The following is a 102,443-nucleotide window of genomic DNA, read 5'->3' as shown; positions in this document are numbered from 1 at the left end:
TTAGTGTTTCGTCGTCATCGTGCTCGCACTGATTGACGGTGTCCAACGAACGGTGCAGTGACACACTTTTGATGGGTTCGCTGGTCGAAATTTGGCGATTGTCGTTACGATAAAAAACCAAACAATCAAAAAAAAACCGCCAAATATTTATGTACCGAATTCGGCACTATTTTGTTTTTTAGAAGTACTCGTACATATGGAAATGCAACAAAGCTTAAATTCTAATTGATTGGCCGGATGGACAACGGATTTTTGACATTAAAATGCTTTTCAATGCATGAATACTTTACACGAATGGTAAAATAAAGTTAAATTAATTAAATTATATATTGTAAATATATGTATGATTGGTTATGCTGAGTGAGTCAAGCCTCTGTGTGTGCTTCTTTCTTTTAATATTCTTATAATTTCTACTTTTCTTCCAATTTTTATTGTAATACTGCGTCGTTAAAGTTTCTAATTATGTAACGTTATAACCGCGCTCACTTTTACTGCTCTATTGTGTATCATAAGCTTTGTCGTCAACTCTTGTCTCAGAACTGATTATGGGAGCATATCTGCCAGTCATAGAAATTTAATTAAAACTCATAGACATATACTGCAAATATTAAAGATAACTAGGTTCGCGGAGTCCAATAGGAAAAGTTAAGTCAACATTTTTATTAAAAAGCATTAAAGTAAGAGAAAACGTTAATTACGGCTGAACAGAATGATACTAATTATAGTAAATCCCTTTACAGGTGTAAAAGTGTCTAAAAAATTTTTTGATCGTAGTGATCTGATATCGGAGTTGCTGACAAATTAGTATCTTCTTTGGTGGCAAAATACGTTTGCAAAATTTCAGGTCGATATCTCAAAAGTGATAGACTAGTTCTCGTAAAAACGCAGACAGACGGAGAGATCATTTACATACTAAACATATATACTTCATTGGGTCGTTTCATTATTGGTGTTACAAACTTGGTGAACATAAAATACATTTTCTTAAATTGTTTGGAATAGTTTTTATTTAGTGCCCTATCGAAGATAGGAGATCGAAAACAGCATTTTCGGCAGATTTTACTGTTTTACTATCAAAAGGGTAAAAATGCTGTTCAAGCAAGGCGAAAATTATGCGAATTATGATCTTGTTGATCTCATACAAGTTTGATAAATCGCCAAAAGCTTTAGTAGCATGAATGAAATGTTCTAGAACACACATCATATTCTCCAGACTTGGACTTGGACCTTAGGACTATTACTTGTTTCAGTTTCTGTAAAATTTTTGGAATGGGAGAACCTTCAACTCAACCTTCACTTCAAAACCCACTTAGACCAGTTTTTTGCTTGCAAGCCTCAAAAATTGTATGAGTGGAATCAATATCTTGTCCTCAGAATGTGTGAAAAGGCTTACGGTGATTACACTAACCTACGAGTGGTACAAAGCCTTCAAAGACCATCCAGATATCGTTAAAGACATATCTAGTTCTGGATGACCTTCGATCTCTGCAACTGATGAAAATATTAAAAAGGTAAAAGATATGATGCTTGCAAATCGTCAGGCAAGCGTTAGAGAGATGGCAAGAGAGCTCGACATCTCTCGCGAGTCTGTTCGAATGATTTTGGTTGATATTTTGGGTATATTTTTACTCGACTCGTACCGATAAAGCTGATTTTTTTTCTAAAAGGGTACGATTGTGTCCGAATTTAAAGCCAAAAACGCAATAAATACCATCGATCACCACTGTATTCACCAGATTCGGCTCCATGTGATTTTTTCGTGTACCCCAAACTGAAATTACCATTCCGTGGAACCCGTCGTTTCAGTCGAAGAGATAAAACAGAATTCTATGAAGGAGCTGAACTGAATGCCATCCTAAAAAGTGCTTAAGAAAAGTGTTTCGAGGACTAGAAAAATCGTTGGCATAAGTGTATTACATCTGGTGGGGAATACTGTGAAGGCGACAACATAAATATTGTTGAATAATTAAATATTTTGCGTTTTATTTACATTTAGTCACAATTGACTGCCAAATATTTGTTACAAAACAATCTAAATACATTTCATTTTATTAAATTACATTCCAAAAGTTTATTTAGAAAATCTCCTTACATACTTTCAGATAAATAAATAATAAAGCATGGAATGTGCGATGAGCGGTATTCGAGAAATTAATGTAAGTTTGAAAAATTGTATTCTATTATATGTATTTCCGAATTTATCCAAAAGTAAACCATAAAATATGCAACAATCGTTGCTATTAGTTTATTTTCTCTCTATTTCCTACCGTATTTTCGTAGCAATCAAACAATTTTGTATCCACAACTCTTCGCAAATGTCGTATATATATATATATTTGCATAATTTTTCTGGAAAATTTATTTACATACATATGTATATACATATTATCGACAAATACTTCTACTATCTTCCTGCAGTTTTTCTGAAGCTACACTTCTTCCATAAATGTCCACAGTTTAGCTCTCCAAACGCACATCCACTATATTGCACATTAATGTGTCATAAAGATTCCAATAAATTTGAAAACGAACTACTTCTATCGCTCAGCTTTTGCTGTTCGTATGTATAGTAGAGTAATTGAAAATGAAACTCGTTACTTTTTACTTTATTCACTTACATTTCTCTGCGATGCTATCATGCAAATTCACAATAAACCCGTAACCTATTTTTAAGCTTAGTTCCCCTAGCGAACTTCGAAGTCATTCAACCAGCTCCAACATTGTCTTTGCATGCCCAAAGAGCAGACGCATTGAACCGGAAGCGGCGGTCGTCCGACGGCTAATATTTCAAGCGTAAAATTAACCAACTAGCCCAGCAATGTGCACACACACCACAAATCAAATTCGGTTATATACATATGTGTATGTGTATGTGTATAGAAGTAAAGTACTACTTCAAAGTGCTTCCTAATAGTTGACAGTTTTAATAAATTTCTATGTCATAAATAAATGTATATACATATGTATGTGATTGAGCATTCATTTTTGGTGCGACAATTTATTTTAACCAGCTATTAAGTACCGTTTTGTTTTGTTTCCTGTAAGAACATTATATTTATTGCTTATTATTACTGTAATTGATTTTTGTATTTAATTACATTAAATTAATGGAAAATTAGTTAGGCAATTTAATTTGCATTTTTCGCACTTTTCATTCAAAATATAGTCTGTATTTATTTAATTAAATTTAATAACTGCAAAATTATTACCTGGAATGTGTTGGAATATATTAATATCAACACCACATCCTTCGTGATGAAACTATAAATCTTTAATAAAAACCTAATGCCTATAAAAACCTGATTAATTAAACCCAAATACAAGTTTTAAGAAAATGGGAATATTATTATTCAACTTTTAGATATAAAGTTTTAGATAGAGAGTGAAAAGTTTCTGTTCTTGCTGGTTTTAAATTGAACCGCTAACGCCCATCGGAACTCACTATAGTGGCATTTTGGTTTTCTGAGAGTACACTACTACAAGAAATAGTAAGACTTTGCTCATAATTTGAACATTCCTAATTTATTCTTCAAGATCTATGTCGTCCCCCCTCAAAAAATCCCCCTTGGCCACAGGCCACAATCCTCTTTTGCCAACGTTTTTTCGAAACCTCGAAACAGTTGTTAAAGTCAATTTCCGGAATAGTCTTCAAAGCGCGTAGTGATTCACGTTTATTCACGTCTTCAATTGCTCAAAACGGTTACCTCGGAGTGGTCGGCTGAGTGAATATGGTAGTTAAGGCACGATATTGGTTGAAAATTCGACGAAAAACTCACCAAAAATCAATGCAGTATGCGACGGTGTATTATAATGATGCAAAAATCAAGCGTTGTCGAGCCATAATTCCGGCATTTTTTACGAAAATCTTCACACAAACGACCCATAATACTCAAATAGTATTCCTTGTTAATAGTTTGGTCAGTCGGATGGAATTCGGAGTGCGCCACACCTCAATAATCGAACAAAACTGTGAACATAACTTTGATTTTTGACCTGTTTTGCCACGATATTCGGTCGATTGATCGTCTGTTTCCGAGTTGTAAGCACAGCTCCAAGTCTTATCGCCAGTAATATAATGTTCCATGACATTCTGGTAGTCGGAAAGTATTGTTTCACAGATGCTAACGCGACGCTGTTTTTCGAAAGAATTTAGTGATTTTAGAACCATTAATGCTTTCCCTTTTCTTAGGTCTAAATGATTTTTCAAAATGGTTTTCACTGATCCTTCCTATATTCCAACGATGCCAATAAGATCTCTGACTGTTAATCGTCGATTCTCAATTTTAAAATAAAGGAATTGGTTCTATCATCAGTTGATGTTGATGGCCGTTCTGGATGTGCTTGGTTATCAACGCGTTCTCGATCCTGTTGGAATAATTTGTACCAAGCAAAAACACTTGCTCGCGAAAAACAATTATTACCGAAGGCCGCCAGAAATTTTATTCCGCGTACATAATTTAAAGGAACTTCTTTGTTGAATAATTTCACTCATAGTAAAATTCACCGAATGTACTTTATGTACTTCAGAAAGACAAGACCATATCTACTGAACACTCATGATTATTTTGATGTGACATTTGGCAAAGATTTCACTTACAGTCATAACAACCTAAAAAAAAATTCGACGAATGGCTATTTGCGCCAAATTTACATTTAAAAGTCTTACTATTTTTCGCCCACTGTCGTATTTTTTCATATACAATTACACTGGTAAACAAAAATCCACTTGTTTTCTGTGACATGAACAGAACAAAATGTTTATTATGTAACTGTAACTGCCACAAATGCAGAAAATAGCTACAGATTTCTTCTATTACCCATAATTTTTTTTTGCTAGGAGGGTTTTTGTTAAAAAAAAAACAGCGGTAGATATATTATTTTTATATTATTTTATTAACATAACATAACATGTTACTGTCGATGTTTTTCGGCGATATTTTGTTTTTCGAGTATCCATTAAACTTGCACTTCACTAGTCAAGGTACCGTGTCTCCATAGCAGAAATGTCTTGTCTCTAGTGTTCCCCATGTTCGTCACTAACGGCCCCTAAATTTTCGGGGAAAAATCCAGATGAGAGTCCAGAAAGTGAATTTTAAGAGACATGTTGCAACCCGTATTTTATAGGCAGTAAGTAGATCTTTGTTATTGTCAGCATTCACATTTCCAAGAAAATTTTTAACAACGCTTTTAAAGGCACTCCGGGCTCGTATTTCAGTTTCATTGAGTATTTCATCAAATTTCATTAGTTCATTTGCGGATCCACAAATATGCCCTTCTTACTTTTTGCTTCACTGACTCTTGGAAATTATTGTTTCAGATACAAGAACCCTCTTCCATTAACATTTTCGGTGTTCCAGAACTTTTTTTTGTACTTTAATCACTCTTTAGATTTGTCGTGGACTTGTGTACTATATTAACAAGACCCAAAAAATTCAAATCTTTCTGCCGATTAGATTGCTTGTTCTGACAGTCCTCCATACCTTCAATATACGCAGTATCCATTCTTCGTAGATTGTATCTAAAAAAAAAAGTTCTCTTGAAGATTAAAAAAATTACGGTGTTTTAAAAATATATTAATTTTATACAAAATTTCGGATTTGAAAAAGAAACTGGTAGCTCATTGTATAATATTTTTTGTTATTATATCATAACTTACAATCCTTTAAGGTTTTTAAAATCCATAAATAAATATCTAACTTTTATAGACACAAAAAATATTTTCTTTCGCCGCAAAACTCGTTTCACTTTCTCAACGCTTATCTAAAATTTATTACTTAAATACATACATACATACCGAAGCTTCGCCCAGACGTCGCTAGCTGAAGGTGTCAACTGAGGTGTCCACGGTGATGTCTCCACTTTCCGGTGTTGCGTGCGTTGTTGGAAAATACCGTAAATCGTCGATTGAATGTGCAGGGTGCGACCACCGAATGACCCGGCCAGCATAGTTGACCTTGTGCAACAATCGGCAAATAACTGTAAAGTCTGGTTTACCACACCGTTGTCGCGCCAACAACACGACATACGAAACACCTTCGTTGCAATAAAACGTATCTACATTGAAACACAAATTCACACAATTTGTTTATGCAGCAACAACAACAACAAACTATCCAATCCGCAATCAGTAGAAGCAGCAATAAAATCTGCGTTTGTGGCTGGTCACCAGAAATGGACAAATGTCCCATGTCCTCGCATGCAGCTGCAAGTGCTGTCCGCAAACAGTTAGCTACTATTGTTGTTGCTGTTATCGCTTATTGGCACTTTAGTGATGCTTTTCCAGCTCATTGTCATTTGTTTGCCATGACGCCATGTCACCACCGAAGTACAACGCACAACTTAGCTACCATCGGTTGGTAAGGTTGTTCAGTATACATTCTGTGTAATAAGTATTCGAATTAGGTATATATTAGGCTGTCAAATATCTCCCTTCCGCTTTTTTGCTCTTTATTCAATGTTTTATAAAAAGTGTTACAGTGATCGGATTTAGTTCAAATATGCGCCGTTTCTTTCGATAATCTGTTCCATCTAGATGGAAACTTCATAATACTTCCCTCTTAGAAGCCTCCGCCTTATTTGCGAAGAACTCGGACAGCCACTTTTCAGAAGCCTCTTTTGAGTTCAACTTTACACCAACAAGGGCATTCGCCATGGACAAGAACAGGTGGTAATCACTTGGCGCTATGTCCGGGCTATATGGTGGATGCGATAAAACCTCCCATCCGTGCTCCCGTAGCTTCTGACCAGTCATCAATGAAGCGTGTGGTCTGGCATTGTCCTGGTGGAACACTACACCCTTCCTGTTGGCCAACTCTGTACGCTTCTGGTCGATCGCCTGCTTCAAGCGGTCCATTTGTTCACAGTAGATGGTAGAATTAGGCGTCTGGCCATATGGGAGCAGCTCATAGTGGATGATTCCCTTTCAAACCCACCAAACACACAGCAAAACCTTCCTGGCCGTCAATCCCGGCTTGGCCACTGTTTGGGACGATTCACCGGCCTTCGACCACGACCATTTTCGCTTGATATTGTCGTATGTGATCCATTTTTCATTGCCAGTCACCATCCGCTTCAAAAATGGGTCGAGCTCGTTCCGTTTCAGCAGCATATCGCAGGCGTTGATTCGGTCCAGAAGGTTTTTTTGCGTCAAATCATGCGGCACCCAAACGTGAAGCTTTTTTGTGTATCCAGCTTTCTGCAGATGGCTTAAAATGGTTTGGTGACTAACTCCTCTTCTGCCACATGCCGGTCTAACTCGATGTTTTCCATGATTTGATCGGTATTCGTCGTCACAGGTCTTCCGCCGGCTGGCTTATCCATGGTGTCGTTTTCACCCGCTCTGAATCGTCGAAACCATTCCTCCGCAGTTCGAAGTGATAGAGTACCATCCCCCAAAACACCATTAATCTCACGGAACGTTTCTCTAGTCATCTATATCAGTAATTTAAACCTTACCAAAAAGTATCCATCTGTTTTAAGGAGGTAACTTTATTTTATTTAAATGACGAAAGCAAGAATGAACAGGTTATATTAGGTTTGCCGAAAAGGAAATGTCGGAGGCCCTATGAAACCCGTCCCTCAATATATATGCAAATTAGTCTCTCAGTTTTTGAGATATTAATCTGAAATTTTTCACCCGTCCTTTTCTCTCCAAGAAATTTAATCAGATGGTGTACTTGCTTGGAGCTTATTGAGCAGACTGTATCTCAATATGTATTGAGCGAACACATTTCTATGCAACAGCTAGAGGTTCAAACATCTAAGTGTTAGACTTTAGCCACCGGACAGCTACATCAATGAGTAAACAATGCCAGCCGGGCCGTGCGAATAGTCGTACATTTCTCTGTGGCATTAAGGATGCCAGGCAAATATGAGGCTAACTAACTTGGGATTTGTTTGAAGTTTTTCACTCATTTTTACTTTTTTCGTTGCCTGGTGGCAGTAATTTTGTTGCAGATGATCTTGTCTGGCCTGTTGCAAGGCATTTTGTTCACCTCCTCACCGCTTTGCACTCACCAACAGCAACTGCAGACTGGACCACCGGCAAATGTGGTTAAAATAGCAGATATGCAAGCATTGGAGCTGCCAACGGACGCACGTCAGTTTTACTATTGCGACTCACATTTCAGGCAGCACTTTGTTGCTAGAAATGGATTGCTTTTTACATTATTTAACCGTATATTTGCTAGAAAATTATTTACTTAGTTGAGCCGTCGTTCTTAAGCATTTCTTTTTGTTATATGTTTATTTTCTTTTCACGGTGGCAATGTTGTCTAATCAATGCCACCGAAAATTGATGACTTTACTCCCACATCGCTTTATTGTTTCGGAAAATATGATGTATTGTTAGAAGTTTTTTTGTCTAGAGCTTCGTATATTTGGACAGAGAATCTTGGAGCATACTTTTTAGAACTAAAACTGCGAGATGCATGATCAAATCGTTGAATTACTTCAGTCACTGATGAAAATGAGAGAGTTTAGTGTTGTGCTATGATTACATCCCTTTGGCTTAGGGTGAAATGCAGGAGTCTTTTAAACTACTTGTCTTTAGTAAAGTTCGTCTTAGGGTTTGCAAGACTGAGGTTGAATCAGAAACTGACATTTGTCTTGTGCCAAATAAACTCTAAAATTGAGAGCATTACCACGAGGTCACCCTACCAACCGTATTGACTAAGTCTTCCTATGTTTTATAGTTGCATCACTGGGATTTCCAGATCATTAATGAGATGACCTAAGTCACAGTTATGCAATAAATCATTTTTGCGCAATTTTTTGAATCCCAATATGCCTTATAGAAGCACCAGCTCTAAAAAACGTCAAAATTCCGAATTGAAATAAAAAAGTGAGTTCTCAAAACATGAGATGAAAACACTTTCCTCCTATATAAAGTAAAGATTAGTGTGCTCTGTCTGGTTTACTGGAACGTTTTTTTTTTTTCAAAATTTACACGCTTATGCTCAAATGAAGCTTTGATATTTTCTTATTTTTCGGGCAATTTAGGTATTCACCAAGAATTAATAAGAGCCAATTTTTGATACCCTGTTCTGATGTGTACCCTATTTGTGTGAGGGCGTTTTGCATTCACCGGAATAAATAGCAGTCAGGAATGATTAAGTCTGTAAGGCGGGCAAAACACTTTCCAGTCATGGTCAAGTGGTCGATTGCCTTGTGTCTAGTCGCGAATTCCGGCAATCGCTCACTTAAATTTATTATTTCTACGTTATTACGTTCCTTACACTTCTGGCGTAAAATACTCGCACTTATTGCAATTTCTTCGAAGAAGTAACAATTTCTGCCATGTGCTAATCATAAAAAACTTACATAATACCAATTTGCTTTTATACGATTTTTCGTCAACCATGCAGTTAATATTTATTGACTTTGCAAATCAAGTTTAATTTGCAGTGGAATCTTTAGATATGAAAAAATTATGTACGTATGTATATGTATACTACGGTGGGTAAAAAGTAAGACTTTTTAATTTAAATTTCGCGCGAAAATTCGTTCGTCGAAATATTTCTTTTTCTAGGTTTGGATGACTATCAGTGACATCTGTGCTAAATTTAACATTATTAACAATTAACACATCAAGTGAAATTATTCAGCAAAGAAGTTCCATTAAATTTGGTGTGCGAACTCAAATTTCTGGTGTCGAAACGTTCAGAATGTTGGAAAAGACCTTCAAAGGCCAAATTATTCAAAGGGGGTCGAGAACGCGTTGTTGAACGCGGCCATCAACATCAACTGATGATCAACACGTCAAAAAAATAAAAAAAATTATTGCTTGAGAATCGACGATTAACAGTCAGAGATCTTAATGGCATCATTGTAATAATGGAAGGAATAGGGAAAACTATTTTTAAAGATTATGTGGACCTAAGAAAAGTAAAGCACGATTGGTTCCAAAATCACTAAATTTTTTGAAAAACAGTGTCGCGTTAGCATCTCTGAAACAATACTTTCCGACTACCAAAAGGTCATGGAACATAATATTACTGGCGATGAGTCTTGGAGCTGTGCTTACAACTCGGAAACAGACGATCAATCGGCCGAATATCGTGGCTAAGGTGAGTCGAAGCCGAAAAAACCACGTCAAAGTTGGTCAAAAATCAAGTTTTCTTCGATTACTGAGGTGTGGTGCACTCCGAATTCCTTCCGATCGGCCAAACTGTCAACCGGGAATACTATTTGAGTTGTATACGTTGTTTGCGCGAAGCTATTTGTAAATAGAAAATTAACACCGCCGCATACAGCATTGATTCTTCATGAATTTTTCGACAAATTTTCAACCAATATCGTGCCGCAACCACCGTATTCGTCTGATTTAGCTTCGTGTGACTTTTGGCTATTCAGCAAACGACCGTTCCATAATTATGAACAAAGTCTTACTATTTTTTGCTCGTGGCCAATTTGTATCGAAAACTGTACACGAAATATGTGGTTGTCAACCACAACAGTGAGTTACGTCATATTGGCGCAAATAAAAGTTGAAATCGAAATTGAAAAGAAATTCACGAAATTCGTAAACCCATCAATTTCATTTAAAGCATTTCAACTGTCTTAAATTCCATTATTTCGTACTCTCAAATTTAAGGCATAAATACTGTGACAACCGCGTTTCTTTTGATTTATGTCTTTTGAGATTTTAAGTGGTTAGCCCTACATACACGCGCACATATGTAATTTGAACTTGAACTGAATATTTATTGGCACTCGATCGCCATAACTCAGAAAGTGCGCGTGCAACGACCGGGAGTGGCGGAATTAGATATGTATGAAGGTTCTATGTACTTATGAACAAATTTGTGTGCATGTATGCGTATGTGTTATGCACATGTGATTATGTATACCCTAAATATATCGAATAACTGAAAAGTGAAGTTGCTGGTTTGTTGACTTTTCGTAATGCAAAACGTTGCGCCAAACTTGATTTAATACCAGCAACTTTTTCGTACAGAATTTTTCTCAGCAATTTGTTAAATTAATATGCTTTCATAGCAGTTCGTTGACTTGAGTTGGAATCAGCTGATTTCCTGGCAGGTTTCTTAACTGATTTTAAACCGTTACTCGTGGCAGTAGTTTATCTAACGAAATTTATGTATGTCTGTATATTTGTATATACGAAAATTTTTATTTAACAAATGAATTTAATTTTTTTTATGTATTTACAATAATTTAGTAGCAGCGCATGATGTGTCAGCTGTGGCATTAACAAGTCTTATTTACTTTTAAAATGATAAAATTGACACTTTTGTATTTTTTCTGTCTTTCTTCTGGTGTTCCATCGATTAAAGTTGGTATATATTTGAGGAAATAATTTGTGTTTACTTTCAAATTGATAGAAATTGATGACATAAGTTGTTATCTACACATAAATGGTTAGCAACAAACTTAAAAAATAATAATATCGAAATAAATAAAACAAACATTTGTGCTCGCTTGTGAGAACAACCTTGAGTGGCTATGACATATGCGAATGTTATATAATTGTTGGGAGAATCTTCAAAAGCACAAAGCTTGCGAATGTTGTCAGCTGTTATTGTGGAAAATATGATATTTAGATAAAGAATAAAAATAGATAAAAAATCAAAATACATGTCTATTTCTCAAAGCAAAAAAGGTTTATTTGTCAATTACGACAAAAAAAGCTTTTTCTTTAACAGATATTTTCTTGTCATGGCTTGGTCAGATGATCAGGCACGTCTCTGGGTTTGCCTCCTTTTCACAATCAAAACTGGAATATATGGCTGATATGTATTAGGTATTTCCGCTAAAACTTATTTAAAATTTCTCAGATTATATATGCCTAAAATAGCATAGTTTAGAAAACGAATTTGAAGTTATCTTTGCTTCAATAAAAATAATTTCCTTATTTTTGCTATAAATTGAAGATTTTATAATCATTATTAAAATAATTCGATTTAGGTCAAATATTAACCATTTTATTCAAACAAATTTTGCCATTTCGAAGGTAACTTCATAATGGCCGCTTCTCAGCAATGTTTTCTTCAGATAGTCCAATTGTCGACAGTGCAAGCCACCACCCTTTTCGCTTGATATTGTTTTAAGTGATCACGGTACATCATCATGAAGAAACAATAGATTTTTTTTTATACTCTCGCAACAAAGTTGCTAAGGAGAGTATTATAGTTTTGTTCACATAACGGTTGTTTGTAAGTCCTAAAACTAAAGGAGTCAGATATAGGGTTATATATATGTACCAAAGTGATCAGGGTGACCAGTAGAGTTATTACTTCGTCCGTCTGTCCGTCCGTGACAAGACAAAAATTTATCATGATGAAACTTGGTACCTTGGCTCCATAAGAAGGTTACGAAGATGGGCAAAATCGACTGCCACGCCTGGCGAAAACCGTAACCTATAAAGTGTCATAACTAAGTCGATATTAAAGTGAAATTTGGCACAAAGGATCGCATTAGGTAGGGACATATTCCGTATTTTTTTGGAAAAGTGGACGTGGCCCATAAGTTTTTTGTACATATTTTTCCATCGTATATCAACCAAACTCTATTAGAGTTTTTTTTTCCATATACAGCTCAAAAATGGAAGAAATGGATAATAACCACGCCCACCTCCCATACAAAGGTTATGTTGAAAATCACTAAAAGTGCGTTAACCGACTCAAAAAACGTCAGAAACACTAAATTTTACGGAAGAAATTTTGGCAGGTCATTAAGTTTTTTATTGAAAATGGGCGTGGCCTCGCACCTACCAAAAACCATATCTCAGGAACTATCCTCGATTTCAATGAAATTCGGTATATAATATTTTCTTAACACCCAGATGACATGTACGAAATATGGGTGAAATCGGTTCACAACCACGCCTTCTTCCAATATAACGCTATTTTGAATTCCATCTGATGCCTTTTCTGTATAATACGACTTGGAACCAATGATGATAGCGGAATAAAACTTTTACGGTATTTGAAAAATATGTAAATGACGTATAATGAAATCTCCACATTGTGCCGGTGACACAACTTAGCCCTTCTTACTTGTTTCCAATATTGTCGGTGCTTCATGAAAGAAAACCTTTGACGTATTACATTTATTTTGGAGGTCATTAAGTTGTTTAGCTACACCTACCACTATAAGGTCGTCCACGTATGCGATTAGCTTAATCTTAATCTTAGCACCCCATCCTACACAAGATTCTATAAAAGAGGGCCTACTACTGAACTTTGTGGTACTCGACTTGCAATAGAGTAGCTTTTGGTGGCTTCGTTGGTGACGTAGATAACCCCTCTATTTTCAAAATAACTCATAACAATATTAATGAGGTACTGAGGGCGTGTTGTTTCTATAGAGCTTCGAATATACATATTTGTCCATTTAGCAGAGTTGAATGCATTCTTCACATCCAGGGTAATCAACGCACAGTATTTTTTCTTTTTACTAGACCTCATATATAAGTAGTATAGTTTTAGTAGTATAGTAAAGTTTTATATTCTAATATTCTTTTTAAAAAAGTGGCAATAAAAACAAAAATCGTCCGCAGAAGCTACAGTTAATATTTCCATAGAATACAAGCGGTAGCCTCGGCGTACCATCGTCATCCCATTTCAAAAATACAGTTTTGAAAAAAAAAAAAACGATTTTAAAGCTGATTAATCCAAAAGTAAATTGATAATTTTTTCTCTTTCTTTAAATCCAAAAAAAAAAAAAATAAATTAACTCCAAGATTAAGTAATTGCTTTACTCATATCGATAATTAAATTTTACTCCAATTGAAATCAAGTTCTCCTCATGAATGTTGTTCATAATAATAACACCTTCAAAAGAGTAAATACTTCTTAAGCCTTTCTGCTTTCAAATTATTCGAAATATTGTAATTTTAATAGACATTTGAAAGTTTTGTAAGTGTAGCTTTACAAAGTCATAAAAATATTTACGTTTTGCGCCCAACCGAGCCCATTTTCGGGCCTTTATTAATAAAAAAAAACACATTAAAACACACCCAATTTTTCAAGTTTCATACTCCCTTTTTTCATATTTTCCACGAATATTTAATGTTCTCAAACAAGAAAGTCAGAGATTAGTTAGCTAACATAAATATAGTTAAGACCTTTTGTCTACGTTCCATTGCGCATGCGCGCCACGTGGAGGTAGCAGTGCGCGCATTTATTCTACGCATCTAAAGTTTATTTTAGCTTACTTTGTTTGTACCTTCTCCTTTGGTAAATATGAATTCATGAACGATTACCGAAAACTTTACTTTCATGCTTATGAGCACGCACTGCGTCCCCTCCCATTCATGCGCGCCCTCGCACAGCGCATACTTTTGAGTGTATGAACATAACTTCGAAAACAAAAAAATCTGTGGCACGTAACGTCAGTTTACATTCAGTCATTTAGTTTGAGTAAAAGTTACAAGCGTCAACAGATTTGGGCAGTGATTGAAATTTTATACGTTTCAGATATTTTTTTAAGTAGCACTACCAACTTAAATAGACACAATTCCGTTACATATTTGGTCATGCATGTCCATACATATTTTCACATATGTATGGCTGTGTGTGTATGTATTTGTGTGTGTGGTGGTGTAAAGGTACGTTGGACATCAAAAAGCCCGTAGCTCGTAAACATGTCAGCAAACTCGGTGGAAATTGATGACAGTAGCTGATATTTTTTGTTAATGAGTATTTGGTTACATCGAAAATGAATTTGGTGGAAGGTGTGTATGAGCTATTCTTTACTCATTTATTTATTTTTTTCCTCGCGTGGAAAAATGCTCAAATATTTATTTCGTAGAAAACTATTGCTGATGTTATTTTCTATGAGACGTTTATTTAATTAGATTAGATTCAAGTGATATTGAATTTTTGAAAAGCTTTCTCTTCTCTGAGTGGCATGTACTATTTAATTTTGTTCCTTATTTACCGGATAGTGTATTTCAGAAGTTACAAATGTAAAAATCTGCTAGCCGTTTACAACAGCTTATAAATAAGTAAGGAGTTCTATAAGATAAATATCAAAATATACTCGAGCATAATAAGAAAAAGCTCTGACTAAAATTTGACTACTAAAGAGGGAGTAAGGTTAATTCGTACAAAACAAGGCATGTTTTAGTCAACCTTTTGTGTCAACAGCTCTTCATTAATACCAACACTACATTAAAGTATGATATTCTTGGAAGTTGTGAAACATTTTCATGTAAAATATTAAAAAAGAGGTTAATTGCAGTAATTACTCGAACGCGTTTTGAAAAAGGTGAATTGTGGTGCCCATATAATGGTGTTGGCTCATCCGAAATCAGTGCAGCTTCAACCATTAAGTAATTGTTTTTCTAAGCTACGTAAAAAAGAAGTTTTCAAAGTTTCAATTCTAAATTTTTTTGGAAAACTTTCAAGAAATAGTTTCCAAAAATCTGCTAATTTCTTAATTTAAAATAAAAATTATTTTCAAATCTGAAAATGATTCTACGAAGCTAGCTGGTAAATTTTGTACAAAAATGAGGAATTTAAACACCAAAATCTTCATTAACAAATATTTTACAATTTCACGGGTATACATACATATACATATTTTAAGACTATAAAAAAAGACCATAAAATTTTTAAGAACAAGATTAATAATTTTTCGAGTTAAATGCGACCTCCACCGGTGCTAAAATAGGCTGCAGTGATTCCGGTTTTCTCTGTTAGTAAAAACTAAAAACAAAAATTCTGTCTAGAAGTTTAGAATGACCTACGGTAAAAATAAAAACAAACAAAATTGCAAGTTTTAAAAAAGTTGTATTTTACCCAAAATTTGTCGTTTTTGATTTGCCAAAATTCGACATTTTTAAACTTTTAACATTTGAAAACATTTAATATTTTTAAACCACAAAGCAACCAGCAGAGCAATCTCGTCAAAGGTTGTTTTAATAATATAATGTAAACATAAACTGTCAACAAACTGATAGGATCTTATCAATGTGGCTTTAGGACTGGAAAATCAACAGCTGACCAGATATTCATCATGCGTGAAATCTTGGGAAAGACCGTGAATAGAGGATCGGAAACCACCACCTTTTCGCCGATTTCAATGCTGCTTTTGACAGCACGAAAAGGAGCTGCATTTACTGTACGACTGTGTAAACTGACGCTGAGCAATACCAAAAGCTCCATCAGGATCGGAAAGGATCTCTCCGAGCCGTTCGTTACCAAACGAGGTATCAAACAAGGCGACTCTCTATCGTGTGACTTCTTCAATCTACTGCTGGAGAAAATAATTCGGGCTGCAGATTTGAATAGAAATGGTACAATCTCAAAGTGTACAGCTGCTGTCGTACGCCAATAATATTGATATCATTGGCCTCAACAACAAGACTGGATAATAAAGCGAAGGAAATGTTTAGTAGTGAACAAGGGAAATACTAAATATCTCCAATCATCAAACAAATAGTCATCGCACTCGCGACTTGGCCCCCACGTCAGTGTTGACTCGGCTGGGAATCAGCATTAACATCAACAACAACGTCAGCCTCGAAATCCAACGCAAAATAACTCTTGCCAACTTGCTACTTCGGACTGAGAAGGTAATTGAGAAGTAAAGTCCTCTTTCGAGGAACCAAGCCCAAATTCTTTAAGCCACTCATTATTCTCGTCCTGCTATATAGTGCAGGGGCATGGACAATGACAACATCTGACGAGTCGGCGTTACGAGTTTTCGAAAGAAAGGTTCTGCGGAAGTTTTATCGTCATTTGCGCTCTGACAACGGCATATGGCATTAGATGGAACGATAAGCTGTACGAATTATATAACGACATTGACATAGTTCAGCGAATTTAGATAAAGCGCCTGCGCTGGCTAGGTCACATAGGTCCATAAAAATATGCTGAAACAATCGAATATTCACAAATAACTATATTAACGAGAAAAAAAAGTTAACTTCGGCTGCACCGAAGCTGACATACCCTTCACAGGTGCATTTCCTTTAGTAACTATGTGTTCAGTTTATATGGAAGCTATATGCTATAGTAAGATGATCTGAACAATTTCTTCGGAGATTACATTGTTGCTCTAAAAAATAACCAGTGCGAACTTCTGTGAAGATACATTGTCAAATGTGAAAGCTTTCCATACAAGAACTTGATTCCGATCGCTCAGTTTGTATGGCAGCTATATGCTATAGCTAATGAGCAGCTTCTGGAGGAGAAAATGACGTTTGCAAAATTTCAAAACGATATCTTAAAAACTGAGGGACTAGTTCATATATATACAGACAGACGGACGGACGGACAGAAAGACGAACATGGCTAAATCGACTCAACTCAACATACTGATCATTTATATATATATATATATACTTTATAGGGTCTCCGACACTTCTGAACTGAACTGAATGGTTTTGGGGGTACTTTTTTGCGCCAAAATTATTTTTAATCGCTATCTGAAACTAGAAATGCCAGGCGAGACAAATTTAAAATAAATACAATTTATGTCTCTATTTGTGTGAGAAAACTACTGTCAGGAGGTATGTGTCCCAAGAGGTCCGAAACTTATAAAAATATCAACAAAAAATCAATTTTTTACAGCCCTTAATCATGATTCAATTTCACTGCATGATGTATAAAGATCGAATCAATCTAATAATTCGAACTTTGGTTTTGTTTCAGTATTTCCAATACAGTCTGTTGGAATAAATTTGTAAAGGTTTTTTGAATAGTCTTCTTGTGAAAACAATGGATTTCAGCAAAATTTTCCTATTGCTTCAAGGTTGAGGATTAAAATATCGAAAATGAATTGGTTGATGCAGCTCCCGATTTTAACTTGTCGATGGTCGTTTACAATCTTTAAACCTTTTGTTAAAAATTACTTAATGTGTGGATATTATTTGAATGATTAAGCATATTTCTAATAATAAAGCAAAGTTTCATCAAGCTAAAATATTAATTGGAGCTGGAAGGTCTACTAGAGCGATATCATAACTTCTTCTATTAAATTGCCGTATTGACCTCATCAAATCACCGTATTGGCAAATCGGGTCACTGCTTTAAAAGTTTTATTAAACGATTATTGATTTTTTACATTTATTATGTAATTTTTAAAGACATATCTACTTATCAAACCGTTATCGCAATTGACACTCATATTTCACAATAATTATGGCGACAAAAGTGAATGATACACATACATAAGTTCATATACATATACATACATATGTATGTATATCAAATGGAAACTTATCACTCCTAACGTCTTGACAATTAAGATTGCAACAAAATCGCCATGCTGTGTAATGGAGCTGAGTACTGTACTCAAGAGGAAGAAGAAGAGTATAAAAGATATGACGAAAGCTTCATTAATGCACTTCTGCAAGTGCTTGAGTTCGACTGTTACATTTATGATGCGATAGAATACAAAAACAAAAACACCATAAAATAAATAAAAACAGATACTGCTTTAGTCTTGCGGAAATATAGAGCATCTCGCTCAACATCAAAATACGGAACATGAAATCAAAGCAAGAAGTGTTCATGACTTACTTAAGCACATGTCCAACAGACAACAACTTCTGAGTAGTTTTTAGTGTTTTCCGAAGCGTGTCAGCTGTTGCAATAACAAACAGATTTCTTGTGGAATTGTTGCAACTGCGAAGCATCGATTTTATGGCCGCAAAAATAAAAATGAAACTCGGCAACACTAAAGCATAGTGCTGTTTAGGAAAGAGGAAAGTGTTATGCTTTGGGTTTGTGAGTTAGTTGTTAATGAGTTTAGATAAATTAGTTCGAAAACTTATTTGTTCTGAAATATTGTTATTGTTACAAAAAATACTTTACATGTGAGAGTTGCTATATATGTTTTATTGGTTTGGTGGTAAAAACGAATTACTTTTGTGAAAGCTTTTGCAGTTTTATATCCTTTTTAGTGTATTTCCTTACTTGCATGCTCTCTATATTCAGATTTAATAGTTTAGAAACTATTGCGATGAAATTTTATACAATCATGCAAGCAATTAAATACATACATCTATATATAATATATACATTTTTATAAACACAACATAATTTATCGAAAACTCGAAAAATATGCCTTCAGCAAAACATATTTTTTACACCAATCTTTTAGAAATATTTTTCGTAGCTCTGAAATTAAATGAATTTTAAGCCAAATGTTTTGGCTGTCTAATTATAAACAGACAACTTTAGTATTGTTTAAATTAAGCGAAAGTTGCTAACCTCAGATTTGTAAGATCGTGATCCCAAAGGTTAAAGAAATGTTTCTGCATTGCAGTTAAATTAAATAAACGAATAAAAGATAAATATGTTTTGAAATTTCTTAACCTTTTTAACATAAACAAGTGAGAAGGGTTAAGTTCGAGTGTAACTGAGTATCTCATGCTCTTGTAAACTGCAAGAATCAGTTTTTCACAAAATTTTTCATTTTAGGCATAAAGATACATAACTAACATATTTACCAATATTTCCGGTATAAAGTCAGCCGGAAGTTAGATATTTTTTCTATTAAGTATATGGGGGCTGAGGGAATTATTCATCCGATTTTTTCAATTTTTGTCAAAGCGGCATATTATTATCAAATTAGGATTCTGTCTGAGTTTTTATAATATATCTCATAAATCGACCTATATTTTCGATAAAAGGTTCGCATTAGGACTGGGGCCCCTATATTCGATACCTGAGAGCGTGAACAGTTTTGAATAATATTCGGTCATAAGCTGACTTATCTGGCATAAAAGGTAGTATTCGTACCAAATTTTATTCTGATATTTTCATTCGAGGCTATTTTGTATACTGGAAAGTAAAAGAACCGTTAAAATTTAAAATTGTGTTATAGGAGAAGTAGGCGTGGTTAGAGTCCGATTTCGCTCATTTTCATCGTCGAGTAGGTCCTGTGATATGGTTTTTCACCTAAATGTGGGCCGTGCCCATTTTTGACACCGGCTCCTATAAATCCATCTTTGATGTAAAATTTAATGTCTCTGACGCATTCAGTTATTGATTGGGGGAGTGAGCGCAGATTGTGATAAAGTGGCATCATAGGGTCTTATTTCTTTCGAATTGAGGCTGAAAATGCCGTTACCATCAATAGCGAGCCTTATAATACGATGTTGACCGACCTTTTTAGTCAGAATTTTAAGAAATCGACTCGGACGATCTTATTTCCAACAAAACGCACTTTTTCATGTTTCACGTCTGACCATGCGTGGGCACATTGCGTGCAAAATTGGCGACTCGGTAATTTCAAATAGTCAAATAGCCGCAAAGATCATGTGATTTAACGCCTCTAGATTATTTTCTCTTAGCATATGTTGAATCCAAGATTTACGCCCATCAACCAGCAACGTTCGAGGACCTTGAAAACAACATTCAGCGACCTATAGCCGAAATTCCAGCCGAAATACTGCACCGGGTCATCGAATATTGGCGTAAACGGGTGGATAAGAGCACATGGAGTCATGGTGGCCATTTGGCCGACATTTTGTTCAAATCATAAATGGCATAAAATTGTCTGCATGACATTAAAAAACAGAACCAGAATTTTGACCAATTTTGAGTGTTTTATTTCACTATAATATCATGTCATTCCTCTCAGTGGTCCCTTTGTATACAGAAGTAAATGAACAAGATGGCAAGCTGAGTCGATTTAACCATTACGGTCTGTCGGTAGATCTGAAAATTTGTACACGTCTTTTTTTCTTCAAGAAACTGCTTATTTGTCGGAATATCAGACCACATACAAAGTGAACCATCGACATCAAGTACCTTTTTCATTTGAAGATATTTTCACCAAATTTGACGTGGGTTATTATCTAACTCAAAGATGCAAGCTGCGATGAAGTTATACAGATCGAGTCATTTTAGCATATAGCTGCCATAGAAAATGAATGATCAAAGTTCTTATAACGAGTCCTTTTTATTTGTGAAGGGTATTATAGCTTCGGCTACCGAATTTAACGCTTTTTCTTCTTTTGTATTAAGTACTTATGTGTCTGTCAGCCAATAATTGCCAAGGTCTTAAACATGATTCATATTAACTGCAATCTAAACACATACTTATGGCAAAATCTCCATTGCAATAACTTACCAAATTCTTAAGAAAATATAGAATAGTTTTAATAGCGTTATATGTTTATAGAATATCTTAGAGTAATATTCCACAAAATAATGATCCACTTAGTATTTTTCCTTCTCTCCAGCGCTGTGTTAAATTTAAATATTTATCTTATCGTCAATTCTACATCAAATACCTTTCTTAATAAAATCATTTGCAATGGGAATTTTCGGAATTTCATTCACGTTGCGATAGCAATAATAATAACAACACCTTCTTCAACGCAATCATCGCTATCAAAAAGTTCACACTTACTATACAATCGTAAGTGTGGCGAAAGCGGAGACAGATTGCTCGAGAAATGTCGGTCTATTGCTGACGTATTTGCCAGGAAATAATAAATATTCGTACTAAGGTAATTCCAAAATGGACATACAAAACTTTGCAATACTATACATACATATATGCAAAGCAAGTGATGGATTCTGCGAGTGTGGACCACTTTGTGGGTCACTCCGTCCACTCATATGTTGGTTTTTCTAATTGAATTATCTGTTTAAATATGTTATTATTATAAAACACTTGTTGGACGTTCTCTAATGTAAATCACTTTCTTTGTTTGTGGTGTCCATTGTACATTCAAGTTTCTTTCTAGTTTTAAATCAACATTCTTATGTAATGAATCCACTCGTTTTACGGAATTCAATAGTAATAATTTCAAAGAAAGTGTCTTCTATCATTTATATGTTCTTTTCAGTGTGCTGCTCACTCTCTTCTTACAGCTCGTTGCGTACAAATATTTCCGCTTTCTCGAAACCCATTCAAATGAAGAGCTATTGATTTACAATAATTGCAATTCGAAAAATAAATAAACATTTATGGCTTTTATTGCACTTAATGTTTATTTTAGATTTTGTTCGGTGCTTAATATTATATTAATTGACTTGATTGACCTTCAAAAAGTTGCTTTATTTTCTCGCTAGGGGTTCCGAATGAGTTCTGTATTTAAATATAATAAAATAAAATCACAATTTCATCTAATTATTCGCTAAGAACTGCTTATGGTGAAAAAGGTTTCAATTCTGAAGTTTTCAACGACACTCTTTTAATGCGGCACCATAGAATTGAATAATAATACAACAATTTCAAGGAACACTGAGTTTTTGAAGAGAAAAATAATATTATTTTTAAGTTATTTCTATTTTACGTTCGAAAAAAGCAGCAAAGCGGGATTGCCCCTATAGACTTTAGACTTTACATATGGTAGCAAATCAATCGCCAAGATCACGAGTTTCATTTTCAGGCGTCAAATAGATGGTTATCATTGAAGAAATATGGACCGATGATTCCAATGGCTTACAAACCGCACTTCACCGTTATTTTTTCTGGATGAAGTGGCAGCTCTTGAATCTCTTCAGGTTGCTTTTCGCCCGTAATGCGGCAATTTTGCTTATTTACAAACCCATTCAGCCAGAAAAGAGCCTCATCGCTGAAAAACGACGGATCTTCTTGGAACTTTTCAAGAGCAAAGCAATGTCGCTTGGGAAGGTCGAGCGGTTTCAATTCTTGCACAAGCTGTATTTTGTACGCTTTCAATTTAATATCTCGTCCAAGTTGCTGCGAACGATGTCGAATCGACTCTCCACGGTCCTCGCATACACTCTCAGCTACGGCTGCTATATTTTCTTCAATGTGTACTGGACGTGGTCTATGCGGTAGAATATTATCCAATAATGCATGGTAGTTCTCAAGATAGGTGATGGTGTTGCGAATAGTTTGCTCAATAGGCCGATTATGTTGAGCATAAGTTGAGCAAAGCTCGCGAAATACATTCTTTACAGAACGTGAGTTTTCTTAAAAAAGTTGAACGATTTGTAAACGTTGCTCTGACGTAAGTCTTTCCATGCTGAAATGCCAAAGAATACTGAAAAAAAAATATGACACCTTGACACGACTCACACTTGATCTGTCAGAAAAAGTATTGAAAGAAGTACCTCTACTTGAATCACCCGTTACATGTAGATGGTTGGCCGAAATAAAAAATCCAGAAATCAGTAAATAGTTCCAAATAGAATCACGCTAGAATTTTATATTTCTAAGAGCCATTGGGTTAAGGGCACATCTAGTATGACAGCCTAAAAAAGTGATTTTTGTGGGGAAAAACTACTTCAATAAGTGTTTAGAATATGTATTTTAAGAATACATGAGACATTTTTTTTAAGATAAAATTTAGACGCGATTTCCGACGGCATTAAACAAAGGTCCCTCCCGCTGCAGTGATCTCGTTCTTCTACCTGACCAAACACAACTCTTCACTAGGAGCTATTGTCCAACCAATTATTGTAAATTGTTCGGCTGTAATATGCTTTTTCATTGGGAGTGGTTTCTAGGTAGCGGGTCTCAAATCTAGCACCTCGCTCGGTGTGTAGTGTAAAACTTTATACACATTTAAAAAGCTAGCCGCTTGTCTCAAGACCCACCCCCTCTCGAAGTCGCACCTCTGGTGAACAGACGCTGCATTTAGTACCCTTAAACCGAATATATCGGAGTGACTCCGCTGAAGCTTCTCTTTTAGCCGTGGCACCATGCTCCACACGAGTTGGCTACCGCATCTTACACAAGGGTTACTCACGTTTTCGGGGTGCGCCACAAGGCAAGAGTAGCTATTAGACACAGTCCTGCAAATGTATCTGCTAACCCAGAAGCATAGCTATACCCCATTGCACCCGTTGTTACGCTGTTATTAACTCGGCTATAACAGAGTAAGCGGTGTCTACGTCAGTAAAGAAGAAGAAGAAGAATGTCACTGCTTGGAGAGGTATGTTTTATATATAGTTTTCCGATTTTTCCAATTTGGACAAATGATTAATGTAATCAAAATTCATCTATGTATTAAATTTCATTGAGATTTCTCTAAAACGGAGAAATTAATATTTATAATTCCTAAAAAAATCGGTTTTAGACCCATAGTCTCTTAATAAAAATTGTTCAGAATGATCCGCAAAATATTTTTCGCATCCACGATTTTTTCGAAAAAACTTTTATAGGGATCGGATCATTTGTATCCTAGTAATCAAAGATGAACTGTTACAGCCGATTGAAGCGAATTAACTGAGCGGCTATACTTTACAAAAGTTTAATTCAAAAAATGTTTATCTAAAATTCAAGTATGATATTTTTAAAGGCAAATACTATCGATACTAATATGAATACAAATATATAATTATCGTAAAAATTTCACACTAGGTGTGCCCCTCACTGATTAACTTTAAAGTGCTTTGTATTGGACGACGCACTGTCTTATTAAATTGGCCTGAATATATTATGTAGATATGTATAATCCACGAAATTGTTTGGAAAAAGCTACAAATGTACTTATATTTTTATTTATGTGAATATGCTTCCTCTAGTACCATTGAATATTTCTCCAAGTGCAAGTGCGAATCTGCAACAACAATTTCTTGAAATTTCAAAGAACGCACACTTCGCTCCAAAATTCAAAACCAAACTATTTAACCACCTGACGCATGCAAATTGTGTCTATATATAAGTCTGCATGTGTACGCCACAGCGTTTAGCCATAAATTGTGTAAACATTATTAAAAATAATTCAACCACTGGCTATTTGTGGCAAGTGTTAAATTTTCACTAAAATAAACTTTCCATTTTACGACTAAAATTCTCACTTATACGTGTCTTGTTATTGTGCACAATTGACTTGTTGACCTATAGACGCGCCGTTCGTACACATGCATAGATGTATACATATGTTTGAATATATACATACATGTATCGCGGTGCATTGACTCATTGCTCAGCTATAAACAAAATTTCCCACGCAGATTTTCATTTGTGAATTCAAAATAAAAATTTAAGAACGCATACATATATACAAATATACAACTGTGTGCGCTTCAACGAATATTCGCGGGAAGTAAGCAATACAAACTATATTTATATATGTAAACACCAAAGGTATTTATGTCCCCTCACTGACAGACAAATTTTAACAAGTTTTATTTTTAGCAACAAAATATTCACGGCATGCAGCGCTTATGCATCACTGTCAGCCCGCCAATAAGTAGGTGAGTGTGGCAGTGTGCGTTTGACATTAGGGCGGCATTTCAATCTAATTAACCTCAGCAACATCTCTTTGCTGCACACTGCTATTTCAAGTGCTTTTGTTGTTGCCATATACATACTTATATGAGAGCACATGTGGCAGCAGCACTCACTTCTGGTGCATGCAACAAGCGCCGGCCAACTGTGCGTATGAGTGAATGCAGTTGTGCGCTTGAGGCGTTACTCCGACAGTCAACAGCTGTGAAGTGATAAACAATGAAATTGAAATGTGAAGCATACAGACAGACACACAAACGTATATATATGTATGTATAGAAGCTTATGTGCGCTTGGAAAGTGCCAAGTGCGTTTCCTAGCTGAAAATGATGTGTGAGAATGCGTAGCTGTAAATTGAGTCTGACATTCAAGACTTTCCATAACACAGCGGGCAACTTGGTCATTCGTCGTATATATATGTATATACCTATATGTGTGTGCATATGTGAGTGTGCATGTGGACGAAATGCATTAGAAGCTCTCTACGAGTGCACTTGATGAAAATGTTTCAGCAAATTATCACATCCACTTACTCTAACATATGTACACACCACTTATTTACTTACTGCGTGATGCGCACACATACGCACATGGCTACGCATAATATTCACATTATTAACAATTTGTTTATTTTCCATTTATTTGTTTAGCTTTTTCCAACTAATTGTAATCGGAGCAAAACAGCTGATGTGCGCTGATGCCAAGTAAAAGCACAAGAGACATAAGAAAATTAGCAGAACATATGCCAAACTCACGTTTGCTACCAATGCTCAGTTTTCTTGTCCGTCCGCTGTAATCTAATACAGCAAGTGTCACACGCTAATAGTGTGTTTATTCCAATAGTCTTCTATTCGATCATTTTTCAAGGCTAAATGTATGTTCATATATATTGTATGTCGCCACCTATCATGCATTAGATACTTTTTCATTTACCGCACGTAAGTGCTTACAAACACTTCTTTACCGTCCAAACAAACCTAATGTACGGTGAGAAGTGTTGATAACAAGTCAAATAAACATTGTAAGTGTAGTAACTAATTTTTATTTTGTTGTTCACTAATCGCTGAAGAGTTACACTCGTGAGCGCCAACGCCGAACTGTCGCAAGATAATTTTCCATTATTTAACACTTCCTCTAATGCGTGACTAATACATGGAAAGTATTTATTCTTCTATATGAACTGAGTTAAAATTCGAATAAAAGGTTTTTAAAAATAAAGGTAAATTAAAAATATTTTTTTCCGTTAGAACGCTTGGTTAGGTTTTCAGACTTTTATATATTAGCTATAAGAAATCATCATCATATCCTGTATCTTCCACTGGAGCGTAAGACCTCAATAAGGCTTCTCAAATAGGCTTCTGTTTTTTCCTAGCATCTTTAGTTTGCTGCACGATATGCTAGAGATCTCCTCACCGTGGTCTTAGGGCGGCTTTTCTTATGATTTCCTTGGTAGTTCCCATTCATAGCTTGTCAGTAAACTTCTGTAGTATCACTTTTATATACCTCTTCGTTGCTGATGACGCTAGGCCATCACACCATGACAATATGCCGTAAGCATCTGTTATCAAAGCTCTACATTTTTCCAGTGAATTGGTCGGTTACAAAGCAGGTTTCACATCCGTAAAGCAATGCGCAGACAATATTGAACTTAAATAGTATAATTTGTGTCGAATTCCAGATTTTATGTAATCGAAAGGAACCAAGTCTGGTGTATACGGCGAGTAGGGTAGCAGTTTCCAGCCAAGTACTTTGATTGTATACTGCACCTGTCGTGCAACAAAATTACTTTGCCGTGTCTTCTGGCACATTATAGTAATTTAATTCGAACAATACATGGTTTAAATTGATCATTTGTTGTTATAGCTGTTAGTATTAATTGTTTTAGAAGCTCATAATATACCACCACCCTTCTGATCCCACCAAACACAGAGCACTTTAACCCATGATTTTCTCCGTTTACGATTCTGAAAATAAATTAATTTTTCATCGGCAGAGAGAATTCGATGCAAAACCACACTTTCGGATCTTTCCCATAACTTTCAAACAGTGTGCAACATTTAACATAGCTGTCAATTGCTTTTTACTCAAAGTATTATCTTTATCTAATGTTGCTTGCAATTCGGTGTCTTCAAACTTATTGGTGGTCTTCCACGTTCTTCATTCCTCACACCGAAATCATAATCTCTCAACCGTTGAAACCATCTTTTACATGCAAAACATTGTTATTGTGTATATGTTGTCTTTTTAAATGAACTCTGTTCGAAATTTCTTAAAATTGCAGGCAATTTTCAGTCTTCACCGTTGCAGAATTAGATACTTCTACTGCTGATGAGGATTATTTTTTTGAAATCCAATAATCTCGGAAACCCTAATCGGCAATTTAAACTTAAGGAGATATATTGGGTAGTCGAAAAAGTCTTATCGTATTTCGAATCAAACTTCAACTTATTTTTTTATATTTATGCGAATAAATAAATATACAAATATGAACCATTTTTAGGCCTTTTTTTTGCAATTTTTCCGCTAGAGACATTATTTTATCAGTGTAAACCAAAATTTCGAAATTTCCAGAACGAAAGCGACCGAACCATTTTTGGTCTCCGTAAACTTCATAAATTACATTGGTGGTTTTCGTGGCATTCTTCCCTTTTTTATAAAAAAAATTTCAAAATATAGCAAATCATCTTCTCCGGTTTACATTTTTTTGGTTAAATGCAGCTTAATATCTCACCTTTCCAATACTATATGGTATGATACAATGTGATTGGTAGCATTGGAGATATACGACTGCAATTCAGTAACAGCGGCAAAGCATTTTCTTTCCTTTTAAAAAATGTTCTTTAATTATGGTATTTGAAGATTACGTGGAACTGTCTTTTCATACTGGAACTAACAGCTCGTTATCAACTAAATAAGATTCAATTGCATACCTCACACTTGACATTTGTTAGTGTCACTTTCTACTTCAAACTAATGGTTTCATTTAATACTATATATTATATATAATATTAGTTTTTGTAATATGGTTCTCATATGTTAGGCAAAGCCAAAAACTTCACCTTAAAAAATTTAAACCGGCGACTGGTGAATGAGTAATAATGCGCGCATGGTCGGCAAGTTCAGCTTATCATTAACACCCAGCCGAATGATAAGATATGGCAAAAAATATTTGTACAATAAATTCTTATGCGAGCACAAAAGGGTGCGAAATCGGTTTTTGTGGGTTGGGTGGGAAATGTTGGCGAGTTCAACCGAAAAAATATTGGTGTTTGTTTTAGCCTTTTCAAATGTGCATGTGTGTGCTTGTGTGCATTCTGTTTGCATTTCGTTAAAGGTGACTTCAGATTTTATATACTTATTTCATTTGCTTAATTCTCCGGAATTTTATGCAACGCAACACATTGTTTGCTAAAGTTTGCGAGGAATTCTTTGCACATTGTATTATGGAGTTATTGCGTATAAATTATATACTTAAGTATATACAGTTAAAAAAATCCCAAGAAGACATTATCATCACAAATTCAGTTAGAATGTAATACGGTAAAGCGAAGACGCGTTCCCTCTAGAGTCGAGCGCAACAATTTCGTAAACTTTAAAAGTTTTTTTGTGGCTACAACTTATTGGCCCGTAAACACTGAAAGCTTGCAACCGCACATAAATTCGTACCACTTTAATATTCCCTAAGCTATAAAAACAATTATTTCAGTAAAAGTGAAGAGTACATATGTATATGTAATCATAGATAGCCCCAAATGAGCTTTGCCAAAAAAGATAGTTGGAGCATGCTTCTTGCAAATGGTTCTCATATAAATTCTATATTAAGAGTTTAGACGAGGGATTTGCCTTTACGAACTCACTCACTTTTCCTAACATTTTAACATTTCTTAGAGTCGCGCTGGCTTAATCAAGCACACTTTCATGCAACATATAAAAGAAAGTAAGGCTTTTGAGATAAACTCTTCTAGCATACGATTCTTAAGAATACAATAATCGGAATTTTTATGAAACCCCAGGTGGGTTTCGACAATTAAAAGATCTGAAAGGAGGGATCTATGTTTGAACTTTACTGTTCATGGCCTAGTATAAGATCTCACTCAAAATCTCTGTATACACAAAAATCCACACCTACGCCTTTGAAACCATATATGCTATAGTTGTTATAACGGTTATCCAGTCCCCGTTAGGGTGGTAAGGTTCAGAAAAGTTGTCAGCGAGGTCATCCAACGGTAGGCCTAGGAAGCGTGCTGTTTCGATTGGGTCGAACCATATAGAGAGGTGGTTAGAGTCATTCAGGGAATTGGTCGATTCTGGATAAGTAGGAGTTTAACCTGCTACACTATCCAAAACGAAGCTGGCAACTCGAGTTCGTCGACTGCAGTGGGTGGTGGCTTGACTCCATTCACTGAGAGGGATTCAGTGAAGGTGTTTGTAGCTCCACTACGCATAACGGTCGGTGCATGTCTGAAGTTTATTGTGTCCGAAGTCTGGTCGGCGACAATAGTCTTATGTCGTCGAAATAATTAAGGAAATACCTCTTGTTGTTCCTAGGAGGCGGCTCCGCTTCAAGCAAGCAACTGCAGGGATGGTTTCTACGAAAACACCCCACCAGAAACTGCTTGGAGAGGAGCTAATTATGCTCCTTAACTGGAAGCATACGGGCCTCCCGTTATAGTTCGGAGTGCAGTGTTCTAGTAAGTCTGAAACTTTCCTCGTCTGCGTTTCATTGCATCCAGGCGACCGGCGGTGGTATGGCGTGGTTAAGGACCAGCCTGCCGATTGTCTTCTATGTTGCCCCATGTTTTTATCTTTGCGGCAACTCTTGGTTTATAGGCGAGGGGGCGACGAGGAGAGGGGAATCGCGCCGAGTTTCCAGTGTTCAGCAACTCGCTTTGTGTTCTTATTCGTAACAGTTCGCTGCGACGCTTTTCGGCATTCGTGTTCTTTCTTTCGTAGTACATAGTTGCATTTGCGTATCTTTTTTTGAAATTAATATTTTGAATTAGCTTGTGTGGCGTAGTTAAGGACCAGCCTGCCGATTGTCTTCTATGTTGCCCATGTTTTTATCTTTTCGGATGTGTTGCCGGCCGGTCCTTAACTCTTGAAAATTTTTTTGCGGCTCTGTACTTTGGCAATAATTGCGGTCGTACGAAGATTAAAGGAGCATAGGCTGTCTAGTGTCACTCCTAAAATCTTAGGGGGACATTCGGAATTTTAACGCCATCGACTGCAATATTAAGATCAAGTCTGGACTCCTTTGTCCTGTTTTTGAATATGGCCGCTGTGGAGTTAGTGGGGGAGAGTGTTACGCTCCGTGCAGCGAGAAAGGTCAGAGAAATAGTCCTTTCCTTCTGACCACTTGTCACCGATTCCATCACCCGATGTCATTATCGTGCAATTTTAAGCACGAGGTGATAGAAATTGCCTGTGGTGGGTGAGGAAGTTTCGAAATGTGGAAATTAAACAGCAACGGGGAGAGAACACCACCTTTCTTTTCAATTTAACATTTTTACTCGAAACAGTACGATTGATTGCCAACCGCTCAGGTAGTTCATAGTCCACCTCTTTATCCCTGGAGGGAGCGTAGACTTTACCTTTTCCTCAAGTAGCGTTGTGTGGTTGACTGTGTCAAAGGCTTATGACAAGTCCCAGGCTATGAGGATCGTCCTTCAGGGTGGTTTTTGGTTGAGGCCGTGAACTATCTGGGCGTTCAAGTTCTGTGCACTTTATGATTTGCTAGATACGGTGATAGTTCTTTTTTTTTTTAGACTTTCCCCAAAGCCTGATCAGTCAGATATTTTGAAAAGATATATTTAAAAATCAAAATATTAAAAAAATTCCTTCCATAACTTATTTTGATGAATTCTCTGTGCTCTTACTGCACTGCGGTGCATGTGTAATCGCTGTAGCCCCAAATTGTAAACCCAAGAATCTTATCAACGCGAGTAGCGCCAAAATAAATATAAAACTCGTAAATACACATTCGTGTACCAAAACAAAGCCTCTACAAACTCACTCACGCACACACACCTATTTATATACACAGCCTTAAAACTACAAACTGATAAGATAATGATTATGCCTAAGTAAAGTCACATAGCAAAGTTTTGCTCGTTTTTTTGTAGATTCCAGCAAATGGAAATAAAAAAAGGAGCACTGTTTAGAGAGAAGCTCGAGAGCGTTTAGTCAGTTGATTTATTGTGCAAAAGTTGGCAAGTCACTTCTTTAAATAAAGCTGCGCTATCTAAAGCTTCAAATTAGCAAGTGAGTAAAATGTTACTAAGATATCTCTAGAATAGCAGGTGATACCTTTTGCAACGAAAAAAATGTGAAAACTTCATAAACTGCAAGTTAAAGTAAATATTAGAAACATTATCTAGTATTAATAGTCGAGCAGACACTTGCAATAACTTTATTTAGTTTGCCGAAGCAGATGTGTGTTTGTGTAGTGATAATTATCATATCTTATCAGTTATATACTCATATATACATACATACATGCATATATGTTTTAAGTACTCTCACTCTTTTGTGCGATTACTCACTATATCGCCGAAATGATCTCTGAGAGTTAGTTTAAGTAACTCCAAATTTGAAGAGTGAAGCTTTCAAAGCTATCGAGTCTTATTCGTTTTATTGTAGTGAACATGAGTGCGCTAGTTTTTGCGAATGAAGCACCTGTTGAGGGCAGTGTGGAAATTTATACCTTAGCGCAGGTTTTTATAGTTTGATATCTTGAAATTGTTTAGTTCGCCACTTTTGGGAGAAAAACATATCTCGAGACCAGTCCGACCGATTTCAACTAAATTCCGTATATGACATTTTACTGATATTCCTATATTACCGCCACCTTAACCAAAAGTTGTATGTATGAATGGAATCCAAACTATTCAAGTCCCTGTGTACCGAATATGTGGACCCCAGTATCTATAGTTGACTTTTGACCGAAAATATCAGTCAATATGTGAGATATATAATTGAAATTCCGGGATAGTCCTTTTCTGACAATAGTATTTCTGTGTTTTAAAAATGGGTTGAATTGAATCAATACTTCCCTCAGGCTCCATATACCTAATATGTATAAAAATTTTCGAACTTCCAGGTGACTTTATGCTGGATATATCGGTCAATACGTGGGTTATTCCAATGAAAAGAAGAGTGCGAAGTAATTTTACTTATAACAGTGTATTTTTGTGCCTAAAATGGATTACATTGGGCGAAAACTTGACTTAGCCCCCATATAACTAATATCAGGATTTTCGAACATCCGGCTGACTATGCTCCATAAGATTCTAAGATGAGGTACCTCAATTAAACCTATGGAACATTTTTTTAGTATGTGGCATGGTAATAGTTAACAGATAAAATCGGGTCGATACTACCCCAATTGATACTTGCAAGTTGCAAGAGCATAAAATGTTTGGTTGCACCCGAACTTAGCTCTTTCTTACTTGTTTAAAGTACCTTTGAATGGCAAGTATCGTAAAATACCCCTTCCCGAAGAAGAATCCGTCCGTCAAAATCGGCTTTTTAATTATTCCTCCAGTATAATTTTTCTAACCTCAAAAAAATAGAATTTATAGAATGGCTAACATCATTTAATAAATGCAATTTCGCTATAAAATTGTTGTACCTTAAACTCAATTAAGAGTGTGTTCCTACCGACCCGCTTATCTGTCGTTATGACTAGTGAATAGGTACGTACTACTTTTCGATTACATGTGCTTTGCTGCGAGCATTTGCATTGCTCTCCACTCGCACGCTCGAACGCTCTGCGTTTTAAATTTGCTTAAGCGCAGCTTGTTAGTATTGGTGGCATTTGAGTCCGTCGTCACGCAGCAAGCAGATTTTTTGCGACCACCTCACCGGTGTTTGTCTCACCGTAGTCCATTCATAGCCGATGGCAGTGGCGCTCAGTTGCCGCTTTGTGTGTGCATCTGCCGTGTACTCGCGGGCTTCACAATACAACGCACACAGCGGCACTACAAGCGCACACAAATGTAGCTTGCTACCTCATTAGCGTGTTTGTTGCCATAATGCTGCAAGGGGTGGGGCAGGGAGGATCGCCGAGCAGGCGATTATGTGTGTGTGCATATGTGCCGCGTGCACTCTACTCGCTGTGCTCCACTCCACCGTTCTTCGAACGCCCGTGCTTTATTGCCATTTCTGCTTGTTGTACCTATGCCTATGGATGGGTGTGTGTGCGTCTGCCACTGTCCGCGTGTTCCAGCTGCGAGTGCGAGTGCGGCTAATTTGTCTTTTTTAGTGTGTATTTCTTTTATTGTTATTATTATTATTTTTTTCTTATTTGATATTTTTGGTTGTGTGTTTCCTCGCGGTGAGTACCCATACCTCTACATATACATACATACATACATACGACTACCGCCTGTGGGCTTAGTTTAGCGTTTGGCGGTTGTTGTTGGCCTGCTGGCGGCTGGCTGGTAGTCTGATTGCTGGTTGCTTTTGCGCTCGAGCGCTTACTTGTCGAAGAGCTTTCGTGCTGAGCGGTTGGTGCGGCGTGAATTGCCTGCTTTTGGTTTACTTTGCTTAGTGATTCGATCGTTCGATTATTGTGTGTGTGGTGTGCGATCCAGTAAGTTTGCTATTCGTTATTGTCGGTCGTTCGTTGTTGGCGGTGTCACGCGTTTTCTGAGCGTTTCGAAGTTTTCAATTGAATAAATTGTACGAATTTGCAAAATAATTTGCATTATTTATTGCCGAAAAGGAAAAAAAAACAACAAAAAATAGCACGTAAATTGTGTGTAAAATAATAACGGTACGTTAAAGTGTTTTTAAGTTTTTTTTGAATTTCTGAAAAATAAAAGAACAAAATTGTGTCAGTTTTGACGTATATCTGTCCACTGTGCTGCCCACCTTACTTGTTGCGCTCGCCTTTAGTGCGCCTTCTGATTGAATTTTTTGTACCAATTTGATTTTTTTGTTGCAAATTTCAACTCGAAATTTGTTCTTTCCCAAAACAACGGTAAATAAAAGCACACAATATCGTTGCAACAACAACAATGACAGCAAAATCAACGACACTCGCCCGCAACAATAATTTAAGTGAAAATTGAGTGGAAATAAAATTGTTGTTTTTGCAAAAAAAAAGCATTGTTTGTCACCAGATTTAAGAAAAAAGCAAAATACCATTTTTTTTTTGCATTTTTTTATTTTTGTATTTGCCCACTTTAGTGCTGTTTGCTACTGATCGTGCGGTTTTTTTGTTTTTTGCTTTTTTTCTCATTTGCTAGTGGCTTGTGCGCACATTGTTGCTGTGGGCGCTTGCTTTTTGCGCCTGTCGCAAACATTTTGACATTCGTCGTTTTGTCTGTTTTTGAATACAAAAACAAAATAAAAAAAAACTTAATTGAAGAAACAAAAAATCAGCGCGGTTTGTCCTTACATTTGGCTTTTATTGTTTTGCGTTCGTTTTCGGTGTGCCAATGTTGTTGTTCGCGTTGCTGGTGTTGTTGTCGTCACCACACCGAAACCGCATCAGCGGCAATAGCCACCAAGTGGCAGCAACACCCATTGATATCGGCGACATATGGTTGGCGCAGTCAGTCGTTTGTCGCTTTTGAAACGCGCCGCGTCGTCGTCGTGAAGTGTTTGTGCGAAGAAATCAGCCGCCTAATAGCCGCATAAGATCTTCAGACACACAGCGCACACCAGCGCATGAAGAACAAGCACAAGCAGATACATTAAAATCATATAAAAACTCAGATGTGCAACACAAAACCCAAAAATAAAATTAAAAAATCTGCAACAACAACAGCAACACAAATTAAATAAAAGAAAGTAGAAATAATCACAGCCGAAAGCATTGTTGCGCCCGATTTTTGTACGCGTTGAAGGACTTTCGTTGACATTTGGTTTTTGGCTGCAGTCGCCGCAACTGTCTGCAAGAATTTCGTGTTCATCTTTTTTTTACATTCTAAATTTTCAACTTTTAACTGCCAGTTTTTCGTATTTCGAGGCGGGTGTGTTTTAACGTTTGTATTGTTTTTTTTTTTTTTTTTTGGTGCGCACGAATCTACGCTTTGCGGTGCATAAATTTAGCGTGTGTGACATTGAAAAAATAACAACAAAAATATTCATAACTTTTTATGTTTGCTGAAATTTCTATAAAGTTGCACATTTGGTACAATAAAAGTGAAAGCGTTTGAAAACAATGCAAATGAGTGCTCTAAAAATGCAAACAGTGCTGTAAAAATAAATGCAACAAAAAATTAAAGTTGTAATTTCGGAAACAAAAACAAAATTTTCATATGTGAAAAGCGTCAATTAAAAAGTAAAACGACCAATAACCAGAAACCAATAAATCTGTGTGCAAAAAAAAAATTCTTTTAAAGATTAAATGCTCAAATAAATTGATGTGAAAAAATATTTTTTTTAAGCAAACAAAAAATGCTAAAAAAATTGTGAATTTGTTCGAATAAATTGAATTAATAATTTCCGAAAATTACTTAATTCGAATTTGCATCAGTCGATAAATCACTGCTAGAAGTTGAAATGCCCATAACTTACCTGTTTTGGTTATTCATTGCTTCTAGCGTGCGTTCTGAAATTGAAATACTAATGATAATTAATTCCAAAAAAATTGAGAATTTCAATTTTTATTGAAAAAATTTCAGAATTTCAAATTAATTTTTTAATTTTTATTTTTTTTTTGTAATTTTACGCAATAATTAATAATAAATTCATGTGATGAGCATATGAGCGCAAAAGGCAATGAAATAAATAAATTATATAAAATCATTTTATTAAAAAATGTAGTACATAAAAACAATAAAAAAGGTAACTGAATAAAATAAAAAAGTTAATAAATATAAAACCGTTAACAAGAGAAGTAATATAAATTTCATAAAATAAATGATAAGAAATACAAATGTAAAGATAAAATAAACTATAAAATTAAAAAAAGGAAAAAATGTGATAATAATAATAATAATAATAATAGTTTAATATACATATATATATATATATATATATATATATATATATCAGGTTGAAAATAATAATATATTATGAATAAAAAAGACAATAAAAAATAAAAGAATTTTATAACACAATGAAAGTTATAATAATGTAAAAAATAAAAAAAAAATTCAAGAAAGTGCAAAATTGGAAAATATTATAAACATATAAACAAAATTAAAAATATAATAAATTTGTGAATAAAAAAATTTATAACGATCTAAGAGTAAATACATTTATTTATAAAAAATGTGAATTATAACCTTACATATACTGAACTATATAAATTAAAAATAACCAATTAGTCAATATCTAAAATAAAATATTAAAAAATAAGCCACATAATAGCTACATAACAAAATATATATTATATAATAAAGTAGAAAAAATAATAAGCAAAAATTAGTTATACCTAATTGTTATTGAACATATTAATTTAATGAAACTAAAATATAAGTAAGATTAGAAAAGATAAATTATAAAAATTATTTATGGAAAATAAAAATTAAAAATACTTTCATTAAAATTAGTTCTAACGAAATAGTGAACTCTGTTAATCCAAAAAACTATTTGTAAAAAAATATTTGCCTTCATTTCACAAAAAAAATATATTTTGCTTAGAAAAAAATTTTAGTTCATTAAAAAAAAGTTTAATCAAATTTTTTAAATTAATTACCAAGCACTTTCTATTTACATTAAAAATATTAACATAATAAAACTGTAATATAATTAAAAGATAATGAAAATACACGAAAAGATAAATTAAAAAAACCCCTAAGAATACACTTCAATTAAATTAAAAATGTTGTATTTAATAAAAGAAAAATTATTTATTCAAAATTATAATAAAAATCAAAAACAATATAGTACACTCTATTATTTCAAAATAAAAAAATATTTTGAAAAATTATATAATTTAAAAAATTGGTTTCAAAAATAGTTTTATTTGATTAAAAAGTGTTTTTGAAAAACAATATTTCTTTTAAAAAAATGTTTGAAAAAAAAAATTTCTTTAAAAAAATTTGATTTAAAAAAAGTTGTTTTTAATTTTATTTAAAAAAAAATTTTGGAAAAAAAATTTTCATTAAAAAATATTTTTCATTAAAAACTGAAAAAAAAATATTTCAATTCAAAAAATTATTTCAAAAAAATAATTTTATTTGATTAAAAAGGTATTTTGGAAAAAAAAATTATTTCTATGAAAAAGTTGTTTTCAAAAATAATTTTATTTCATTGAAAACTATGTTTAAAAAAAAATATTTGATTTAAAAAAATGGTATTAAAAAATATTTTGAAAAAAATTTCAATTGAAAAATGTTTTGAAATTAAATACTAAAAATTTCCAATTTACCTATTTAGTCCTTATTGAATATCAATTTTCGTGTTTTTTTTTATTTAAAAAATTTTGTACAAACTTCCTTTGGCAAAAATATTATAGAAAGGTATCCTTTTTGGATGTAAATGCTCTAAGCTAAGTAATAAATATTACCATGGCTAACTGGAGCATTCTCACATTTTTTTATCCTCATAAACTCCAAAATCTGCCTGAAATATATGAATATATTACGTGTTACTGATATAAACACAGTCAAAGATGATTAATCACCTTGCTAACAATCAAGCTTTGCAGTGCAAGAAACCTCGTCTAACTGCTAATAAATGCATCGGAAAACCCCTCAAAGCTGTGAAGATCATATGAGTCATATTAAACGATTTTTTTGCATAATGTATTAACAGACATTTTTTAATTTAAATTTCATCTCTTTCTTTTTTGTGCTTTTTTGCTAACTTGTTTCGTAAATTAAAATTTAATTGTATGCAAAGTACTTGAAATGACTGATCACACTTTCACAGCTTTGTAAAATTTTTCGAACAAATTCATCAATTAGATAAAAATTTGCATAAAACATTGGCGAATTAAACCGAACTTAACTAAAGTACTTAAGTGAACAGAAAAGCAACCCTGACACGCGTGACCTTTTTCTCACTTCATACTTACACACACACACACATTTACCGCCAATACATGCACATATTGTTAATTATGCTAATTAAATTTTGCATATATCACCTCCACTTATAGTTTACTACATACATACATACATACCTAACCTACATGAGCATACACATATGCCTGTGGACCTGACTGTCTGCGGATTAATGAAACCTCAATTAAGGCAATAATATTTGCTTAAAACTACATTCAAATAAAAAACAAATTCTGTGAGACAATGAAAAGTGCTTGACAAAAAGATAAAAAAAAACAACAACAACCACAGCGTAATAGTTTTCAATTAAAAAGTGAGGAAGAAAGTACGTCGTGTATAGTAAAAGAAACCCGACCATAGTGACACACAAATACAAAGCAAAGCAAAATATAAATATTTTCTAAGCGGATTAGCTGAGGAAAAAGTAAAAAAAACGCGCTCCACACTACAAAAACTACCAACTGTTGGGAGAAGGGTGAGTTTAGTTGGCTAATTAATGCTTAGATACAGTTTTGTTTGAAGTTGCATGAAATTTCCACAGTTGCCAAGCAATAACAGTATAAAGATTATAGCTATAAAGTAAGCGCTATGACTGCGTGCGTGTGCGTGTTGTAAGTGTTGGACTTTAGCTTATGTGGTTTGAGAAATACTGGGTGGTACTTATGAACTTCAAAAAACAAGTGCAGGCTTGTGTATAGGTATGTGTGATGTATGTAAAAATTATGAATATGACTAGTAAAAGTTAAATGCGATAAAGTTTTATTATGTAATAATATAAATATGTATGCTTCCACATGTGTATGTACATATGTATGTATGTATGACGTTTGCGCGCTTAAATCGACTTTGAACTTTGCGAATTTGTTTTGTATTGTTGATTACGTGCGCATTTTATTACAAATGCATTAGGGTGTGACAACATTTTTTTTTATTCTGGCGGTTATGGAGTTAAAGAAAAAAAAATTAATTTTAATTTTGAGTTACCCTGAAATGAAAATTTATCACAAAACACGATTTTTTTTGGGTAGTCATAATTTTTCAAAACATTTTGAATAATACTTCAACCATCATTAATTTTTGTAATCATATATTTTGTTTTTTTTTTTTGCATATGCAAGAATATTAAGCATAAAATTCTTCTTTACTGCCAGAAACCTTTTTTCGAAGGTCTTCCTGGAGATGCGTTACAAGAGCAAGAGAATCCCAAATATCACCAAATCAATCATCGATTTTTAAAATATATTAAATTTTGTGAATGTATATTACTTTTATTTCTTTATTAAACAAATATCTTTTGAAATGAAATCTCAAAAAATTGCGTTATTTCCGACTTGCAAGTGGTTATAAGCCCTTAAAAGAAATTTAGAAACAGAAACCTTTTATTATTAATATTAATAAAAAGCTAAAATTTTAAGGTATTTTCGTTTAGGCCTGAAAGTCTTTAGCTTGATCTTCCTTTTCAAAATAAAAGTTTCCAAAAATTACCCATACTTATTCGCAGACGTTTTCTTTATCATGCTTTAAAATATATTACGACACAACTCCATTATTATTCCTTATTACTCTATTTGCTTGCTTTTAATTCGTAATATACTATTTACTCAACTGCCATTGAAAATACTTGAAAATACAACTGCATAAACTATAATTTACTATACACACACATATACATATGCATGTAGTATATATAGGTATGTGCACGAGGGCTAATATGCAACAACCATAAAATAAAATCAGCAGGTATGCAATTAAACAGTTGTAGTTGTAAAGGGCACAAGCGAAGGAAATGATCGTCATGCTATGCTTCTTTTTTACAAACTTGACCTCATTTCATAATTCGATTTTTTTTTCAAAATTGCAAATTAAAAATGTAAAAATTTGTATTGCTAAAATACTAAAAATAAAAGTACTAAAGATACGTAAAATTAATTGACATTGAACACTTACATACCTTTAAGGTGTGTATCGAAAATTTGCTTGTATTAAAAAATTATAAATGCATAATGTTTGAAAAAAAGTATAACTAAAAGTGATTACAGTTAAAAATTTAATTAGAGATTGTACGAAAAAAGGTGTGTTAATATAAAAACGAAAAAATTAAATAAAATAAAAAAATATTCCACAGTTTTATCGGCATTTGCCACAACAAATCTACATAAAAATTTTTAATTGCAAATGTATTAGCTCAACATGATCAACGAAACTTTTTGCAACCGTAAAAGCCAATTTTTTTAAAAGAAAAAATTCTTGGAAATTGTTAATTTTAACCAATCTTGGTACTGCGAAAAAAAGTTACTTTTTAAGAGGGTGAGCAAGTTTTTAAAGACAAGAAAAAGAATATATTTGTGTTTCCGGCGACATATTGGTCGTTTAGAAAAAAATATAAAAAAAAATGCAAAAAAATATTTTAAAGCTTTACTTCCCCCCTTAAGATAATAGTTTCGCTTGCAGAAAAAACTGCGGAAGATACTTCCGCATGCTCAATACCTTGTATTAAAAACAAAAAACAAAAACACAAAAAAAAAAGAATTTTTTTTCAAAGCAAAAGATTTAGCAGAATTTGGTTTTCTGTGAATTTGTAAGTCTTCAGGTACTATGTTATGTCTTGTATTTCGTTACCATCACTTTTTCAAACATTTTTTACAGTTGGGTCTGGTTTGTGTTTATAAATGGTTGGAAAATTCAAAATTTTCAGAAATTTTTTTACAGTTGGTCTATTTTGTGTTCAAAAATGGTCGAAAAATTCAAAATTTTCAGAAATTGTTTTACAGTTGGTATACTTTGTATTCGAAAATGGTTGAAAACTTCACATTTTTCAGAAGTTTTTTCTTAGTGGTATATTTTGTGTTCAAAAATGTTTGGAGAATTCACATTTTTCCGACATTTTTTGATGGTTGTCTACTTTGTGTTCAAAAATGGTTGAAAAATTCACATTTTTTCGACATTTCACATTTTTAAGATATTTTTTGTTAGTTGTCTTTTTTGTGTTCAAAAATGGTTGAAAAATTAAAATTTTTCAGAAATTTTTTAATATTGGTGTAGTTTGTCAATATATAGTTTATGGTTGAAAAATAAAATTGATTAATCAAAAATACACTCTTGGTATAAATTAAACCCAAAAATGTTAAGGAATGTATATTTGATTGTGGAGAACATCTCTCCTATACCACTTAAAAACATATGAATTCATTCGTATAAAATTTATTTTTTATTTGGAAAGTGCACAATCTCTCTAACTATCGTATTCCGTTGCATTTCGTTTGCTCACTGGGTTATCACAATAATTTTTTGAAAGTAAACCGCAATGCCAATGTAGCAATTATATTGCTCGCGAGACGATTACCACCGCTGCTGGAGTCGGTGCATGCAATAAACAGTAGAATTAACAATTAAAGCGTACAAAATAAATATGTATATAAATATATCTACAGTTTTGTAATAAATTTTGAAAATTTTCGGTGTGCAAAATAAGGGAAAATAAATATGAAAAGTAGTAATAATATAAATTTAGAGGTTTATATAAATATTTTTATCACGTACTGTTTTTTCTATATGAGCTATTTTTTGATGGATTTCTGTATGCTTATACTACCCTAAATATTTTATGTTCTCCGAAAAATTGTTAAGTTCGAACCACTATAGCATATGTATAGCTGCCATACAAACTGACCGTTCAAAATCAAGTGCTTGTATGAAAAACTTTTTTATTTGTGAAGGGTATTATAGCTTCGAGTCCAACTACTTATTTTATGACATTTCTTTTATATTATTTAAATTTTTAGTATATTTCCTTTATTATATTCCTACTAACCAACTAACTTTGGTCCATTAACTAACTTTAATAATATTCCCATTAAGATTGTTTTTATTTTTCTTCGTCATTTAATTTTATCAATTCAACGTGTACGTGCTCTACTTCTATTAATAGTTTGAATGTCATAGCGGGAATGAAGCAAAAACATCAAATATAGTATACACATACATATGTAGATAGCAACTAGCCCACCTTCAAATACCCACACAAACAGCATATATAAATAAATTTGTGTGCATTTTCATTTCCACGAATTTCAAATTCGGCATTTGATGCATTACTTGTCTTGGCGCACTGTTTACTGCTGCCTAATTGCTTAGCTAGTAGCTAAGTTGCAGGCGCATGAATCACACTAATCAATTTTCAATGACTTACTAATCTGATTTCGCTTACGCAGCGCGGAACTTGAGTAGTCCATTTTTGTGCTGATTGACCTTTGAAATAATAACAAAGAAAGAAAAAATAAAACAACAAGTAACTAACAAAGACAGAGCGGACGAAAGAACAAAAACATTTAATTGAAATAAAAATAAATATAAAAATTTTGAAAATATAAAATAAAAATAAATATATAAATATCGTAAATTGTTGAAAATATTATTTATATATATATAATTTTTTTTTTTTTTCAATTTTTAATTTTTAAGTTTTTTTTGTTAATTTTTACTTTTATTTTTAAATTTTTTTATTAATTTTTTTCAATACATTTAATTTTTTCATATTTTTTCTTGCACGCCATATGTTAACTTTTAAATAATTTGCATACATGCATAAATTAAATACTTAGCTGCGAATATTTCATTAAATTAATGTCCACGCCACTGCTAACTTTTAGTGGTTTAACCGCCCACCTAACAGTAAAAAAGCGTTGTTTCGTTTTTTTGTTGAAATTTCTGTTTTTATAGGTGCAAAAGCGACATATGTTCAACTGCAATTTAAGCTGTTCACGCAATCAGTGGGTGTCTTCAGGTTTTTTTTTTTTTTTGGAAATTTCATTAATGCATAGGCGGTTATTAATAAGCATCTTGCAAACGATCAAAATTTACACGAAAGGAAGCTTGAAATATGATTGCATTTATTAAAAGTGATGGATTATGTTTAGCGTTATGCAAATTGAAAAAAATATAGTTGAATTAATCTTAATTAATTATTATTAATTAAAGTAAAAATACATGACAATTCACAATAGTTATTTTTAGTAAAATTCGATGAAGCCAACGTTGTTTTAAACAGTGCACAAGGCTTTGAAAATAGTTGAAATTGAAAGAAATTCAAAAGAGCTTGAAACTCATTGGAAGATAAAGTTAAAATAAAAGAAAAATAGTTAACGGGCTATCTGTGGAGGTAAACAGTGAACAGTTTATCTGGGCTTCCAGCAAAGCTACGAGCCTTATAGAAAAAAGTTACATGAAAAAGTTGTACATAATAAAAAAATTTACAACTTTTGTTTGAAAACCTTTTTGACATAACCTAAAAATGAATATAAAAAAATCAAATATCCAATTTTTTTTAGTTTTATCTAAATATTTCTTTATGGAAATTTGGTGTAAACTTACCTACTTATGTTCTAAACACACTATACTCCTTTTTATTTAGGCGGTTTTCTCGGGTAAAAACAACCATTTTTCAACAATTTTTTTCTCATACAAAAAATGAAATATTTGCTTAGAATTCTTTATTGTTACAAACATACACTATTAACAAAGATATTCTAAAATTTTTGGAATATTTATATTTTAAAATCGTCCATTGCGACGCCATTTCGGGCGACCCCTCGAAAAAAAGATGCGTCCGCGTTGGCAAAAAAATCCGTGTTTTAGTAAAACTTTGGCTTAGAACTTATGAAATCTCTACTTTCTATTGGCATTTTACATTACTATACATACTAAATTTTCTAATGCATCAGTTAAAACTTTAGCTTAGAACTTTGACGAAGGACGATGTAGGCTGAAATATCTACTTTCTGATGGCATAAAAAATATGTACATTACTATACATACTAAATTTTCTAATGCATCAATGAATTAGAAAATGAAAGTAAAATGGTGACTGGTTTTATAAAAAAAAGTTATGGGTTGCAATGGCTTGGCAACACAAATTTTAGACGTGAAAAAAAAGTCTTGAAAAAAACAAAAAATAAAAATAAAACACACGTAATTACAGTGTAAAAATACACTTATCTATATATTAGTGTATATTTATTTATTTGAACAAAAAAAGCAAACTCTAGGCGATTAGCATTCAGCGTGACAATGAAAGGCGTTGAAAAGGCGTGTTGTTTGACTCAGCGTGAAAAGAAAAGCAAAAAAAGCGAGCAAAAATTAAAAGGAAGTGCCATTACGAGCAGAAACAGCTGATATTCATAAACACTCGTGCTCAATATAGTGCGAAGTGAGTGTCGAAGCACAATAACGTTGTCATTAAATTGGCAAACAACGACGTTGTTTTTTTTATAATTTTCGAAAATTAAACTACACGTTTACCACACTATAAGCTATAAAAAGTGGTGATTAGTTTAAGCATTAAAAGATAGATACTAAAGTGAAGTCTGAGAAAAAACAAATTAAATCATTATTCATTTTGTTCATGTGTTAAATTCGCCACGGCGCTTCACTAAAAGCAAACGGAAAATCTTCATAAGTGTTTTGGTGTTGTTTATTTTTTACTTCAGCACCTTTTATTGTGTAAAAAATAAGACTTTCTGCAGCGGTCGTTTGTGCAAGAAAACGGAAATCGAGAAGGCGTAAAATATTTTCAGGTTTCGTGTTAATTTTGCGCCTCATTACTCACTCAAGTGAGTGTGAGTACACGTAGTGATGCATGAGCGAGTGAGTGGCGGTTTGGCGAAAAACGCTTTGATTTTCCATAAACAAAACAGTTTCTTTGTGTTTCGTTATCTTGTTTTGGTTTTATTTTTTCTTTTCTTATTTTCAACTAGCACATAGTTCATGGTAAATGTGTGTATATATATTTCTTTATAAGATATTTGTATTCGTTTTATTCTGACTTTTGCCAATTTTTGTTGTTGAATATATTACAGTTATCGTACTGATTTCCAGAATTCTCCGTTTGATTTTTATTAGTGGATGAAAATTATGAAGATTTGGCTTTCATGCCAATCTTGCAGAATTTTAAACTGAGCCAATCAAGAAATAATGATAACTTTAATAAAAATGTATAACTCAGGTTTTGAGATATTTGAAGCTCTGTACAAGTCCTTTTATCCCCAAGAATAGCCGCTATCGGACCAATCTAGCTTACAGCTGGCATACCAACTGAGCAATCACAAACAAGATACAGATATTTGATATTTATTTATTATTATTATTTTTTTTTGTTTATCAACACACAAAATATTTTACATTTTAGAAGCTGGCAATGATATTTTAATGTAGGCCTTGTTTGAAAAAATATTCCTTGTAAAAAGAACACAGAATTTGGATTTCTTGTAAATCAAGAGCAAATCAATATTTTCTTGTAAGCGCTAAAGTTCATTATAAATCCATACGTTTCTGGGAATCACTCTTAACCCTCAGAAATATTGCAAAAAGCCAGCAGACAGACAACGATCATTCTGAATATTCCACGAAACAAGTTCAACATCATATGACATCAGAAAATCCGTACAAAAAACTGCTCGTAAACACTTAAACATATTTGTACTGCTTTAGTTGTAATTTACATATACCATTAATTATTATTTATACTATTTTTCTCACACAAGATACCGGTATTTTGACTTGACTGTTGGCGGTTAACAGTGTGACGCAATAGCTTGGGCTTTACTGCTTACTCATCTGTGTCAAACGGTTTTAGCCATGTAATACTTTTGCGTATTATGTATATAAACATACATACAGACATATAAATGTTAATAGTATAATACTACAGACGTCATGGTGTCACAAAGCTGAAAAAATTTGAAATTTTTAAATGTAGAATTTTTTCAAATTTTTAAATTTTGAATTTTTTTAATTCTCAATGAATGGTTTTTTGTTTAAATCAATATTTTTTCCACTAAAAATATTTTAAATTTAGTTTTAATTTGTCCTACTGGCAGAAACATCAGAAAAGTTTTATATTATACTAAATAATAAATTAAAAATAAAGATTTATTAAATTTAAATTGTTTTAAATTTTTTTTTAATCTAAAAACTTTAAACTTTTTTGAGCTTTGTGCCACTAAGACAACTTAAAATTAAATTTAAAATATTTTTTGATCAAAAAAATATTGATTGAAAAATTAAAAAAAAATCAAAATTCAAAAAAAAATTTAATTTAAAAAATCTTGACTACTTAAACTGAATGTATGTATATGCATTTCTCACATTTAGAATATTGTCATTTTTTTAATCAATATTTTTTCAACAAAAAAGTATTTTATATTTTAAATTTTAACATAATTTATATATCCAAAAATACTGCCAACACCGTAATTACACCCAAAAAGTGATGCAATCAAAGAACACTTGCTATTCCTATCAGCAAAATATCGGAAAACCTAGATATGTAACATATTTCTAAGTGATAAAAGCAATCATTATGCCTTTGACCCAAAATCGGTATTAATACTATATGACAAGTGCTGAAGCTAGACAAATGCTATATAACCCAACAACTAAGCAGACAAGTCCGACCGCAGTTAGTGCGAAATAAATCACTTTTCCGAATATCTATGTATTTATAGGTAATGTCGACACAAAATAACTGAAATAGATATGTACTTATATACATATATATGAGTGTGTGTGTTTGCACATCGAAAAGTATTTAAGCACTTAATGTTAGAATAAATAAAGGTGTGTTATTTTGGTCGCCGTTGACTTTGGCGCTTGGCACTGAGCATTGCATGCCGTTGGTCGCTGCCGTAATTTCGAAATATTTCACCAATTTGTTCGCTTTTATCGCCTTGTGGCATTGAAATGCTTGTTGCAGCTGATAATAGACTAAGTCTTTTACGAAATATACGAATTGCGATAAAACTTCCTTATCTACTGATAACACCAGTTATCTGCGGTGGTGTTCTAGTTATGTGCTATTTATTTGGAAATTGAAGCACCTGTAGTTGACGTAAGTGGGCAAAAAATATCAATTACGTGGCTGGTGCAAATATATAGACATAAATGCATAGGCATTTACATTATTACTAATAATTTGAAATTTTCCGAAGAGTTTACTCGGAACAAATGTTCTATTTTTCTTAGCTTCCACTCAAGCTTATCTTATCTGTGCATTTTATACGTGGAAGTATGACTTTTGTTTTATTAATAATTTGTTAAATTCTTACAATGTTTACATTGTATGCGCTCAGCAAAGAAATCATCTGTCTGTCAGCTGCCGTGCTTCCTGCAAATTAAGAAATATTCACATTCCACAGTACAAAAAATGCAATTATCAAATAAATCATCTATCTGAAAGCTGCGGAGCTTCCGGTTAGGCTGGAAATATGTATTCATATTTCAAAATGTCACAGAGACAATCGGAGATTACAGATTCCCATGCATCTGTTTCAGCTACCAGAAGCTTAAGAAGCTTCAAAATATCAATTTTTTTTGCTTAAATCTGTTTAAAAATAATCTGAGAATATGTCCCCAAAGTTATAGATGGGAATTCGAAATATTTTCGAAGCTAGAGGGGAAATGGTGACCGAGCGTCTAGCAGATATACGGTATTAGCGCTTGGGCAAAACGCGAAAACTTTCACGCGCGATTTCTCGGTTTTTCATTTTTACGATTTTTCTTAATTGGCGGGCAGGATAGAAAAAAAACACTAAACGTCGTATGGAATTGGGGCAAAGTTTATTATCTTTGGCATTAAATTATCTTCTATTTAAACTAAAAAAAAACTAAGAAAAATCAAGTTTGAACATATTTTTAAACAACATAAAGTCAAATTTTTTTGGTCAAAAACCACTTTTTTCAATTTTTAAAAAATTTCTAAATTTTTTAATTTTTTTCGGAATTTTTTTAGTTTAACTAGAAGATAAATTATTAAAAAATATGAATCTCTTTGAATTTTTTGCTTCCGATAGAAATTGCGACCTGCATCCTGCCCGCCGTCCGACAAATGCACATGCGAGATGCATCGTTCAATTGCTTCCCAAAGGCAGAATATCAAAGATTTCGTATCCAAAAAAATTGTGAATGATGTTTAAATATATAATTATAAACCCTAAAAAGTTCGCTTTAATCAATTATTTCTTTCACTCCCAAAAAAATGCTCAAAAAATCGATTTTTTGAAGTCTCTAAAGCAGCCTCCTCCCTTAAGGGGTTACATGGGTTTCCTCGGGTAAAAAATAGCTATTTTCTGCAATTTTTTCTCATAAAAAATTAAATACTTTAGTAGAATCGTTTGTCCAGGTCTATAAGAATTGAACATGAATTGGTAAAATTTCATGAAGATCGGTTGAGTAGTTCTCGAGAAATCTTACAAACCGACATCAAAAACACAGTTTCGAGAAAAACGCGTTTAAAGACGGCATACTATGCCTAGCTAGACGCGAGCGCTCAAGTTCTCCAGGCTGTATCTCCGTAACTATTACTCGAATCAACTTGAAAACTTAATCATCAATATTCTAGAGGTAATAAAAAATCGTTTTTTTTTTTTTTGAACCCGTAAACCCAAGAAAAATGCTGAATCACAGAGATAATTACCTCGAGAAAATTTTATACTAAGCTCTGAAGGCTCGTGCCTTTTGTAAAATTTTTTTATATCCACCATTGCGTCTAGCTGATATATAAACTAGCAGATCAGTGTCTGTTAAAGCTCCGGACTACCGAAGTTAAAGTTTTTGTGGTTTTAGTTTTGTTTTTTTTTTTATTTTTATGAGATTTCGATTCGGTTCTAAAGTCGGATCGATAACAATTTAATAATTTTAATTATTATATAAAAAACCTTTAATTCCTCCAATACCGACTTTAAATTGGCATTTAAAATTTTCCTCTTTTCTAAATAAATTTTAGTAAATTTGCAATTCAACTCTTCCGATCATAAAGTTGAACAAAATGACTATATTGAAGCGTATGATTTTTTATAAAAATTATCATTCGAAACTACAAATTGTCTCATTGTAGATAATTTTTTCAATCATTCAAAAGTCTTTCAAAATTTTAACCCTAATCCGTTTCGGATAAATAAATCAATCACCCAAGCATATAACTACAAGACTATATATAAATATCTAACAAAAAAAAATATTTCTAACATTTGCTAATTATAGATATGGCTTTGTTATTGTGGTTCAACATGCTGGCGTCGAAACAGAAAAATATACATACTAATGTTTGTAACTATGTTCATAGGTGCATACTTATTTCCCTTCCCTTATTCAATAGATTGTATCTGTGGGCGCTCTATTTCGATAGCAGCTCTTTGTTCCCCTTTTGGCTAAATATTTATTTTGCTTTGATATTTTATCTGCCTCATATTCTTGTTTCTGTTTTAGTTTATTATGTGTGCTTTATACCGTGTGACGCTTTCCTACAATTTTTGTGACTTTTTTATGTTTTAGTTTGACAAGTTTATTTAGGATTAGCTGTCTTCAACCTGTAGATGCTTGCATTTTCTCGATTTTATGGGCTTTTGTGGTAAAATTTCAGAGGTGTAAACTTGAAGGACTATAATTTTGTATAGTTATGTAAATACAAGGCCCGTTAAGCAAAAAAATAATACTGTTTGTGTATGAAAAAAAAATTTTATTCGTAGCATACGAAAAAAGATAATACTTTGTTCTGAAAGTTTATGTTTTCTATGTATCTGTATATGTACATACATATATATATATAAATGAATGTTTGGAATTATAAACTATATATTGTATTTGATCATATGGTAATCTTTAGCAAAGTTGCTGTGCATGAGCTAAGGAGTTTCTGAGCGAGTACGACCAATTTTTGACAGATTACCGAAGATGATTTCGCACTTTCGATATGATTGGCTTATATCATCACTTAAAATGCAAAATAACGTAACATCACTTTTCATAAGTTTACATTCGAAAGAAAAACGATATAATAGAAACCTTTCATTTAAAAGAATGAGTTTTGGCTATAAAATGCTTATATAGTGGTTATATCTGAAAATAGTATGCTATATATATGCATGTAATATGTTGTAGTGAATCATAAGCAATAAAAACTCAATTTCGATTTTTTGATGATACGTTATTTTACATTTTAGGTGACGATATTCTTATCTAGTACTAGGGTGATATAGGCTTCTCTAATGTCTATAATATTGTAGTGATTTGTAATATTTGAAAGCTCATAAATAAAATCATACTTTCAAAATTGAAATTATAATTTACTTTATTGATTTTAATTCATATTTTATACTGTTCAACACAATTAAGTTATAAATATATGTATATTTTTATTGAACTACTTTACTCTATGTATGTATTATATACCATACATATACATATATATAATATATGTATAGTACATACAATATCTCCAGTCATATGTCTGTACTTATGACTAGGTTTCAAAGATTCCGATTCGCAAACACATTGCCGCAATGTCAATCGCCTACGTCAATAAACGAATGCAGATAATGAAAAAATAATAATTAATTATGCTTTGTAGTTTCTATCTTGACAAACTGAAAATACAAGAAACTAACTCAAACATACACTAATACATATACTTACATACTCGTATAAATATGTAGAAATTTAGTCAGCAGTTGTCATTTATTAAAAGCCGAAGCACGTGCAAATTGATTAGAGTGTTTGCTTTGCGAACTACGCTTGTATTTGTGTAGTTCTAAAATTAAAGCGTCTAACTTGTAGCTAAGTTAATAAATTCATAAATAATAATGTGGATTATTCAAGTATTTATATTTAATTTATTATGGATTTATGAGTCTTATATCAACTGAATTTAATATTCCATTTATTTCAATTCGAAAGAAACTTCTTTTCAGCGAATCATAGCGGATTTCTGTTAATTAAGTTTAAGTTTGTTAAGCTATTGGCTTAGAATTTATTAAACGAGTTTACTATTAAATATGCAAATTTTTTTTAATCATGCCAATATAGCACGTATATACATGTGTAGGTATATAAGTATCTGATTTATTTTTGGCTTAGAAAAACGATTGAGATCTGAACCAGCGAATGTTGCAATAAAGCTTTCCCTCCCATAAGTCTATTTTATATATTTTAAAGTGTTGTTAGACCCACGTGTACTAGTATTTTTAAAACTTAATATTTGTAACTTCCATATACTTGACCCAGTGATATGCCTATCTAACCACAAACTAACCGCAAAATAATTCGAGCATATGAAGTAAAACCACATTAAACAGAAAAATTCAAGAACAAAATTTAAAAAAAATATACATATATATACACAGATGTGTAAGACTTTGTATAAATACAAAACTTATTATAAAATATCAATAATTAAATGGAATCAAAGTACCTTAAACTATGTCCAAACAACCTCCTAATCGACCAATCAAATAAATTTCAGCAATTTAATCTCTAATTGTATTAAATTTGTCGCATATTAGTGCAATTTCAACTAATTTTAGCCGGAGTTTCATTGGTGTTGCCAACCTAAAAAGTGAAGATTTGACAGATAATCCAATAGCAGAAAAATCAGAATATATATAGTTATTGCTCACGAAAAAGTTGATAATTATTAAAATGAACTTTAGCTTTGATATACATATATTAGGATGACGAAAACGTTGGGACAAAAATCAGTCAAATAAATGTTTTATTTCAAAAGTTTTTTTTGTTCAAATAAAGGATCGCTTTGTTTTTTACTAAATGTGGTCAAGGAAAAATACCATATATTTTTCGTTTCTTTGTTATATAAAATTAATGTTTTTCCTTTCTTTGTTATTTAAAATGTGGTTAAAATAATTTTAACTATGGAATAACCTATAATATCTGTGGAAAAATTACCAAATATTTTTCGTTTTTTTGTAATCAAAAATGCGGTTTAAATTATTTTGACTATGGGCAGGCGTAAACTACGATATCTGGGGAAAAAACCACTTATTTTTTGTATATTTGTTATTTAAAATGTGGTTAAGCGAATCGCGCGAAACACATTCTTTACAGAACGTGAATTTTCGTAATTCAGTTGAACGATTTGGAAGCGTGGTTCAGACGCTAGTCTTTCCATGATGAAATGCCAAACAAAACTGAACAAAAATAACATGACAGCTTGATACTATCCACACGTGATCTTCAAAGACGGTTATTCAAAAAAGTACCTCTACATGGATCACATGTTAATAATACTCATTACATACATATATTTTAAAATATATGCTTCCGTTTTATTTCTAGAGGCCCCCGATGACCTCTACATCGAGGCACATAAACATCAAAAGAAAGAAAAAATACTTCGCAATATTAAATTTTCACGCTAATTTTCGACTCGAAAAGCCTCTTATAAAATCCGTTAGCTATTAAAATCTATACATTTTATCAGATGTCGTGAAAGTATAAATCACAAATGGTAGATGTAGATCGTTTAAGCATTTAGTGTATGTTGCATCATGTGCATTTTTATAATAACATTGTCAAAAAAGTCTTGCGGTATTTTCGCTAGTTGGCGCTGAAAGCGCGTAGTTCTAGTTTTATTCGTCGCATCGGGTCATGCTATACCTTTTTGGAAAGCTCATTTCACGCGCTAACACGTGTTTGATTGATTGTCGTTTCTTTTTAGTCGTTCGTGAGTTATAGCGTCGCAAACATGGAGCAAAATAAAGAGAAAATACGTCATATTTTACAGTACTACTACGATAAAGGCAAAAATGCATCTCAAGCCGCCAATAAAATTTGTGCAGTTTATCGACCCAATACAGTTTCCATTTCCACCGCACAAGTTTCAACGTTTTCGTTCTGGTGTAGAGGTGGTCGAAGATGCGCCACGCTCCGGAAGGCCTGTCGAAAGAGACCGGCATAGTAGCAGCCGTAGCATCGGTCAAGAGCTGGGCATGAGTCATCAAAAATTCATTTCAATTTCAATAAAAAAAAAATCAATAAAAATACTGCAAGACTTTTTTGACAACCCATTATAAATAATAATAATAAAAAATAAATACTCTAATATAAATAGACTAATAGTAACCGAAAGTATTAAATATATAAAATCACTTTTAAGCCGCATACAAGTTTTCCAAATATGGCTACTAGATAACGTTTCACTACTAATCGAAACTATTTTTTCCAACTATTTTTTCTCATGAGAAATTTAATGCGCCGAATGATCTATTGCCTGGAATGTGAGTGTACGATTGATTTTAATACTCCCATATATGTTTTCCCGCCAATGCAAATGGTTATGCCATAGCAAATTAATTCAACTGCAAGTATTTATTGCCGAATTTTTACAATAATTGCACGTCACGCCGCGGTGCATCGATAAAAAGTGAAAAGAAATAACTTTCGCGAGTCTTTAAAATCGGTAACATTAAAGGATTTTTAATTGCGCACCATCAAAGTGCCAGCAACATTTTATTTTATACCATGAAATACACATTTGAATATATTTCGAATACCCAACGATAAACTGAAATTCTTTGGGGTTTAAAAGGTAATTTTTTCGCTTTTTTAGTTTACGAAAAAATATATATAAAAACCGTTAAACCAAGTTATAAAAATGTATTTGCCGCTCATGCAAATCCAAGCGCAACAAACAAATAAAGTACAGAAAATCGAAAAAGCGCGCGTAAACAACAACTGCAAGGCCAGCAATTAAGTAAATCAAGTTACGACGTTTGCACTTCAGCGGAAAAACGGAAAATTAACAAAGGAAAAACAACAACACAACGCGCTGCCATCCATCAATTGCTGACGAAATCGTTTAATCGTTTCACAATTACAAAAATCATTTTTCTTTGCCGAAAGTAGTAAAAACAAGCGTTTAAAATGAAGTAAGCACTAACAACAACAGACCGTGGCTCCGCCAACGGACTACCGGAGGAAATCGGTGTCGTTTGACTTGGCAGCCAACGTGAGTGTGTTGACCTCAACGGTGGCGGCAGCAAAGACGAGCAGTCTTTACCACGCGCTGATGTTGCAGAGTTGCTAATAAAGCTTTAAACATAACAACAACAACCACGACAAGAAAGTGACATGTGCCAAAATGACTGAATTGGTGGCAAAAGCGCGCAAATGCTGATTAGACAATTTAAACGCTAACTTAGCAACTTGGCGCGCGAACTACATTCATATGTGTTATACAGACATGGCAGCAGCTAGAATTGCCAACGACGCATGGATTGCCATTTCAGTCCATTTCTTTGCAGACTTTTAAATTGTACTTTAACAAACTTTTTTTTAATTTTATGCCATATGCCCGTGTGCGCAAGGTTTTATGCGCTTACTCTTGAGTTTTTATGCTCAATCATATTTTTTGTGTGGTATTAACTTATATATAATATTGTAGATATGTTCATTTACATTATATTTCAACGTAGTTATGATTACAAAACACTTGCGCTTGCCTATTCGTTGTGCTTAATGCGTTTGCGCCAAGTTACATGGCCAGTACAACATGCGCATGCGCGTAACGAAGATGTGCTTAATTGACCCACAATGGCTGCTGGCATACAGCAGCAGCAACACACGTAATAAAAGTGTAATTATTACATGTGCAAAAGCGAAGTAAAACATTTATTAAAAAATTATATAAGTTTTGTATAAAAAGTTGCTTTAAATATAAAAATCTAAGAAATATCTATATAGTGTGATAACTCATGGAGTTGACTTGGGTTAAACTAAGATTATTTTTATTATATACATTTCTCTTAAGTAAGGTCTGCCATTTCAGATGGAAAGATATACCAAATTTACTACCGAAATTCGGAGTCAGTGGTCTGAACTTTAGGAGCGTTACGTTCAATTTATGGTCGTCGTAATTGTCCTGTCAGATCAACAATTGAGCGTCTAGTGGAAAAATTTGAATCCACAGGCACAGTAAAAAATGTTTCCAAAACAGTCAGACAACGAAGTGCTCGTAGTGTCGAGAATATTGATGCCGCTAGCGCATCAATTGAGTAAGACCCCAATCAGTCTGTCACACGTCGTACTCAAGCGTTTGGCATCTCTGTGACATCGTTGTGGCTTATTTTGCGGAAAGATCTTTACAAGATCAAATTTATGCAAGAACTTAAGCCGCTTGACCACCAGAATCCTCGTATGTTCGTGAATTACGTTGAGCATGATGATCCGGTTTTACATCGAAAGCCAGAAATCATCTTCTGCGATGAGGCTCATTTCTGGCTGATTGGCTTCGTCAACAAGCAAAATATGTGTTAATGGTCAGGCAGCAATCCACACGTACTCCATGAGTCACTATTGCATTCCGAAAAAATTGCGGTTTGGTGTGGTTTATGGGCGGGCGGCGTCTTTAGTTTATGCTGAATTGATCCATTGCGTAGAGCAAGAGAAAAAGGTTGTGTCCTCGCTATCACCATAGGGAAGAAATTCGGAAATAAATTGTATTTTTTAAAACTTTTTTAGGGAAATATTACAAAACAAATCGATTTTTTTTTAATTCCTAGCTTCTCCTGTTAATTTAATCAATATGGTAATATCGTATACCTGGAAAAAGCCACCTACATTTATGTATATATGTTTTATGTAATAAGAAGATGGTTAAAAGATGTTGAAAAGGTTGAAAAGCGAAAACAATTTAAAATTGTTTGATTTTCAAGGTCTAGTTGAGGTTATTGTGTAGGGATACTAAAAAGACTACGACTGGTTCGGTATACAGCGCCGGTATTTTATCTCAAATTAGTTTGTCAGAATGAACTCAATGATGAAGGCTTTCATATAATTATAACGAGTTTCTCATTAAATTGCGAAAAATCTTAACCTAAAAGATGTAAATTTACTTGATAGAAAAATCTTACATTTTTAAACAATTTCTTTTTTATGCGATATTATTCAAATCACATAGTTTCCTCGACTTGATGTTGTTGTTATTGTAGTGGCAGATTTCTGCCGAGTTAACAGTTCTTTGCAGGATAAAAATCCGGGTGCGTTCCGGTTACGTAGACCCGACTGTCGTGGGCATGAACTTCTTGCTGTATCATCATTCGGTTATCCTGAGTAACTTTAGCCAGTTTGATCTCCGTAAAACGTTCAAAATCTCGCCAATTGTACTAGCTTATACTCTAAAAACATTTTTGTTTTTCTTTTCGTAAAATTCATAATAAAATTTGTATCTTTTATCCAACATGTGCGGTATAAAAGTATTGCGCTTTAGTTGCGGTTGCGTTTTCTGATTTCTCGGTTTTTATTTCTCTTTTATTGAGTTGCAACATTAACTGCGTTTTCACGCCACAATTACGCAAAGCATTTACGTGCTGCCTGTAGCCATACACATACACACCTGCATGTGTGTGTGCTAAAAATGCGCCAGACAAATTACAAGCAAAGCGCGAAAACCACACACACACACACACATGTGTACATGGCACATAGCAATGTAAGTGATCATAGCGAATCATTGTTTCATTCCATTGGCATATTTCTGTTTTAATTCAATTATTTCTGCAATTCTTTGCATGCAAATTCACTCGCATGTGTGCATTAAATTTTTATATCAGCGATATTCGCGAGCATTTTTCCCACAGTCATCAGTGCTATAAAAAAAAAAAATAATAAAATATAAAATTAAAGTGAAAATATTAAATACTGACAAAATGGCGGCGTTTAAAAAAAATTAATTGAATGAATTTCTTTTAAAATACTGACTATTTTTGGCCAGCCAAAATTGGATTTTCTTTCATATAAAGAACGATAGATCATTCTGTGAATAACTCGCAAAACATTGACAGTGATTGGATCATTTGTCTTCGAGTAGTCACTCAAGCAACTTTGTAAAATGTAGTTTTGAGAATAACGAGTTTAAAGATCCTCGTATGCTGATGGAGCTGATTCAACTGAGCGATTACATAGTAGAATGAAAACAATCGATTTAAATTTTAATATGTAAAAGCCTGGCAAAATATGAAAAAAATTACTATTTATTCTAATTTACTGAATTTTTTAACATTTTGACTTTTACATTTCACTCTTATGGTATTTGTGTACTTGCCTCTAGCCTAGCAAGGCTTATATTACAGCAATTGCATTGGAATATTATTGTTTTGCTTTATTAAACACATTTAAATAAATTTTTTTCTCTTCTGTCTGCGGTGCGTATTCAGAATTCATATGAAATATTAATTTCCATGCATTTAAATGCAATCACGTGCCTTACCTGTACTCATACATAATTATTCCATGTTTTCATGCATAGCTTGGTAAATTCCCGCCTGCCTTGGTGGGTTGTTATGTGTTTCCCAGTACACAGTGCACATTTTTATATTCTCTTTAATTGCTTCGCTAGAAAAGAATTGGCTTTCACTTAATGCATATGTAGGCTCATAGAAATGGACTTTTACACACCAACAAACACACAAACGTGCTTCCAGCGAAGTAAGTTTTGCAATTGTGCCTCCCTATGCATACAAATTAAGTTATAAAAAGTTAGTATTTTTTATTATTTGATAATTTTACTCAATGAATAGTACTTGTAGATGACAAATAAGCTAAATGTAATAATTGTAAATTTTATAGCACATACATACATATGTACCGTACATACACCTTTATGCAATATGTATGACAGCTCAGGCCGATTTCCTTAAAGTCATTCATTTATTAGACTTTTCTAGGTAAAATTTGTACATTTTATTGACATGCTATAGGAGAATCATGTTAAATGCAATTCATGCTTATTTTTATGATATTTAACTGACACGTATGTTACATGTATATTAGAGTGGGTAAAACAACGGTTTTTTTTTTGCTTGAATTGAATGCTTTACAAAAAAGGAAAGTCTTTCCGTTACAATTAAAAGCTCAAAGAAATATCTCTTATCGAGAGAAGCGCAATATTCATTTCCCCTCTTCCTCGATTTTTGGGCAATTTTCTGTTTTGATTTCCAAAAAAAGTTTCGTTTTTGTAAAAAAAATGTACGCTTCAAAGTGACCTCAAAAATGCACAATATTTTTAAAAGTTTTATTTCCTCGATGATTATCTCAATTATTTCTAAGAAAGTTTTGTGAAAATTTCAGGTCAATCGTCCAAGCACTTTCGACGAAATTTTCCTCACTAACTCTAAAAACAGTCTTTCGAATACAATGCGCTGAAACTTTTGAGATCACTTTAAAAAATTTCTACAAATACCTTCATAACTCCGAAAAAAAATTTCAAAGAATATAATATAATAGATAACTTGGCGCATTTTACGTCGAGATCTTAAATTGAAAGAGTACAAAAGACAGCTTGTGCAAAAACTGAAGCCGCTCGACTTTCCCAAAGGATAGCGCTTTATTCAATGGGCCATTCAAAAGTTCGAAGAAGATCCGACATTTTCGAGTCAAATTTTCTTCAGGGATGAGACTCATTTCGGACTCAGTGGGTATGTAAACAAGCAAAGTTGCCGCATTTGGGACGAAGAAGAAACCTGAGGAGATTCAAGGTCTGTCATTTCATCCAGAAAAAAACAACGGTTTGATGTGGTTTGTGAGCCGATGGAATCATTGGTCCATATTTCTTCAAAAATGATGCCAGTGAGAACGTAAGCGTCAATGGCGACTATTATAGGGCCATGATAACTGACTATTTGATGCCTGAAATAAGCTCTTCGGTGAGCAGATAATTTCAAATTTGGGCTGGTCGATTGGCCACCAAGATCGTGCGATATCACATCGCTAGACTTTTTCCTGTGAGGCTAAGTCTAAAACATCACGCATGTTATTCGCCAGTCACCAGTCGAAATGCTCAAACGAGTCATCGAATATTGGACTCAATGGATGGACCATCTGAAACAGAGCCGTTGCTAACATTTGAAATAGATGGATAATCTTCAAAAATAAATGCCAAAGGATGTTCTTTCGAATAACACAGCCCGACAAAATTAAAAAAAATGTTTGCTTCTTTGAATTTATCGACTGATTCTAGTTAATTTAGGCGCGCTGAATTCAAATCTGTAATCAGTTTGTCTCTATCAGCTCTAGTTTTCCTCATATAGCCTTTTTATACCCTCCACATTTAAGTGGAACTATATCATGAAAACTAAAGCTGATAGAAAATTACAATAAAAAATTAACTAGAATCATCAAGGAAGCAAATGAAATATTCTCCATTAAATTTGAAGTTTCTGTGTTTTTTTAAAAAATTAAGGAACCCCGAAATGGATTACTATATATTTAAAAATTTAGTTTAAAAATGTATACCCAGTTCGACGAATTGCTTTTGCGAAGACCATTTAACTCGAACCGTGTTAGAAAATAAAAACAGATAATAACTGAACTGACATATAATCTACACAAAATTGTATACAAGATACATATGTTATTAATATTCCTAAGTTTTAAATATATTTTATACTGATATTGAACGAGTTAGTGAAACTTTTTTCCTTGTCTTTCATTATAGAACCTGATTAGCTGACGGCTGTTTTTATCAACTGAACTCGTCTCGGACTTTTCATCATTAAAAAGGTAAATAGACAATTGTGAAATTAGTGTCGTAAAAACTCCCTAAGTAGTAATTCAATCAACCAGTAATTACTTCAAGTAACTTTAACTTGTTATCATATTGCACTTACATTATTCTCTCATGCAAATCTTTACTGTTAAATTTTATAACTTATTACTACTATAAAATCTAAATCTACGTTTAATTTAATTGTTTAATTGTTCCTTGAACACACGTGTCTCCCTAACCTTGACGGACGTATCCCACAAATTTTTTCAAGATCATGTCTGTCGCACAACAGTAAGACTACTTAAATGTGAAATTTTTCAAACATACCGTCAAATAGTGGAAACCTTGTCTATTCTATCTAAAATTCAAACCGAAAGTACTTTGACCCTACAAAACGTCATTTTTTTTAAATCTCTGTGTTATTCTGTTAGTCCTCACATTTTCAACTCTAAAATATAAATAGTCTCGCAAAATAAAATACGTAGAATATTAGAAAGCACAGTTATTTCGTACATAAACCTATAATCGCTTAGCGTGTATAATTTTAACAAAGAGTAGAAATACGAGTGAGTTTAACGCCATTACTTGAATGTCAATTTCAAGAGCACCAATTTAGTCACGATCTTCATTAGGCTAGATCAGGCGATATGAAACTCGCACAAAGAAAGACATGCGTGTGTGAGAAAATGTATAGTATGTATGTATATGGATATTTACATTTAGACACACAATTGTGAGTAAATCGCCAAACCAGTTCAGAAGCTGCGCAAAAACATCAATCCGTGAGACAGCAGCGTAAGTCATCAGCGGGACGCAATGCCTCAACCAACAACGACACTCGACAGTCAACAAGCAAAGTCAAGTCACCGCCACTGACAGCGCCAATGATAGCAGCACACAAGCAGCTAGGCTCGGTTGAATAGCTGCAGCTGCTGAGGCAAGTGAGAAATAAAAGAAATAATACAAACCGCCAACAATCAAAACAAGTTGTTGGCGCTTTTTATCGCCGCTTACGCCAATGTGTGTCTGCAAGCCGGCCGGCGCTTTTGGACATTCATAACTCGATCGATTTGAATCGACAAACGATCGTTGAATTGCGCTTTAGCGACACGCACACACAGGCAAACATCACTTGTTGTTGTTATTGGCTGGTGGTATGGCCCATACAAGCTATCCAACGAAGCCGTCGTGCTGTCTAACCGCAATTGGTAAAAGTATCTCAGAGATAAGTTGCGCCGATCAATAAAATCGGCAATCTGTTTTGCAGCTCTGCAAGGTAGCGCAGCTGTCAAGGCTGACATTGCCATTTGCAACAGGCGGCTAGCTGCAGCAGTCAAGTGGCATTGGCAGACACCAACGAACCGATCGAGCCGTGTGGCGCGCTGTTGCAGGTGAGCAACAATGTTGCCGCACTTGGCGCAAAAACCTGACTTTTGTCTATCGATATCGGCTAACTGCTGGAGCGCTTATCAGTCGCCTGTAATCCCGCCGGTGCAATTGCCGTATTCGTTTCAATGCAGCTGTTTTGATTGTTTGTTTTGTTGCTTTTTTGTTTGCCCATTCGTTGGGCGTCTTAAACGTACCAAAGTGTGAGCGTGTGTGTCTCCGTTTTTTTGTTACTTTTGCACACCTTCGCTTCCCAGTTATATACATATATGTATGTGTGTATCTAATTTGCTGTTTGTGTGTGTGCATCTGCAGATTGGCCGATAAATTGTCAAGTGACTCGAACAGTACGCGCTGTACGTGCAAGTACATTTGGCTTTTTAACTGTTACCGGCACTTTTAGCTATCACTTGCTAACTGTTTTCGCCCGCACACTGTACCAGCGTTGCCATTGTACGCCAACAAACTGACACTTCACTGTTACTTTTCCATTTCGATTGCATTTGCAGCATTGATTGCACGATTTTCCACTTTTGTCGGCACTTTTGACACTTCGCCCGCGGCTGCCTGTTGCATGTCTCCCCACCGCCAGTTGTGTTTGCTCCAAAGAAGCTAGATTTATACTCGTGTACACGCACATGCAGTTGTGCTTGTGTATAGGCGATGACTTTCTGTTCGTTTGGCGCGCACGTGTTCACGAGTTGATCGCTTGCACCTCCTCACTTTTGGACAACATGTGCGGCAAGACACAACGGCGTCGACTACTTAAAGTTTCGCCTTGAGGGCAAATTACAATTGGCAGTACTTAGTTGGTGTTGTATCCATGAATTGAAATTGAAGAATTTTACGCTGAATGCTGGTGGCACTCGCATTTTAACCAAGTGGGCTAATGTAGGCCACCAAGCGTGTTGGGCGTTCGTTATTTACATACTGAATGGTAGTCCATTAGGTGGCATGATAAGCGATGGCCATAAGTACCTACATAAATGTAAAATCACTTTCATTGTTCGTAATGCTAGTAGATTGTTGGAATGGATGGTGGTTTCAAAAATGAAGAAAACAAAAATTAAAAGGAAAAAGGGAAATTACTCTTTGATTCATAAACTGTGGCATATATAAGGTGTTCCAGATCACAAGAGCATTCGGAAACGAATTAGCTGATGAGGTTGCTGTATGGCTACCAAATCAGTCCAAGAAATACGTGAGGCGCTAAAAATGATATGCAGTAATATTTCCGAAAGGGGTGACAAACAGATCAAGGTGATATATTGGGTAGTCGAAAAAGTATTTTCGTATTTTTTCAATAGATGTCGTTGCGGCCGTATATCTTCAGTACTACCAATCATATTGTGTCATACCATATGTATAGTGTTGGAAAGGTGAGATTAATGTAACCAAGAAAGATGAATCTCGGGAAAGTTGAAAAAAAGTTACAGCTGTTCAAAAATGAGTGAATATAATGAAGAAATTCGCTTTATTTTGAAATTTTTTTTTATAAAAAAGGGAAGAATGCCACGCGAGCCACCAATGAAATTTGTGAAGTTTACGGAGACGATGCTGTATCAGTTCGTGTAGCACAACAATGGTTCGCTGGCTTCCGTTCTGGAGCTTTTTGCATACATGATCTAGAAAAGACTGCAGTGCGGTTGTTGGTCGAGCGACAACTCAAAGTTTACTGGCACTACATGCGAGCTTGGATGGGTATTAGTCACAATGACACATCTCAAAAGTGCTGGGAAGTAGGTATTAGAGAGAACGTCTTCTCTGATTCTACCCGGCTTTATCTAGAACTCATCTTAAATATCTAGGAACTTCGAAGTTCCGCAGTACGTATACAAGGACAAGATTTAAACTTTGCAAAAAGCGCCCTATATGACGTATACTTCAGCTCGAACTAAACTAAATCTCCCTCTGGCTTTAAAAATGACCAGGAGATCCATGCACATAAGTCGTAACAGACAGCCAGTATAACCAAACCTAACCTGCTAACTTGACTGCGCTAATTTTGAGGTTCAAGTCTAGATGAGAATTCGTCAACCTAAGTTAGAACAAACTATTCTCAGAGATTCTTTTAATTGGCCCGGATTCAGCAAGATGTATGTAGATCAAGTGCATTATAAGAAATATTTATTTCGCATCAACAAAACATTTACCGATTTTGATTCTGCTGGGATTCAACTGATTTTGTAAAGAATACCTAACGCTTTTCATAACGATCGCAATGAATTTTTCGTTTCAGATAATATATTATAAGTTATCTCCTGGAGACTCAAAAACTCTCACCCCATCGTTTATGTTAATATCTGTACATTAATCTCTGTACCGTACATTAAAATCAATATTCCTTGGAGTCTGCCTGATGTGACTATACGAAAATTTAATGTTTGGAAGCGTATTTCCATAAAAATTCTTAAAATTCTCCGTATTGGTAATGGAATAATATTGTGCTGATATCAAAACTAATTATATTCTGCTCGCTTCTTACTTCACAACACCACATACATAGTTAGGGTAATCATCAGCTCAGTTTATAATTCTTTAGTCATCTGTCATTGACACGTAGACAGTAGACTTGTTTTGCTCTTAAATAATTCTTTGTTGTTGTTTTCTTTCCTGTAAACATACAGTGCTGTGCTGCATACTTAGTATTTTTGTTGTATGTATATCAAGCCAACAATTAGCATTGAGTTGCTGATGTTGAAGTTGAAGTTGCAGCACGCACTGTTTATCCAAGCTAAAGGCGTGTGTCTTTTGTTATTGTCGTTGCAGTGTTTATATGTTTGAATGCAAAAATGCCAATTTTATATAATATTGATGTAAAAGCGCTTGAGTGCATTGGAAGTAGTGGCATACAACTTATAATTTTGCATGCCACTGCCTGGCAGTAATTACTGTCCGAGCGCATATGGCTAATTTGCAATGAGCAGTGAGGCAGTTTTTATATCTACTAGTATTAGGGTGGATCGATACTTTTTTTTGGAAGTTCATTTCATTTAGGATATTTTATTTTTATTTCGCGACGGGTTATAATACAATTGGCGCAAAAACAAAAAAATTTTTTAATGGGATTTACCAATATTTTTTATTGAAATTTTTCGTGGGCTTAAAAACAAAATGCATACTTAAAATGAAGTTCAGATATACGCTTTTTTAACAGAATTTTTTTAAATTGCCACAATCAGTTACTCGCAGTCAAATGATCCCCTATCGCTATCAAATTTTTTTTCCAAGTAATGAAATTCTCCAGAAATGACCTACCAGCTTTTTTATCCGATCAAAATTCGAACTTTGGAAAGCCCCAAATTATCAAAATTTTGGGTAAAATTCAACATTTTTTTTTTTTTATGACTCAATTTTGCCAATTTTCGTTTTACCGCAGGTCGTTGTGCTGATTATTATCTAGAGAGATTTTTTAATTGACCCACCCTAATGTAAAATATACGCAACTAACTAGCATATCAAATAGATTATATAGTAAACCCATTGCACCTTATTTCGATTGTTGCAACAACTGGTCTCGGCTGCCGTGCAGGCCTCGCCTTCTGTCCATTGTTTGTTGTGCAGCATAAAGCGCTCCGTCACACAATTCCCTGGTTGCGTGTAGGCATGTCTGCCTATCAATAGACTGCCGTGTCTACTTTGCATACATCAAAATGCGCCAGCATAAATATGCGCAATCGTTTTTTAGGCTTTGCTTGCCCCTGCCATTTTATATATATTTTTTCATGCACCGCCACAATTATTGCAACACAAAAATTGCACAGTTGTTGCAGCGAGCATCACGGCTGAGGGCAATCAACATTGTCTGTCTCGCCTGATGTACGTATGTTTGTGTGTTTATGCTGCCGCTTCAGTGACATGGCTTGGCATTCGTCTAGGGGCATAAGTGCATAGCAATGACAATTGCAAAATATTTAGCAAAAATGAACTTCTGACTCAATTGCCAGTAAAAGCGGGCAGCGCAGCGTATAAATGCCCGTCGACTGTTGTGTCAAGCCAAGCGCTTTATTATTTGTTTTTTTTTCGGCTTTGGCTATTTTATTTTTTCGCAAATGCTAATGAAATAGCTGTGCAAGCACACAGACACACGCATACATATGCGCATTTGTGCACATTTCCGGTTTTGTGTAATGTGGCGTCGGCGTTTGCCGGCATCATCATCATCAGGCGCAGAATTTCAACACTTTCTCGCCGCGCGAACGAGCTGCTGTGATTGCAGCGTTGCGCTTCATTTGCGCAGCAGATCAGTTCCGTTTTGTCTTGGCATATCCGCCCGCGCAGACGCCACAATTCAATCATCATTTCCCGCCAGCAGCCTGCTTGATTCCTCCGTCCCGTCAATCTCTACTCATGTGCTGTGCTCTATGTCTGGCTGTCGCTGCAATTACGCGCTAACTAAGCTGTCAGCAATGTCACTGCGCTGATCCGTTTGTGGTTGAATTTATCTGTAATATTTATATTTTTATTGTATCATTTCTATTCTTAATTTATTTTTATTTCTGTTTTCTAATTTTGAATTGTGTCTAGTTCAAGGTCGTAAAGTCACCGCTGGCATCGGAAACTTTCAAGTTACAAACATGAGTGTTTGTTGGCATGTTTGTAACGAGTATATTGTCGTTCGTTCGTGGTTGTAACAACAGTAATTCTCAAATACACTCTTAGCAAATAAAGCTCGGCGTCTGGCGGTTAATGTAATACACGTGTTGTTGCATACACCCGGTAGGAAATGGAAGTGCCATGTTTCACCTTGTATTTCCAGCTATGTTTAATAAGCACAAAAATAAATTGTAACTAAAATTTTTTAAAATATCTATCTTGACGGAGCTTTTGGTGTTGCTCAACATCAGTTTACACAACCGTATTAGTTTTGCGTGGATACCAAATTCAGACATAGCGGCGTAAAGAAGTTTCTTTTCGTGTTATAGAAAGCAGATTTTTTCCCAGATTTGGCGCATGGTGAATATCTGGTCAGTTGTTGATTTTCCACACTGATAAGGTCCAATCATTTTGTTCACGGTGGGTGTTAATCTTTCACAATACGCTTGATAGAACCTTATATGGAATCGGGTTCACCATCTCCTGGTGTTATGCTTTCACTGCCATTCAGCAGGCTGGGGAAGTGTTCCCTCCACGATTTTTGTATGCTCTGGGCATCAGTCACTAGATTATCTCTGAGAGTTCTACAGGAATATGATCCGGTCTTGAAACCTACTGTTAGTCGCCGCATCTTTTCGTTTTGAGAAAAACTCAATTAAAGTTTTTGGAGCCGATTACTCGAAGTTATATATACAAGTATATAAGCAAAGAAATAAATCAGATTTTTTGGAAGTGGGTTTAACCACTTCAAATTTGTTGTAATCAAATTTCAAAATCTATAAAAAATGCACAATTTCAAAACAATTTAGTATATTTCCGTTATGTATTAATTGATTGACAATTTCCTACTGGGAAATACATATGAATATGGTTTAGTTGCCTGTTTAGTATAAGCGGTTGCACTTGTCACTTACACTAGGTTACTTGATCTCAACTGACTTCCATTTACGTACGTATATGTATGTGTGTAGGTATATGTTTACAGGCGTGCGTCTAAAACAGATTAATCTGTGTAGGTAATTGATTTGATTGTTTGATAGCATTTATTTATTGTATACAACAACTGAAAATGTTCTTGGTCCAGTGTCCGTCAAAATGATTGCCACGCTTTTCCATTCAAATCAGACATATACCTAATTACATATGTACACATTTAGACCGTTGCTAGAAAAAATATTTGTTTTGTAATAGATCTAGTTCATTGATATGAAAATTGCTACTGAGCTGTATTATTGAGCAATGAAAAATTATAAGCTGAGTAACTTATTTTTTAATTAAATCATTTGTATAAATGTATATACAATATACATATGTACATATATTTTATATATACAGTACTTACAACGTATATTATATGTATATTTCTATGCATATGTACATGGTTTATACCTGTTGTTTTGGTGATGATTTTTTTATTATTTTATATATTTTATGTTCTTAATTTTAACCCTTGTGCATTCTTCCGCCACATATTTTATATATTTTTTATATAATTATTATCTTTTCATTCTTCTTTTAGTCATCTATGCATTTTAAATTATTATTATTGTTTCTCAGTAAATCATTTTCCATGCAATTTCTGTATAAGCGACCAAGCGACCTATGCATTATGCATTAATTGCGAATATCGAAACCAAATCCGATTAGTCAATCAATTAAATTGAAATGCTTAGCATAGTACTGATTTTTCATTGTAAAGCAGTGATTTTTAAAACTTCCCTTACTGTGTGAATTACCAGTACTATTTCACGAAAAATAAAAAGATATATTGAAAAAAAATTTCAGTTTTGGTTATGAAATGGTTATATATTGGTTATAAATTGGTTATAAACTGGTTATATCCATAAAAAAAAAAAAACGCATAAAATTTGCAAAATCTCATCGGTTCGTTAAAAAAAATTTCAGTTTTGGTTATGAAATGGTTATATATTGGTTATAAATTGGTTATAAACTGGTTATATATTGGTTATATCTGACATCAAGAGCTGAAAATTTTATGTAATTTGATATAGTGAATCGTAAGCAATAAAAAACTTAATTTCGATTATTTTGAAGTTACGTTGTTTTGCATTTATGATGACGATATGTGTTAGTATGGGGAAACGAATAAGTCATCTTTCTACTTGTTCTTTTTAAATGTATATTATATTTTTTTGAAAAACAAATATTTCGCAATTACCTCCATAAATAAGTAGCATTATCGACAAGGTCGCTTAAACTTGTAGTAAATACTTTATTTGTTACTCAAACAATGTTACTCAAGCATTTTACAGATTAGTACTGAATGAGCATGATACAAGTGTACTGTATTATACTTGTATATAGTATGTTAGTAAAATGTATGTATATATGTTTATAATAAGCAGTTAATACATGAATTAAATGAACAAGCTGTTATTTCTATAATTAACTAAAACAGCAAAGCACAAAAACGAAAACAAAATTGGCACAGGAAACAGTAAACACCCTTGCCGGCCGACATTTCCTGAAATCAGCTGATATTTTCGCACACAAAATATTTGCGAAATTCGCTAAAAAAAACTTTTTTTATATTTATTTTATATATTTTATTGTGAGAAAAACTGTCAAATAAATATATTTTTTGATGGCAGTGAAGGACACGCTTCTAATCGCTGATTATGGCATCACTCACGCACGTCAGCAATATTTTTTGTGGTCTGTTTCCTGCATTTAGACGCACACCCACGCGTGGTATTGTCGCTTAAATGTTGTTGCTGCTTTTGAAAACAAAAACTAAATATATTTGTAGGTATTTCGAGGCATTTGGCAACGGCGACTTGTCAGACACAAATATTTCAAATTTATTTATTTTTTTTATTATTTTCTTAGCGACAAATTTTTCAATATCTTTTACATGCATGCTTCGGACAAAACTGTTGATTAGCTTGGTGAACTATTTATCACGGAACATGCCACTTTATGTCGCACTGTCAACATTAAGTGTTTGAAGCAACATATTCAATTTCATTTAGGCTGACAAAACTATTTAGTGTGACAATTTATTGTAAGAAGACAGGCCTTTATTTATGTGTTTAGACTTTATATTAGTTTATATATGTATGTGTTTTGACTGCTTTCTTTGAATGAATTTTTTGTTTTTGTCCTATGTGAGTCTATTATTAGCAAAATTGTTTAAGCAAAATATATATTTTCTTATGGCTTTTGCGCAAATTAATTAGCACACTCAGTTAGTTGACTGATAATTATATAATAATCATAAAAATAGGCTTGTAAAAATTATTTTTTTTTTAAGTAATATAACTTAATATATGCAAATATTTTTTTCAAATTTTTATAACACTTTTTTCATAAAAGCTAATCGATCTATATCACATGAGCGCTCCCAGTCTACGCTGATGTAATTTTAACATCACAACTTTTATGACTTTACCCGACATTTATAGTTGCCGGTGCCTGATAGTTAGGTAGACCTTCATTGCGGTGCTAATTGATCTGTTGTAGTCAATTAGCATTGAGCTGCTGAAAAACTAATAGCACAGTGACGTGCGTACGCGTGTATTTCTCAAATACGACAATAGCACCTTATTCAAAGCGGCGGTTCTAGGTGTAATTATCAATGACTTTGCTTGTCTTTTAGCATTAGAAAGTAAGCGAAATGCATAGATATCTACAGTATATACTTGACTTCGACAAAAAATAACTTAACATCACTTTTAATAAGTTTACAGGCGAAGTAAAAACGATATAAAAAGCCACTCATATTGAAACAAAATTCCAGTATCAGTTATAAAATGGTTATATATTGGTTATATCTGACAGCGGAAGCTGAAAATTTTATGCTACATATACGTAATATGATTTAGTGAATCGGAAGCAATAAAAAACTCATTTTCTGTTGTTTTTTAATGATAGATTGTTTTACATTTTAAGAGACGATAAACAATTTATATATTTTAATTTGATTATTTTTTATTGCATCTTTTTAAATTTTTGGCACATCACCTGACTAAAATTGTTTATGTTAACTCATTTGTCCTCACTCTCATATTTATTTATTACTAATGCTTTAAATAATACCCCTCATGATTGCAGTTTGTTTATGCAGCTCAACAAACTATCATAATAACTGCTATTATTAATAATTTCCTTCTTGCTTATTAATTTTCTATAATCAACTTGCAAGAAAAAAAACAAAAACAATTACGTTAATTTTAATTGAGTTGAAAATGCGTTTGCAATACTCAGAGCATTAGTCGCTCTGTCTCTCGATTTAATTAAGTGAGTTTGCAGTGACATAAGATTTAATTAAGTATGAGCGGATTCCAATGTGTGTTAGTAGTTTTAAGTCCCTACAGTTTAGTCAGCTATGCAATTAATGACATGTGACATGAGAAATAATACGAAAATTAATTGGATATTGAAAAATGTAGACCGATCACCAGCACTAATTAATTATGTAATTGAATAATTGAGCGCTGAAATATATCGTCTGAATTTAAGTGTTTTCACATTCCTGCAAATAAGAGAGTGTCCTGATGATATCCAGCAAATGGAGTAACCCACAAAGTGAACTAAAAGTATGTGCATGTTTTGTACTTAAAGTCCGATGAAAATTAGAACAAGAAAGAAACGTTTTCTGAGGCTGAACCGTTTTACGGGGGTTGCCTTTTCTATTCTAGACAATTAGAGAACAAAAGCAAATACTATTTTTCGAAAATCGCTTTATTGTTTTTCAAAATATTCTCAATTCAGATCTTTACACTTTTGCATATATTTGAACAAATTGTTGAAGCACCTTTCCAACCCAGATTGAAATACCTCCCAAGCATGCGTTCTAAAGGCATCAACTGCCTCAATTCAGATCTTTACACTTTTGCATATATTTGAACAAATTGTTGAAGCACCTTTCCAACCCAGATTGAGATACCTCCGAAGCATGCATCCTAAAAGCATCAACTGCCTCTTCAGATGTCGAAAAAAATCAACTTCTTAGTTTATTTTTTGCATATGGTAATAAAAATAAGTCTTTCGAAGTCAGCACTTTCAGGACAGTCACTGTCGAATGCTGTTTACTTTCGGGCTTATACGTATTAATCCACGATTCATCACCTATCACGTTGTAATAGACGTTTTCGAAGCACCGTTATCATATTTTGTTTTTTAACATTTCTCTCGACAAATCAACACAAGCCATTTTTGCTGCGTTCGATAAATTGTGTGGGATGCAACGTGAAAGAATTTTTCCTACAATCAAATGTTCATGCAATATTGAATGTATGGTGGTCCCACTAATTCCTGTAGTTGTCACGCTAAGTCATATGACATTCTTGCTAAACCAGTTTGCCCACATAATCAATAGTTTTCGAAACTCGTTTTGGAGTGATCTACGACCTTGAATGAATTCAATGAACCATCGATAAACACTAGTTCTTGATGCATCTTCATCGCCAAAAACTGATTTAAGTTCACCGATGCACTATTGCTGAGGTAGTCCACATCGAAAGTTGTAAAAATAATCGCGCGAAAATGTTCGTGATTTAATTATATTTTTTGTCAGAGATGAATATTTTAAGTTACTGTGTAACTTAAGAAATGTGCGCTATTAAATTGCATTTTTTGTCCGAGATGAATATTTTAAGTTACTGTGTAACTTAAAAAATGTTAGTGATTAAATTGCATTTTTTGTCGGAGACGAATATTTTAAGTTACTGTGTAACTTAAAAAATGTTCGTGGTTAAATTGCATTTTTTGTCGGAGACGAATATTTTAAGTTACTGTATAACTTCAAAAATGTCAAATTTTACGATAAAGTTGGGAGTTGCTAGATTGCAAAACTGGGGTTGCCAAATCCCGAAATATAAAAGGCGGCTATACATTACCCTAACTAACTGGATCAGAATAAATATAAACAATAAATATTTACCACAGCTGATTAGTTACTTTTTGGATAGTTTTGAATAGTATGTTCGGGTTCGGGCCAGCACGCTATGACATTTTAAATTCAGCCTTTGTCTGACATTCTCGGCGCACTTGCATTGCTCTTCTTGTTAATCTCTTGAACTTCAGTGAGCTTCATTTGTTTAAGACACAACAACAATTTACCGTTATTCTATTTGTACATGGTTACATGGATTTCTAAATCAGCTGAATTACTGCAAGTCTCTCGGTAGACTATTGATGCAAAATGGTGACAATTGTGAAATAAAAATATGCAAACTACCGTTGGTTAAGCACAACAACACACATAAACTTTGATAAAAGCTTGTTCCAATCAGCGACTGTGATTTACAATGCACATTTTATTCGTATTTGCCAGTATAGCACGCGTCAATTGGTACAATGTATCGTGCCACAACCAAGCTCCACTTGCCGCTTAGGCAATTTATTGCAGTTTGCTCACCTTACGGCTATCATTTGCTATATCCGCACCAGCCGAACAAAGCATGACACAGAGACACAATTCTATGGCAAACTGGGACATAATAAATGCACACAAATGCGAATGATGTTAGTGCATTAAAAATAGTAAAAACCAAAGTTAAAAATAAAATTCGAAAACTAAAATAAGATAAAATGGTTGTGGCAATAAGTATGTGCTTTATATGTAAACGCCTACCGGCAGCCTCCCACAACTGCAGCCGACCAAGAGCAAACAGTTCGCGCAGCCATGCATGCATTGATTGTCCAGCTACGCGTCCATACACATGCATATGTACATGTATACATATATATGTATATATGTATATATATATTTATATATACATACATGCGGTGCGCCGCAATTGACTTGGATTAAACATGGAACGGTTGGTCAATTGTCAGCGGCGATGACAACAAAACGACCAAACCAAACAGTTCATCAGTCACCATGCTGCACATTGAACGTCTGTTAGTGAAATAAAAAAAAGAGAAAAAGAAATAAAAAAACGTTTATAAATGAAATTTAATAGGCGTGCCACCCAACTCAACAGTTCCTCCACAACAATGCATGCAAATTCATTTACAACTCATTTATGTAATGCGACACGGCGACATTTGCAACGCACCAGCGATATCTTTTGCACCTAATTACCTACATGTGTGTGTGTGTGTGAACCCACCTACACACATACTTAATATACACATATTTAAACTTTTATTATTGCTTTTGTGCAATTGTTGTATGCCTTTTGTGGCATCCACAATGCCTCTGTGTGGCTGCTGCATGCAAGCGATCATCAGCGATCAGTAAAATTATCATTTATATTACGATCAGCTGCTTCTAAATGGCACATACATAGTACATTAGTACCTTTGTACGTGTGTTCTCGCACGTGTTCGCAAGTAGGCTGCCTCCTGTTCCGTTGATCGAGTGCACTTTATCGTTCGACTTTGGGTCGTTTGATTGAACTCAATTCAAATATTCTTTATTGCAAGTGCAATTTTATATTTCTTTGTGTGTTTGGTTGCGTGTGCATATACATATGTATGCCTAGATAAAAATTGATCAAATGTCGCCTAATTAAATTGTAGGCAGTTAAATGGGTTTATGAAGTTCGTATAAAGTTTTTTTGTGAAAACTGAGATGATCTTTTACATTCGTTCTAATTTCTATTATACAAAACTAATTTGATTGTATAGCTCAAGGCAAATGTGGTAAATTAATACAATTTATTGAAAATGTAGTGTTGACTTTTTACAATTGGTCATTGTACTTTATACATACATATGTATGTATACTATATGAAGGATAGAAATTAATTGAGTTTTTGCACTGCGACCTATGGTCTATGGTGTCCTCTCTTATGTCACATATGGTCACAAAGGTCCAGCACTCTGGACAATTCCAGGAGCTTGCTGAGCGCGATGGAGGTGATGTGATCTCTGTCTTCGTAGATGAATCTAAGGGCTTTGACTTTGCTTCTACAAATTTCTGGGAAACCTAAAATCGGAAGTTTGGTAGTTTTCGGTTCCATGTTGCAAAACCGGCAGTTTGCACAAGAGGTTATGTCCATGTTGAACAAGTGTTTCTTGAGCCTGCAGTGCCTAGTAAAGAGTGCGAAAAGGAGACGGAATTTCTCTCACATCTCTAAACCTTTCTCGGTCGTAATCTACCAATGGCAGTTTAGTGTGGCGCATTCCTGCACTCAGATCAGGTGTACACGGTTTAAAACTGATAGGCGGTTCAAAATACTCCTCCACTAATAGCGAAAGATGCTCGGAAAACATCCCACTGGATAGTGCTGGCATTCAGTAGTAGGTCTATCTTTCTATTTCCAAATGTTTTTCAGTACATTATATGGGTTAAGGGTCAGATATCACGATTGGGTATCTACATATTTTCTTTGGCAACTCCAAATCGAATGAGCTCGATTTATAAAAGCCCCAGATCTAAACGACTTTAATTTGTTAATTTTTGAAAATGTTATAAAATACTTTTTACGGCGTATTCTCTAAATATTAAAATTTTCCAAAAGAAGTGTAAATCATTCGTCCATAAAATATAATATTTATGATAGGTCGTAAAATTCCGGTAAAATGTTCGACTCCGATGCTTGTACGACTTATTTTCTCTTCTATTGCACAAAATTAACTCTTCCCAACTTCCATAAATATTCAGAGTATTAACCTAATCTAGTTGTTTAGGGGGGCAGTAGTTTAGTTTCCATTAAATACAATTAGGAAATCGTCAGAATTTTGGATTTCACAAATTCAATGGCTTTAGTAAATGGAATATATTTTGCGATTTCTGATGACACGTCAATATCTTGGTCAGACATTTTTAGAAATAAAAATCCGGGTCAGAAGCCATAAATGATCCTCATAGCTGCTGAATTCAAGGAGATCTATAATTTAGAAACATCTCAACATTTCCTTCTTGACAGTCCCACCTTTGTGATATTTTGGTCAAAATATTTTGGATCTCACCGCAGACATTTCAATGATGTAGTGGAATTAAAGCTTTGCCGACGCATACGATATATCAGCCAAATAAGATTTCTATCTTAAGGATGCGAGTTTCACGATTTTTAATTCTGATTTGACGAATTGTACTCGAATAAATACCAATTACCTTTGGCATATTTGACTAGGAGCAAAATATAGTAAGACTTTGTTCATAATTTTAAAGTTCTTAATTTACTCTTCAAAATCTTTGTCGTCCCCCTCAAGTAATCCCCCTTGGCAGCAAAATACTTGTGCTAACGTTTTTTCAATCCTCGGAACAATTGTTGAAGTCAACTTCTGGAATATCAAATGCGCGTAGCGGTTCACGTTTAATGTCTTCAATTGACTCAAAACGGTATATGTGGTCCTTGGAATCTCCATACACATAACATAATGTATTTTCGGCATTCTGTAATTAATTTCAAATAATTATGAATAACATACGTATATTTTGTATGTATGAATGACCTTTCGGCGCATCTAACTGATGATTTCCGTTTGCGCATGCGCAGATGTACATTATGTCTACATTTTCGAAAAGCTAACACGTAAACAGCAGCTGAAAGTTGTCACAGCCACACCTGGCGGTTTACAACCCTGAGCTTAAAATTAAAAAAAAAAAGACACTTTTTTGGCAATGCCAGCAACCATATGACACATGAGCATGACATGTAGACACGTATGTACATATAAACTGTTGTTTTTAATAACATTGACCTAATCCCGTCACTTTCGTGGTGGTTTAACGAGTTCTCACCGTGACAAGATTGTTTCGCTGAATTGAACCATTTCTCCGCTCTGCTGCCGCTGCTGTGCTAATTTGCTCAATGAGCGTTGTATGAAAGGCTACCAAAAAATGCCGAAATGAATTAAAGATTAAAAAAGATTGCCCAAAGTACAAAGTAAGTAGTCTACTTTCAGCTCTTCATCCTCATATATTCGGTGTTGAGAACACGTTTGCCACAAATTTTATGCAAAATTTAAACTAACGCACTTTAAAGCTGCGGAATTAAGCGGTCGACACGTTAAGTGGCAAAATAAATTTGCACAAACAATGCACATATGATACATAAGCAGCATCTGTGTGCTGGTGAATTTAGTTTGAAAAAAGTGGATTGAATGAAGAGCGAGTTCGAGCATACAAAAGTCTGTAGATATTAGTAGACATACATATACACGCGAGCACTTGCACCTATGTGGTTGTAAGTGGATTTCTAAGATACATTTCGTGTATTTTGAAGAGTGCTTGCGGCAATTTATTTAAATTTTCTTTTTGGCAATTCTGCGAATTCTATTCGTCTTCTAGAGACAGTAAATACATATGTAAATATGCTCAATCTAAGCGCTGATGTGTGTGCGAGCAGACAAACTCATTTTGTCTTTTCTAAATTTGTTCGTCAAACTCCGGTTTTAAAGCTGTTGCTTCCGTTGAAATGATTTGTTGGTTTTGATGCTTAGGTATATATGTACATACATACATACGTATATATATACATATGAACGTATATTTATTCGTATTTACTATACCCTTAACAAGGTATTTTAAGTTTACCAACAACCCTATAACATCCGAAAGGGCTTATATAATATATAACGAGCGCCACGAGTCCGATTTAGCCATGCCTGCCTGTCTGTGAGTACGCCAACTAGCTCCCCAACTGTTATATATTAATCTGAAATTTAGCACAAGTTATTTTCTCACTAAGAAGATGCTTATTTGTCGTAACCGTCGATATCGGACCACTACAGCATATAGCTGTTATACAAATTGATCGTTCTTATTTGACAAGATATCTTCTCGTAAATTGCTGTAGATAATTGTCCAAGAGAACGCTACAAACACCGAAGAAATTGTTCAGATCGGAGTATATAGCAATAGCAAATAGTAATATGAACTTGCCGCTCAAAGGCAAGTTCCTGTATTTACATTTTTTAATTGTGAAGGGTATTAAACCTTTCGGTACAACTGAAGGAAACTTTTTTTCTCGTTTTTTCTTCAAAACCCAAAATCGTATGATTTTTGGATTACTCACACCAGCAGCCCCACATAACGTTTCGCGCATGCGCATATGCATGTCCGCCTATATAGTAAACTATGCGTTTGTTTGTTTGTAAATTTGTGTATACCTGTGAATTTTGAATGAACTCGCGCGTATGTTAATTTCAATGCCGTTAAAACTGGTTGTAGACTTTGGCAAAAAGCAAACAGCAAAGTCATTTACATATTTACTTGCGGCGTTCGCTTATGTATAATGATTATTAACTTTGTTTTTCTACTTACTTCATTCGGATTGAAGGGTAACATGCACGCTTGGCTTTTTTAAGCCATTCGATGTGAAAGATTTAGCAAAAATTTGCAAATGAATGAAAGCATGAGTTCAACGTTCATGCAATGCCTTTTCAATAGCGTTTCTTTAAATACTGAAATGAAAGTAAAATGTGTTTATTAATATACGGCTTAAATGAAAAGTTTTAAAAAATATATTTTTATGCCACAGTGAGGTCAAATCATTGTAATTATTACTGAAATTTGGTTCAAAGAAAGCCAAGTAATTACAGTTTTTGAGTGCAAGTCATTCAGTCTGTGAAATAAAACGGAGTGTTATTACAAATTTATGCATGCAGGGTACAGTAAGCGCTGGATACGAGTGGCGTTTTAATTTTTAATAGTATAGACTGTTCAAATTTTTGTTAATAAATGAAATATTTTCGACTTAAAATACATGAAAGCATTGAAACATTAATTTTTATAGGCCATTAAAAAAACAATTTCAGTGGTGGAATATATAAATCATAATTGTGTCACTAGCAGTTTTATTATCAGACAAAATTTGGCAACAGTTTTTTTTTTTTTGAACGCTGGTCATTGAAATTTCGGACGAAATATAAATTCCACTGACAATATTCGTACGTTTTTGAGCAAAGTTAATATCAAAAGAAACTCTTTGTTTCGAAAAGAGAAAGAGAGAGAGAGAGTGTACTTTCAAAAAGTGGATTTTGTATAAAAAATTTTAATTTTCATTACTTCATCGGGTGTACCGAAGCTACATATATCACCCTTCATAAGGTTACTTATAAAGGAAAAAAAATTTAGTGGTCCGATTTGATAAACGGACGAGATATCATGGAATTTGTCCGAAATATTCTGTCCAATTTATAGTTGCCGCTTTTATAAATTCTTATTAAATTATGGTGTTTTTGGAATTTTTTTAAGAACAGTAGTACATAAAAAGATTATAGCAACCTAACTGTCTTGCGCTGGTGCCTCTTTTTCGCGGTGGCTGAACGGAAACTAATGGGATAATTGTCATTGATTCACTCTTGGCTGTTATTTGCTCGCATTTATTAGTTGAATAGAAACATAGAGTGGTTTCAACGTTTTCAAAGTGGTCGTGAGGACATACATGAGGATCAACATGTGGGCCAATCAAAATCCGTGATCACCGAAAACTCCATCGAAACTGTGCATGAATTCATCAAAAATCAGTGGAAATCTCATTGAAATTCATGGAAATAAAATTGAACATCTCCAAAACATCGATTTATTGCATTTTGACCGAACATTTGGGCTTACGAAAGGTACAAATTGACTGACCAAAAATTGCTCTCATTGATCGACTCAATTAAAACCGATAATACATTTATCTTTTTGATTGTTTGGAAATTGAACATAACTCCGTTATTTTTCAGTAATTTCAATCCAGTACATTCTTTTAAAAAAATCTCGAAAATCGCCTAATTTTTCATTCGTTACACTGTCATATACTCATATATGTACTTTAAAGAATCCTTAACTTCTGATTTTGAGTGTTAGAAACTTCGTGGCTAATTTAATACATGTTAACCTGTTCGGAGTATAATTAGCCAATAATATGCTCAATATTTCAAATCTAAAAGAGAAAAAATATTTGCTAAAAATTTATTTTACCCTCTCAGGTTGGGTGCTCACTCTTCGTGGCAAACTTAATATACCCTGTTCAGGTATAAAATAATTACTCATATATTATAAACTTTTTTTAAACTAAACTGGTTAAATTGCCATCCGAAAAGAATTAATTATGCTAAACACTCAACACTAGTAAGGGTTCCCTCATGATTAGCCCTTCATTAGAATAAAACTTTGCATTGCAAATATGCAATTATTTCGCCATATTTGAGTTGAATACCAATTTCGCTGCTACAAATATTAATTTCATTTATTTATTTAATATTTCTGTTTTGTGGCACTTGGAAAAAAGTTGCAAGAAGTGGCATTAATTGCCATTTATTTGTGCAAATGCAATGCAAACAGACAGACCAAATGATAAATGTACACAGTGTTAATTTTTCAAACAAGAGTAGCGACAATCACGGCAACAACAAAACAAAACAAAACATGTATAAAAGGTGTTAATGACATTTAATGAGTGCGCCGCCAGTTTACATTATTATACAACAACAAGAACAGTAAATCGTTAGTATGCCGCAGCAACAGGTCGTTGCAGCAGTGAGTGAGCCACTTAAATAGATAAGTGTCGCCTCACTGACAATCCGTGACACATGACAATTGTCAACTGTGTTATTGTGTGTGTGTGTGTGTGCTGTTGTTGTTTTAACTGCTGAATGATGCAACTATTTAACTGTGTATTGGCAGGTGGGTGTGTGCGGTTTGTGGGTAGATGCATACCTGCATTTTGCTAATTATACATATTTGTGTATATATGTATGTGTATGTGAGCAGTTATGTGTGGTTGTAGGAGTGTATGTGACTAGCTAAGTGGCAAATATGAAGTTACATTTTGCCTGCTTTTGCGGTTTCATGTACAAATACATATATACTTATTTAAGTGTGTATGTAACTACATAAAGTTGTGTGTGAGAAATACAAATGAGTAAGAAAGGCAAAAATCGAACTGCATTAATCAGCTGCGAGCGCTGCATATCGATTTACGAACCGAAGTTATTTGCTGACTTGTAGATTTTGCCGCTGATGCATTAAATATTAGATTTAGGAAAAAACAAAACTCTGAAAAAAATGTACTCACTTTGACACTTGAAAATTGATGACGTTCAAAAGTCGAAAGCAAATGACGCATTGCTGCATGCCGTAAACGTTTGTCATGTCGACATGATGTTATAAACCGATTGTGATGGTGTGACTGCGAACATGAGTAAAATACAGCCATATATATATACATATGCTGCCACCATGCCTTTTGTACCTCCTGTAAATATGTGTATGTGTACGTGCTAATGGTACAAATAATGTGTGCAAACTATTTTTAAGCACTGATGCGATCATTAAAACGTCACACTAGCGTAAATCAGTGACAGCCTTGTGACAGATATGGCCATCACGTAAATGTTGTACAACAAACATTTGCGTGCGGTAAAAGTCGAACCGGTGTAAAGCCGATCAATTTGCTCGCCACGAAATAATAGATGTGGCGTATCATAAGTTTTATTCGTCGTTATCATTCGGTATTTCGACAGACGCTTAATTATATTTTAATAATTGTCGATTGCAAAATATTGCGATTGAAGAAAGATAAATCGTAATTATAAGTTGCTTTCGAGTGTTTTATGCATTTGTTTTTGGATTTTTCGATTTTGCTACTGCCTTAATATTTGTTTTTAATTGACTCTCAACTCTAAAGGGTTATCCAATTCGAGGTTCCCTACTTAAAAAAGCACAGAAACTTCAAATTCAATGGGAAACGTTTATTATCATTCAAAAGAATATTCTTTTGCATTTATTTTTTGAAAATTTTATCTTTCAAGTGTTGGCCGCGCCTACGTCTCAGATGATCCATTCGTTGAGTCCAATTTTCGATGACTCGTTCGAGCATTTCGACTGGTAACTAGCGTATGATACACGTGATGTTTTGCTTCAAGGCCTGAATCGAAGCCGGATTGCCCGCAAAGACTTTATACTTTATAATAACTTCTAACGGTGTGAGATCACACAATCTTGGTGGCCAATCGACCAGCCTAAAAGTTGAAATTATCTGCTCACCGAAGTGTTCTCTTAATAAATCTTTTGATTGATGTGATGTGTGGGAAGTGGCGCTGTCTTGTAGAAATCAAATGTCACCGAAATCACGAGCTTCCATTTCAGGCATCAGATAGTTGGTCGCCATTGACGGTTAAGTTCTCACCGGCATCATTTTAAAGAAATTTCAATCGATGGTTTCCACCGGCCCACCAACCACATCAAACTGTTCTTTTTTCTGGATGCAAATTTACTCTTAAATCTCTTCAGGTTGCTCTTCGTCCCAAATGTGGCAATTTCGCTTTTTTAGATACCCATTGAGCCAGAAATCTTCTTGGAACTTTTCAAGAGGCCATAGAGCAAAGTAATGTCGCTTGGGAACGTCGAGCGGCTACAGTTCTTTAAGAGTTACTGCGAAAGGCGCCGAATCGACTCTCCATGGAATTTTGCGTAATACGATCCTTAAAAACCCTTTAGCTTCAGCAATATTTTCTCAATATTTTTTTTTAGTTATCGGTTCTCGTACTAAGGTATTTCTCGTATCATTGCATCACTACTCAACGATCTCCAAATGCTTATTGACATACTTATAAGTACACTCGATCTCGATTTAATATTGGAATACTTCTATGGTACACCGAAAACTCATCCTACTTTCTGCTGCTTCATCTAAACTTCAAATCTGTTAAGCTTACATGCTATCGAAAACAACTTAATCCAATTGATTTCAACACATTTTCATTTAGTTTTCTGACAAATTGCACACTTACTTACTTTCTCCTCCGCTAATTGTTACATACAGAGTAAACATTGCTTTTCAATTTCGTGCTCCATAACATCCAACAGATTATATGGAAAATTTGTATGCTTAACCTGTTCGCCTGTTTTTTACAAGCGCACAATTAGCTAGCGCTCATTTATCATGAACTGTCAAATTAAGTGCGCATGCAACGCTGTGTGCGAAAGTTGTCGGCATGCAATGGTCAGAAGAGGATGGCAAGTGTATCGAACTGATCACTGTTGATAGACAAACAAATGGCGGAAAAGGTGTGAATTTTCGTATTTCCTATATTTTGTTTGTAAATCATAAGTATTTGCTTGGAAGTTTTCAAGGAGTTTTAATTGCTTAATTATTATTTACATTTCAAATGTAAATCTCTAAAAATATGAAGGTGCTTTAAAAGTGTTTTAGTTGTATTTGGAAACTTCTATATCTTATATCTATAAATATTTTTAATTTTTTTATCTGTGTATGTACTCGAAATATTTGCTACCCACCCAAACTACTTCTGAATGCATGTTCTTACTAATCTTCATGCTGATCGTGTGCTTACGCCATATAAAAGGAAATCAAAAATTAACTGAAGTGTCCAAATGTCTGTGTTGTTGCAAAGTAAATTGTATAAAAAATAGCATGTTCACTGACTACATCATCAACAATAATAATAATAGGAACATCAGCTTCAACTGCCAGAAATGGCTTGAGTACAAAAGCAGCGCAGCAATGCCAAATCAGTTTTTCGAAATTTTAATTTTTTTATATATATTTTTTTTTTTATTCTATGTACATATGTATGTATATTATGTGTTGCTACTGAACTCCGCCGAAAAGTGATGATGACAAACGAGCAACCTTGACTCATTGTCGCAAAAAATTAACATTAGATAAAAACAAGCAAAAAACGTTAACTTCGGCTGCACTCGAAGCGACATATAATAGTTATGGCAGTTGCGTGCTAGTAGTTCGATCTAAACAATTGGCTCGTCGCGCTGATCATTTATGCACATATTTTCTTCTGGATGTTTCAAGCAGGGTGTAACAATATATGACAAAAAATAGTAGAATTAAAAATTAGAATAATTTTGTGATTAAATAATTTAATAATTATTTTAAAAATAAAAATAGGCCGTTTTATCCAATTTTTGATAGAAAAAACATAGGTTAGATGTTTCTTATAATAAATTATTTAATATAATACATTTTTAAAAATCTCTGAAATAGTATTTTTTAACCTCAAGTACATGCTTTGACTTCTTTCTTCTGCCGTGTTTGCAACAAACGGAGATCCAAGATCCGAAAGATTTTTAGATATCTTTAAAATACCTATTAATGAATTATAAAATCTTTTAGTATTAATAATTTCCTACAATCCCTGCCGGATTAAAAGTTCAGAAAACTGCAGTGCACTTTAAAACATTGCTGGCTGAACAAAATATTTTATACTTTCTCCATCCGACTTACTCTTTAAACTATGTCACTTAACTACCTCTTCATCAAATATATTTATTGCCTGTAATAATTTCAGAACTGATTCTAATCTCTTTTAATTTTCTCTTTCCATTGCAGCTACTTTCACTAAAGGTATGTTTGTGAACTTGTATCTATGTTTATAAAATGTCATCACTCTTAGTTTTATTCCTTGAAATTTATCACAATTAGACAAACACAAATGGCAAAGCTCGAGTTGCTCGCGCGTGCCATATTCTATATCGAGACTATAAAAGATGAGCGAAATAATAAATTTCAAGACACATACACATGCTCAACCCATTGATGGAGACAATTTGTGTGTCTCGTATGCCTAATTTCTGTCAGCTAGTCATTTCCCCTCTAGTAAATTGTTAAATTTATGCTGTCACATTTCGTTTCAGTCACTTAGCAAATATTTCACGCTCATATTTCGCGTTTTTTCTCCAACTACTTTTATAATTTGTATAAAATTTCGTTAAAAAAATGTTTTTTTTTACAATTTAGCATTGTGTTTTAATTTCCATTCGCTTTTGTGGAACATTCTTTATTATTAGCCTATGACATGATCAAATCAGCGCCATAGTTACCATATTATATGTATTGCTGGTGATATTTATTCGTTTTGTATATCAGAAAAGGTGACGCAATTTCAATTCATAATAGCTGAAAGTGAAACTCCACTGGAATAGCTAAGCGCTTTTAAATATCTGAAATTAATTTTGTACTTGCACGTTAATGGTGTCAAGCCGAAAAAGAGTAAAAATGCATGAAGTTAATTACTTGAATAATTCATAATTATATTTAAATGCAATTTTTTGAATTGATAAAGTTTTATGTCATCACGAAAACAAAAGAAACATTGATTGCTAGAAATTTTGTTCCTATTACGATTTTTTTAGTGTATCCCCTCATTTATATATCTTTAATTTAAGGTTTTTTTTGTAGACAGAACGTTTTTTTTCTGCAGCTCTTAACAAATTCAAGTCATTCCTTTTCTTTACTTCGATTTTCAAGGCTTCGATTATCATTCGTTTAAGAGGTTAAGTCCACCTGTGAATTTCAACAACTTTCTTATGCTTTTGTATCGAATTATAAGGATATATTTGAGAATATTTCACGCAAATTTGAAATTGATCCGATAATAATTTCAGAGATATGAGCTCGTTTTTTAAGTTAGTGCAGTCGGTTACCAAAAATTGGTACGCTTTCCCGAATCGTTGAGAAAAATTTGTCCGAAACGTCTGCTCCGATCGATATGATTTTCAGACAATAATCGAAGGAGTAAGATTTTTAATAAAACAAATCGATTTTTTCAGCCTTTCAGATTTGTAAATTTTTTCACCAAAAAAAAAAACGATTTTTTTGCCAAACCAGCATTTTGTCAAAAATCAAAATTTTAACTACTCTTTCGATTATTACCTGTATAAATCCATTAAAAAAAAAAAGTTTGGTTTTTGGATTTAAAATAATTTTAAGCAGAAAAATCTGCCTTTCCAACCATCAAACACCTTTTTTCGTTGGTCTTTCTATAGATCGGCAAATCTAAAATTAGTCAAAATGAATCGACGATTAATAGAGTATAAGAAATAAATAAAATTAACTATTTTGTATAATTTTTTTATTCATTACAAAAAAAAATCTCCATACAAAAAATCACAAAAAACGCGTTTTTCTGACTGGCGAGTGGGTATAACCCCTTAATTGAATTCTTAAATAGACAAACATAATTTTAGAATTTCACTTAGAAACTGTTGCTGTTAGTTTTGGTTTTGTTTATGGTTACCGAAAAGTCAACCGAGCTGTATATATATATATATATATTTACACATCTAGGTTACCTATTAATTCGTTCTTGTATATACATACATACATGTATGTACATATGTGCGTCTTTCGTTTCCATAAAGCACAATGAACTTCACTTTGTCCAGCCAACTCAGCAAGAATTTGCGAAGACTTCACTTAATAGGCGATCAAATATAAAAGCGACAAAAAAAATACAAGTGAGTACTCGCACTCGTAAAATAATCATAAACCACTTAGTCATGCCTTTTTTCTAGTTCAACGGTTTGTTGAACCTTACATTGGCATAAATAGCACTTTTTAGGCATTTTCCGTTGAAGCATTGAAATTTTAACGCACTCTCGGTTAAATTTCGCGCTTTAATTTAAACGCCAACGATTTCATTACATATGAGTATATGATGCTATATATGTATGTATGTATGTATACATTTAGGCATACAGAAGTCAAAGTGGCATATAAATCATTCGAAATTCGTATTAATTTCATTTAATCGAGGTTTCTTCCCCTTGTATAGTAGAATTCAAATATAAAGCATTAAAAAACCCATTTTGATATATATATATATGTACAGGATAATATATTCAGCCTAATAGAAACGGATAATATGTATGACTCAGCCTCTATTAATATATGTAGTTATAATCATATTTCAGTTTTTCCCCCAAAACATAAACAATATCTGCTGTTGAAAATCTATCTCGAAGTACCAGCTGTTGAATTTTAAAAGTTATGAGCTCACCTTTATATAATAATTATGAATTATCTACCTATTTCCTCAAAAAGATATTAATTTACTTTGTATTCTGTAACATGTATAATTTTCTTACAAATTCTTCCTTCTCTTAAAAAAAAACAAACAAACAGATAATAATACTTCACATTTTACAGCCAGCATGGAAATATGAAACTAATAAAGAGTGAAGCAAAACTGTGTTAATTAGTCCAACTCACAGCTTATGCAATACCCGCAAAAGTAATACTCCGCAGAGCTTAACTTAGCAAGCTTTATCTACATACATACATATGTATGTATATATACCTATGTTAACGACCAAATGCTTGCCAATGATAGCATAAAAAAGTGGAAGGCAGCATATTAAAGGTATTCAGAGGTTATATTCGGTTGTCAGTCAGATTTTTGTGTTTTTTTGTTTGAAGGAGCATTTTATTTAACAAGTAAATCAAAAATGTATATTTACGAAATTTAATGCACTTTAATAATCGGTCATTCATTTTGGAAAATGTTGAGTTCCCTTGAATCCGTAGCCGATATCCAAGAGGACCTTCGAAAAAAGATGACTAGCTATGAGGAAGATTTTTCTGCCTAAAATTATCTCAAAATCGAAATTAAAAAAAATATATTTGTAAAAGCTGCATACAAGTAAATATCGATAGATCAAAAATGTAAATAATTTTGCTTTCAGAAAACTGAATTGCCGCGAAAGTTAATTATAGCTTTTATTGGTAACTTTTACTGGAAAAGAAATGAACTTCTGGTGTTTTAGGAATAACTTGTATAGAAAATGAAAGCTTCAAATCACATGCCTCTTTAAAAAAAAAACAAAAAAAAAACACAAATAAAAAGATGAGACACTCAGTAAATATTACCGCACACCTCTTCAATGGACGTTAACAAACATCTGTTGCAGCAGTACTAATTAACAGATCACGAACAAAGTTTCGTTAGACTTCACTTGTTCTGTCAGAAAATCAATACACTGTATAGATGTGTACACACTTGTAAACTACTTATATTGATACTTAGACGATAATTTCACAACTGCATATCACACTTCTCAGTAAATACGGAACAAGCAATATTTCCAGTATATTTACATATGTACGAATATACAAGTACGTGTAAATACCAAAATGCATCAGCATGCAAATAAAGTTTGATGTGCAGCCTCTGCATAGATTTCTTATACATATTGTCGAGCACTCAGAAATACATTTTTGTGAAATAAGAAATATAAATATTCGAAGCTTTATCATATGTTAAACTGCCTTTCAGGTTCGCAGTTGAATTAGCAAATCACAAATTGACTATACTGCAGATAGTTTAATCAATTTAAAATGATTTTAGAAAATTCATGCTACAGTGTTTGTATGGTTGAAAATTTCATCTCCGTTCTGATTATGTAGAACAAACTATCGAAGATCGTTTACAGCGCTGTGATCTCAACTATATGTTTCCGTTTTTGTACTCTAAGTTTCTCACTCCAGCTGGCGGTTACCTGCCTGGCACGGACGATTGTAATTTCTTAATCATTTCTACACTTATCTTTTCTCTCACGTTTGCCACACTTAAATAAAATTATATGACTGTGCAATATGTCGCAGTATTGCTATCGATTTCCATAAATTTCAAAATAACTATTTATTTAAAATTTTTCATCCATAAAGCAGATAAAGATATTGTATGTTTATATAACACTTAAGCGTTTTATTCCATAAACAAATGAGTAATTTGCAGCTAAGTGCCACTCGTGAGCGCTCTAGCGAAAAATTATGGAAATTTTCAAATGCTCCTCAAAATGTATTCAATGTCTAGAAATGTACCGTAATCATATGTATCTTATATTAAGTGCGTTAGTATAGGTAAGCGTGCTAGTACATATTTACCTCGTACTCCCGCGCTTGCTTCTTTATAAACAAGGCACCAATCCAGGCGTTAAAACGTTACTAATCACTTGATTGCGTTTTCAATTGTGCCCAGCACCTGCTTTATAAAAATATTTACTTTTATGCATTCAGAGCTCAGTCTATTTATAGTTGAAGATAGCAACGCTAAATGGCTGCCAATTTGCATTTTAATTAGAAAGAGTGTTACAATAAAGTTTATTTGAATAATAATTCAACTATAAATATTCAACAAATAAAAAAATATTTGCAGGTAAATAAATACTTATACATACGAGTACAAGTATATTCACGTATAGATATTTGCTAGCTTTGAGTTACTAATCTCACTTTTCCAAACCTTATATGTGAAAGGTACAAATTTGTTGATACACCGTGGCGTATGAGTTATGTGAAACTTGCTAAAGAATTTTGCAGTAAAATTTGTTTGATAAAATGTACTTGCGAGTACTTTTTAGAGATTTTTTTAATTAATCAATAGATTTCATTAATTTTTATTTCTTAGAAGTGTACCAAAACCTTAAATATTGTATCTCTTTTAAGATTACACCATATTTTAGAAACGAGCAGAAAAGAAATTTGTGAAGAAAATAGGATTTTGCTAATTAATCATTAAAGACCCATTAAGGATAACCATACACATTTTTTTTAAATTAATTATTAAGACCAGTCTACTATGTTCAATTTATTATTTTCAAAACTTTGGCTTAAAGTAAATTTGAAGGTCTTAAAAATGTTTCAATTTATTAAATTTTTTATTAAAATGTAAATAACATTTTTTATGCACTCAAATTCATAATAGTAAAGCCAGTAAAAGAGAAATTTGGATTTCCGTTTTCATACACCTACAATAACAACAAAGATGTTTTGAAATTTTTCAAGGAAAATATTCAATTCTTGGCCATTACAACGTCATTTCCGCGTTGGCAGCAGAACTTTTTAAAGCATCATCAAAAGTAAAAAGAAAAAAACATCACAAGAAATAAAAAAGCTAAGACCAAATTAGGAATTAGACGAAGGTAAAACAAAAAAAGTGAAAATTGATTTCTTGGGCGAGCTTTTATACACATTGTGGCATAAAACACTCGGGAATTTGTAATTAAATCCCCCGATTACATGATATTTGAAAAAAAAAAATATTTTGCTATGTTGGTCAGACTGTCCTTAATTACCATACCAAATATGAGCACCATCTGTCAACCAGTTTGTTTACAGCAGCTACTTAAGTCAAACACCTTAGTAGGGCGTTGCGATTTTTACAATGGACAAACATCTCAAACATAGAATTTGTCAAAAATTTTGTAGTCGAAAAAGTCTTTTCGTATTTTGTCTATAGAAGTTGAAAAAAAAGTTACAGCTATTCAAAAATTAGTGAAAATAATGAAGAAATTCTCTACATTTTGAAAATTTTGTTTAAAAAGGGAATAATGCCACGCAAGCCATCTATGAAATTTGTAAAGTTTACGGAGACGATGCTGTATCAGTTCGTGTATATGTTCGTACATATTTGTTTTTTCATTTATTATTATAAATAAATAAAAAAAAAGTTTAAGTTTGATTAGAAATACGAAACGATTTTTTCGACTACCCAATATTAAAAATATGAAGGATGCTTTAAAATCGTTACATGGAATGGCCGAACTTAAAGACAAAACCCTATGAATACCATCGATCAACCATCGTATTCACCAGATTTGGCTCCGTGTGATTTTTTCTTGTTTCCCAAACTGAAATTTCCGCTCCGTGGAACCTGCTGAGGGCCATCCCAAAAAGTGCTTGTGAAAAGTGTTTCGAGGACTGAAAAAATCGTTGGCATAAGTATACTATCTGGTGAAGATTAATTTGAACACGACAAAATAAATATTGATAAATAGTTAAATGTTTTGCGATTTATTTACAATTTACGGGTCCTTTTTTGTCACAATATACATATGTAGCTGATGCCAAAATTATTACTCTGATCAACTTTAGAATTTAGGACAATACTCTGGATATATTATAGAATTATAGTTAATAAAACAATATTTGTTTTTTTTTTTTAATTTGTGAAACTCATTTTCTAAGATAAATTTCAGTAAAAATTTATATTTTTTCTTCTTAAAGAGTATATAAGATAAAAAAAAATTAATTCCCCCAGTTTAGAAATTCAGCGAGACTCCTAAAATTCTTTTTTTTTTATAAAATTAAGAATTTTTCAAGATTATCTTGTCTTATATAATCGTTCAAACTTAATGTATTTAAGAAAAATATTTCGTAATAATAATGTATAATATTTTGAATTGTATAACTTATCATCTTAATTGTCTGCAAAAATTCACTTTCAAACCAAAATATGCATTTATACATATGCATACGTATATGTTTATATGTGTACATATTTGCACCCTAGACCACCGCGATGTGCTCTAGCCAAATAAATATAGACACAAATGTGCACAATAATTTTCAATTTCATTTCACTTGGCATAGGGCCAAACAAATTGTTATTGTTGTTTAAGCAAAATAATATATGTATATGCACATTAATTCACCGTATTTATACATTAATGGTACGTGCATGCATTTAAACATATTACTGAAGTGTTTTATTTTAATTATTTTATTGTTATTATATTTATATATTTGTCTGCGCGCATTAATTCGGCAAATAACTCAACGCACTTGAATCATGGTAACCAAACAAAAAAAATATAAGCGAGTAAAATATTTTTTTTTCTTTTTATTGCAGTTTATAGCTTTTTGATTACGAATCTGAATTGTTTATTCAGATTTAAAATGTGATTTAGAATTTTTTATATTCTTCTGTGTTCTTACCGCTGCGCCGAATTCTATCTCAAGTTCATCTCTGGTATGTGTCTGACAGTGGCAGTGTATTTCTATATTTATGTACATTCCTGAACACATGCGAACTGAAAAATTTATTTCAAAAGTATTTGCCCACATTTTTGTATATTTTGTGTGTTGTTTGTTGGCGCTGCTCCGTCACTGATAGTGCGATGCCCGCGGCAACAGCCATTACACTCAATCAGCAAGCTCAACTACTTGTTGCTTACGCACACACACGTGCGCTTGCGTTTATGCACACACGCACACACCTACATTCAAGGAAGGAAGGGTCAAGTTCAAGTTCAATGCTTAGCTACCGCAGAAAATTGTTTGCTTTGGCTGCTTAGCAAATTGTTTCCTGTGTGTGAAAATATGGCAGTGCGCTTGTAAGTGCCTGTGTTTGTCTGCTAACTTCCTGCCTGCTGCCATGCTTTGACTGAAAATGTTGAATGCAGTATGCCTGAAATTCTGCGAATTTCAAACGCCTTCTGTAGCACATTTATGCAATGTTGGTAAGTGCGAGTTGCAATTTTGTGCAAAGATTTGTGTGTGTGTATATGCGTTTGTATATAAATTGTTTGCACAGCGTGAATTGGCTTGTGGCGAGAACTCATATTGCATTTCCTGTTTTTGGCTTTAACAACACCGTGTCTTTCGTTTTATCAGCTTGAATTTACTTCGCTTTGTATATTTTCATGTATTGACTTTGAATTAAATTCTAGAAAATGTTGTGCGGCTATAGCAATGTTTTTTTCTTTGACGTTTTATAGTAATTGTGTCTGTGCTTATCATTTTAAGTATTGTGAGTTTATTTTATTACTCACGCACATGTACTAGCAATTTAGAAATTTAATCGGTCACAGATTCATGAAAATGCAAATATGAGTAGTAAATATTACACATTAAATTTTTAAGGTTGAAAAATAATTTCTGAAATGTTATAATTGAATTCACTGCAGTAAATTTTTAAAAATTTTTGCTATAACAGGAAGAGTCGTGGTACGAAATTGATATCTACGCAAAAATCTCTGCAGTGATTGGATTCTTTGAATCAACTTAATGGGTTATAAGCATTTCTTCTATGAAAAAATTGGTTTCTTGAAGACTTTTGTTTTGCAAAGACTGGATTTTTTTAATAATCAAACACTGCGTATACAGTAATATACTGTGGCTGAAGTTATTAAATTTCAATTCCGAGTGAAAAATGTGCCCATTTTTGGCGATGCAGCTTCTGAGCTGATACACTCTATTTCTTTCACGCTTTGTGGAGCGCATGATAAGTAGGTGATGGATACCCCGCAATCAAAGAAAACAACAGTTTCAATAGGTCACACGGTCCTTTAGAAATCTTGCTCACCGCAAAGAGATTCTTTGCAAAACATAATTTTGAGATAATCGCATTTAAAGTTTAGGCACAAACAAAATTTGAACAAATTTATCTAAAAAAAAAAATACACATTTAGAAACGCAATAAGAAAAATCGATTTTCTCGACCAACACAAGTTATGTATATAATCCCTTATGGGGCGTACCTAGTGTAGCCGCCTAAAAAACTACTGTTTCAGTTTTTTGCAAATTTTACAGGTATATTTGCATATACTTGAAGATTGGTAAAGTAAAAGTAAACTTTTTGAAAAAGTATTAATAATTTAATAAAAATATTAATATCACTTAAAGGGTTACATATGACCAGTTAAAAAGCCAAAAAACGGATTTTCCAGATCCAAAAATTTGTACACATATGTATTATGGTATATTCTAACTGTATTTTAAGACTTAGTATTATTTAGTTAAAATATTTATTTGAAAAGGAACTACAGCTGATCTCAGGGAGCTCTTCTCATAGAAGACCTTTTGTGATGGCCACTAGAACAGATTTCGTTAAAGTAATGTTAAATCAAGTAAAGGAAATGGAAATAATAAACAGAATAAAATTTTTTGACAAAATAGCGGCTTCTCAAAAAAATAATCGAGTTTTGACTAAAATTTCGGGCTTAAATTGTTTAGAAAAAATATTTATCGGTGAGAAACCATCTTCGTTTAATTACAAAAAAAAATAAATTTAAGAAGCTCGTTATAAAACTTGAGACTAATGAAATTTAAAAAATGGAGTTTTTAGAAAAACGCACTTAAATTAAACTGTTGAAGCTTATTAAACTGAGCGACTACACTTTGGAAGGCTGCAACTCAAAAACTATTCGATATATCGATTTAAAAGTTTAGTTTAGTTTTTTTTAAGTTATAATGTATTGAAATAAGAAAGTTGTTGTTTTTATATTCCCACTGGGTATTCCCTTTCAGATTATCAAAAATATTTTCTCTGTATTCGTTTTCTTTGTAACATCTACTAAGAATTTGCGAAGGACTAAGACTTTGTTTGTTGGGAGTTTGATATTCCAAAATATTTTTGGTTACGTTATCCCGGCAATTTTAAAAAGACTATCCAAAGCATTGCCAGAAATGAATCATGATAAATAGAATAAATATCATGCAGAGCTGCCAAAATCCTAAAACAATGAGTCATTCGTCATGCTTTCCCAAATTACACTCGTAACCTTCACCAGTGGTTTATGAAGGTATAATGATGACTAAACAAGTAATTTGATGAAAAAATACAAAACAAAAAATCTATAAAAAGATTTGTGTGTAGGTTGAGTGGGTTATAGTTGCGCGTAATTAAATTGATCACTGCCGCCGTTCTCATAACCGCCACGTAATTATTAACAAGCTAATAAAATAAAGCAGTAATTGCAGACAATTTAATTAATAAAGACCCAAACAGACAACGGTACTGGCACATAACCATTTAAATTGCGTAATTTTGTACGGCTACATTGGAAGTGGGTAGTTGGTATTTTCAGGAGGGTAGCACAAATATTACTGCGATATATGTATGTGTATAATTTTGGACATTAATGGCACATGTTTTTTGATTGCCCATATTCGAAGAAATTTCACTTTTTCCTGTAATTTGATTCGCACATCAATTAATGCTTAAGCTTTTTCCAAAAAAAAAAAATAATAATAATAATAAAAAGTAAATGCGACCCACCCTAATATATAAAATTGCAGCTTTTTAAGTAATATAAGTCTTGCTTTAATTGTGTCGACAGTGACAGTGACAGCAGCAATGACATTGCGATATCTGTCAGTAGTCTGGCTGACTTTTTTAATTCCTCTTATTAAATTTACCAATTAAAATCAACGAGGGACGAAACGCCTTAAGCGCTGACAATTCTTTAATCATATGGCAGCATAAAAAAAAATTTTAAATATAGTACTGGAAAGTTATAACGCTTGGGCATATGTGTATTGGTGCATAAGTCCGCATACTATATTTTATGTTTGCATGTTTGTATGTATCGATGTGTGGGTGCTGATGCTTTCAAAAGTAGAAATTCAATTGTCGTGTGGACACATTTAAAGCGGGTCTCGAGAATTAAAAAAAGTCCTTAATAGAAAATCGTCAATCCGCACAACCCAGCAGCATTAATATACTCAGCTATGTGTATGTTTGTCACATTTTCTTTTGGTGTATTTCTCTCTGGGCGCCTAGTTACGCTTAATGCACCCATTATAGCACATACCGACAGCTATTTGTGACCAAATGTGTTGACCATTTCACTGTGGCAAGAAGGAGCAGTGCCAACGCAACAAACCACAGTTGGAGTCTTATGGTCGTCGGTTTTAGAGATTTATAACTGCACAGGCGATTTGCAACACTGCGTAGGTGTTGTTGCATGCCATATCAGTGGCAAGAGCCATTAGGTTGACTCTGATTGGGTTTATTTGAGACTAAAAAGTCGAAAGGCGAAAACGTCGACGACGATCACTTAAGCCCGCTGCACAGTCACTACATATAAGTACATTTGTACATATGTATGTATATTTAAGCTTTTCTATTGTATATACATATGTAGGTGTGCAACATTTAAACTTCCCGCAGTTAACAGCTTGACGTTAGTGTTGCAACAAACAATCGAATGCGGCACAATTTGAAAACAGTTGGCAGACAGCCGGCCAAATAAATTAATAACAAATAATAAAACTGTCACATGGCCATTGGCCCGAGGACATTTGGAGGCCAAGTGTACGAAAAATATCTAACTCGGCAGTAACAAAGTAAAAGGCCGGGTCGGTTCGCTTAAGCCGTTGCTTATCTGCATGCACATATCTACATATGTATATTTGTTTGTATGTAAAAGCGGCAGCCTCAAGCCGCTAACTGAAAACAGCCAATTAGAGCTTTCACCCAAAAAATGAATGGCTTTTCGCATTTCGCATATTTTTTTCAAATTCATTCATACATGCAATTATTAATATAATATATTCAGTGATTTATTAACATCGGCATTTTTTTAAGTTTTTTAGCTATGTTGACTTGCCTCCCGCAGTTATGGCAAATACTTCATTAATTTCCCACATTTCAAATATGTTGTTGACAGTAAAATAAAGCACTGCAATCGTTTTGTGAACCTGCTGGCGCATTTCTCTTGCACTCTTGCATCTGGGCAGTGCGTGTGTGGGTGTAAGTGAGAGCTCGCGCCGCTTGGGCGTGCAGACAGCAATTGTAGGCAACAAGTGGCAGGCGACATTCACGATTGAAAGCGGTGTTGTTGCTACACAATGCAATAAATTTAAAAAAAATTAAGACTTTAATACAAAAAAAAATTTAACTAAAAAATTTAATCTTTGAAAATTTATTATTTTTAAAAAGTAGCATATTTACACATGACTATAGCGAAAAGTGAAGGAATTATTGAAAGGACTGTGGTCGTTAATTGAAATTATTTGCAAGATGAGATATTTTAAAAGACTAACTCGTGCACTTTGTTAAAATTTCTCAAATTTCACCTCTCACCGAATGATGAGACAGGGTAGATTAAGGTTAGCTCAAAGCATGTACGAACTAGTCCCTCAGTTAATATCGATCTGAAATTTAGCATACTTCCTTTTCTCCCTAAGAAGCTTTTCATTTGTCGAAACTACTAATATCGGATCACTATAAGATATAGCTGTCATATAAGCTGATCAATCAAAATCAATCTTCTTGTATGGAAAACTCGTTTATTTGACAAACTACAAAAGTAGACCGATAGAGACCGCAAACGACGCCATATTTTTTCCGCTCTTTTGACATTTCTCTTCAGTAAGGTTTGCTACTTCATCATTGAAGGATATACGATTCAACAACGAGTCGGAATTATTAAAAATTACTTTCGAAATTCAGTGTCACTGGTCTTAACTTTAAGACCGCTACGTCCAATTTATGGTCGTCATAATCGTCCTATCAGATCAACAATTGAGCGCTCTCACACATCGTTCTCAAGCATTGGGCATCTCTGTGACGTCGTTGTGACGAATTTTGCGAAAAAATCTTGGCCTACAACCTTACAAGATCAAATTGACGCAAGTATAGAAGTCTCTTAACCACCTCAATCGTCGTATGTTCTTGAATTGGGCTGAGCAACAGCTTGAAAATGATCCGGATTTCGGCGGCGTCATTGGACTTCATGTGGGGCTACATCAAGTCTATGGTCTATGCCAACAAGACAGCGACGATTTATGAACTTCGTACGAATATCGAACGTGAAATTGCAGCAGTGTCGGCCGATTTATGCTTGAAACCCGTCGAAAATTGGGTTTATCGTCTGGACTTCTGCAAGCGTGCTCGTGGTGGCCGAAAATAAAATTTCAGATCGAACCGCTATAGGATATAATTATTATTTGACATATTAGCTCCATGGAATTTGGCATGGAGTAGCGTCCAATACAATGCCAGAATCTCCGAAAATATTTTTCAGATCGGACCATTACAAACACCTTACAAACTGGTCGCTCAAAATCATGACTTTAAGGCAATTTTTTTTCAATTGACAAATTATATTCACGACACTTGACAAGTATTATTGAGAAAGGCGATAAGCCAACATATAGCTCAGATACACTATAAGAGTATGAAAAATACAGAATAATTCGTGTTTGAAAAGTTGATGTTCTTTTTTAGGAATTTCGAAATTCAAGATCAGACACCCGACACAACCGTCTTATGTTAGAGAAAGACTATTATAGTATTTTTTTATCAGATCATTAGACAGCCTTAGTTATTGTAGTTTTGTTTAAAAGACGATAAAAACCATCATAGAAATATATGTATATATTTTAGCCGGTTCGCCAGAAGGTAATATTTATTCCAAGTACATTTTTAAAGTAATCGGAAGATTTGGAAAAAACCGAGAGAAAAATTAATTATATTACTATAACAATTAAAATACTATAAAAATAATAATTTTACTCTTTATCCTCAATGGAAAAAACTTGAAATCACACGCTTATAATATTTATGCAAATCAGCTGCAAACATCACCTCTTTGTCTATGTCCGCAGCACACAGCTGCAAAAATTTCAAAGTCATGCTAATGTTCCAATTATTTTTTCGAACAAAATTTCCTGTTATAATGACGGTCACAAAATCGCGGCGTTACATATTTTCGCCACATTTCTAATTAGCCAACCGACACTGTGCATATTTATAGCTCACTGTTTGTATGTGCATTTGTGCTCCACTATCTCCACTTGCGCCTATCTGCGAAATTACAGAGGCGCACCCATTTATCTAAGCAATTTTAACACATTTGCATTAGGAAAATTGCATTTTAGCCAACTTGTTGCGCGTAATTGACCATGTAAGTACGTGTGTTGTACGCCTTGGCTTTTTCTGCGTGATTTTCATGTCCGCCACAACAAACAACAAACTGGTCAGCGCCACCGCAAAGTGAGTGCGTTGCATGCAACAAAACCACTGGCGTACAAACACATAAATAATGCGCCGAGATAGTTATCTCAATGCAACGATTGCTGATATGGTAAACTGGAAGCTTTCGGCTGCGATACAAATATATGCCATTACATACGTATGTACATACAAACAATCAGGCTTGTTACTGCACATATTTGGTATTTTCTAATTTAGTTGCCATGAAATTAAAATTGATGATCAGTTTAGCTGAATAAACTCGTAGAAATTTGCTGCAGATCCTTATCGTTTATAATCGAATTGTTATGTCGGTATTTAAGGTGAATAAATATATATATATATATATTTATATACCAGGTATACCATGTATACATATGTAATCTTTATTGCTCAATTAGTGGAAAATGTCACTTTTTATAGTTATATTTTGTTTGGATTGGATTTTTCATTCAAGTTATACGCCTCGCCTCTCGAAAACTCTTAACGCGGACTCATCAGATATATCAGGAAAGGAATAATGAGTGACTTATAGAGTTTTGTTTTTGTTCGTCGAGAGAGGACTTTACTTCTCAATTGCCTACTTAGACCAAAGTAGCACCTGTTGGCAAGAGATATTGTGCGTTGGATTTCGAGGTTGACGTTGTTGTTGGTGTTGATGCTGGTTCCAAGATAGACGAAATTATCTACGACGTCAAAGTTATGACTGTAAACAGTGACGTGAGAACCAAGTCGCGAGTGCGACGACTGTTTGTTTGATAACCAGGAGATATTTCGTCTTGCCCTCTTTCACCACCAGACCCATTTGCTTCGCTGTCTTATCCATTCTGGAACTAACGGCGCGGTTTTTAATACCAATGATATCAATATCATCTGTATACTCTTATAGAAGATGGTACCTTCTCTTTTTAGTTTTGCAGTTCGAATTATTTTCTCCAAAAGTCGATTGAAGAAGTCACACGAAAGAGAATCGCCTTATCTGAAATCTCGTTTGGTATCGATTGCTCGGAGAAGTCCTACCCGATCCTAACATAGCTTTTAATGTTGCTCTACGTCAGTTTACACAGCCGTATTATTTTTGCGGGAATACAAAATTTAGTCGTTGCGGCATAAAGGCAGCTCCTTTTCGTGCTGTCGAAAGCAGCTTTGAAATCGACGAAGAGGTGGTGTGTGTCGATTCTCCTTCCACGGGTCTTTTCCAAAATTTGGCGCATGGTGAATATCTGGTCGGTTGTTGTTTTGTCAGGTCTAAAGCCACACTAATAAGGTCCAATCAGTTTGTTGAGTGGGCTTTAATCTTTCACACAATAAGCTCAATAGACCTGCAGAGGGCTAATGATTTTTTTTTAGAAGTTTTATCAGAATCAGACGGAGTTTTGACATTACCTGCTGAGGAATAACCGTAGTTATCCGACCCGTTTACAGCAATATTTGATGACCCGCTGCAGCATTACGGCTGGAATTTCAGCTATAGTGTGACGAATGTTGTCTACGATCTCCTCGAGCATTGCTGCTTGATTGGCGTAAACCTTTAATTTAACATAGGCCCAGATAAAATAATCTAAAGACGTTTAATGGCATGTTCATGGCGGCTATCCTTCTAGACCATTTTTTGAAATTATCGAGTCGCCAGCTTTTCACGCAATGTGTCCATTATACGTGAAACATGAAGGGGCGCACTGTCTTGTTGAAAATAGAGATCATCCGCGTCGATTTCATCAAATCCTGACAAAAAAGGTCAGTCAACATCGTATTATAAAATGTATAATGTCAAAAACAATAATACCCGATGATGCTGTCATACCACAACAATGCACTTTTGGGGATGCAATTGAACCACACGAGGATTTAACTCAACCCAATAACAAAAATTATGCTCGTTGACGAAGCCATTAAGCCAGAAATGTGCCTCAACTGAGAAGATGATTCTACTGTACTTAGAAATTATTTTCCTTAAGTGGTTTTGCTTTATCATATATCCCATCGATCTTCAATAAAGCTCTCATAAAGCTTTAATTGTGTAAAAATCAGACCTCTTGAGAACAACACTCGTATTTTTTTTGTTTTTATAAAAATATTTGTGTGACGTAATCAGCTTCAATACATATAATATAATATATACAAAGTAATTATATCTTTATTATGGTTACTGTATTCGCACTGCCAACTAAGTTACGAATAAAAAGCGTTGTGATTTCTCTAGAAGAGTGACATTCTAAGTAAATATGAAGGCAAATAAAAGTTAATTAAAAACTAGCTTGAGACGCGACAAAGATACCTGTATTTGCGAATATGATAAGAAAGTGTTAAGCACATCAATTATAAAGATAATTTTGTTTAGTGGAAAGAAGTTTATTAATGAACACATATATTAAATGCTTTATGTTTGTTGTTGTAATTGGAAGCACCTTAAAATTTATTTTTGGAAAGTCACAACTCATTTTAATCATAGGAAATACACCTAAACTAGATAAGTATATATACCGACTAAGTTAACTGCAAATGCTGACGTAAGAAGAGAGCGAATGTGAGACAGTGAGAGAGAATTTTATTTTGTAATCTATTGATAACTTATCAAAGTGGAAAAGAGCAGGTGTGGAAAGAATTGGCAAGTGTGAAAACGTACTAGGAATTTCCGTAGACTCAGTTTGGGTTGGGTAATAGATGTAATAACAACGAAGGTGGCAATGTGTTTTGGACTAATTTAGAATATATAGCGAGAGTAAGAAAACCACTACTTCTACCTCGAATTTGGAGAAAAATATTAATAATAATTCATAAAATTGTGTTATTTATTGAACTAGTTTTTATTTTTCAACTAAAAGTAACACTTTTTACTAATTATGTAATCATTCTTTCTTTCACTTCACAGTTGGCCACATAATCAGCTGATTCGCACATCAATTCCTCTCCGCTTTCTGTTATCTACGCCCCGCAGCTATATTTGGGCGCTTTGGCACCAGTTGCTGCCTCACCTAGTCGCTAGAAACACACCACAATGCAGTCGTTACGTACACACTCACGAGCTTTAAAGCTGCCCATAGTCTACGCCGCTTTGCTGCTACTCTGCTGTCTACTTGTTGAGGGCTCCCCCGCGCCGAGCAAAGAAGCAATTAGTACGGTAAATGCTACAACAGCTGACAGCAGCAACTACAACTGCCCAGCTGATTGTCAATGCGTTCTGGCGCAAAACACACACACACCACTGCTGCACGCGAAATGCACCAGTTTGGAGGGTCTCCGTTTATACGAAGCCAAGGAATCCTCACTGCCCATACACTCGCTGGACTTGTCCTACTTGAATTTGAAACGCTTGTCACATCCGCTGGAGAAGCTACCCAGCGTCACATCGATAGATCTGTCGCACAATGACCTCCACGAATTCGGACATTTGGGACGTCGCATTAAGAAGCTGAACCTCAAACACAATCGCATAACATCGAGCAAATTGACCAAACTGCCGGCGCATGTGCAAGTTTTGAATCTACAGCATAATGACATCACATATTTGCCGCTGAATATGACACATCTGTCCAATTTAATGACACTTGAATTGAGTCACAATCAAATTAATTGCTCCTGCGAAACATTGGAGGTGCGCAACTGGCTGCAAGAGCGCAACGTTTTTATGGAACATGCCGTCACCTGTACATATCCCGTTGAAGTTAAAGGTAAGTCGTGGTTGCAGGTCAAACAGTCGGACATTTGTGAGCACGAGAAGAATGGACGCCTCAACGATGAGGAGGATAATGAGCTGATGATGGGCGATCAGCCAGTTGAGGGTTCCGGTGATCAAGACGATGAGGATGAGTTGGGTAAAGCATTCATGCCAATCGAAAAATCAAGCACTGCGAAAAATAGTGTGGCACAGCTCGATACTGTCGAGGGTTCGGGTGATTTGAGTGATGTCAATGCGCCTGTGAACTTAGCCATAACTACCGTTTTGCCAGCTGTGGAGAGTTCGCAAGAACATGTTACAACCGATGCGCCACCGCTACCCATCGAACAGGAGGAAGATGAGGATGATGGTTCCGGCAGCGGCGGTGGCATGCTCATCATCAATCCCAGTATTGCACGCGAAAGTTCATTTTTAGATGATTTCGACACACCCGATGAGGATGACACCGATGACAAATTCGACAATAAACCGGTGGAGAAGCCCAAATCTGAGGAGGAAGAGGAGGATGACCACAAGGTGGCAGCTGACATTTTCGGCGCCGGTATGGGCATATTCGATACCGACGAGAATGCTGAGAAAACTGCAGAGCCAGTTACCGAGGAAGCCATTGTACCGGTTGTACACCACAACGTTGAGGCAGAAGATGTACCTAATATAAATACCGAAGGTGCCACAAATGGTGAACCTAGCGCCATACAGACCGCAAATATAGGTGGCGAACAGAAGGACGACAGCAAAGCGACATATTTGCTGTTGGGCGTGCTTGGCTTCATTGTTGTCGGCTTGATACTCTATGTAGGTATCAAGCGTTGCAAGAACAGTCATAATGCCGCACACGATGCTGAAAATCCACGCCAAACCGAATTACTCGATATGGATAAAAAGAATTTGGGCAAACCGTTGCGTAATGGCAACGAACATTCGCCACTCATTGGCGATCAAACCAAATCTGATCTCGCGAAACCGATCAATGGCACCGGACAAAAGAAACCCTACGATGCGAACGATGTAAAAGATGGTCCCGCCCAACAACAACCACTGCTGAACGGCAGCAATGGCACATCGCCAAACGATGAAGTGAGCAAAGAGCAGGCAGCACCTGTGACCGAAGCGTCCGCACCGCATGAATACCATCCGATCACGCCGCGCTACCCCACACCGAAGTCGCCACGTGCCTCCAAATATGCACAATACCCGCAGGAGGGTGCCGAGCACAACAACAACAACAATGATGATAGTTATCTGCCTTCGTCGCCGAAATTAGGCCGTTACTCGCCGGTGTATTCACCAGAAACGGGACGCGTCAAAATCAAGCTGACCGAAACACCTCGCCCCAAAACACCAATGTTGGTTACGCGCAGCAAATCGAACGCGGGCGATATCATAACGACGCCTGTAGCGGCAACGAACGGCATTGATAACAACACTCTAACTGTGCCCGGCGTGCATGCGCCCACAGCGACGCTGGTAAATGGCCACTAAGCGGTGTGGTGTGGCGCGATGCGTTGCGTTGAAAAGTGTGCGACGTGCCGTACACGAGGCGCTGCCGCTCGCGTCAAAACGGTGCTAAACGAACTAAACGCTACTAAATTAAAAGTTTAAACAAATACCAACAACAAAAACAAAAAACTAACATCTTGCAGCGCAAATTGTTTAACAAAAGACTTCGAAATGAATTCGTATGCAATTCTGGTAGAAAGAAAGGGTTTGGTGGATTTCAGTTGTCTAGTTTGAAAAGTGTGGGGGTAACGGCTTACTGGTGTTGTGCGCGCTTAGAGTTTGAGTTTAAGTAGCTGGTTCCAGCAACATTTTCTGCAGTTTCGGCATTTTTCGGCACGCGCTCGGCGCTTGAGTTTTGCTGGCGTTTTTGTGAAAGCTTAGTTTATGTAGCTATAATTTTCAAATAAATACTACAGAAACCAATGTTGTTGCATTTTAAAATTGTTTACATTTAAATCACTTTCCTTTGAATTTTTAATTTTTTTGTTTTAAATTTTTTTTGTTCAATTTTTTTATTTTAATTCTTTTTATTTCATTTTTTTAAATTTTTTTGAATAAATTATTTTTTGGCTAAAGTTCTTAACTTCTTTTTTATTTTTAATTTTTTCGATTAAATTATTTATTTTTTTATTTTTTTGTTAATTTTTCGCTTCGATTTTAACATCTCTTTTATTTTTAATTTTTTTGATGAACA

The 102,443-nt window shown here is 34.0% G+C and overlaps 1 protein-coding gene across 6 annotated transcripts; it reads left to right on the top strand.

Moving 5' to 3' along the window:
* Positions 1-2,098: 2,098 nt before the first annotated feature.
* LOC126755652 (protein windpipe) lies at positions 2,099-102,172 on the top strand. Of its 6 annotated transcripts, XM_050468376.1 has the most exons (5): positions 33,648-33,913; positions 38,198-38,577; positions 59,380-59,444; positions 82,638-82,652; positions 99,443-102,172. In XM_050468376.1, exon 5 carries the CDS (start codon positions 99,569-99,571, stop codon positions 101,729-101,731), a length of 2,163 nt encoding a protein of 720 aa, XP_050324333.1. In that variant the 5' UTR covers positions 33,648-33,913; positions 38,198-38,577; positions 59,380-59,444; positions 82,638-82,652; positions 99,443-99,568; the 3' UTR covers positions 101,732-102,172. The 6 variants fall into 6 exon arrangements, with proteins under 6 accessions (XP_050324335.1, XP_050324333.1, XP_050324336.1 ...); XM_050468378.1 differs by lacking the exons at positions 33,648-33,913; positions 38,198-38,577 and adding an exon at positions 2,099-2,156; XM_050468379.1 differs by lacking the exon at positions 38,198-38,577.
* The last annotated feature ends 271 nt before the right edge of the window (positions 102,173-102,443 follow it).

This window comes from Bactrocera neohumeralis, chromosome 4, assembly GCF_024586455.1.
Source record: "Bactrocera neohumeralis isolate Rockhampton chromosome 4, APGP_CSIRO_Bneo_wtdbg2-racon-allhic-juicebox.fasta_v2, whole genome shotgun sequence".
In the NCBI taxonomy this organism is placed as follows: Eukaryota; Metazoa; Arthropoda; class Insecta; order Diptera; family Tephritidae; genus Bactrocera; species Bactrocera neohumeralis.
The sequence above is the reverse complement of the archived record's forward strand: the minus strand, read 5'-3'. Positions and strand labels throughout refer to the sequence as shown.

Bases quoted from the DNA above. Each gene is read 5' to 3' on its own strand.
- LOC126755652 (XM_050468378.1), top strand. From the start codon at position 99,569: ATGCAGTCGTTACGTACACACTCACGAGCTTTAAAGCTGCCCATAGTC.